This window comes from Dermacentor variabilis, unplaced genomic scaffold (assembly GCF_050947875.1).
Source record: "Dermacentor variabilis isolate Ectoservices unplaced genomic scaffold, ASM5094787v1 scaffold_15, whole genome shotgun sequence".
Classification (NCBI taxonomy): Eukaryota; Metazoa; Arthropoda; class Arachnida; order Ixodida; family Ixodidae; genus Dermacentor; species Dermacentor variabilis.
Window position 1 is genome coordinate 10,290,390 of NW_027460313.1, and position 144,179 is coordinate 10,434,568.

The window sequence follows — 144,179 nt, forward strand, 5'->3', positions numbered from 1 at the left end:
TAGCTCTGCATCCACAACAGATATCGCGGCTCTGTGAATGGCATTCGTTAGATCATTGAAAGCGGAGAAATTCGATATGTCATTTTTTCCGTCTTACGTGAACCTGTTACATTGTTTACAGTTTCTAGATTGGACATGGACGTATCTTCGACAAAGGAATGTGAGATGTCGGAGAACATTGAGGGGTCACAAGTATTACAACGCGGCCAAAAGGTTTCATCAGCAGCGTCACCATCACCTCCTATGCTCACAAGTTCGACAGCTAGTGAAGGGTCTTCTACAGATAGTGTCGATGACGAGGATGGCAGCATTTCATACTACCGGAAACACAAATTGTCGAACAAAGTTCGAAGGGTATATGGTGAAATGCATATGCACCTATCAACCCAGCGTAGTGACCTTTCACGCCATGATAAAAAATGGTGCAGGATGTTTCAGTCGGTCGCTCAACAACTTGACGTCGATGACATTGTTAATATTATCGACATAAACTCATGCGTAATAGAGTCAACTCCATTAAGAAAAAGCACACAGAAGGTAATGAATCACGTAACGTACGTGAAAGCAGTGGACCTAAAATGGGCGGACATGTTAAGAATACCACTCCGTCTCGGAAGAGAAGGATTGATGAATCCGATGACGCTAGGCTCCACAAGGAAAAAATACACGCTGGCTGTGTGTGTAAAAGCTGGTAGTGAAATAGTGGTAATTGATTGTGAACAAGTACTTATGTTATATTAGCACTGTTCGGACAGCGTAGCTGTACTTCAGTAATTTCATTTCATTTTATTTCCTTTAAGACCCCGTAGTAGGGGTATACATAAGGGGTGGGAATACAACATATACAAACAAGTGTTATAATGCATTCAATTCTGTAAATAAAAAGTTGTTACATCTTGAACAAATTGTGAAGAGCAGGTGATGACAGCGATTTGATGAGGAAGGCCAATCCTGTCTTTAGATGCTCGGTATAAAAATGTCTTAAAATGTATTTGCGCGTTAATGTGGTTGTGTTACCTGCTGGGGATGGTCAATGCGTCGTGACCGGCGCGTTGGGCGAACAATGTACGGTGATCGATTGAGCGTCGAATAGTAGAACCTGTGGGATTTCATATCATAAGCCAACAAACATTGACACCAATGACAACATAGGGGAAATTACTTGTGCTTAATAAATGCAATAATGTGTGGATTTATTGACCAGTTGCCTTCACCCAAAAAGAACAAGCTCTCGCGGCGCCTGCGGCAAAAAGGACGTTCCACGTCCGCCGCCATAGTCTGAGTGGTGCGCTGGCTAACACTCCCAGGGTTCTACTAGGGCACATAAATACCCAAGAAAGTTCAATTTGTAGAGCATCGCACGCGAAATGCGAAGGTTGTGGACTTGGTTCCCTTCTACGGCAAATTGTTTTTTCATCCTCTTTAATTTCCATGAATTTATCACTTATTTCATTTATTAAGCACAAGTAATTTCCCCTATGTTGTCCTTGGTGTCAGTGTTTGTTGGCTTCTTATGATATGACTAATAAAAATCGGGCCCCTCGGTTAACCCCCTTTCTTCTCGTTTAAGCGGGATTTCAGGACGACAGATCTACGTCATCTATTGTACTATTGCTACAAGCTCTAATCCGAACGTTAAAACAAAAGCACCGCCCTTTCTTTGCAATGAGCCTTGACCTTACAAAGGCATTCGATTCAGTGTCCCACAATGCTCTTTTCATGGCTTTGTCAGAGCGGGGTATCCCGGAACGCATGAGACATTAGAAGTTGCATAGACACTGCTCCACTACATTTTGGTGTGCGGGCTTAACAGATTTACAAAGGGTTCCTGAGAGGCGGGGTATTAAGCAGGGTGATCCGCTATCGCCTTGTTCAACTGTGTTCTCGATCATCTCTTAGAAAGACTGAACAAGACGAAACTAGGTGTTCAGTTTAATGGCACCCATATGTCATCCATGGCATTTGCAGACGCCCTAGTTCTGGCATCAGAAACGTATGGGGGACTTTCTTCGCTCATTAAACACACAAGCATTTCTTTCCAATGTGGGTCTCGAAATTAATCGACGTAAATCGCAGTATTTAGGTTGGCGGGCAAACCATCAATCAAAGGGCTTTGTATATTGCATTGATTCGATGCCGGTTGCAGGGACTGAGGTCCGTCCTGTTTTGAATGATCAAACCATCAAATATTTAGGATTACATTTCTTCGTCAATAAAGCTCCTTGTGTCGAATCAGATAAGGCAAACAAGCTCCTGGAGCTCATCGGAAGAGCTAAACTTAAACCATTTCAGAAGATTCATTTCTGGAAACGGTTGGTTCAGCCGGCATACCTGTATGGAGCATCAAATTCAGTTCAAGCGCAGGCAGAAGCTGGGCGCCTTGATCGTCGTATTATGAAAGAGGAAGTCAGCACTGCAGCTTCCTCGGAGCTTTCCAAGTAGTCAGATTTGGATGCCAACTAGATGTGGTGGTCTGGGGATGTTGCATCTACAAAGGGTTGCCTTGGTTACACACTACAAGGCACTTTGCCGACTCGTTCGCCTTGGAGACGAATTCGTTGATAAACTCTAAGGAAATCCTGGCCGCATACAGCGAACGCATAGCAGTAATCTGAAACTTCCACCGACATAACTGAAGCCATCGAAGTTAAATCCGCCTTGAAGAAAGGCTCCATTTCATGGTGGAAGAAGCAGACAGCTAAATACGCCAACCCGGACTTGTTTGCTCACAAGGCGCAGTTCACTGCGAACTCTCTGTTGGCGTACGACTAACCAGTTGAAAGATGGAGACAGAATCAAAGCGTTGCGTTTGCGCACGAACTTATTTCCGCCCCGAACCTTGTCCAACAGACACGCCACCGACCCAAGTACACGTATATGTCGCCGATGTAACCAAAGACCGTAGACATCTTTTCACATTCTTCAGGAGTGTCCCAGCGTCCATCTTCCCAGAGTCGAGCGCCATAACTTCACCAAAAATGTGGTTCGCATGATAAAGGAACGAAACCCTCAAGCCATTGTCCAAACGGAAAGACTTCTTGTAACAAAGGATAAAGTACGCCTGAAACCTGACCTTGCGGTTGAAGATAGCAATCAGGCGGCGATTGTGGATTTCGCTGTTACCTGGGACGCAAATGTGGGCGTACTGCTTCGCATGTGTGCCGCCAAGAAAAGGAAGCCTGTGGCGTTAAGGTAACTCTTTCCGGGAAAGACTGTAGGCATCTATGGAATGGGCTTTGGAGTCAGATCTATGCTCCGCTGGGAAACGTTGAAAGCCGGGGAATGTCTGGGATTGTCGAAAAGGAACGTCAGGTGATTGTGTGTTCGAACCTTGTTAGGAAACATTATTGTGTTGAGTATATTTTCTACATCGGTTCGCTAACCTCTATTGTCTTTTTCTTTTCTCATGTATACGCAGTGTCGATAACTAATTCTAACTAACTTTCCCCATTTGCTTTTACCCCAGTATAATATTTCATCCAACCACACGAGGCGTCTTTTAAGCGTTAGCTACTTGGCGTCTCGCATAAGGGTATTGAATCCGACAAAAGGAATGGCTTCGGTCCTACCCGAGTGCTGACGTCTAGACCCGAGCAACGGGGGGGGGGGGGGGGAGGAGGGCTTATTGGGGACACTCAACTCTGTAGATGCAGGGAATGTTTTGTAACTAGCACTGCCCCTAATCAGTGCTCAGTTCGTTAAGTGGTGCCTGTCATTGGAAAGCTCTCCGTTGCCAGTTACTTTATCTCTTTTACAAGAGCTGACGATGCTCAGCCACTCAAAGGTTTAAAAAAATAAACACCAAATGACTCCACGAAAGTGGCGTAGGATCTATTGTGACGCTGCATTTATTAACAGCATTATAAAGCTTTTTTCCCTATGACGCTCACTCGTGTATGCGGTGTATACTTCGTAAGCAGGCTCTATCAAAAACATCGTTCACGCTTACAGTGTTACCAGTTTCAGCAGACGAAGATTTTCCTCCAAATAACACTGTTGCATGTTTGAGCCGTCATTTGAAAGGTCAGATGCTACTGAACTCTCCGGTCAAGTAATCGATAGAAGGACAGCCACCCTAGGCAACGCCTATATGATATTGAATGGGACCCTTAAATTCGATCCATCTTGAACTGCAACAGACGTGATTCAGAGGCTTTTCGATAATCACTTGGAGATGAAAGCTTTTAGCGAAAGCAAGTGCCTTTTTAAAAACTGTTGGGGGTGTTGATATGACGGATGTCATTTGCCATTGCTCCAGAGTAGTGTAGCACCTGCGCGCCTACACTAGAAGCTGCTTAGAACAGCGAAGTAAACTGCATTCTGAAGCGGAAAATACGTAGGCTGTGATGTGGTGCTCGCAGGCGGCCTTTCATAAGTGCGCCTATTAAGAAGCAGCTGGCATCAGCTCTGTCCAGCAAGACGGTCAGCACTGCGTTAGCAGCAAAGCTGAGCCGGCCCACAGTGCAACAACAACCTAATGACTGACATCAAGGACGGCCAGCATTTGCGCACGGCGCATGGAAAGGTCGTCACGCCTGCATTCGAGTTCACATTCATGTACAGCAAGCCGTCTACAAGTCCTCAAAAGATATTAGAGCTGTACGAGTCATTCTAAGCAAACTGCCACCCATCCTGCGTTAAGCAATGTCAAGGCATCGTTTTTCCGGTATCGGCACAAGCACTCAAATATATTCCAATGCTGTTGCAAGCGCGTCCGCTGGAGCAGCTCAATGCAAGTGACATCACGTGGGCACTACCGGTGCACAAGCATGTTCCAAGGTAAATACATTCGTTGCAGGATAGTTTAGTACACCGCATATTCAGTCTTTTCTAGGATTCTGCATGTTTTGCTCGTGTGGTATTGCGCGGATGCACCCGCGGTAACCGCCCTAGAGCAACTTCTCCAGTTGAATGGCTACTTCAATTATAACTGGTGCTACCACCCAGGAGCCAACAAATAAGGCAAGTTCCACACAATATTTAGCAATATTAGTCTCAGTTGGTCTTGTGGCGTTGAATCTATAGAAAGCAGGCGGGTTTGGTTTCATATCCTGACTGAGACAACACGTAACGGTGTGTCTGAGATCAGTTGTGACTACGTACACAAATATAAGTTTACAGACAAGTGCTTTTCAGTTGTCTGCTCTTCAATAATAACGGTCACGATTATAAATGTAGTTTGCGTACACTTCATTTCTTAACAGATATAGTCACGCACGTGTACCTAGCTCAACCCTGCCCTCCTGACCAAATCGACGAAGGAGTTTTGGCAAACATGAAGGCTGCATGCCGTACTGGCACCGCTGTACAGGAAGGTCAAGGGCCCTTCTCACTTCATGAATTCCCACATTTTACTCCTACCCGGGCACGGCACCCTGATTATATGAACTGTGTTTTACTTAGTGTATCGCTGTAGTTTACATAACTGTGGATCTCTGGCAGTCCGGCTCTGCAGCGGATTAAGGTAATTATTGCAGTTAAGTCATATTGACAGCTGAGGACAATTAACGCATTTGGATTCCGTTAACAGGTTGCGATGTACATACAAGGTTATATACAGGGTTACAGCCCATTCTCGACAATCTTGCGTTCAACCGTACGAGGTCGTCACCGTTCTACAGCCCTACGCTGCTGGCGACACCTTATGGCCCTCGTGGTGTCATCATCTGAGGCTGCCGGTATAAAAGAAGCAACGCACCGATTTGACTTCTGTGGGTAAGGCGGACACATCACTGCCATAGCGCTAAGCAAGCAATTACTTTGCGTCGTGCAGGTCAGTTATATTGGTATTTCATTTCACAGTGACAACCGTTTTATTGTGGTCCTGCCGTGCCCCGCACAGTGTTTTGAAATTGCGTACAGCCTTGTCGACGTCAGTAGACTTCTATTGTGCGGCGACGTTGAGCAAAACTCAGGCCCCACTCAGAAGGAATTGTTTGAACTGCTAGATGGGCAAGCTACCCTTTGTAATGACATGCAAAAACTAAAATCGCAACTTGTAGAAACCGTGAATGCGATCAGCGAATTGCATCGTATGTTTACTCAGTTTGAAAGAAAGCTCTCTGAAACCTCAACTATGCCAGACCAGGCAAGCCAAATGCATTCTTCACTCCGGTCGATAGAACATTCTTTAAGCTTTCAGACTGACCTTGAGGATCAAAGCAGGCGGTCTAACCTTGTTATGCATGGTATTCCGGAGGGCCCAAATGCAACAAGCATTACTCAAGGAAACAGTAGTTAAGGAAGTGTTCCGAGATAAAATGGAAGTAAAATGCGATTCGACTGGGCGTATTCACCGGCTTGGTAAACAAAAGGGCAAAAGGCCTATCATATATTTGCAAGACTAACGAAAAGAAGATAATACTGGAAAATGCGAAAAAACTTAAGGGGTCCCATATCGTAATTCATAATGATTGTACGCAGTAAACTTTAAAGAAATGCAAACTGCTTCGGAACAGCCCGAAGCAAGACAAGCAACAAGGAAGAAAAGTAAGCTTGATTCACGAAAAACTTAAAGATTACAGAGACCTATATATCTGGGATGACAATCAAAATATAAGAGTAAAAATAACAGATCGCCGAAATGATCAGACAGAAGCATGACGTGATACTGCCCTTGCACGGAAAATGATTCGGCTGTTAAATATGAATGCCCGCAGCATTAAAAATAAAACTGAGTTACTGGAATTGCTCCTAATGCAGCACGATTCGCCGATTACTATTATAACAGAAACGTTGCTTCGTACTGAAATATTTAATGACGATGTCTTTCCTCCTTATACTATTTTCCGCAGGGATCGCTTAATTGGGGAAGGCAGAGTAGCGGTACTCATGAGAAATGAAATAGATGGTATTGTACTAAAAGACATTGCCGAACTCGAATGCTTGTGCATCAAACTCTTTGTAGGCAGTCGTTTATTCTCTACGCTTTATACAGGCCTCCCGACGCCACTCCAGAATTCTTAGCCAAACTACAGATTCACATGCACCAGTATAAAAAAAAATTTGGCTGGCGATTTTAATCACCCTGCTATTAATTGGGGTTGGCTTGATGCCGGGAATGACGCAAATGTTATCTTTGACATAACGTTAGAGCGCAATCTTATACAAGTCTTAAACCAGCCGACTCGGCTGCATGGCTCTTGCAGTTTAGTTTTAGATTTAGTGTTCCTTCCGCACTGTATCGATTACACTGTACATATAGAACACGGGCTATCTGATCACAAGCTATTCAATGTTTCTATGCCGATTTCTTGCCATAAAGTGCAAAAAGAAACTGCTGTACTTTACTACAAAAATTACTCGCGTGCAGATGCGTCAATTATTGATCACTTGGAAGCATGTCATACCGATTTTGATAGCGGTGATGGTGTTTTATGGGAACGTTTGAACAGCATGTGCCAATATTGCCTTGATAAGTTTCCCCCGAACAAACGAAAGAAAATACACAAGGAAACGCAGTGGATGACGGGATACATCCATTTAAAACGCAAAGTGAAAAGATTAAGAACCGCGCACCCCCCCCCCCCCACTTGACATCATAGAATCTAACGGAAGCCTTGCAAGAGCACTGCATTGTTCAGCGGAACATTATTTCAGTACAGTGCTACCAAGCTGTATTGAAACCGACCCAGCTAAATTTTGGAACAACTTGAGTGAGAAAAAGAAACCAGTTTCACAGATTTCTGCTAACGGCGTTATTAACGAACAAAGAGGCATTGCCGAACAATTCAATATATACTTCAACAGCGTATTTTCTGCTGCAACTGATGGCCTTCCCACTGCCACAGACACTGCAATTACAAATTTTTCAAACATTATTAGTTATCCTGGAGTGCTCCCAATGCTACTTAACATGAAAACTAAGACTTCTTCCGGACCCAATAACATACCAAATGTTTTTCTTCGCCGATATGCTGAACTTCTCGCAAAGTACCTTATCATATTTCATGCTTCCTTGTGTTCGAGGTTGCCGAAGAAGGGTCGAAATATGGGCCAGTTGGTACATACTTGAACGAAAAAACCAGTCAAAAACACAAAGGACAAGAGGAGAGGTTCACACCACAACGACTGGTCGTTGTGTGAACCTCTCCTCTTGTCCTTTGTGTTTTTTACTGGTTTTTTGCCGAAGAACTTGAGGACAGCCCGTGTGGTACCCATTTTTAAAAAAGGAGACAGACTACTTTTAGAAAAATATCGCCCGATCTCACTAACGTCAAGTTGCGGTAAACTAATTGAGCATATTATTGCAAAAGCCATCCACGAATTTCTTGAGAACAAAATTCTAACCAACTCTCAACATGGTTTCAGAAAGGGATATTCAACAGTAACACAACTAATCACGGTCATTCAGTCTTGTTTCTTGCATTGAAATTAGCAACAGAATTGGTTAAATTTTTCTGGATTTTAGTAAAGCCTTCGATAAGGTACCTCATTCCAAACTAATATTTAAGCTAACTATTGCATACCAGAAGTACTCGTTTCTTGGAACGCTGAATACCTAAGCGATCGCGAACAGTTCGTGGATGTAGGTGGGCATCACTCTGCGTGTCTTCCAGTGATATCTGGAGTACCACAGGGAAGTGTACTGGGCCCTTTGTTGTTCCTCCTGTACCTGAATGACATTGTTGACGTTGTAAAGCCGAATGTTCAAATAAGGTTATTTGCGGACGATTGCGTATTGTTTAAAGAAATTACCCACACTAGTGACCAAGATGACCTAAATGATAGCCTCAGTAACATTTTTTACTGGTGCATTCAATGGGGGATGACCTTGAATGTAGAAAAAAGTTTTTCTACCCGTTTTCCGCAAGAAAATATCCAATGGTTATGTGCTAGGCACTTCTACATTTAAGTTACTATAAATATTTAGGTGTCACCCTTTGGAGCAACCTGTCCTGGAACCTTCACGTGCAAAATACATCTTTCTCTGCCTTCCGTAAACTGCTTTCTGAAATACAACACGCACCATCCTCTGTTAAACTGCTTGCTTATTACTATGCTTATTACTACTAAATTCGACCGAAGCTCAAGTATGCCTGTATTATCTGGGATCCCTACACTCAATCTAATATAAAGAAACTTCAAAGAATCCAACGACAGGCTGTCCGGTTTGTTTACAACAAATTTCCGACATTCGACTCAGCAACTGAACTCATGAGGTCTAATAATATTCCGACACTTGAATCACGTCAAAAAACATTACGGATTGACTTTCTCAGTTAATAATGAATTCGCACTCGACCCGGCAATGTATGCAAGTCCACTAGTAACGAGACCTACTCGCCAACATCACTAAAATGCACTAAATCCCTATTTTGCCCGAACCAACCTATTTAAATACTCTTTCCCCGCACCACTGACTGGAATGAGTTGCCTTTATAAAACTTGTATCACTATTGTTTACCTTCTGTATCAGCATTATTGTATTGCTTCCGGATTTTGTTGTATTGACATTGTTTTACTTCTTGCGACCCAATATTGTATTATCCACCCTGCATGAACTGCAGTATGTCTGCAGTATGTATGAAATAAATCAATAAATACCTTACGTAGAAGGCAAAGCCTTCAGTTCACCCAAGATCACGGTGTTTTCTAATGTTGCATTGAAATCGGACTGCGCATGTTTAATGACGACCCATTGGCCGAGAAGGCACACTTAGATAGGCTTCAGGAGGGCAGCCTCACCATCTGCGGAATGCTGCATCGCGCTAACCTGCCAGCCGATGTTGGAGGCGCACCTTCGTCAAAGTTCACCGACAGAAGTGCTGATTTAGGATGACTTGACCAAGCGGTTCGTCATCGAGTTCACTTTTTTTTACCACTATCTTCGCTAAGAGGATCAGAAGTAACAATGGTTTCACTAGGCGTCAGATCATTGTCATGTCATTATTAAATAACCAAGCCACGCTTCTCACTTCTGACACATGGGACAATTCAAGAGGTATCTGCCAAATGATTTATGCTGCTTCTGCTGCTGAGAGGCACCCGATCAGCTTTCCTGGCCAAAGATGGCGGCGCCAACCTTATGGACAGCTCCGCGACGTTACCAAGCACCTTCATGTGTGCAGCGAGTTTCTCAACCCCCAAAGTGACATTGCGTACATCCCGCTGAACCAGGAGAGCACCGTGCTTGGCCACTGTCACAAAGGGGCACTTTTATTCATGTCTGATACATTCAAACGCAACCTGGTGGTGAAACTGAGAAGAGGCGATCCAGCTAGACTTTACTGCTAAAACTCGGAGAATGTTACTCTGGCATGCCCTCAACTGCGGGGGTTATTACTGAATGGCTGCGTGAAATATAATCGCCTGTATGTTAGCCGTCACGCAAGACCACTTCAGGCTCAAAAATATCTTATCGTGCGTCGTCTAGTATGTCTTTATGCAAAAAGCTTTGATAAACTCAGCTGGGACACACGAGATGATCATTTAATAGAAACAAAAACGTCCAGAAGATTGGACTACCTGAGCAGCGAGTCCCAGTATGCTGAAACGAAGTCATGCTTTATATTCAGGGAATCGTACTGTGTATAAGTCGCAGCCCACATTTTAGCACAACACTCCCAATGGAGCTCGATTCTCCACGTGTTTCATTTCACGATACCCTAAATATTGTTAATTACATTCATACTTGCCCCTAGTGGCGAACAATTTAAAAGCATTCCCACTATGTGTAGACGAACGAAAAGTCTTGCTGAAGCCAGTAGTATCCGGCTGGAAAAGGACTGTCTAATGGTATTTTCTCATGTTTCATTTATATGGGACTGCGCATGTTTGTTGACGACCCATTGGCCGAGAAGGCACACTTGGATAGGCTTCAGGAGGGCAGCCTCACCATCTGCGGAATGCTGCATCGCACTAACCTGCCAGCCGATGTTGGAGCCGGACCTTCGTCAAAGTTCACCGACAGAAGTGCTGATTTAGGATGACTTGACCAAGCGGTTCGTCATAGAGTTCACTTTTTCCGACCACTATCTTGGCTGGAAAGCTCAGAAGGGACAATGTATTCTCGCGAGTAGGCGTGAAATCCATGTCATATTCTTAAATAACCCAGCCACGCTTCTCACGTGTGACACATTGGACAATCCAAGAGATGTCTGCCAAGTGACGACTTCTGCTGCTGCTGAGAGGCACCTAATTGTCTTTCCCGGCCAACTCCCGTCAGAGTTTGCCGGTTACCTGACGAAGCGGTTCGTCAGAGTTCACTTTTTCCGACCACTATCTTGGCTGGAAGGCTCAGAAGGGACAATATTCTCGCGAGTAGGCGTGAAATCCATGTCATTCTTAAATAACCCAGCCACGCTTCTCACGTGTGACACATTGGACAATCCAAGAGATATCTGCCAAGTGACGACTTCTGCTGCTGCTGAGAGGCACCTAATTGTCTTTCCCGGCCAACTCCCGTCAGAGTTTGCCGGTTACCTGACGAAGCGGTTCGTCATAGAGTTCACTTTTTCCGACCACTATCTTGGCTGGAAGGCTCAGAAGGGACAATGTATTCACGCGAGTAGGCGTGAAATCCATGTCATATTCTTAAATAACCCAGCCACGCTTCTCACGTGTGACACATTGGACAATCCAAGAGATATCTGCCAAGTGACGACTTCTGCTGCTGCTGCTGAGAGGCACCTAATTGTCTTTCCCGGCCAACTCCCGTCAGAGTTTGCCGGTTACTTGACGAAGCGGTTCGTCATAGAGTTCACTTTTTCCGACCACTATCTTGGCTGGAAGGCTCAGAAGAGACAATGTATTCTCGCGAGTAGGCGTGAAATCTATGTCATTCTTAAATAACCCAGCCACGCTTCTCACGTGTGACACATTGGACAATCCAAGAGATATCTGCCAAGTGACGACTTCTGCTGCTGCTGAGAGGCACCTAATTGTCTTTCCCGGCCAACTCCCGTCAGAGTGTGCCGGTTACTACGCCGAATTCTACCCATTGTGCGCCGGTTATCGAGGGAGCCGCCCTGTTTGTCTGGAAACCTGGATCTACGACACCACCGTTTGAGGCGGCCGGCCCGCAGTATAAAAAGCACCCAGCAGGCAAGCGCGTGAGCCACGACATTATACCAAGGAAGATGCCCTCATGCTGCCTGACGTTTCAGGTTAGTTACCTGAGTAACGCGGCATGTGTTAAGAGTAGTAATTGCTGCCGTTTTGCGCTGTCGCACCCACGTGCTCTTGAGATGTTGAAGCGAATGTTTGCGTTTTCATCTCGCCTGCATTTTGGCTTGTACAACATTTTTCTCATGCTCACTGGTGATTTGGAGTCAAACCCAGGTCCCATGTGAAAAGGCAAGACTGACGCTTTTGCTGCGGCATTAGAAACTGTCCACAAATTTGAAGGACACGCTTCCATACCGGAAGAGATAAAATGTGCCAAAGAAAAGAAGGAAGCATGTGAAAACGAAGCTATTGTACTTAGTGCTAAGGTCGCGACCTCGGAAGCTGCTATCGCCTGACGTACCTCTGTACAGGAGGAGGAAAATGAAGTTGTGCGCACGTCGGATCAGTTGACTTCCATTGCGTCAAGATATGACGATGCGGAAAATACGACGTTCTATTTTTCGGAATAGAAGACGATTCCTATGAAGACTGGGCAATGGCCCAGCAAAAATTTTATTTGCTCGGTCAGTGTACTGACCTGCAGGTTGCCTTTTTTTCTTTTGACACTGTTTTACATTGTGCTTTCGGCAAATCAACAAAAACTAGCCCACTTGCCAGCATTGAATAGCTTGTGACATGGAAAACGGAAAAGCGAAATGAAACATTGTCGAACACAACAGTGTAATGTTAAATCAAGTGTGCACTAGATAATGTCTCGGTGATTCTTTAACCAACTCATCCTTTGTTGCGTGAAGAAAAATTCCACAAGTAATTCTTCATTCGTCTTTATCATTTCATTCAATAAGAAATTGTAGGCCAATTTTGTTTTCTGGCATTGGACGTCAACGTCGGCATCCGGACACTTCAAAATACAAGTGTTATGGTCCTTTATTTCCTTTTTCTATTTTTGAATAAGAATCAGGTTTGCATTCTCTGTGCAGTGTGGCTGCCGGCACGTGTAAAACACTCCGTCACGAGGTACGTCCTGCTGAAATCGACCTTGCATAACTGTCCTTTCGGCAGTGGATGCCTACTATTTATTGCTTGCCATGCCTGCGGGCAGCTTACAGAAACTGAAACTAAGGGATGGCTGTTTTTAACATAATTTTAGCTATTTTAGCTACATAGACATGTTTTTAATACCTATACCAATGGCGCCTGCCGGTGCACTGGTTCCGCACCCTGCAGAAGATTATCGGAGCTGGACTTGAGGCCGCGTACCACTCAAGTCTGCTCTAACTTTCTGTGATCATTGTAAATATAGCCGCCATTTATTCGGCTCTCTTTGTCGTGTATCTGGATAGCTTTGCTTAAATGTAGAGCATACACATACAGGCGTGTCAGACGATGACCGTGTTCACATGTCCTCATGGGCGTCACGTAGGCTTGTTTATTCGAAATAGAACCTAACATAGAAAGGACATTGATGATCAGCATCTACAATCATTATTCAACAATTCTAATTTCTTAGCCCCATGTGTTTCTTGATAGTAGCTACATTAAGTTACTGCGATTGAGGAAATCACTGATATTGGTGTTTGCTAATTGCGCGTATGCTGACGGCATCTTGGAAATATGTGCTCGTATGCTGTGCGATAACCGTAAGCAATTTTCACTCACTACTGCTGGATCTTCATACACCAGCCCATGCTGCTGTATCATTTCGCCCATGCCATGTACAGTGCCACTGCCTTGTTCTGTTCCAAGACAAGTCTAGCAACTTCTTGCATATGGTGTTCCCGCACGTGTATAATTTCGAAAAACATTATAATCTATTGTAATAGTTGTACAGTCACTTACCCTCCCTGCTGCTGGACCTGTCCTTGGGATGCCATTTCAAATGCTAGATCATGGGAATATATTACATTACAGCAGGACTGGTAGATATTGCGACAAAAGAAAGGGGTGGCGATGAGTCGGTTACATCGCCAGATTATGAGTTGAACATTTCTAGCATATACCAATGATAACACTAAATAACTGATACTGGGCATAATGTTATGAGCCAATGGGACTGTGCCTTGTTCCTCGTGAGCATGCTTAAACCACGTGTACCTTTTTTAGCACAACAATTCTATGTACTGTTGAACGTACATTGTTTTAGCCGCCTTTTATTTTATGTACTGTCATTCACCGTTTTATCACTGTTATTACTCATTGCTCAGCGAATGACACGTCTACTGTATTAGAAAATTTTTAGTCGCGTTTTTTATAGCGAGTCTTGTCTAATCAGGTGATGGGTGCAACGCGGTGCCTGTTCTACATTTTCGAGTGTACACGAGCACCTCGTAATTACTCTGCTATGTACTAAGATGCGTGCGTAAATAGCTGACGGACTTCACTCGCAAAATTAGTCTAAGATTGTGCTCACCGCTGCGAGTTTTGCCTGTCCTCCTGGGCACAATTTCACCAATAAAGTCGGATTCTTCCACTTTTTGCAGTTTTTGGTTCTTCACTGTCACTCAAATGCGACGTGCAGCAATGGCTTTAGGAGGTGGAAGAGGAAGACCCTTGAAGCAAGCCTATCAAGGGTCTGGCAGCCGATGATGTGGTAGTCCCGCGCATCTACAGACTGTTGACGGTAACTGCCACAGAATACAATTGGTTCTGGTTCAGGCGTTGAATTTGGCATCCCTGGGTGCTCACTCTAGAGAAACGTTAACATGTGAACTAACGTCGCATGTCAACTAGCGTGTAATTGATACTTCATTAAGGTAGTTGCGTGTTTGTGTTGTCTCGCAGGAGCGAGTAGTGTAAGAGATGACACTGGGAGAGCAAGCGATGAGCGAACTCAGCGAAAAGTACTTGAGGATAGCCAAATTGAACGTGAACGCCATGTTGAAGAAAGCCTGCGACTTCAGTTGCTTGAGGGTAGGTTGGAGTGGTAGTATACCACTGGGCGTATTTGGTAACCACAGCGATAGACGCACACTTGGGAGTAAACAGACGAAAGGGGCCTAGTGAGTTTGCCGGCCTTTTCGAGCTCTGGCACAGTTTGAAGAATAAGGCAAAGTGTGACGCACAAAATAGCATATGCCAACCCAACTTGTCATTCACCATTGCCATCCTTCGGTCGCCGTTCTCATACAGGGGGGAAGGATGGGCCAGAGAAAAGACGACGTGAGGAGATAACGAAACTCTGCTACCTAGACACTGCAGCAGTTGCGGGTAAACTGAAGGCACGGTACTGTACGTTTCTGCTATTTCTAAAAAATAAACACCATACACATTTGTCAAGTGTACGACTGACGCAGGGCGTGCAGGCGCAGGGTGCGCAGACGCAAAGCCGTTATTAATTACCGCAGGGTATAGGTGACATTACTGAAGTGGTCGCGCCTTAAATCAACACACATGTGCCCGCCACGGTAGCTTGAGGTTATGGTAGTGCTCGAGGTCGCCGGTTCGATTTCCGCCGCGGGAGCCGGGTTCCTACGGGAACGAAATGCAAGAATGGTCGTGCACTTTGATTTCGGAGCCTGTTAAAGAACACCAGGGTATCGCACTTAATCCGGAGTACGCCATTACGGCGTGCCTCATAATCCGATAGTGTTTCGGTACGTGGAGCACTACAATTCTGCCAGCACGTCTGCCTCGATGCGATGTGCCATGTGAAGCTATGACAACGCTCAACCCTCTCACGTTACAAACAATGGCGCACAACAACGCCCCAAGCAAACGCGGCTCGCTGTATGTTGCGTACTACGCAGACAAAGAGCAGTAGTGCACGCAAGGTAACATTTGCCATCAACTCGCTGATCTCGTATTGCACTACGCTGAATAAATCGTACATTCGCAGTCAGCATTACCGCTCGTTAACATCAATCAAAACAAACGCATAAAGCTTCGCTTACATCGATTCGCACAGTGCGTGGCATCGGCATAATTTTTTAGACTATGAATCTTTATGCTTAAGAATGGCGCTCATTAATGCAACATTTGCATTCACAGTGCGCAAAAGCGGCTGTCGTGTTCACGGTAGAAATTGAACAGCTTCAATCCTATGGTCATTATATCATTGCCAACTTCCATGGGATTGTAGCCGTCAAAATTGAATACAAGTGACAGGGAAATCAGGAGGTTGATGAATGGCAAGAAGGCAGAAGCCTGCACAAGACCTCATGGAAATTAAAGGAATTCTTGATCAGCGTGGTCAGGGGGCCGTGCTATGGTTTCAACGTCTATTAAAAATCCTCCAAAATATGAATAGAGCTCGACGAAAATGTGGGCATTTTGGGAAGGGTGAAACCACTGGAAACTTCAGGACAGCATAAGTCTAAATATGAAAGATGACCTAAAGGAAGCCATAACGTCGACAGGGTGGCCAAATTTCGGCAGAAATAAATTGGCTGTAGAGAAGCAGTTCAGGTGAAACTCGATGGTGCGAAATAAGGCGAGAATGTCGGCAAGTGCTGAAGAGGCCAAGCACGTACGCCCTGTGGCCGACGCGAGCGCCCGGCAGTTGTCAGGCAACTGCACGTAAAAGCGACCTGCCTGGTCGGCAGCCGTTACATGGTTATTCGGGTCTGAAATATTGGACGCGCACTCCAACACATTAAATACAGTGCACATTACGGTGTCATTCTTCTACGGTTGGTACCGATTCATGGGTAATGAGGACGAGAACAAATCGTCTCACGTGCCGACTGGTCACCTTCTCCGACCTGCGAACATTCCTTCCCCTCGGTAGTTGCTTAGTTTTTATTGGGTTCGGCTGCTAATCACGAGGTCGCGGGATCGAATCCCAGCCACGGCAGCCGTATTCCTATGTGTGTGAAATGCGAAAACACCCGTTTACTTAGAGTTAGGCGCACATTAAAGAATCCCAAGTGGTCAAAATTATTCCGGAATCCCTCACTACGGCATGCCTCATGATGAGATTGTAACTTTGGCGCGTAAAACCCCATAATGTATTATGTGACATTCGTTAAGGATGTCCTTCGCAGTCGCACAACTCTTGAATGTCAGGAGTTGTGCGCGAGGTCCTTCAGTATGTGGGTTGCCTTTATGGCGTTCGATACCTGCTAGTCTACATTGCAGCTATGTTATAAAGGCGGAACGGCAACATGGTAGACAATATGGACAACAGACAAATCCTCCATATCTTACTGCACAATAATTTTAAATAGCGGTCTTCCTTCACGCACGTGGATAACCGTGACAGGAGACTACTTTGGGAACTAACTGCAACTACTGTATATGTCATGCCCAAACCTAGCCTGGTGGCCAGTAAAGGTGCCGTAATATAGCGAGCAGCTTCGGCCATAGCGTGCTAAGGGACAACGAAAGACAGTTTACTCAAATTTTGTGTCATGATTTTGTCTCAAGGTGAACAACCAACATCTCCATGTGTATGTTTTAATACTTAAGCACATATCGATTTGAAGCTGCTGCAGTAGCCCATGAGTACGGATAGCAAAGTCCCTAGGGAAATAATTGGGGGCACCTTAAAGGACCCCTGAAACGGTTCGGACAAATTTTGTAGGCGCGTATAGGTACAGCTTAAGTAGAACATTCGCACCACAATTTAAGTGAAGCGTTACGTATTAAGGGAGCTACAAGCGATTACAAGTTACCCTCCTTCCTAGCCATGCTTTTCTTCCTGAACTGGTTCGCGGAGTGATCGGGGCTAAGCTACGCCTTCACTTATTCTGCGTCACGATGCGACGTCACATTATCCACTTCCGCTTGTTTTGGAGCGCTTCCCCGCCGCGCGAAACTACTCCGCTAGCCGCTTGGCCATCGATCACCAGCGAGAGCTATCGAAGCAGTGTGCGTTGCAATTGTTCTGTTGGTCATTTGCGTCATGGACCCGGAGCTTGAGGAGCGGTTGCGCCGGATGAGCGAGGAGATGGCTTTTGACCCATATAGCGACGCACCTTTTCGCAATCTCCTCCACGCTGACGACGGCCGCAACGATTCGCCACCACCAAATTCACCGCTCACCGAATTCCCCTGACGGCCCCGACGACGACAACGATCACCGGTAAGCGTAAATACGGAAATTCACTTTCTATTCGATACGTGTCTGTCTTCTCGGAGCTGCCTAGCTTGTAACAGGAAAAATAAAAAATATCTTAAAGTTGTAGGGTGTGCTCTTTTTACGATTCAAATCCTGGCGCTGATCGGATACCGATAGTTCGATGCGCTGCAGTCACTCCGCTCGTCTGCTGCCTTGCAGAGGGACACGATGTCGCAGCTTGACATATTTCCAGTCGCTACGTCTGCAGCCCACAACGCAACAATGGTGATTCATCGCGCTCAGGAAACGACAGACACTGACCGCGGAGCTCTCGTCAAAGACGGACCACGTTGTAACACAAGCAGACGAAGCAGACCGAGCCGGAAGTGCTTAAATGTACTGGAAAATTGTTGTGCATTCTCTTTGTTACTTTCTTTCTATAAAAACAAATTAACTAACATTCCGACTATTACGAACATCATTTGTTTACCATAAAGTTGGAAAAATCGATCACGCGCCTTCGGCAGGCACTTTTATAGCTCGCCCCACTGACGTCAATTGGGTGATTTACGTCATATGGGTAGGGCGGCTTAAAAATTCTGCCGAGCAGTGTGCTGCGATCGGCAGTTATGTGGATTTTGAAAACCTTATAATAGATTACACGTTTTGCGCGCAGCACTTAGATGCATCAATTAATGATCAGAAGGACCTACTCTAACGACTCGGCACGTTTGTAGAAAATTGTCAAAATCGTTTCAGGGTCCCTTTAACGAAATCGATAGGTCAAAAGCAAATGCCGTCCAAGACGACGTCTTTTGTAGACACTGTGCGATGTTCAGGCGTTAAGAGAGTGTGGTGATTGAAGAAAGGCTGCCACGGAGTGCTGACGGTTACCCTAGCTTGTTTATTCCATAGCATCAGAAAGAAAAATGAAAAAGGAAAAAAAAGGAAAAGAACTGTCAATCATCGAACTGTACCAAACCAGAATCAATCATCGTTCGTCGCGACGAGCCGCTCTTAGAATGATAAGTCATTTCCAGGCGACGAGCGGCTACGCTTTAACCAAAACAAGCATTGTGGCTAAGTGCAATGCACAGGGATATTTTTAAATTATGTTTTTTGTTGACGTCCTCACCGCGTCACCACGGGAAGTTTCAAAAGTATAAGGTTAGTACGCTGCATGGTGGCACTCATGCGAACTAAACCATCGTGTCCAGAAAAGCTGGATACGCGGGATAAAGTGTCTGAAAGGGTTAAGACGTATGTAAGCATACTTGTTCCCCGTTTTTACAAGCACCTTCAATAGTTCCCTATAGTGTAGTACGTTTTCTAGCACTCAGAAGGTAGCATGGATATTGCCCGTGTACAAATCGGGTGCTATATGTGCTGTTCCTAACTGCCAACCTATATCTATCATCTGCAGTGCGTCGTAAGTGTTTGAATCGGTATTTCATTCCTTGCTTTCTGTTAGTGCTAAGAGCATTTTAATAAATGAACAGCATGGCTTTGTGTGCCGACGACTCAAAACTACTTGAGACTCAACAGCGTTCCCCATCGCATTCCCCTACCTTCCAAAAAGACATTTTTTCACACTCAAACTGGTGCAGAAACAATAAGGTACTCTTAAATCCTTCCAATACTATGGCATTAAGTTTTATGCGGAAAATACACCATGTGCAATTTTCATACACCCTACGGGATGCTCCGTGCCGAGGGTTATGCAATGGAGGATCTTGGTGTATACTTCGACAAAATGCTAAGCTGCTCTTCACCCAGATAATTACACAACATCACCTCCACGCTCTTGGATTCACATGCTGTATATTGCATGATTTCCATTCACCTGTTGTGTTTCTGAAATTGTATTCTTCGGTGTGCATTCCACTACTAGACTATGCCTCTGTAGGAGTGGGTGCAACGTGCAAATGTAATTCTGACCTTATTGAACAGCAGAATAAACACATCTATCTTCAAGCACCACTTTTCCCATTCTGGCGACCACAGTTGAGCCTTCTCAAATATACCACAACTCGTACCTCTAGATTCAAGACTGTTCCTGCATAAGGTGGTTCATGATATTGTGCATTTCCCGAAGCTTCTTGATCATATGCATTTGTTCATGCCGCAGCAGTACACCAAGCAGCATTTCACATTCTTTGCCTGGCCTTGTTGCAAGACTATGCTATATATGACTCGTCTCCGAAACACATAATAAGAACTATGCCTGTATTGACATGCTTCAAAGTTCATTTCCTGTGTTTTGTGTATCTGTAGATAATCATGTATGATTAACTCGCTTTTACGCTTTCTCGTTTTCTTTTTTCCCCATTTGTTTCTCTATTTCGCTTTTTTTTTTGTCTACCACATTCATGTTTTCTGTACATTCTGTCTCATATATTGCTCTTTAAATGTACCAGTACAAATGCCCTTTAGCTGTTCCTGGGCACTATAATAAAAGTTTGATTGACTGATTGATTGATTATTATTGTAATATGAAATTGTGCTTTTTAAGTATGTACTAGTATATTATTTCAGTGCAGTAGCTATTGTGCAATTAAAAAAAGGCATGAATTAAGAAAGTTTAATAAAACTGTATGTGCCTGATCATATGCATTGTGCTATTAATTTCTTCCGCGTTTTAATAATGGTTGGCTACTGTATCCACTGTTGTACAATAAAGTAATATGCCACAGGAATTATTGCGTGCCTCACAGAACAAATTGAATCTCAGTCAAAACATATCACCCTGAAAACAAACTGGTATTTTTTGTGGTGACGAAGTGTATAAAGTGTGAAAACCTGTTTATATATATTTCTTATATTATGCAAATGAGCTGCCCCCATACATTCGAATAAGCACTTCAATAGTACGACTTGGTAAAGGGCAACGGAAGACACCAATTAAAACCTTCCGATTCTCAAGCTTGTATTATCTGACAGCATGTAATTTCATTAATGTCCACAAAGACAAAATTGACATATCGAAACCAGTCACAATAGAACATGGCCTTTACGCTGTGAAATTTTTTTCTAACAATACACTCGATGTGAAGGGCTCCTGATCAATAGCCTATAATAATAAAAGAGGTGCTCCATGGGCAAGATTTGATAGAATCAAGCATCGGGAGGAGACAAGCTATGAATTACGTAAATTTTAACTATTCTAGATGTTTTTTTAGTGTGAGTGTTACAGGTGTTTCAATTCTTTTTTTGCTTATTTTCTCGGAGTCAACTTTTTCATGTTTATTTCATGCACCCGCAACAGGCATAATTATATTGACGAGGATATTTTATCTGTATCCGGTGACCGTATTTCAGCGGCTAAAAAATGTTAAGCGTTATCGCTCGGCGCAGGATGCGCCTGCACCTATCGGAAATTTCGCGAATGATATCGATGGCTGTGTCGGTTGTCTGTTTTCGAAGGACCCTGTATAATCTGATTGAACACGGGACACGAATTGTGTGGCAGTTTCTAGAAGGCGCGCGTGCACCAGCCAATACGCTGGAACTTTCGACGTCTGATGTACGAAGCCAGTTTCAGTTGCGGAGGCTAGGCGGGGCAAGTGGAGAGTCTCGCTTGGCAGTGGAGCTCGCCTCCTGAAATCATGGGTGCACGTACGGCACTGAAATATTCCTACCTCGGCTATTAATGAGCCAATTTGACATTTTTTGCGGCAGAACGCTCCCTAGGGGACATGTAACAGCTTCCAGCATATAACCGATGTTTGCTGTGTGGCCTGGTGAGGGGCCATTTAATGATAGGTTACTAACAAAGTCATCCTACAGTTCCACATGCATTGATTACCATCGTAATGTAGGTATTCCATTGTCAAATACTAAATTCCTATGGCTAATTTATAGCCAGTACATTTTTGAGTTGTAATCGTCTTCCACACTACGGTGTTGCCATTTGAGATAATGCTTTTAGAAATACTGCTACAGTCCTGCTTCGTCAATAGCTACCTAACAGTTGCATCGTTCCTTTATGGTCTTCAATTGATTTGTATTTTGTGCAACATGGCTGCTGTTGTATTGCATTTGTTAACATTGTATCCACTCCCTCGCTAATACTCTCAGGGCCCTAAAGCGATTGAACATATAAATTTGTTATGATGACATTGGAAATTTTTAGAAATTTTCTGTCACCGGCTTCTCCACAAACAAATTGTGCAATGAAAAAAGTATGATATTAGATGATGTGAAAAACAAATGAATGGTCCGGAAATAAAGCCAATTTCATAAACATGTTGAAGCAACAACAGCCAACATTAAACGAAAACAAGAAAAATTTATCTACAATTAACCAACACTGCTACGACATAATGATACACAAGTACTACAAAGTGCTCGTACATAGAAAGATTCTTTTTCAGTAAAGAAGGTTAATAACGCTTTCAGAGCTGGTAATGGTGCGTTATCCCGTGGCCCAAGCAACTTTTCCATATGTTGGAAACACGATCACCATGGGCGATCACTGTGTCCTTCAACGCACATCTTTGCTGTTCAATCTTAACGCAGCTTAATTGTAAGTATTCTACGTTTTCCCTTGAATGGCGCCACGTGCAACAAAGTATGTCTAAACGACGTATACGATACAGAAATCTATCTGTGTACGCCCCTTGAAACATGATGAGAGAGTTTCTCACGGACAGCGCTAGCAGGGATTGGAAGCTATAGATGGCGGTTAACGTTATACAAAACACTGTTCGTGGAATTGGCGTCAGATCGGTGAACTTCTGTTATCGACTTATGTGACTGTTTTGTTCTAAAGTTAGCATCAACCTTCGTGAATTCAGTTACTGCGACCGGAGTGGAATGACGTGCTTCTCTAGCCATTTTGTTGGCTTTGGTGTTTCCTGCTATAGCGACGGGTCAAGTAATCCATTGCAGCTTCATTTGATGTCTTTGCGAGACAGCTATAGCTATATTAGAGAAAATCTAACAAATCATCACTGCATGTGGACCACACGTACAAAAGCGCCGCAAGGATTTAAGAACCGACTATGAGTCTGCGACCACTGACCATACAGAAGGTTTCTCCTGCACTTAAACGAATTCCGCGGGCAGTAGTATTGCACGGAGCTCGGCTACCATTGATGATGTCCCATGTGAAAGACGACAACAGTGACGACAATAGCAGCACCACTCTAATTCTAGGGTGCGTTACGTATCTCTTGGAATGGTAACTTGCAACGTACCAACATGAGGTAAAAATCTGAACATTAATTTGCTTTCATAATACGGTTGTATGCCTAAAAACATTGGATAGGACTGTGTTGTCGGCACGCTAAAGGAAAGCAGGTTTTAACGCGAAAGCGTTAAGTGCCCCCTGGCGCAGAAATGCGGCGTCGGCGTCCAGCGTCGGACGTCCTTCCCACTAGAGGAATTTCGAACCACATACCCAACCACTCATCACCAAAGTTACCCATGCTTTGTCTCCTATTCTTCGCGCAAAGTTATTCCTCGAAATTTCGGAAATTACAGCCCACAAGCAAATGTCATGCAAAAAAAAAACACTGACAGCACATACTATTTATGTTAGATGTTCTCAGACTGAAGTAATAAAAGTGCGAAACAATAACAGGGGATCGGCTGAGGGAAGAGGCCGCGTTTCTACCGGAAAGCTCGCCTTCGTGCATAGAGTTCTTTAGCGGCGTTTCCCGGTAAACATTACGGTTACATAAGCTGCAGTTGCCGGGAAGCGTAAAAAGTAGTCAGATCATTGAATGCTATCGCGTTCCACTTAAAGGGCGCCTCACCCGGTTTGGCCATTTTGAGCCGACAAGCGCAGCGCATACATTGCGCGATAACGATCGTCTGTGCACGGTATTACATCGCTAGGTGCCACGAAAAGAGCTTGAATTTCCAACCGAACGGAGTTTTTCCTTATCGCGGCCGCCGCGCTCCAAGCTGGAGGATGACGTACACGTGTCAGTGCGCTACATACACGTGTTTTCATTGTGATGTCTGTCGTGGTGACACGTGACTTCGAGAATTATTCAAGGCAAGATCTGTTATTTCTGTAATTTTTTGCTTGACTCGACGAATTAGAGCTTAGGGTCTGTTCGATTCAGCTGCACCACTTGAACCCAGTTCACGGTGGTTCACGGCGAGTTCCGCACTTTTGCAGCGCCAGTTCAGTGGTGCAGCTGCAGCGCGACACTAGCGCCCCGGAGAAACGAATGCCAAGGTGCAGGTGTTGTGCAGGCCTTCTGCGTCGTGTCGCCCGTTTACGCGCTGGTGAATTTGTATGTGACTTGTGCTATTTGCGTTGCGCTGTTTGCGGTTGTAGAAAAAATTGGTCAGGTCTGGTGTGTGTGTTGTGTGTGAGCATCGCTGCTGCACTGAACGACGATGATGAACTGTGCCACACTCAACTGTCGTTCAAGTAGCCATGGACCTTGTAGACTGACAGTGATTAGGAGTTCGATGACTTGGTCGTAATGTTGGCCGTAAAGCTGGTGAGGAAAGACCGAAATCTTATTCCACGATACCATGAAGACGTCGTTGGCAGCTATCTTGAGCTTGAGTTTAAGCGGCTCTTCCGACTGTCACGCGAGACCTTTATGTCTTGCAGACCGCTATCAAGCGTCACCGTTCTTGCCAGAAGCTCGTGGAGGGCGCGCTCGAATCAGTGCCGAAAAAACGTGTCATCGTTTTGAGCTATCTTTGGAGCCAGTGCAGCATGTACTCAATTGCAGGCAGATTTGATGTTACAGAGTCATCTGTGCACGCATGCATTGAGAGGGTGCTCAACCTTTACATAGCATGAGTGAAGAAGTAATCGCGTGGCTGGACCAGCAACAGCAAGGACGTAGCAAGGGTGGCTTCTTAAGAGCGCTGGGAAGGGGCCACGAAACACTATTGGCTGCGTGGACGGAAGCCACATAGAGATAAACACCCCGACCGAATCCCCGCACTCGTACTTCAACCGAAAAAAAGTTTCCTTCTTTAACCCTGCAAGGCATATGCAACCATGAGAATAGGTTCATAGATGTGCTAATTTGATTTCCCGGCTCGGCGCACGACGCCAGGGTGCTCCGCGAAGGCCCCTTTTTTTTGAAGCTGCAGCAACCAAATGCAGCAATGGTTACATCTTGGGGGATTCAGCCTATCCGTTGCTACCATGGCTTATGACGCCTTACAAGGATACGCAGCGGAGCTTCCCCTCCTGGAAAAGGAAATATAACAAGTGCCATTCCCAGCAGCGAGTTGCCATTGAGGTGACATTTGGTATACTCAAGCAGCGATTTCGCAGGCTGTACTTGGTGGACGCAGCCAGCATCAAGCAGTGCTGCCTTATAATCATGGGCGCATTCGTCCTGCACAACTTATGTAATGAGGAGAGAGATTTCTTCGAAGAGCTGCAGGAACTCCCGGATTTGGAGGAAGTCTGAAACGATGAGGACAGTGGCAATGTTGACCGCAGTGTGGCAGGCTACAGTGAGTGTCTGCGAAAGGCAATTGCCGAAAAGCAGTGCTAAAACACAGAATTGCATATCCTTGTGCCGCTAGCAGTACTTCTGCAGAAAAGTTTTGCTTCATTCTGTAATGCTGCAAATATACTTTCTGAGACAATGTTTGTGAAAGATCAAGAATCGATGATGATGATGATGTATGGGGTTTTGTGGCGCAAGGGCCAGGTATGGCCAAAGAGCGCCATGTCTGTGCTAATGATTTTGCGGTGTTATTATGATTACTATGAAGTTCGTGTGAGGTGGCTGTAAAGAGGCCTTAAAATATACGCTCTAAAGTGCGTAAAATCTGTATGATAAAATTATGGCGATGACGTGTGACTTGTACTATGAACATTTAGATGCATTTAAAAAGCATGATACGATAGGTAAAATATATGTGAGTGAAAAATCCATGAGCACTACTGCCTCCTTAGAGCCCTTGAAACACAAGGGCCTGGAGGCATGTGCTATGCAAAACAATTATCGCAGTGGCCTCCTCTCAAGGGAGGAGGCGCTACGAATTCATGGGACTAATAACATGTAAGACCACATCTTTAAGATAACCTAGCACTGTGTCTGTATTAAAAAGCGGTTCTGGGCCAAGAAGCATTATAGGATGAAGAGGAATGTGCTGTCGGTATGCTAATGAAAAATGTCTTTTTCTCTCAGATTCGGCTTCCCGACACTCCAGGAGGACGTGGAGTACGGTCAGCCTCTCCCCGCATCTACCACAGGTTGGAGGCTCACTTCCGGTGAGTAGAAAATTATGGGTGCCGAACGTGTGTCCTATTCTGAGACGACAGAATAGGACATCTGTTCGGCGCGATTTTGTAGTAGACGGCCAAAATCCTAACTGTGGTTTTATCAGGTGGAGCTTATTATCCGTTTCCGCATCCCACATGTGTTGCCAGTGATCGCGCAGCCTCCTTCGCAAGAAAGGCCTCAGATCTGTGACAGGCACCGCAGAGGTAGGGTTAACAGCTTGCAATGTGATTGACGTGGCCATCTCGTCCGCCAGAACGTTACCTTCAATTCCCCTATGGCCAGGGACCCAGCATATTATGATATTCTGGTTAGATGAGTACGCTTTGCACAAGACCGAATATAGTTCATTAAATACGGGATTTTTATGTTTGCTGAGTGACATTAAGGCCTTCACGACGCTGAGAGAGTCTGTATAGATCGCTGCCTTTGGAAGTTTCGATTTTCTTATGTGCTTTACAGCAGAGAGTAGTGCGTAGGCCTCGGCCGTAAAGATACTTGTTTCCGGATGCAGTACATCGGATTCCGAAAACGATGGGCCGACGGCTGCATAGGATACCCCGGCATTCGACTTGGAAGCGTCTGTGTAGAACTCTGCGCAGGAGTGCTTGTGCTGGAGTTCTAGGAAATGCATTCGGATTTCAGCCTCAGGAGCGTGCTTTGTAACTTTTATAAAGGATATGTCACATTGTATCACCTGCCATTCCCAAGGAGGTAAGAGCTTAGTTAGGTGCATTAAGCGATGCTCGAGGAGCGGGACATTCATTTCATCGCTAAGCTGCTTCACACGCAGCGAGAAAGGCTGTCTTATGGAGGGACGATTGCTGAAAAGTGTGGCGCACGTCATATCGGTAACGTTATGAAAACATGGATGTTCAGGATTGGAGCGTACTTTAAGGAAATATGTAAAGCTAATGTATGATCTCTGTAGGTGGAGAGACCATTCATTTGATTCCACATATAGACTTTGTATGGGACTCGTTCTGAAAGCGCCAGTGGCCAGTCGGATTCCCAGATGGTGGACTGGGTCTAGCATCTTTAGCGCGCTCGGGGCGGCAGAGTTATACACAACGGCACCATAATCCAATCGAGACCGAATTAGGCTCTTGTATAGGTTCATTAAACACTTCCTATCACTACCCCATGTAATAATAATATTTGGGGTTTTACGTGCCAAAACCACTTTCTGATTATGAGGCACGCCGTAGTGGAGGACTCCGGAAATTTCGACCACCTGGGGTTCTTTAACGTGCACCTAAATCTAAGCACACGGGTGTTTTCGCATTTCGCCCCCATCGAAATGCGGCCGCCGTGGCCGGGATTCGATCCCGCGACCTCGTGCTCAGCAGCCCAACACCATAGCCACTGAGCAACCACGGCGGGTCACTACCCCATGTAGTCTGGGATAGAAGTTTCATTAAGTTCATTGTTTTCAGACACTTTTCTTTAAGATGTTTAATGTGTGGGACGAAAGTAAGTTTATTGTCGAGTATAACACCTAGAAATTTGTGCTCTTTGTTTACAGGTATCTGATGTCCACACATTTCCAAGCAAGGATCTGGGACGAGGCCTCTCTTCCTTGTGAACAGCACACAAGAACTCTTTTTAGGATTGATTTTAAAACCATTTTTCTCTGCCCACCCTGACACCTTGTTCAAACCATGCTGTACCTGTCTCTCGCATACTGCGAGGTTACAGGATTTGAAGCCTATTTGAATGTCATCCACATAGACGGAATACAAAATGGCCGGGGGTAAGGAAGCACGAAGCGTTGTCATCTTAACAATAAAAAGTGTGCAACTGAGCACGCCTCCCTGGGGTACACCAGTTTCTTGTGTAAAAGGACGTGACAGCACATTGCCAACTTTCACCCGGAAGGTACGATTGGACAAGTAGCTTTTTATTACGTTGAGCATATTATCATGAATGCCCATTTCCGATAAGTCTCGCAAGATGCCGTATCGCCACGTTGTGTCATACGCCTTTTCCATATCGAGAAATATCGAGAGGAAAAACTGTTTATGTATAAATGCGTCCCGGATATTTGTTTCAATACGTACAAGATGGTCGGTTGTGGAGCGCCCTTCTCGGAAGCCACACTGATAGGGATCAAGCATTTTGTTCTGTTCAAGGAAATGGATCAGTCGCCGATTTATTATTTTTTCAAACACCTTACACATGCAACTTGTGAGGGCTATCGGGCGGTAGCTTGCCACTGATGAAGGATCTTTGCCTTGTTTTAGAACAGGGATCACAATGGCTTCTTTCCATGCGGTCGGAAGGTACCCTGCGTCCCAGATAGTGTTGAAAAGTGTAAGTAGTGTCACTTGCGTGTCTTTGTGTAAGTTTTTCAGCATTTCGTACATGATTCTATCAGATCCTGGTGCGGAGCTCTTGCATGCGCTCAAGGCAGCTCTCAATTCGGCAATACTGAAAGGACGGCTGTAAGGCTCATTCTCTCGGCTTTTTCTTGTTAAAGGCTTACGTTCTTCTATTTCTTTATATATGAGAAAAGATTGCGAATAATTGTTTGAACTTGACACGCTCTGAAAGTGCTCCGCAAGTGAGTCTGCCTGATCTTGCAGTGTATCGCCTTGTGTATTTACCAGAGGGAGTGAATATGTTTGTCGCCCTCTAATTCTATTTACTCTGTTCCAGACTTTGGCCTCGTCTGTAAACGAGTTAATGCTCGATAAATACTTCTGCCAGCTTTCTCTTCTGGCCAGTCGGCGGGTTCTCCTGCCTTGGGATTTTACTTGCTTAAAGTTGACTAGATTCTCTGCAGTGGGAGAAGTGCGTAGCAACCCCCACGCTTTGTTTTGTTTCTTACGAGCGATCCTGCAGTCTTCGTTCCACCACGGGACCCGCCGTTTACATGCCAAGCCATGTGCTTCTGATATGCATTTAGATGCCATGTCTATAATGAAGGCTGTGAGATACTGCACAGCAGCATCAATTCCTAAACAAGACATGTCATTCCATGAGATATTAGTTAAGTTTCGGAACTTCTCCCAGTCGGCTGTATCGATCTTCCACCTAGGAGCCTGTGGTAGAGATTCTTTTTCTTTATGTGTTTTTAGCAGTATGGGGAAGTGGTCGCTTCCGTAAGGATTCTTGGTGACTTCCCATTTGAGTTCAGACAGCATACAAGGGGAAACTAGGCTGAGGTCAATTGAAGAAAATGTTCTGTTTGCGAGAGAATAATATGTGGGTGTCTTCTTATTCAGCAGACACGCACCGGACGAAAAAAGGAACTGTTCAAAGAGGCGACCTCGCGCATCGATACGAGAGTCTCCCCACAGGCTGCTGTGCGCATTGAAATCCCCAAGCACAACGTAAGGTTCTGGCAATTCGTCTATGAAGGACTGAAATTCATGTTTAGTTAATTTGTAGTGGGGGGTATGTAGAGCGAGCAGACAGTGATAAGTTTGTTGAGGAGAACAGCACGAACCGCCACTGCCTCAAGGGGCGTTTGTAGCTGCAAACGTTGACACGCTATGCCTTTCTGAATAACAATGGCAACACCGCCCGATGATGCGAGAGCATCATCGCGATCTCTGCGAAACGTAACATACTGTAGCAGGAAATTTGCGTGTTTAGATTTTAAGTGTGTTTCCTGTAGACACAGCACTTTTGGATTGTGTTTTTGGATAAGCTCTTGTACGTCATCAAGGTTCCTAAGAAGACCTCTGACATTCCATTGAATTATTTGTGTAGCCATCTTGGAAGGAAATAAGTGCTGTGTGTATGGAAATGGAGGTGTTGCCTTAGGTTACAGAGCTCTTTCGAGGCCCTGTAACGGGAGTTCTGCCCTTTCTGGAGCGTTCGAGAGAGTCTCGACGCTCCTTAGGCGCTTGGTGCGCCTTGAGGATGGGTGTTGTGTCCATTGCCTCTAGTGAGGCTCCGGACACGTGCTCTTGCGAGCGAGAGGTTTTCAGGGTGAGTCCCGCCTTGGAGGGCAAGACCCCTGCGCCCACCAGCCCGGAGGTCGATGGGGCACCCTGCGGGATTTGGCTGCGCCGGTTGTTGCCAGCGCTGGAAGGGGCCGGGGAAGTTGGGACAGCCTCGGCGGCGGCCGCCTTCGGGGTCGATGGTCCCTCATTCTGGGTCGACGGAGCAGCGCTAGCTGCAACCGCCGCGGGGGCAGATGGCGTAACTGCCGACTCACTGCCTGTGGGTCGGAGAGCCGCCGGAGGCCGTTGTGACGCTGCCCCCTGACGCGCCACATCGGCAAAGGTTTTCTTGGGCAGGTACGATACCCGCCTGCGTGCCTCTTTGAAACTTATATTTTCCTTTACTTTAACTGTTACAATTTCCTTTTCTTTTTTCCAGGATGGGCACGCCCGCGAGTACGCGGCGTGCTCCCCATCACAGTTTACACAGTGGAGAGCATTCTCACAAGCTTCAGATGTGTGTTCGTGGGCACTGCATTTTGCACATGTTTGGCGGCCTCGGCAGCTCTGCGAGCTGTGGCCGAAGCGCTGGCATTTGAAACATCGGAGTGGGTTTGGCACATACGGCCTGACATGGAGCTTGATGTACCCGGCCTCGATTGATTCGGGCAAGATACTTGACCCAAAAGTAATTATTAGGTGCTTCGTCTGAATCTCTTTGCCATCCCGCCTCATATTAATTCTTCTGACATTGATCACATTTTGTTCGCTGAAGCCCTCCAGTAGTTCCGCTTCAGTGAGCTCAAGCAAATCATCATCTGACAACACCACGGGTGGTGTTCATTGTACGGTGCGGGGTTACTGTTATGGGGGTCTCTCCAAATGACACTAGTTGCGGTAGTTTCTCATGCTGTTTTACATCGCGGAGCTCCAAGAGGAGGTCGCCGCTTGCCATCCTCGACACTTTGTAACCTGGACCAAAAATATCAGTTAAGGACTTTGAAACAAGGAATGGTGAGATGTTTCGCACTGCTTTGTTTGGCTTTTCGGACTGAATAACATGGAAGCGGGGAAAGTTCTGGGTTTGACGTCCAAAAAACTTGAAGACATCTTCGGTGCGCCCTCGTTTCTGTGGGCGATCAGTAAGGGAGGGGAAAGAAGTTTCCATGAAAAAATGTATGCATTCGGCAACAGCGCCGACCGCCCACCACGGAGCCCTACGAGGGGACGCGGCAGAGCTTGCGTACAAGTCTGCACGACGCCAGTCGTACGCCGTCACTATAACCGAATATGGTGTACCCAAGGTTGGATAGCCACACAGGGTTAACCCTTGCCGCCAGGAGAAAGGAAGTAAAAAGAAGAGAGAAGGAGACAGGAAAGGTCAAAAAGTGAGAGATAAAGACGAAGATTCGAGGAGGAAGAGACAGGAAAAGGCGACTGCCGATTTCCCCCGGGTGGGTCAGTCCGGGGGTGCCGTCTACGCGAAGCCGAGGCCAAAGAGGTGTTTTGCCTCCGCCGGGGGGCCTTAAAGGTCCGAACACCCGGCATCCGCTCAACCCCCAGGATCCCCCTTTCCCCGGACACGGCTAAGCCGCGCACGGCTACACGCGGGAGGGTCCAACCCTCGTGTGCTCGGTTCCGTGGTGTCGCAACACACCAAACGCCTGCTGACTTTGGGGCCTGCAAGCCCCAGGCTACTTTGTATGGTTGTCTTGTGTTGCGTGGTGATAATACACAACACACACACTCGTTTTCTTTTGAAAATTTTTATTCAGGAGCCGTTGTGGCAACTTTCTCCACAGCTGTAACCAGCCGCTCTAACAATGCCATTTTCCTATGAAAGCGTTCGGCCCGCTCTTCCTTTGCCTCCTTAAATTCTCTTAAAAGGGCATTCAACGACGTGCTGTCCTTTTTTCTTCGCAAGGCATCCTTAGGGTGTGCATTCACAACTGCAGCTGATGCAGGCCTTGTCAGGGGTTTTGCCCGTTGACAATTCTGGCTCCATGTCAGTGCCGTCATCAGCGCCGGGAGAAATGCACAAAAGCGATGTGCAGGATTAAGGGGGATAACTAAACTTCTGTCAAAATGAGGCAACTGCAGCTGCTGTCTTTCTCAATTGTTCCTGCAGGCTTCATCAGCCCTGTAGGTGTGATGTGGTGTTCTCTTTCAAAAACGTCACTTAGCTCTATGAAAGAAGAAAAGAATTAGTTGCAAATACAAAAGCCCGAGGCTGTACGCAATAGTCGACAGCACTCACGCTTCATATTCACACAAAGCTGTCGAGTGCCCGGAAGAATTGTTTTTTGTTTTTGTCTTATATGAGCGTTCAAGGCTCTTCCATTTATTCTGCACCTGCAGCTCAGTCATCACAACTGAGAACTCTGTATTGATCATACGAGCAATTTCTTGCCACTTGGTCTTTTTTGTCCTGTAAAAAAAAAGTAATAGATTAAAATTTGGCAATTCTAGCACATTAAAAGCTGCTGAAGTATGCTCACAAGTGCCAAACCAAACAAAGTTGAAATTTAACTTTTTGTTAGGTCAATGAGAAAGTAATTGAAACTTGCTTAAGGCCGCCTCTTTTCCCAACGAGAGGATTCAGCTCTTTATATTTCAAAATGAGGAACCGGGTCCTCCGAGCACTCTAAAGTTCAGCCTCGGGGGATCTGGATCGCTCCTCCATCGGTGCGACGCCGAGGTCCGCAGGCGTTGCCTCCATGGCAGATGTGTTAGTGTCACATTCTTGAAATATTACCGTGATGACCGTTCCATCTGACAGAAAATAGTACCGCATTGAGTTGCAGGTACGCATCTACTCTGGACTAACGTATTCTAAATTTCACACGCGGGCTCAGCAGTAAAGAGGACCGACTTGTCAACCTACGCACTCAGACGTAGATGTACATGTAGATTCTTGTGACCTAGTGGCACGTACCCACTCTGGGGGAATAAGTCAAAATTTCATAATAGCCAAGTAATTATAAAATACAAAGATTGTAGAGCCTGCATGATTTTACGAAAACGAAAATTCTACCATAATTATAATAAAACAGTTCAAATTCAATTTTAGTGAATGAAAAGGAGGCTTAAAATTTTGTATTCCGAGTTGAAATCTCACTGATCCTAAAAGAAAATCTTGGCAGCGCTAACCTTCCCGTCGCTATGCCGAAGTGTAGGGGCACCCAAAGATAGTACATTTTGAACAGAAGGCGGAGTGGTATTTGTAGGGTTCGTTTACTTAAGCTAATAAATCGTCGACAAGAACTTCATAGAACATAGATGTTCTATGGTCTCATCTTCACTACATATGTGACAAATCGGTGAGGGTGTCAGAATGCAGCAGTTACTTCAATTTTTTTCTTGATTGGCATACGAGTTTGTTGTATGCAATGCAACAAAGAAACGTTAACGTCTTTTCTTTTATCGCAGCCAACATTTTTCATTTTTACGCACGTTACTACGTACTTACTATTCCCTCCGCCTTTGTTGCACGGGAAACAAAGGGCAATAAATTTCCGGATCAGAATAACGCATCCTATACACTTCAGTACTGGCATATTGACAAACAGGCACACTGCTATAGCTAAACAACGAATACATCGTGTTCACCATATTCACAGGCGCTGACAGCTTAATTAAAGGAGCTTACAAGAAGAAATTGACCCCATGTGACTAAAAAGGGTTAACATACCTGGCGTTCTGTAGACGAATCCATCGCCGAAGGGAACGAGACTCCCATCCTCGTCGACTACAGGGGTAACCTGAGTTTGCACCCCGTCTACAAGTACCGACAACGTCGGCAAGTCGTTCGCTGACATCGTCTGCTGTGGTCGGCTCTCAAGTGTGGAAGCTCGTGAACCGCGCGTGCACCAATGCGGCACCACAGGCAGAGCAGGCTCTGAAAATTCCTGAACTAGCGCTGCACCTTTGCTGCACTTTTTGAAACGAACGCTAGGGTGCAGGGGGCGCTAAGCTGCACCGCTGAAACGAACGGCAAGGTGCGGCACTGCGTGAACTGGTTCAAGTGGTGCGGCTGAATCGAATAGACCCTTCGAGAAATAATAACACAAACTGAATGTCTTGTTTTATTTCGCACGGCAGTAAGAGGGATGTACTTCAATTTAATCTGTATATTCCCACGGCGTGCAGTCGCCCGCGCAGACACCGAAACTTTTTCTGCGGTGTCCAGCGCGGGTCATGTTCTGTCATCCACTTCTGTCTGCCTCAGTATTAGATTAGTGTAGCACTGACTTATACCGCAAGTCAGTTACCCGCCGTGGCTACTCAGTGGCTATGGTGTTGGGCTGCTGGGCACGAGGTCGTGGGATCGAATCCCGGCCACGGCGGCCGAATTTCGATGGGGGCGAAATGCAAAAACACCCGTGTGCTTAGATTTAGGTGCACGTTAAAGAACCCCAGGTGGTCAAAATTTCCGGAGTCCTCCACTACGGCGTGCCTCAATCAGAAAGTGGTCTTCACACGTAAGAGCCCATAATTTAATTTTTTTTTAACCGCTAGTCAGTTGTCTTCGTGCACAGCGCGCAACATCGTGCGCTGTGCGAAACGGGCCAAGCACAACAGCCTGCGGGCGACGCCGTCAGCGGAAGTGCGCCGCGAAAAAGCGAGAAGAGAGAATAACTATTGAATTGGGGAAAGGGTGACAGGTGATTAGGAGCTTGATGGGTGGCGCCCCAAGTCCAGGGCTCCACTGGCTTCTGCCGCTGGCCGAACGTGACCAAGAAGAGCCTTCTGCACCTTCGGATCTGAGCTGGAGAGTTCTGCCTCCCATTGCTCCAGTGTGTTGGTTAAATTATACCTAAGTAGGCATTTAAATTCGGCGGTCTATTTTGTCATCCCCATAAGAAGTGGTAAAAAGACTGTGGCGAGTCACTACACTACGGACACGCACGCCCGTACATTGTTGGGAAAAGTTTGCTCAATCTTAATAAATTTGGGTATACCCCCGTTTGAATCCTGCGGAGATCTATTGCGTCTTCCTCTTGCAAAGATGTGTGGGGGTCGCCGTATCCTTGCCGCATGCCCCGCTGGTGGGCAAGAATATCACGTGGCGCCATACGTGCTTGATCGTTATCCTCCTCGCGACGGCTTTCCTGTGAAGTGGCGGGTTGTGAATAAGAGGGCTATGGTTGCTCCACTCGGTTCGTGAGCTCTCGAGCTAGAGCGTCAGCCTTCTCATTCCCTCCCAAGTCTACGTGTCCCGGACACCAGACCAGTCTATGTATTCTTGAGTTCCTTTCCCAGGAGGTGGCTAAAGAAGAAGCGGCACGCCTCCTGAGAGTCTGAGATGATGGTGTTGTACGACGGCCCCGTCCGTTACCGGTCTTTGATTTCCAAGGCGATGGCAAAGCATTCTGCCTTGGAAATAGAGGACGTGATCAGGGAGGCGCTTGAGATTAGACTAGTCTTGTCGTTGCCTATGACAGTGACTATCGCATGCTTCCAGTTGTACTGAGAGGCGTCAACATAAACGGTATTCTCATTATTTCTGACTAGTTTGCCTAGCCATTTCACCCTCTCTTCTCTTATTGTTTCTATCTTTGTACACATTTCTCGGGACAGGAGCGACTGAGATCTTGCTTCGCACGTGACCGGGAATATCCTCCAGCATTTCGTCGAAGCTTTAGGGGTGTGGTAGAATACCCGCCCTCACTAAGATCTCTCTGCCCGATCTCGTCTGGCTAAGTCGGCTTCTTCCAGAAATTAAAGTCGCCGCCTGGAGCTCGGCGTATGTGTTGTATACACCAAGGCCAAGGAGCTTTTCTGTCGGGGTGCCTACCGATAAGCGCAAGGTTACCTTGTAGGCGCCTCTGATAATTGTGTCAACCAGCTCTTCCTCACTCTTGTTGAGTTTGAGTGAAAAGAGAGGCTGTATGTTAGTTTGCTGATAACGAGCGCCTGTACTAAACGGACAGTGTCGCTTTCCTTCAAGACTTGGTTGTGGAAGCTGATTCTTCGAATCATCCTTGCCACTTGTTTTGTTGCCGACTTTAGTAAATTGATGGTGTGGCTGGCCTTGCCGTTGCTCTGAACCAAGAATCCCAAGATCCGAGCAACAGTGACCTCTTTGATTTGCTGATTTTCGATTGCAATGTCTATGTCCCCATTACTTTTATATCGTTTCCCGTGGATGCGTATTATCTCAGATTTTCCGGGAGCACAGCTGAGACCGCTGACCCTGGTAAAGCTTTCAACTGCAGTGGCCGCCTCTTGGAGGGTCTGCTCCTTCTCTACTAGGGACCCGCGCATGGCCCAAAGGGTGATGTCGTCCGCGTAAATAGTATAACAGTAGCGGGACACCGTCTAGGGTACGCAGAAGTCTACACATGGCGATGTTAAAAAGTAGAGGAGAGATGATCGTACCTTTGAGGCGCACCTTTGTTAGAAAAAATGATTGAAGACGGGGAACGTGACGTATGAAGGAATCTCGCTTGCGGAGGCTAGACGGGGCGGCTGGAGAGAGTGCCCCGCTTGGCTGTGGAGCTCGCCTCCTGAAATCATGGGCTCGCGGCACTGAAATATTTCTATCTCGGATATTAATGAGCAGATTTGAAAAATTTTTTTTTTTTGCGGCAGAATGCTCGCTAGAGGATACGTAACAGCTGCCAGCATATAACCAAAATTTTCTATGGGGCCTGTTGAAGGCCTCTTTAAAGGCGATACTTGAACGTCCTCCAATCTTTTTCTTGTTGCAACAAGGAAAAAACTATTGCGCAATTAAAAGGAACGAAGGAAGAAGGCAACGGGACAACGCGCACATCCGTTGCCTTTTTCCTTCCTTCCTTTGAATTGAGCGCTAAAAAAACGTTTGTTTTGCTTTTTTCTTTAAACAATCGCTGATCAACCAGTCATACCTGCCACCATTTTCCACTTTCTTTTTAGAGGTTCTGCTTACCGACACTCAAGCAGCAGCACGAGACGGAAGTCAGCGTCTCACCACATGTACCGCAGATAGCACGTCGACCATTGGTCAATAGTTAAGGGCGTTTGCTATGCTTATGGCCTATCCTAAGACCACAGCAAATTACTTCAATTCACTATTTTTCTTGTTGGGGGGTAATTGCTTAATTGCGGGTAAATTAGGTAGAAACTATTCGAGATCTCCGCTTCCGAGAAGAGTTGCCAATAGGTCGCTAGTTCTTGTTGATTTCCTTTTTATTGCGATAGCAGTTTATATGGACACTCCAAGCACACTTCTGCCGTCGCCGTCGTGAGGTTCCGTACGAAGTTCAAGCGCGATAAAACGTCGCCGCGCGCCATATCTTGTATGTGCGAGGGTGAAAGTATGGTCCCTATGATATTCTAGGGACCATAGTGAAAGCTTGCGAGGGTGAGCCGGCGATCGCGGCTCAACCTCGCGCACGAAAGGATGAAAGCGTTCTCCTACGGTCGGCCTGTGAGCGCGCCCGCCAAGGTAAATATACCTGGTAGCGAAGCTTCCGTAGGAGCCCATGCGTTCAAAACATGGCGGTCCATCGGTGGTTCATGGGGCTTAGCGCCATCTGTATGTGGTGGGAACACTTCCGGCGGAAAACTATAATGTGACGCCATGTCCGTTAAAAGCAGAAGTGACGTCATTTTGTATTCGAAGGCGCAAAATTTCTTTTGTTGGCCTGCTTTTGGCGGGGCATTCAAATGCCCCGCCATTTGACTTGATGGGCGTTTCGAGCTTTCAGCGCGGAAAGCGATGCAGGAAAAGCCAGCCGTACGGTTGTCGAACTCGCACCCCTGCACTGAACATACTTTCTTTGGAGGCCGACGAAAGCTTTAGGTGTAAAGTGCTGATCCTAGCCGGACGCCAAGCCCGTCGGCCGGCGCAGTCGCACGAAAACTACACATTTATCTGGCGGTCGTAACTCACTACTTTTGACTGAACAGATTAAGAAGCGATGAAGCTACCCGCGTCACCAAATTCAAACAAACTTCGACAAGCAAGAAAGCGCAAACTGTGAGGGGGGCGTATTTCAACAGGTCAACTTTACGAGTGCGCGTTTCTGCCCATTTCAAGACGTGCATTGCGAGTGAGAGTGGCGTCAACAGCTCCTGTAGCGATGGGCGCGGAAAATAAATGCATATATTAATAATTATAAAATTGAATAAACATGTATTTTCTTAATTCGTCACGAATATATAAAATTGACCAGGAATTTCATTTTCGCTGAATGAATCTAACTGTCTCCCTTGAATTAAACGTTTTTTTTTCTTTCCCAATGTTTCTTCCCTCCAAACAAAGTCGCGCTTCAATCGCTGCTCCCATAACTTCCCTTGTTGATGTCGGTGACAATCTGTACTGAAACGCTTTTCGCCCGAAGCTTCGCGACCTATTTTGATCGACCTTGCGCCCGCCCGCCCCGGCCGCATTTGTAAAATTGCTAGTAAGTAGAGCGGGGCGTGGCATTTCCCGAGGCACTTCCGGTGGCGCCCCATTTCTTCCAGCCTAACTGCGCAGGCGCGAGTAAGAGCGGGTGCCAGACAGAAAATCTAGAGTCTTTTGCTCCTTGAACATCTGACTTTGCCTAGGCACTATGGGGGAGGAGGAGGAAAAAACTTTTTTGCAAAGGAATTTGGGACCTCCCAGGCCCCCTCGGTCCCCGCACGACCCCACTGCGCTCAAACGTTCATGTTTAACATGTCCATGTCGCTGGCAGCCCGGTTGGCGGTGATCTTCTGCCTTGCCGGGTCCGTGGAGCGTAGTGAGGTCTCCCAGTCCTCCCAGGTTTGGAGTGGTACCGGCCCGCCGGCGGGGAGGAGAAGCCGGGCAGGCCAGGAGTATATGGGTGAGGTTTGCTTTCGGCGCATTGCACAGAGGGCAAGAAGGTGGGATTGGTTGGTAGTGGGATAGGAGGGATGGAGTAGGTAGCGTGCGCGTTTGCAGGCGGCGTCATAAGTGTTGCTCCCTGGTAGCGAGGGAAGAGTGAGGGAGTGGGTGTATTTGCCTCTCGGCACGAGCATTCGCGAAGAAGTCAGCGAAGGTTCACGCATGCTCCCTCGAGAAACCCCCCATGAGGTCCGCCTGTGCCCGGTTTCTCGACCCTCGGGCTAAAGAATCGGCGGCCTCATTGCCAGGGTTTCCCGTGTGCGCGGGCACCCAGATGAGCTCAGCGCTGCGGGAGAAAGGAGGGTTCTGGGTCATTACGTGGAAGGTGGCAGCGTGAACTCAGCCACTAGCATAAGTTAGCAGTGCAGTTTTAGAATCCCTCAGGATGTAGGTAGCACTGGAGCTGCCGAGCGCTACAGCGGCCTCTTCCGCTTCCTCCGAGTCTGTTCCCGGGGGTAGTTCCTGTATCAAGGGAGGGGTGTTCGGTGCGTAAGCAACCGCTGTGGCTCCGCGCTTATCACATGCGGCATCTACCCATATTGCATTCTGTTCATCGCCGTACCGTTTATGAAGGGCTGCTGCTCTGGCTTTTCGTCGCTCGCGGGTTTCGTCGGGGCGCATGTTACGGGGGAGCGCTCGAATGCATAGCGTTTGACGAATTGCCATGGGAAGGGCTTTTAGGGAGTTATGATTAGCAGGAATGGCAATTTGAAATTTAGAAAGTATGTCGTCCGGTAGGGATGCTGGCTAATCGGAGATATTGTGCCTGTAGGTGTGCTTCGGTTAGTTCTTGTATGGTGTTATGCACACCTAACGCCGCCAGGCGTTCGTTACTGATGTTTTTTGGGCAGACGGAGCGCTGCCTTGGTAGCTTGCCTGATTATATAATTTATTGTTTGGGTTTCGGTTGCATTGGGGTTAAGATAGGAGGAATACAATACTTTACTCATGGTAAAAGCTCGCACCACTTGCAGAGTATCTGATGCACGCAGACCGTGAGCTTTATTTGTTACCTGTGGGACCTCTATTGTGCACGTAGATTTTGATAGGAGTACGATAAGTTTTACCCTTTGGCGGGATCAAGAAAAGCTCAGATTTTTCCTGTGAGCAGGTGAGGCCTACCGTGGTGACTTCGTCCTTTATTAGCACTGCGGCTGTTTGCAGTATTTCTTCGATTTGGGCGTCTGATCCATATGTAGTCCACAGCGTGACATCATCCGCGTACAGAGTATGGTCAAGATGGGGAATTTGCTGCAGCTTCCGCGCGAGCGGAATATGTACTGCAATGAAAAGGAAAGGGGACAGCACGGAGCCTTGCGGTTTGCCCACATTTGTTAGAGTGTAGCGGCGAGTACGGAGGTTGTCTACGCACATGCCGGCCGTTCGGTTCTGCAGGTAAGCCCTTATGTATTTGTATGGCCGTTGGCCAATGCCTAGGTATAACATAGCTTCTAGGATAGCCTCGTGGGTGACGTTGTCGAAGGCCCTCTTGAGGTCAATCACCATTACCGCTTTGGTGTGCGTAGGTATGAGGGGACCCAGTATAGCTGTCGTGAGTTGAAGCATGACATCTTGTGTGGATAGGCCAGACCGGAATCCAACCATTGAGTGTGGGTATTGACCGGTGTCTTCCGTGTGGCCCTGCAGTTTAGCTAGGATGACTTGAGCGCTTTCACCGATTGGAGGAAATATAGCTCTGAGAAGCGAAGGCCAATGGCAAAGTTGACCTATTTCAAGGACAAAACTCATCCTGCCATCAGTGCCCAAACTTAAGGGAACATTTTGTAATTCATAAATGTTTTTATTTGCAAAGCGTAAAGCGGGCGCAAAACTGATACAATTCGCTAAGCCGCAGAAATAGACGTACAATTTGTCAGTTGACAAACTGCCCATGGGCTCAAAAACCTATGTGTACAATACCGCTACTGATACTGCCTGGAGTTAGATCAAAGCTCATACGCAGCAAATGAGCGTGCATCCTCAAGCAACCCAAACCAGTCATTTCTTCCCCTTATCAATATCATTTACTGATGTCCGAAGTATATTATCGAAATGCGCACATACTTCATCTTTTCTCCATATTATCGCTTTCACTGAAACATGGCTACATCCGGATATCCGCAGCTGCGGAGTTCTTTCCGGCTGCAATTCATTTAATATATACAGGCGTGATCGCATTCATAGGCGAGGGGCAGGCGTACTGTTAGGCATTATAAAACCGCTCACATCATTCGCTATCAATATGGATTCCGAGCTTGAAACCATCTGGATTGCTTGCATTGCATCTTCTACCAAACTATTCATCGGTAACTGTTACTGCGCACCAGCCTCAGATCCCTCATATTCAGATAAACCGCGTGAAAGCATTGCGAAGGCATTTGAGCTCTTCCAAGCTGATGTTACACATCGACTGGGCACAGCTCGCACCCTCTTGTACTTCAGCAAGCTTTAATAACTTTAGGCTTCAGCCTGTTTGAAGTATTTACCTAACCTACCCGTGCTCCCAATATACTCGATCTCATCTTTACAACAGCACCTGATACAGTCCGTAAAAAACTTACTTCGATGGACTGAGCGATCATAACTTACTTTAAGTGACAATTAACATTCCGCTTCCGTTCACTGGTGCCACGAGGAAACAGATCTAGACTATAACAGATCTGATTACGATCGTATTAATGCTGAACTTCGTGTGTTTTCCAATAACATCCTGATGTCCGTCTTTCACCACAGGTCAGTAGAAAGACTCGGTTGTTTTTAGAGACAAGCTCACAGAATTAGTATCCAAGCACGTCCCATTTATCACCATATCTTATGCTAAAACGAACTCTCTTTACAAGACAGAATCAACGTATGAGAAGGAAAAAAAGCGACTGTAAATAACCGCGAAAGTACGCAATGTACTTTTTTTGCCTGTGTACAATACTTTATGCATTTCCCTTATTGTGTTTTATTATGTATAAGTGTCGTATTGTACTTCATATGATTTCTTCCGAATTGCAATATCTTGAGATCTAATATCTCAGATCATTAGTGTCGTACTTACATCTATCTTGCTGTACTTGCGGTTATGTTTTTTTACTGTTGATAAATTTGGTATAAACTTTTGTATTTGTTTCCCCATACACAATGCCTCTGTTGAGGCCTGTAAGGTATACAGGGGTTTCCGCGAACACATTCAAAAATATTTAGAAGCTGCCTACGGCAGATATCGCAATTCTAGTTATGACCTGGCCTACTCGAAGCGACGGACAATACTTAGAAAACTGGGATGCAAAATCGACTAATTAAGTTTTAACTAATTACATTATGACCCATATGGCAATTTCCAAATGCTAGCCGTGTAGTGCGCAAGGCGTATCCACTCGGAACGAATTTTCAAAATGACACCAGTTTCGAGGTATTAATTTCCGAACTTTGCGGAGAAATGCATTGACGTTCCAGTTAATTTGTTAACAGAACGTCGTTTCATGCACTGAAGCACACAAGGATGCACAGTTACATATTTAAAGCAGTCTTTCTTTCAGCCCTGCATTAGGCGTTTCATACGACGCGCAAGTCACTGCCAATACGGACGGTAAAGGCAATATTAAATACCCGTTGCTGCGATCTAACTACTCTTGAGAGTGGCAGCTGGCGCAGTATTTAGTTTTACAAAGGTCGGAGAGATGGTTTCAAAACACACAAGCATACAAGAAATTACGTGACAAACAGCGATAACCACCACATCTGGGGGCGTGTCTCGACTTGTGATGCTCACGCGCTCGATGTGGCCGAGTATAACGTCAATAATTGCAAACACCGAAAAGAGGAACAGATAGCGCAGCAGAAAGTGAAGGGGCTATTCCGCCTAGCAGAACAGCCTATACCGTGGAGCACTTTCACTGGGCTGCGCTTTGAGCGCTCTTGACCATTTCGGCGATGCGCTCCGCTGCAGGGTGCACACGTGACGCTTATGATTCATATTTAACACAGGCTAACTTATCTTTACTAAAAATACCTTTAAATATTGAAGGCTACGAACCGTGGCGAAGGTGGTACTGCACGGCATTGTCGCAGCGTGTACCGGCACATTCAGACGTCGTGAAAAGTCGAAGCAATATATTCCTAAATAGTGACGAACAGTCACACGGCATATAAAACTACCTCGAAGCTGCCGCAATGTTTACGTGAGGCTGACCTGCGCACCGTGAAAAGAAAACCGGATTACTGCGCGAAGTCCTTTTATGAAATCTGGTTGTCGGGCGGACCTCTCCATTCCATCGTTGCACTATCAAATTAGAATAAAAATTAGCACGCACCTCACGGGAAGCAGCGAAGCGTTACTTGCCGACGAGTCCTTGCGCTTGTCGCGGGCTCCACATTTCTGCGCAGTCGTTCGATGCCGGGTCGCAGAGAGGCCAAGAAGCTGGTCAACTGTGTCTTGCTGCGACGGAAGCAGTCTTTTGTATTCGTCGGGTGGCTCCCGAAGGCCGTCGTACAAATGGAACTGAATGCCGGGTTCTCTTGAGGTCGGTGTCACAGTCGTCCTGTTTCCAACAGAACAGCCACCGTCATGGCATACGGATTCCTCACGGTGGCTTCTGTTTTACTTGGACCAAGCTAGGTTGCAGACTGTCGATTAAAGGACACGTAGACGATCGAAGCGCGCTGTTGCAGCTGTTATCAGCTAGTGATGAAATGTGGTGTCGAGAGTAGAAGCGCAGAAGCCGCAGCACCTCGCCTGCGACCGAAATCGACGTCACGTTGCTCCTCCCATATCCTCCGGGGATTTAGCAACCAAGTGTTTGACGAAACATTATCTGGCGAGAGGAGGTCATAGCACAAGAAAGGGTGCATCGTCAGTTCAAGTAAAGCAATATATTGATGTTTCGGCATCCGTGCGGATGACGATCATAAAACGAACGCCCAGCAACAGCGATTATATACACTCGACGTAACGTTTTTGAACAGGTATCAAGTGCTCCCTTTGTTCTTTTTATGGCATGAGCAATGGACTGTATTGACACGTGTACTTATCTTTATCGGGCAACCACGTTTCACCGCCTAACAAATATCGCGCAGCGCGGGACGCGCCTACATGTATCCGAAGTTTCTGGAAAGTTATCGATGCTTCTATCCGCTGTCTGCTGTCGCCGAACCTTGTGTTATCTGATTTCATCGCCTGACGCGAATGGCGTAGAACTTTGTGGAAGGCACGCGGGTCCCAACGATTAGTCTGGAACGTTCGACGACTGATGTATAAAAGCCGACGCGCTTGACCCGCTGGTCATTTTCAACGATTGCCGACAGTGTTCGCCGCTATCGTTGTGCTATAAGTGTAGCCTGTTTTGTGGGCACAGGTTCGCCCAATAATAGTTAGTTTTGTAGTTCACAGTATTGCTACTGTGTTCTTCAACGTCACCACCACGTGACAGTATATGCAATGATTCTAATACTAGCCGGCATGACAAGTTCTTTGGGAGTGACAAAAGCCCATCACTAGTTAATCTGATGCCCACTTTTTTCACGGTGTTCGGCCAGCGCATTCAAATAACTGTTTTTTCACATCATAGGCTTTTACTTGCACAAACCCCACGCGCCCGTTAGAGACAGATTTCCCGGAAAAGTGAACTTCGACAAAACGTCGTCCTCGTCGAAAAGCGTGACACGGCATTTAGTCGGTGGAAGTGGGCGCGTGGCTCCCAACGGAATGACGAAGTAAGTTTGGCGGCCCGCCGGGATTGAAGCGCTAGGCCAACGCCGCAGACAGCAGGGAGATAACGCAAGCTGCTCGCGGGGCCGGACCGGCGGTGACCTGGGAGACGTGACGAAAGGCGGGAGGCGTCGACACCGACGGCACAGACGCTCTTTTATGCGAAGCATACTAGCCGCACAACCACGCTCTTCCTTGCTGCGCCGCGCGCGGCCGCGTAGCTACCATATGACGTCATAACAGCTGCAAAAGCGGAGGCTCAACTCGTGCGCTCGCTTGCGGCCGCGTAGCTACATAGCCGGGTCTCAGCTCGTGCGCTCGCCTGCATGAGTTGTTTCTTCGTCTAGCCGAACCAAATATAGCCGAGCAACAGTAGTTCACCAGGCTAAACAGTGGTTCAACAACTAAAATAAAGGCTAGTATGCTTCGCATCCTGGGCTTAACCTTAGCTAAGCCACAGCCATTTTTTCCAGCCAGTTTGGGTTTCAGGGAGCCTGCCAAGGGGAACAAATTGTTCGCGTAGCTCCCACATTAAAGTTTTATTGCTCGTTCAATGCAGGTCAGTTTGAACGGTGGCGCCCTTCATTAAGTGTGTGCATAAGGAGTGCATCGCACTGTGTTGTTCAATGGACAGTTAAACAGAACAAATGTGTGCAAACTCACAAAGTATTGACACTATGATAAAAGAGAAATATGTGCTACATTACTGGCCAGCAAACGTATTTCTGGCCCAAAATGCATGCACTTATATGGCAGAGGTTACTAGATGAGCTGCTAAGCATGAGGCTGGTAATGTAGATAAATTGTGCATGAAATGCTTTTGTGTGCCATATTCTAAGACAGCAGCTCATTTGATAATGTCCTGTACAGCGTATGGATGTTCCTGACTGAGGTACAGTACGAGTTGTATATTCTCATAAGAGGCCGCAGGTCTAGATAGCTTTGCTTATATTTCATATAAAGTTATTCATGTATTGGCTGCGCCCCGTTGTTTCTAAGCGTGTCTTGTCGTGGTTCTGCAGCAATATCCTGCCTGGTTTCAAAGCAGTACAGAGGCGTATCATATTTCCTATTCGGTTGGCCTCCTCAAGTAGTTTACTAATGCTGTTGGGATTCATCCTTACGCTTACTCACAAATAAATATAATTAAATTTACAATATTATCTAGTGTCTAGCAAATGAGTATAAAACTGCAAGGGGCATTGGCATTAAAATCTTGCGCATCAAATTTCTTGTTATATGGTAGCTTTTCATTCCCATTATGGTAAGAATGTTATACTTCTGAGGAGCAGCTTGCATAATTACACGATCAATTATTGGGACTCGTTGAAGATGCAATCTAACTAAAGTATAGCATGGCTTCAGATGTGAACCAAAATCAGATGTGATGAATGTCGTGCATCAAAGGCGACGTAAGCATAAGCACAGGCAGGGCAGTGCACGAAAAAGACAAAGAAACAAATCATAAATTGAGAAAGGCACTATCCTGTTTCACATATCCCTTCCATGCATGTGGATTTTGCATGCGACTATACATATATTTGCACAATCATCCAACTACCTGGAACCAAAGCTTTTTTCCTACTGAAGTGGTTAAGATGCGCTAAAGTAAGAAAAATTACCGCACTTCACAGAATGTTCGTCTCAGAACAAGTACATATGTGTCTGGGAAGATTAATACGTCACCTCACTGTGCACTCTATCTTAAGTCAAGAAATTTACTATGTGCAAAATGCTTTAATTTTATTTTGGATTAAAAGTTATTTCTACAGAAGTCACGAAACTAAGGGGCTTTTGAGTAAGGCTATATGTTCACCACCAACTCATGAACAAGTGGTCTACTCAGATGCTTTCAGTTCTTTTCATTGAACACATCTCTACCTCCACTAGCATACTTAGTTGGCAAGTAGATTGAGTCGCCCTAATCAAAATATCAAATACCTGCCAGAGGCTATTGTATGACTATTTCACAGAAGGAGAAACCACAATATTATTTTTAAAATAATTTTCAATACCAACTGACTCTCCGGCTTCTAAGACATAAGGTGTGCACCACGGTGTACAGTTAAAGGCCTTAATTGCCCCTTTCTTTCACTTCGGGAGGCAAGAGCAGTTCTAATGAACTGGTTTCATGAGCATGCATATAAACGATAATGGCTTCTTAAACATGAGATTCTCTTCCCCCAATGCTTCCCCTTTCTGGAGCCTAAAAGGAAGCCATACTCCTAAAATTAGTGTAAAAATAGATAAAAGGGAAGGCATTAAAACCTGTCTCCTTCATGTCAGCATTTAAAATACAGAATGACGGTGGTTTGTACTTGCACCCTTGCATTCACATGCTGCTAAATGTATGTAAGCACCTAACCAAGCATGAGCTGTTGCTTTTTATAGTGAACACAGGCACCATACTCATTGCAAGTATGCATCATGTCACTAAGCAAATATGCAATTCCATTGTACCACTACTTTTTTATCACATGAATATATCTGTTCAGAGGCAAGGCAAAAAGCAGCGACTTCACACAAAACTAATCAGCTTTTTTTTAAACACATTTCGAACTTTTCAATGACATTTGCGCCTATGTGTTTGTCTCCAGAGCGCACACTTGATTTGGACTTTCGCGTCAGACACATTACATAAGTATACCATGGTAAAATTACTGCCTAGAGCACGTGAGAATTTTCATCTTGGTGTGACATACTGTATTTTGAAAGTTTTGTTGAGTCAAATGGTACATCCAATATACCCACATACTAGTTTTCCCGTCGAAATTGCACGGCAATGTATTTCGATTCTTCGGAGTGCGCTCCTTTGCACTATGTGGAATCGCGCTGGGCTGGCTCTTTTGACATCCTTGTGTCCTTGCAGCTGCCTTCTCACGTTATATAATACGGGCGCCTGGAAAATATCGTGTGCAAAAGTCAACATGAGGACATGATGTAAAACAACATCAAGACAGTCAAGAAATAAGGTCATGGCACTAAAAGAAAGTCCTAGCTTTTGGTCTTCCCACTGAAATGCATGCGAAACATCTAAATGGCTGCAACAGTCAGCTGCTAAACTAACTTAAATTTTCAGCACCAATGTTAAAATATTCCTATTAATAAACAGAATATTGGTAATTGTCAGATGTCATAAGTCTGTCATTAGTCTGGTGTGTCGCAAACACCACTTGTGACACATCCTAAGCACGTGCCCAGTGTGCCTAGGGCCGGATTAATAAAAATGGGGGCCCTGGGCAAATGCACATGCACGCCTTTTCCTATACTGACCCCCCCCTGTCGCCTGCTACGCTACTGGAAATATGCCGTTTCATTTTAATTCCACCAAAATAAAAGGAACAAAGTGCGATCAACGGGATTATTATTATTGTTATTATTATAAGGAAAACAACAAAACTTGCTTGAAACGCGTGCTGTTTTAAACACCAACACATATGTTCACTTTGTGATTAATCTGCATTCTGTTTTCAACAAAGCTAGGCTTTAAGTAAAAGTTTAGCGCACTCAAGGCGAACAAGAACGTAGGAAAGACAACACAGCTCAGATGTCGATCCTTCTGAAGCTAGGCTTTGTTTGCATCACTAAGTTTAATCCCGTGAGGAGATGCATGGTTGTATCCAAAACATTCTTTATTCAAATTCAAGCATCAGACTGCAGTATGCGTTATACACGTTACTTTATAAATATGCAGTAGATATATACAATACTTAAGGCAATACAAATACCATAAAAATTCACCAGAATACAGATGAGAATTACCAACTGTAATTACAAAGCATTATTTGAAAATATTTTCGTTATAGATAAAACAAGCAAGGACGACACCAAATAAACGTTGCACTGTCAAAAACAACAAAAATACAGTTATTTATAAGCACGCTAAATATCACAAGAACAAACAAGAGACGAACAACGAAGATTTGAATATCTTGAATTACACTGCCCAGCGTTTCATTGGCAACGTGGAGGCTGGAAGGCGACACAACGAACTTATTGGAACTATTCATGTATAGCGCAAACAGTCCTCTTTTAAAATGGCATCTTTCGCGCCTTCGCTTTGGCGAAATCAGAGGTAGTCTGTTGGAAGGATAGATCGCGGAGGAGGTCACTTTCAATGCACAGATAGCCAGCGACTTCACCTTGTCGTCAAGGTGGCTCGAACGAAGGCGATTTTTTCTCAGCGACAACTTGGAAAACGATCGTTTGGTCTCACAGGTTGCCACGGGTATGCTAAGTACATTCGCAAAGCAATAGAAAGGTTCGGAAACGCATCAATAAGATTTCCTTCATGCAGCAACTTCATTATTCCCAGGGGACTCGTGTCCTGGCACACAGAGTTGTGCAGAAAGTTCGCAAACTGAACGATTTCAGCGGAAAATGCTGGCTGCAAATCATTTTTGTCGGTTTTCACCAACTTCTCAGCCTGCTGTGCCAGAGAGGCCTCGATCCCAACTTCTGTCCGCAATTTTAAGAATCCGAACATATCGCAGAGTTCAGTGTAGGCAGCCTTTCGCACTTGCAAAGCACAGCCTAGACTGTCAAGTGCAACATTGCAGGTCTCTACGATAAACCTTTTTCTACCATGTAGCGCACTATCGCTTTTCCCATCCGGGTGTTTACACAAAACGATGCGTTTGCCCTCATCTTGATAACATTGATTGATTCTTAGCGTGCATGCTCTCTCTTCGAAGTGTTTGGATCCCACCGATGGCATCGGTTGTTGGGAACTCGGCGCTGACGCCCGTGGTTGTACCTGGGTCGCAAGCCCCAAGGGTAGCGTTGGCCTGGCGGCCTGGGGTACAACTGGAAGCATCCGAAGGTCCCGGCAAAGCATGAGTCGACTGGTAACAACAAAACAACTTGTTTATTTTAACATCGCAAAGAGTTGGCGGTCAGGTTGACCGAAGTAGAGAGACGGGAGAGCACTTTACTCAACAGAAGAAATCGGAGCCCTCCTTTTGGCGTCCGGGGGCAGCTGTTTTTATACTCTCGCAGTTGAGGGCAAGAAGGAACCCCTCAATAGACGAGCACGTGAATGTACAATGGGCTAATGGTGACGCACACTGTCGTAGCGCTGCCGGTCGGGCACAATGACTGGAATGAGAGGGTGATCCCTGCTGTCGCACCGCCTGGTTCGGACACAATGACTGGAATGAGAGGGTGATCCCTGCTTTCGCATCGCCTGGTTCAGGCACAATGACTGGAAGGGGAGGATGACCCCTGCTGTCGCATCGCCTGGTTCAGGCACAATGACTGGAAGGGGAGGATGACCCCTGCTGTCGCATCGCCTGGTTCGGGCACAATGGCACATACACTCACACACGCACATGAAGACACGTGGCATCGGAACATGCCTGGAAACGCCTGGCGGGGAGCGTTGCGGCGACGCCGCACGGGCCAAAATGTCTGCCGCCCCGCCACAGTCGCGCCGGCAAAACCGCGTGTCGCAGGCGAAACGCAACAGACCGCCCCGCCGGGGGAAGGAGATCCCGATGGACAGGGGACTGCATCCGCTGTCCGGAGGGATGTCGCTCGAGGATGCTCATAACCGAAGTCGGGCGTCCCTCGACGTTTCTTGAGCGCAGCGCACAGAGAAGGCCTCGTTCTCTCGTTCAGGTTCGCACGGGACACTGCAAAGTGACTTCGGGAGAGTTCACATTTTTGCTCTCGTTCCCGGCAAGCGTTAGAACTACGCTGAAACTCAACCGCTCAGTCAGCAAGCACGGCACAACCCTCACTAAGCCCTGCCAGGCTCTTTCCCCTTTTTATACCACTGCCTAGTTCCTTACAGTAGTCTAGCATCACTCAGAACGCGTCCATAAATTGAAAAATTGCACTAGAAAGCATATCATCACTTTGAAACACTAAACAAAAGCAATATGTTAAAAAAAATCCTGCCTCAGGAAGAAAAACATCAGTAACCAACAATTTTGAGGCTGATTCCTACGTTAGGGGCTTCGACTTAAGCCATCGGCGTTACCGTTGAGACTCCCCTTTTTGTAACGCACCTCAAAGGAATATTGTTGTAAAGCGAGGCTCCAGCGCAGGAGGCGGCCATTTTTGGGAGAGATGGTCTGCAGCCATTGGAGAGGGCAGTGATCCGTCTCAATGATAAACCTCGAGCCGGCTAGATAGCATGACAATTTCTGAACGGCCCATACGAGACACGCACATTCTTTCTCGGTGGCGCTATACGCCTGCTCACGACTGGTCAGCTTACGACTAGCATACAGGACGGGGTGTTCTACTTCTCCATTTTCCCGTTGGCACAGTACAACGCCCATGCCTCGCTCACTAGCATCGCACTGAACAACGAACCCTTTTGTATAGTCTGGCGATCGTAGCACAGGCTGGTTTGTTAGGGCACTCTTTAGGGCGCTAAAAGCTCTTTCCTTTGTCTCGTCCCAGACGACTGTTTGAGGCTCTGTCTTTCTTAGAGCATCCGTCAGGGGAGCCGCGATATCAGAGTACCTAGGGATGTACCTCTGATAGTAGCCGGCGACACCCAAGAACGACCGAATATCGGTCTTTGTGCGCGGTTGCGGAAAGTCTCGCACAGCGGCCACTTTTATTTCAGAGGGGCGGCGACGACCCTGACCAATCACGTGACCGAGGTAGACAACCTCGGCCTGTGCTAACTGGCACTTAGGAGCCTTGACTGTCAAGCCCGCTTCGCGCAGGCGGATTAGCACTGCCCGCAAGTGTGCCATATGCTCAGACCAGGATGCGGAGAATATCGCTACGTCGTCTAGATACGGTAAAGCGAATTCTTGCTGTCCCCGCAACACTTTATCCATGAGGCTTGAAAAACAGTATGGCGCGTTCTTCAAACCAAAACTCAACACTTTAGGACGGAATGTTCCCATTGGTGAAATGAACGCCGCATACCTACTAGCCTCTTCTGTAAGTGGAACCTGCCAATAACCCCTGACAAGATCTAGGGTGGAAATAAACTGAGCGCTACTAACTTTCTCAAGGCGCTCCTCGATGTTAGGGATCGGATCAATTTGATCCTTAGTGATGGAATTAAGCCTGCGGTAGTCGACGCAAGGACGAGGTTCCTTGCCCGGTACCTCAACTAAAATCAAAGGGGAGGTATAATCACTCTCACCTGCCTCAATAACACCGAGCTGTAGCATTTTCTTTACCTCAGCCTCCATAATATCGCTCTGGCGGGGTGACACCCGATACGCCTTGGATCGTACTGGCTCTGGGGAGGTAAGTTCTATATCATGAGTAAGTACAGAAGTCCTACCCGGCCTCTCAGAGAACAGACCTTGAAACTCTTGTAAGAGCTGGTGTAGTTCGGTTTTCTGCTCGGGCGACAGCGGTGCTTTACTGATAAGGTCACTAATGACTTGACCGGTGTCTTCCCTGTTCGTCACTGAGCCTAGTCCCAGAAGCTCGACCGGAAGCTCTTCAGGAACGTTTACCATCATGCACACCACTGCTTCCCTTTGTCTATAAGGTTTGAGCAGATTACAGTGGTAAACTTGCTGTGCTTTCCGCTTTCCTGGCAGACTTACCACGTAGTTAACGTCCGACAGTTTCTGAACAATTCGTGCTGGGCCCTCCCACTGCACGTCTAGTTTGTTGTTTAGCGATGTGCGCAATATCATGACCTCATCGCCCACCTCAAAGCGACGGGCCCTGGCTGTCCGATCATAATAAACCTTGGCCCTCTGCTGGGCCTTTGTCATTGCTTCACCTGACAACTCCAGTGCCCTTCTTAAGCGTTCGAGGAGCTTAAGTACGTACTCCACCACGACTGGGTCGTCGCCCCTACCTTCCCACGATTCTCGAAGCATGCGAAGCGGAGATCGAAGCGAGCGAGCGACCGTACACCAGTTCAGCTGGCGAAAACCCCGTAGCCGCATGCGGCGCGGTCCTTAAAGCAAACATCACCCCAGGCAGACACAGCTCCCAGTCAGTTCGATGTTCAAAACACAACGCTCTCAACACGCGCTTCATGACGGAGTGGAGCTTCTCAACGGAATTCGACTGTGGGTGGTACACTGAGCTGTGTAGCAGCTTTACCCCACACCTTTCGAGAAAAGTTGTCGTCAAAGCGCTAGTAAACACTGTGCCCTGATCTGATTGGATTTCCGCAGGAAAACCAACTCGCGCAAATATGGACAGTAGTGCATTGACTATCTCAACTGAGCTGAGTTCTTTAAGCGGCACTGCTTCAGGGAACTTTGTCGCTGGGCAGATCACAGTCAAAATGTGTCTGTACCCCGTGGCTGTTACCGGCAGAGGTCCCACTGTATCAATAACGAGCCGTCTAAAAGGCTCCGTTATGATAGGTACCAATTTCAACGGCGCCCTTGATTTGTCCCCTGGTTTGCCCACCCGCTGACAAGTGTCACATGTCCTCACGAAATGGTCTGCGTCCCGAAAACACCCTGGCCAATAGTACTCTTGCAAGAGACGGTCCTTAGTTTTCTTAACTCCTAGGTGTCCGGACCACGAACCCCCGTGTGACAAGCGCAACAGATCCTGACGATAGCATTGAGGCACGATCAGCTGATCGAACTCCACTCCTCGGCGGTCTAGATACTTCCGGTACAGGACTCCACCTCTTTCCACAAAACGCGCAGTTTTCCTGGCGATACCTTCTTTGACATTGCAGCGCACGTTTTCTAGGCTACCATCCTTCTTTTGCTCGGCTATCAAAGCCGACCGGCTGACTTTTAGCAACCTATCAAGTCCGTCTGACGTAGGCGCGATGAGCAAATCAGTAGATAGCTCTTCTAACTTTCCCGCATCGGGATTTTCCTCTCCGGTATCTGGTGCCTTTAACGTTACAGACTCAAGTTTATTCAGTTCGGGCGTGCTCTGAATATCAGCTTGCTGCGCCTCTGACCCTTTTTCGTTGTTTGATAACGTCGGCCCCGCAACTACCGCCTTTGCAGCGAGCTCCCGAACCTTCGATCTGGTTAAGGCCTGAACACTAGCTTCACCAAACAAAAGCCCCTTCTCGCGCAGGAGGTGATCGGACCTGTTTGAAAATAGGTACGGGTACTGGGGTGGCAGCATAGATGACACTGCCGCCTCCGTCTCAAGCGCTCCGAAAGGTCCTTCAATAAGCACCCTTGCTACTGGCAGACACACGCTATGGGCTTCCACGGCTTGCTTGATCCATGCGCACTCGCCCGTGAACATATGGGGTTCTACGTAAGACGGGTGAACTACATCCATCGTAGCTGCGGAATCGCGAAGCACTCGGCACTCTTTCCCGTTCACGAGGAGGTCTCGCATGTAAGGCTCGAGAAGCTTCATGTTCTCGTCAGTGCTGCCTATTGAAAAAAACACAACTTTTGGTGTTGTTTCCGGACACTGCGCCGAAAAGTGACCCGGCTTCTGGCACGTATAACAAACGCGCGCTTGCCTCATCTCGAACCGCTTTCTGCGTTCGGCTTCGGCTGCCGCCGTCTCCTTAGGTTCGGTCGCACTGCTTCCACTCGCATCCGCACTACGCGTGTTCCCCTTTGCTCTCATGGGTGTGAACTTCGGCCTCTCAAACTTCAAGCCAAATTCACCCTTTTGACCGTCCTTAGCTCCGCGAGCCCGACGCGTCACAAACTCCTCGGCTAGCTCAGCGGCTTTAGCCACCGTACAAACGTCTGGCCTATCCAAGACCCAGTATCGCACGTTCTCCGGTAACCGACTATAAAACTGTTCTAGCCCGAAGCACTGCAGAACTTTATCGTGGCCACCAAACGCTTTCTCTTCTTTGAGCCACTCCTGCATGTTTGACATAAGCCTATACGCAAACTCTGTATATGACTCACTTCTGCCTTTCTCATTTTCCCGAAACTTCCGACGGAACGCCTCCGCAGACAGCCGGTACTTTTTTAGCAGACTCGATTTTACTTTGTCGAAATCCTCTGCCTCCTCTCTATCCAAGCGAGCGACTACGTCGGCCGCCTCGCCGGGTAACAAAGTGAGCAAGCGCTGTGGCCACGTTTCCCGAGAGAACCCCTGCTTCTCGCACGTTCGCTCAAAGTTAACCAGGAACAAACCAATGTCCTCTCCAAGCTTAAACGGCCGCATCAGGTCAGTCATTTTGAACAATACGCGTTCTCCTGCACCGTGTGCCTGACTTCCATTACGAGCGCGTTCCATCTCTACCTCAAGACGCTTCATTTCCAAAGCGTGTTGACGGTCACGCTCTTGTTGCTCTCGCTCTTTGTGTTCTTTACGTTCACGCTCTTCTTTTTCTTTCTGTTCTTTACGTTCACGCTCTTCTTTTTCTTTCTGTTCTTTAAGTTCGCGCTCTTCTTTTTCTTTTTGCTCTTTAAGTTCGCGCTCCTGTTTTTTTGCAGTCTCCCTCTCTTCAATGGTCTCAAGGCATTCCGACAGCTCGTCATCCTCAGCCTCTAACTCAAGAATAGCCTTTATCAGTTCTGGTTTTCTGAGTTTGTCCGAGACCTCCAGACCCAACTCTCTTGCAAGCTCCAACAATTTCGGTTTGCGCAACGACTTCAAATCCATGGCTGCTCTGAATGCTGCTTTCTCTACTGCTTACTATTGTCTTGCCGCAAACTAACCCGGCAGCAACGACAACCACAATTACCAGCTCTGTTTCTGACACTAACAAAAGCCTGGCAAAGCTCAGAAGAAGAAAGTCCCGCACTCACCAAACCTCGCAGCCAAGAGTTCCGCGCAGTCGTTCCGCTGCAGGCAACCAGTCATCACACAGGGCTCGTTGCACTGCTCCCGGATCGTCGATGAGCTGCTCGGCATACAGTCAACTGCATCTCTTCGCTGCTGGCCTCCGTTGTCGCGATCTCACCGCTGGCAGACAGTTGTTTGGAGTCGGAGGCGATCTCACCGCTGCCAACCAGATGTTTGGGATCCCACCGATGGCATCGGTTGTTGGGAACTCGGCGCTGACGCCCGTGGTTGTACCTGGGTCGCAAGCCCCAAGGGTAGCGTTGGCCTGGCGGCCTGGGGTACAACTGGAAGCATCCGAAGGTCCCGGCAAAGCATGAGTCGACTGGTACAACAAAACAACTTGTTTATTTTAACATCGCAAAGAGTTGGCGGTCAGGTTGACCGAAGTAGAGAGACGGGAGAGCACTTTACTCAACAGAAGAAATCGGAGCCCTCCTTTTGGCGTCCGGGGGCAGCTGTTTTTATACTCTCGCAGTTGAGGGCAAGAAGGAACCCCTCAATAGACGAGCACGTGAATGTACAATGGGCTAATGGTGACGCACACTGTCGTAGCGCTGCCGGTCGGGCACAATGACTGGAATGAGAGGGTGATCCCTGCTGTCGCACCGCCTGGTTCGGGCACAATGACTGGAATGAGAGGGTGATCCCTGCTTTCGCATCGCCTGGTTCAGGCACAATGACTGGAAGGGGAGGATGACCCCTGCTGTCGCATCGCCTGGTTCAGGCACAATGACTGGAAGGGGAGGATGACCCCTGCTGTCGCATCGCCTGGTTCGGGCACAATGGCACATACACTCACACACGCACATGAAGACACGTGGCATCGGAACATGCCTGGAAACGCCTGGCGGGGAGCGTTGCGGCGACGCCGCACGGGCCAAAATGTCTGCCGCCCCGCCACAGTCGCGCCGGCAAAACCGCGTGTCGCAGGCGAAACGCAACAAAAGGTATCAAAGAGAGGTCGCAAAGGATTAACAAAGCCTTCTAGAGAGCTAAGCAGGTCTACAGCAGTTGAAATGTCTAGGCCTGGCTTCTGAAGTGCTACGCTCGTTTTGTCAAAGCGCTCCAAGATTTCACTCCAGAAAATCGCCATGAATGCAGTCTCTAGTTTTGTCATTTTCTTGAAGAGAGAGTGCGCTTCATTCCTAGCGTCACCGTTTTCTTCCTCGTTCTTTGATATAGCTTCAAGGCAACACAAGACTGCATGAAATTTTTCAGGATGGCCTTACATGATTCAGCGTGTCTTGACCACCTGTTCTCAGGGAGACTTTTTAAAACAAGCTGCTGGCCAGTTCCGCCCATGCTGTCCAAAAGATACATCCATCGCTTAGGTGAGGCAGCAAAGAACACATACAGTCTCTGAATTACAATGAAAAATTTGATTGCCTCAAGGCAACTGTCAATGCTACACGCGCCAACTAAGTTCAGTGAATGACCAGCACACGTGACGTAGACTGCCAATTCGTTCAGGTAGTTGGTTTGAGCTTGCAGTGCTTTTTATTTTCCTGGCATATTACTCGCATTATCATAAGCTTGGCCCCTACAATCACCAATTGAGATGCCATTGGTCGTCAAGAGTTACATCACGGTATCGAAAAGATACAAGCCGCTATGCGGTTCAACTGGTACAAATCCAACAAAGCGTTCTTACACTTTCCCATTTACATAGTATCGTAACACAACTAACAGATGATCAACGTGAGTAAGGTCTGGAGTCGAATCAACAATTAAAGAGAAGTATTTTGCGCGTTTCACTTCGTCAACGAGACGTTCCTTTACAGCCTTTGTGATATGCTCGATAAATTCATCACAAATGGTTTTTGACAGATACGATGGGTGACCTTTTCCTTTGTTCCCGTAGCGTTTGATGTGCTCCTCTAGAAAGGGATCAAACTTGGCAATGGCATCAAGTACTCCCATATAATTGCCATTTCTCGGTGAACCAAAAATCTCCTCCCTGCCCCTAAACGCTGGGTTGCGCTCAGCTAGAAGCTTAACTACAACGACTACGCACTTCAACACCTCTGTCCAGTGAGCGGTCTCAGTGACAAGATGCTTAACCAGCTCCTTGTCAATTCTGCTACTCAAGTTAGAGCGGGCGATCCATGCTGCCACGTAGTTCCGGTGTTCGACGCTGTTTTTATGTGCGCAAACCTTTTCTTCTGCTCTTTTTTCCAATCAGAAAAGCCGTGCGTGGTGAAAGCACTGGGGTAGCTTGAAATCTAAAATAGTTTGCACATGAAACAGTAAACGGAACCTTTGAGTACATTAACCAGTGTCGCTCGTACACGTCCCCATTTACAGCCTTTCGCACGAAAAGATGAGGTGACATATAGCGTTTCTGAGTTTTTGTATTGCCTTTCGGAAGACGGAAAATTTTCTGCCCGATTTTGAATATACAATGGCCCTTTCTCGTGGCATACACTCCGAAAGCTGTCAGTAATAACGTCCGGCCACGTAGCAGGGCCACTTTGGAGAATCTCGCAACGTACATCTTGCTGTCCGGGGGTGTCTGTACTTCTCTGTTGCCGCAACGAGAAGCCGTCTCATTCGTCCCCTCAAGGCACAGTTTGTGTGTGGGAACATGATTATTTGAAGCCAAACTAACAGGAAACAAGTGAGACGGTTCTTGGAGTGTTGTTTCCTGGCGCTCGTCAGTAGAAGGAGGCTCATCGGGGAGGTTTGGCACCTGTTGATCAGCAGTAGTAGAAATTGGGGGTGGCGGACCGGACACCTGGAGCTCTGTGGCAGGGGCCCGGCCGAGTAGCATAGACGTTGCTGACTCAGGAACAGGACAGGGCTCGGTTACCATCGGTTGCTCAGAAATATGGACGACCGAGGGTGGTACCGTTTTCACAGGATCGAGACAATCAAGATGAGTCAAACCTTGCTTCTTGCAAGGAAACCGTGGTGATGGAGTTGGCAAGTCCTCCACAAAATCACAGTCGGTACTATTGGGAGTTTGACAGGGACTCTGGGTAGAGCGATCATACTGCTCTGCGGAAGCTGCAGTCAGTAGGTACTTTGTCATCTTTGGTAGCTTATTTTCACGCTCTTCTCTTTCTAACTTAGCCTTTCGTTTAGACGCACCACTTTGATGCTTCCGACCGAGCATTTTCGCATGAATGGATGCTAATTGTTCACCGGGCACTTCGTCAGTCCGACGCGACCGCAGGTGTCCAACGGTGGCCGTCCCGATAACTGGCGCACGCTGCCTGGATGGTCCGTAACTGGCCGAGAGTGGTGCGTCCCCCGGGAGCTCCTCAGAGGGCGGCAAGCTTAACCGGCGGCTCGGGGCTGAATCGCAGCCCGCGATCAACTTCCTTTTATAGATGCGCGCCGCGTCTGTCAGTTACTAGCGCCAAGGCAGGCGTTCACATACGCATAGAGTTCCTTGTACAAATTCCCTCCTTCTCCGTACAAACCCACTCCTTCTCCCGTTCCGATTTTGTCTTCCTATTGGCTAGGAGGAATTGTCTGTTCTGGGAGGTTCTCGATTTTTCTTTCGCCCCATCGATGCCGAGCGCGAGAACGAAGGGGAGAGGGCGACTCCTAGCGCGGGCGAAGTTACGCGCCCTGCGTCGCCTCTGAGTCATCTTTTTATACTTCTTTCTGGAAAGTTCGGCGGCCAGTCTGACCCACTTTTTCCGTCGAACACGCGCGAGGTTGCGCAGCCACTGGGCAGGAATGGGCCCTGGAGACAGGCCTTTGTGTCCAGCTCTCCAACTTCCCCCTTCACTCTTCCACAACCCTAGCCCAAACAGTGAACATTCCATGCCCCATGGCACGCGGACAAAAGCACGTGTGACGTCTTTCCTTTCCTGCTTAGACTCTGCCATCAGACTCATCATTATCTGCTATCGGACTCATACTCCCCCCCCCCCCCAAATTACCACCACGGTAAAGAAAAGTCGAATGGGAGGCACTGTTGGGTACTGCAGCACATACTTTCTATGAGAAGGACAGCGGCGGAACTATTTGAGAGGTGGAGGGTGGCGTGGTGGTGACGAGGGGCAAGGGAGATTTAGGTCCTCCTCCCACATTACATCCTTTAGGTGTTTCCACCTTGCCCCTCCTCTCCAGACAGCATTGCACAGACAAACTGACAGGAAACCACGAAAAGATTTCCAAGCAAACGCACCTCGCTTCGTAAGAAAGAGGGCCCCGCCGGGGTGGCGGGGGATTCTTGTTTTTGCAGCTCGACAAGCTCTCCCCAAATGATCAGGCTAAACGCATGCTGTTACATTAGGCGGGGGGCCCTGTCTGCTCGTTCTGGTTTTCTCGCTTTATACATGTCGCTCGAAGTTCCGTTGCCCATGGTTCCATATACTAAGCAAGTTACAATAAATGGGCCCCCTTCTACTGTCTGAGGTGAGGCCCTGGGCTGCAGCCCCCTTAGACCCCCCCCCCCTTAATCCAGCGCTGGGTGCCCCCCGCACCATCTCTGGTTGTGCCACTGCTCGAACCGCAATTTGAGGATCATATCTGCAAACGTGGTGCTCAGTAGGGATGAAAATATGGTCCTCTAGTTCAATGGATATGACTGGATGTGCCTATAAGAAAGGGCAACAAGGCTTGTCATTGGCAAGCTTACCCACATTTCACTACTAACAAGAAAGTTCACTGCGGCCGGCACCTAAGTCTACTAAAAGGCGTGAACTTATTTTCATTTATGAGGTGCGCAATGGAGTTCATTTTTGAGACTCTGCTATGCTGCAGTTTCAAATCTAGCATTTTACATTCTTGAAGGCATGTAAAAGTTCCAGTTAGACTGCAGCTATTAGTTTATTAGACCAACTTTTTATCTTGTGCACGACAGACGACTGGTAACACAGAATTAAAGCAACGTTTTACTTTGATACTTTATTTCTGCTGAGCACGAGGTCGCGAGATCGAATCTCGGCCACGGCGGCCGCAATTCGATGGGGGCGAAATGCGAAAACACCCGTGTACTTAGATTTAGGCGCACGTTAAAGAACCCCAGGTGGTCTAAATCTCCGCAGCCCTCCACTACGGCGTGCCTCATAATCAGAAAGTGGTTTTGGCACGTAAAACCCCATAATTTAATTTTAATACTTTATTTCTCCACTAAAGATATTAAAGCAATAAACACATTTTGATCTGCTATGCAGTAGCAAGATGCACACATTATGCTTGTAACCCCCAGAGGAAGCGTGATTGAGCTGTTTATTTGACACAACTCTGAAACGCCAACTCACATCAGGAAATGTACAGGCATGTCCAAAACAATAAATGTATGCAAAGCGCCCCTACAATTGTAACACAGCAGCCGTTATATTCGATGTCAATGCATAACTCGCTGCTTGACAATTCACCGAGTTCGTAGACATAAGTACCCTTTCAGATTCGCACCGTTCTCGAAAACTGCAATAGGAGACATAAAATCAGACGTATAATCACACCATTTCAATACGTCAGCAAAAACAGTTCAGTCTTAGAGCTAAACCCCATTAGAGCGATTTAGTGCGCGACAGCGACGAGCAACGGCTTCGAGCGACAAAATGGGCCGTCGCTTGAAAAGATCGCTCGGTTCTGGAAATCTAGAATTCGTCGCTCGTCGCCCGGAAACGCTATGAGCGACTAGCCAATAGCACGACGCCGGAACTGGATGTACATCCATCACTCAAATACTACCGATTGTCGTGAGGAACGAGCAAACGATTGAATTTTTATACGTGCAAGGATAAGAACCTACTGTAAAGCTTTCAGAAATATTTTATGCTGCTTTTTACAGTAAAACACATCAACTTAAGTTAATGAAGCACGCGTCACGCTAGCTTCGGCACCTATATTGCTGCCCTCATACCGGCAACACTGGGGAGACGTCGCTCGAAGTTATCGCTCGCATGGGGTACGACTTGTATTCTTGTATAGGCGACTTGTATAGGCGACGAGCGAAAGCGACAGCCATCTCCATCGCGTCGCTTGTCGCTGTCGCGTGCAAGATCGCTTGCATGGAGTTTACACTTACGACTTGATGGCGACGAGCGAACGCGACAGCCATCTCCATCGCATCGCGTGGAGCCGTCGCACGCAAGATCGCTTATATGGGGTTTATACTTTATTCGGCATAAAACATGAATTCCTCATGCATTTTCAGTAAGTTCAAGATAACGTGCCCAACTGACCTCTTGCATCATGCAGATTGATCATGCGGCAAGGTTTCTAACTAGCACTGGCGCTGCACGTAACTTCAGTGGTTGCAGATTACCCATGGGCGAGACACCGTCAAGCGCGCGGCTTATTTATAGCGAAAGCATGCCGCCAGCAAAATGACGCCTTGTTATGTGACTCCTTATTACAACATCGTTCCGTACGCAGTAGACTGCCAAACTGAATAAATACAAACGCACAAAACGCACGCTATATGAGCACGCTCCGCATAGGCTCGGAATCATGGGCTGATGAACAAGCCATTTTAAGCGCCCTCTTGCCTCACGTCTTATTACACATACCATGGTTCTGGCAGAGTTTGCGATTTTCAAAGCTCTACGGATAGCGGCAAGTCATAAAATCACACGCAGTTATCGCGATGACTGGCTTTTTCGATTGACAGTGAGAGAGCGCTTGCCTAGTCCGTTGTCAATCGGTCGGCTAACCGCTGCGACGACTTCCTGGCGATAGCATGTCATATACTCAGAATGTACACCCAAGTTAGAATTCACTTACCGTGGAGGGTTTGTTATATCCAACGAATGACGAACGAGTGTCGTGTTTTCGCGGCGACGCCAGATCGCTGACACACCATCTCCCTTGGATCGCCTTCGTTGCTGCTCGCAGGACGGATCACCTTTCTCCGGTTCTGTGATGTTCCGCGAGATCGAGCGCGCGTGGTGGAGCCACTCCAAGTGAGAAAGTAGAGCGCTCGCTCCGCGTTCCTTTGAACTGTGGCTGCCTGTTCTCTTAGAAGCAAAACGGTGTGTTAGGGGCCAGTCTCCTACAGTTGAAGCAGAAGCTTACGCTACGTTTTGTTCTCTATTGCCGCAAACTCTCTCTCAGAAGGACAGAATGAAAAGCACATTTCACTCTCTCCCTGCTGACGGAGTGAACAATACATGTCACTCTACTCGACATTTTGTGAGAGTAAACGCTTTGAATAGTAAATCAGCCGCTTCACTCCTGCGATACCCTCCCTAGTTTTTAGAGTGTAGTAATGAACCTGCTACACAATAGTTTTGTTTACCTTAGATTAAAGCACTCTTGTTGGATCTACATTACTTTTTCTTACTTTCTGAAGCGCACAAAGCACGGAATATGTGCTGCAAGTTGAAATGGTAGAGCTGGAGTTATGGCGCAACATAAAAAAAGTAATGAATGAAACTGCCTGTAATCTGTGAAAGGCCGGCTTCCTAGATAAAACCCCTTAAACTTCGTTAAGTAGTGACACTCTCCTCCTCCGCCTTCACTCCTCCTCGTTTCTCCTCTCTTTCACGCTCCCTCCTCGACCGTGGCGCCGCCTACGATGCTCGAGCGCAGCAGACGACCTTTCGCACAGTGAATGCACGCATAGCAAGGCAGTGCTCTTTAGGTGTTCACGTTGGCTTTCCAGCTCCACGTAACTTCGTGTACAGCATAGAATTTCTAGTCGGATGGTTGCACAAATTCAGTAACGGCAGCTTTTGCTTCATTTGTTGATAACTATTTCTAAAAAAAGTACCTGAAGGCGTGTTAACGATGTGCGTTGACAACTGCGAATATATCGCGTGCCCTACAATTAGGTACGCAACATTTGTCAAGGGCGTGTCGCAAGATCTTGTTGCGAATGGTTGTAAATAACACGTTTACGATCGAATGACAACATCTTGACTGCCAGCAAGCCGTCAGCCTAAAGAATCCGCGCCGCCCTTACCATGTGAATTCGCGGCGCGTATCAGCTATGACGTACAAAGGCTGACGGAGATCACTGCTCTGAAGGTTTGAAAGTGTATTACAAGCTACAGTGCCGCCAACGTGCGTGCTTGCCAATCTAAGTGCGCGCAAAGGCTCAGAGGTGGGCGCTGGTGCTATTATCTTTCTCGTGTCTCAACGTCGACAGAAATGCCGCGGCCGATCATCGAGTCGGGACTCTGCGTACACAAGAAAATAAAATAAGTTTTTAGCATTCGTGCGCGAAGCGGGAGCGCGATAACAATGCTTGACTCAATCTCAAACAAGACCACTGTGGGCTTCAGTAATTTTTTTCAGGTTTATGACTTATCACGAATAACACTTCATCGTGCGCTGGTTCGTCCTTTTACTAAGTGACGTACTTGTCACGAACCGAGTTGCACTGAGCTGCATGCATTGAGGACGGTTGCGCTCCCTCCGAAGTAACATTTGCGAGACGTGACTTTATATAGTGAAGTCATGACCGCGCAAAGCATCCCCCCGCCATGACGCGGCCGAAATTGCGGCAGGTGAAATGGTGTTTTATGTATAGGTCAAAATGATATGAAACGGCATTCGAGTTGCAAGTTAAAAGTTTATTTTCACCATAGATGCATTACAGATTTGTCTTTGCAGTCCTAAGTCCGTGTGCACCATTTATTGTCTCAATGCGTAAATAAACGCAGCAGCCTAAGAGTCCTACAGCAAGCGCGCCTCAATTAGGCATAGTAACTGTACAAACTAATAGTGGAATGAACGAGCAAGCGAACGACTATACGAGCGCGCGAACTAAACGAACGAGCAAACGACTAAACGAGCGTGTGAACGAACGAGCAAACGACTAAGCACGAACGACGCCTAAACCGGCCAGGGAACGGGCGGGCGACCGCACGTTTTCTTTGCGAGTGCTCCACCGCCGCATCTTAAGCTTCGCGCACTTTAAAGCTCACGCGAATTAGCACATACGTCTCAATTACCTATGATGCGGTCGCTCGACGACGAACGCACCGCGTAACATGGTTTCGGGAGAGCACGCACGCTTTTCATCGGTGACTCTGTATCGCAAATCCACCGGGGGACCGCCAACGAGGAACACGAACAAATGAGGCAAACAAAGCTATTCCAGCTAAAGAAGGCTAGTAAGTAACCACAAAAGGCTGAGAGTTGCTCTCCTGAGGCGCTTTCATGATCGAGACTGAAATTTTGTCAAAAGGACTGCGCTGAATCTTAAAATTTTCGTAACCATGTTATCGCACGCAACCTCGCGTGCACGCGAACTCAAGCCGGTTGGCGTACAAAACGATTAAGCGCACGAAATACGACCAACACGACCACGTAATGCGTATATAAACAAAGCAGACATTGCGTAAAATTCGTGTTAAAGCGTGCGTACAAATGACAACATGCACAGTGAACTGTACAATATCTACTACGTTATTGCCCGCAGCACAATACGCTAGCCTGGCACATGCTATACTCTGAGAGACTCACAACTTACCTCGCACAGTCGTGCGGAGGAAGTTGGTCGGAAGTTCTCCCTCCCGATTAAGTGAAGCCATGTGCTTCTTAACCCGTCGCGCTTACCGGACGGTATCGCAAACAGATGCTTGCCTTTGCTAAAACTATATTAGCATCCGAACGCGCAGCAGGTCATGGTCACAGAAAATGAGGTGCAGCGACGTCGCACTTCCCACACAACATCCTTCAAGGCGTTCACGAAATCAAAACAACACAGAATAGGAATGGAAGGAAAGGCGCCAACAAGCGCCGCTTCTCGAGCAAAAATGTCACTGAAGCGTGACTATAAACAAACGAAGCCGGCACAAGTGGCCACGTGATGCCATTAGGCCAATAGCGACGCGGCGTCGGCTTCGGCCAGAGCTTTCAAGGAGGAGGCGGCATTCTTCAAAGCGTGGTACTACTTTACGAAGTTTAAGGGGTTTTAATCCTAGAGAGAACGACTACAGCGAAGCTGTCTATTGCTAGCCGATTCGTTCGTCCACCTGTCGCCTGGACGCCAAAAACTCCTCCGACGCAACCACATACGCATGCGCGAAAAAAGAAAAAAGAAAGAGAGGCGCGTGATTGGCTGCGCTAGTATAGTGACGTCGTTGCTCTCCGTCGCAGCCGAGCGCGCACGCAGTTTTCCTCCGGCTCCGAAATGGGCAGGACGGAGCCCTGTCCCTGAGACCTCCAATTGCCGCTTGTCTTGCGCTAGGTAATTCCAACTTGAGCTCGCAAATTTCCCAATTTCGTCACCCCACTTAATTTTCTGCCGTCCTCGACTGTGCTTCCGTTCCCTTAGCAACCACTTTGTACCTCTAATTGTCTGCCGTTTACTGCCCTACGCATTACATGGCCTGCACAGCTCCTTTCTTTCTTTTTTGATCTTCATGGCAATAGATTATCGGCTATCACCGTTTGCTTTCATCCACACCGCTCTCTTCCTGTATCTTAAAGTTAAGCCTAATAATTTTCGTTCCACCACTCTCTGCGCGGTGCTTAACTTGTTCTCAAGCTTCTTTGCTATACTCCAAATTCCTGCCTCATATGTTAGCACCTTGAGAATGCAATGATTGTACACTTTTTATTTAAGCGACTGTGGTAAGCTCCCAGACAGGGTTTAGTAATGCCCGCCGTAAGTACTCGTACCCATTCTTGTTCTGTAAATTTGTTTCTGATTATCAGTCTCTCCAGTTAGTCATTGATCTAGGTAAACTTACTCCTTAATTAAGGGAAAATGAGACATCCACCCAATCGTAGCAATTGCTACAAAGGAATCTCATACGGATTCCTCGGAAGAGAAGCCTCGCAGTTGAAGAAAAATTCGTCCTGGTCCGGGACCACCGCCTTTCCGGGGCAGTCGCTCTACCATCTGAGCTAACCAAGCGGCTAGCAGATAACAGGACGCAGTCAAATTTGTCAACTCGAAGCAAAGGCAAAAGTTTGACGTAATAGTTATGCGGAAACCCGCAAAGTGGAGAGAAATAATTAATAAAGGGAAGATCAGACATCCACCCAATCGTAGCCATTGCGACAAAGGAAACCCATACGGGTTCCTCGAAAGAAAATCCTCGCAGTTGAAGCAAACTTCGCCCTGGCCCGGAACTCGAACCCGGGACTACCGCCTTTACGGGGCAGTCGCTCTACCATCTGAGCTAACCAAGCGGCTAGCAGATAGCAGGACGAAGTCAAATTTGTCAACAACTCGAAGCAAAGGCAAGAGTTTGACGTAATAGTTCGGCGGGAACCCGCAAGGTGGAGAGAAGTAATTAATAAATGGAAAATCAGACATCCACCCAATCGTAGCCATTGCCACAAAGGAAACCCATACGGTTTCCTCAGAAGAAAAGCCTCGCAGTTGAAGCAAACTTCGCTCTGGGCCGGGACTCAAACCCGGGACTGCCGCCTTTCCGGGGCAGTCGCTCTACCATCTGAGCTTACCAAGTGGCTAGCAGATAACAGGACGAAGTCAAATTTGTCAACAACTCAAAACGAAGGCAAGAGTTTGACGTAATAGTTGTGCGGAATCCCGCAAGGTGGAGAGAAGTAATTAATAAAGGGAAAATCAGACATCCACCCTATCGTAGCCATTGAGACAAAGGAAACTCGTACGGGTTCCTCGAAAGAAAAGCTTCGCAGTTAAAGCAAACTTCGCTCTGGGCCGGGACTTAAACCCGGGACTACCGCATTTCCGGGGCAGTCGCTCTACCATCTGAGCTAACCAAGTGGCTAGCAGATAACAGGACGAAGTCAAATTTGTCAACAACGCGAAGCAGAGGCGAGAGTTTGACGTAATAGTGCTTCGGAAACCCGCAAGGTGGAGAGAAGTAATTAATAAAGGGAAAATCAGACATGCACCCAATCGTAGCCATTGCCACAAAGGAAACCCATACGGGTTCCTCAGAAGAAAAGCCTCGCAGTTGAAGCAAACTTCGCCCTGGCCCGGGAATCGAACGCGGGACTACCGCCTTTCCGGGGCAGCCGCTCTACCATCTGATAACCAGGCGGCTAGCAGATGGCCGGGCGAAGTCGACTTCGCCCTTCGCTTTATCGGCATTTCACTACCAGAAAATGCAAATAAGGAGTAATGGCACGGGTAAGATGAGTGTATTTAGGCAACAGCACCGATCATTTCGAAATCTTCAATTAGTGCGTGCGGAAAAGCCCCAGAAACCGTAGGCCGCCGCGCCAAAGCAGTAGGGAAAGTTGCAGTGGCGCCACCTCGTGGCATCGATGCAAAAACAGGCCGCCTGCGCGGAGCCGTTCGCGCCACTAGAAGATATTTGATTTCAGGCCGCCATTGGAATATGAACCTGGCAACGTTTAACGCTAGAACGTTATCTAGTGAGGCGAGTCTAGCAGTGCTATTGGAGGAATTAGAGGGCAGTAAATGGCATATAATAGGGCTCAGTGAAGTTAGGAGCCCGAAGGAGGCATATACAGTGCTAAAAAGCGGGCACGTCCTGTGCTACCGGGGCTTAACGGAGAGAAGAGAACTAGGCGTCGGATTCCTGATTAATAAGAATATAGCTGGTAACATACAAGAATTCTATAGCATTAACGAGAGGGTGGCAGGTCTTGTTGTGAAACTTAATAAGAGGTACAAAATGAAGATCGTACAGGTCTACGCCCCTACATCCAGTCATGATGACCAGGAAGTCGAAAGCTTCTATGAAGACGTGGAATCGGCGGTGGGGAGAGTGAAAACTAAATACACTATACTAATGGGCGACTTTAATGCCAAGGTAGGCAAGAAGCAGGCTGGAGACAAGGCAGTGGGGGAGTATGGCATAGGCACTAGGAATATCAGGGGAGAGTTATTAGTAGAGTTTGCCGAACAGAATAATATGAGGATAATGAATACCTTCTTCCGCAAGCGGGATAGCCGAAAGTGGACGTGGAGGAGCCCGAACGGCGAGACTAGAAATGAAATAGACTTCATACTCTGCGCTAACCCTGGCATCATACAAGATGTGGACGTGCTCGGCAAGGTGCGCTGCAGTGACCACAGGATGGTAAGAACTCGAATTAGCCTAGACCTGAGAAGGGAACGGAAGAAACTGGTACATAAGAAGCCGATCAATGAGTTAGCGGTAAGAGGGAAAATAGAGGAATTCCAGATCAAGCTACAGAACAGGTATTCGGCTTTAACTCAGGAAGAGGACCTTAGTGTTGAAGCAATGAATGACAATCTTGTGGGCATCATTAAGGAGTGTGCAATGGAAGTAGGTGGTAACTCCGTTAGGCAGGATACCAGTAAACTATCGCAGGAGACGAAAGATCTGATCAAGAAACGCCAACGTATGAAAGCCTCTAACCCTACAGCTAGAATAGAACTGGCAGAACTTTCGAAGTTAATCAACAAGCGTAAGACAGCAGACATAAGGAAGTATAATATGGATAGAATTGAACATGCTCTCAGGAACGGAGGAAGCCTAAAAACAGTGAAGAAGAAACTAGGAATTGGCAAGAATCAGATGTATGCGTTAAGAGACAAAACCGGCAATATCATTACTAATATGGATGAGATAGTTCAAGTGGCTGAGGAGTTCTATAGAGATTTATACCGTACCAGTGGCACCCACGACGATAATGGAAGAGAAAATACTCTAGAGGAACTCGAAATCCCACAGGTAACGCCGGAAGAAGTAGAGAAAGCCTTGGGAGATATGCAAAGGGGGAAGGCAGCTGGGGAGGATCAGGTAACAGCAGATTTGTTGAAGGATGGTGGGCAGATTGTTCTAGAGAAACTGGCCACCCTGTATACGCAATGCCTCATGACGTCGAGCGTACCGGAATCTTGGAAAAACGCTGACATAATCCTAATCCATAAGAAAGGGGATGCCAAAGACTTGAAAAATTATAGACCGATCAGCTTACTGTCCGTTGCCTACAAACTATTTACTAAGGTAATCGTAAATAGAATCAGGAACACCTTAGACTTCTGCCAAGCAAAGGACCAGGCAGGATTCCGTAAAGGCTACTCAACAATAGATCATATTCACACTATCAATCAGGTGATAGAGAAATGTGCGGAATATAACCAACCCTTATATATAGCTTTCATTGATTACGAGAAAGCATTTGATTCTGTCGAAACCTCAGCAGTCATGGAGGCATTACGGAATCAGGGTGTAGACGAGCCGTATGTAAAAATACTGAAAGATATCTATAGCGGCTCCACAGCCACCATAGTCCTCCATAAAGAAAGCAACAAAATCCCAGTAAAGAAAGGTGTCAGGCAGGGAGATACGATCTCTCCAATGCTATTCACAGCATGTTTACAGGAGGTATTCAGAGACCTGGATTGGGAAGAAATGGGGATAAAAGTTAATGGAGAATATCTTAGTAACTTGCGATTCGCTGATGATATTGCCTTACTTAGTAACTCAGGGGACCAACTGCAATGCATGCTCACTGACCTGGAGAGGCAAAGCAGAAGAGTGGGTCTAAAAATTAATCTGCAGAAAACTAAAGTAATGTTTAACAGTCTCGGAAGAGAACAGCAATTTACAATAGGCAGCGAGGCCCTGGAAGTCGTAAGGGAATACATCTACTTAGGGCAGGTGGTGACTGCGGATCCGGATCATGAGACGGAAATAATCAGAAGAATAAGAATGGGCTGGGCTGCGTTTGGCAGGCATTCTCAGATCATGAACAGCAAGTTGCCATTATCCCTCAAGAGAAAAGTGTATAATAGCTGTGTCTTACCAGTACTCACCTACGGGGCAGAAACATGGAGGCTTACGAAAAGGGTTCTACTCAAATTGAGGACGACGCAACGAGCTATGGAAAGAAGAATGATAGGTGTAACGTTAAGGGATAAGAAAAGAGCAGATTGGGTGAGGGAACAAACGAGAGTTAATGACATCTTAGTTGAAATCAAGAAAAAGAAATGGACATGGGCAGGACATTGTTACGTTTCGCCTACGACGCGCGGTTTAGCCGGCGCGACTGCAACAAAGCGGCAGACATTTTGGCCCGTTCGGCGTCGCCGCTACGCTCCCCGCCAAGCGCGTCCAGGCATGTTCCGATGCCACGTGTCTTCATGTGCGTGTGTGAGTGTATGTGCCATTGTGCCCGACCGGCGGCGATACGACAGCAGGGGTCACCCTCTCCTCCCAGCCATTGTGCCCGACCGGAGGCGATACGACAGTAGGAGTCACCTTCTCCTCCCAGCCATTGTGCCCGACCGGAGGCGATACGACAGTAGGAGTCACCTTCTCCCAGCCATTGTGCCCGACCTGCGGCGATACGACAGTAGGAGTTACCTTCTCCTCTTTGTGCCCGACCGGCGGCGCCACGACAGTATGCGTCACCTTATCTCATTGTACAATCACGTGCTCGTCTATTGAGGGGTTCCTTCTTGCCCTCAGCTGCGAGAGTATAAAAACCGCTGCCCCCGGACGCAAAAGGAGGGCTCCGATTTCTTCTGATGAGTAAAGTGCACTCCCGTCTCTCTACTTCGGTCAACCTGACCACCAACTCTTTGCGATGTTAGAATAAACAAGTTGTTTTGTTGTTACCAGTCGACTCATGCTTTGCCGGGACCTTCGGATGCTTCCAGTTGTACCCCAGGCCGCCAGGCCAACGCTACCCTTGGGGCTTGCGACCCAGGTGCAACAACGGGCGTCAGCGCCGAGTTCCCAACAGGTCGTACCATTGGTGCGACCACAACAACATGTAATGAGGAGGGAAGATAACCGATGGTCATTAAGGGTTACGGACTGGATTCCAAGGGAAGGGAAGCGTAGCAGGGGGCGGCAGGAAGTTAGGTGGGCGGATGAGATTAAGAAGTTTGCAGGGACGGCATGGCCACAATTAGTACCTGACCGGGGCTGTTGGAGAAATATGGGAGAGGCCTTTGCCCTGCAGTGGGCGTAACCGGGCTGATGATGATGATGATGATTTCACTCTAGCTCAAAGTGCGGCGACGGCGATGAGGCGAAAAGCTGGCGTAATGTAGCATAGCTACAAAAAGAATTGCAGGGATGGCCAGGTCTTCTTGTATCGTGTCTGCATGCGTTTGCGGGCTCCAAGGCAGGGCACGTGATCCGAGGAGACGAAGCAGACGGTACCCGCGTTGCAGCATTGTTGCCTGAGCACGCGTAGCTTTTCCCGCGTGCCTCGCGCATTCCACGAGCCGATGGCAGTGGGGCCATGGAATAAAGAACCAACTTTAGAGAAGGGAAACTGTACCTTCCACACCCGCCGTGGTTGCTCAGTGGCTATGGTGTTGGGCTGCTGAGCACGAGGTCGCGGGATCGAATCCCGGCCACGGCGGCCGCATTTCGATGGGGGCGAAATGCGAAAACACCCGTGTGCTTAGATTTAGGTGCACGTTAAAGAACCCCAGGTGGTCAAAATTTCCGGAGTCCTCCACTACGGCGTGCCTCATAATCAGAAAGTGGTTTTGGCACGTAAAACCCCAAATATTATTATTATTATTGTACCTTCCACAGTGGTACAGACAGTGGTTCGAAAATAAGAAGCGGCTGCTCATGGAACTTAGCGGGGGGCCCGACAGATGGCGCTACTGTAATAGGAAGCGTAGAGTTACTGTATATGCTATTGCAGGTAGCATATACACTGTATATACTGCATATATACTGTATATACTGTACTGTATACACTGTATATACTGTTATGGTGTTCTAGAAGGGGGTAGTGGGCTCAGGAGCCGGAGCGCCCTATGCATTGCAGCGAGGCGGCGAGTGTGGACGGGACGCGGATTTCGGTGGCGGCGCTGTAGTCGCGTGGGCTGTAGGGTGCCTCGATGCGCGCGCGCCCTCTCTAGGGTGAGGTCACCCTTTGGGAGGGCGAGTGCCGCCTCCTCGGCCGGGACAGTCCACCTGCGGCCATTTTCATGCCCTTTCTCGCGGCGGCGCGGCGGCCGTAACACGTGCGTTCGCTCTGTCGCCTTTTCTCGTGGTGCTGACCGGTGGCGCACATCGAAAAATGCCGGGTTGTTGTGTGCCGCAGTGCACCAACCACTCCAGAAAGGGATGGAGAATGTTTCAGTTCCCGAGGGACCCCAAGAGAAGGCTGCTTTGGACAGCAAAGACCAAGCGCGACAAGTGGCAACCGACAAACACATCGTGCATGTGCAGCGTGAGTAAAACTTTCCTTCGTATGCCAAAGGATTCGCATGTGCGTGCCGTTGAGGTACGCGATTCATTTTTATTGAGAGAACGTGTGGAAGGTCTGAACAGGGACATGTAAATATGATCGCTCTGAAATTAAGTGCCGCTGAGGATTAGCAACTTCGTGCACAGGGATTGTGTGGCAAATGTTGGGAGCAAATTAGATTGCTCACAGAACGAGTATCGCTGCCCGGAAAGTTCCGCACCTTTTAAGAAAACAAAAATGCCCGCGTTCTCTTGACGAGAGAGACTGAAAAAAGAAAAAAAAAGAAGGCGTTGTTCGAGTATTTTCCTTCGAATGAGACTTTCTCGCTGAAAAAAAGCTTGAGGCTTTTTTTGGTGCGCCTGCTCTTCTGACTCACTGACTGCATTTTAACTTGAAACAATGAACATGAAATCTCTTCACAATGGCGCACACAATTCCCCTTCATAGTAAAATAAAGGGAAAGTGCAGTCTATTTCGATTATGTGGGCTCCTAAGCAATCATTATGTTGTGTAAAGGCGAGAGCGTTACTTGTTGCTGAGTGTAGGGCTGCGGCGAAATGCTACTGCAATGTGTAGTGCGGCTATGTAATTTTTGCGAGGCTCCGAAAGTTGCTTATTATGAGGTCGCGACAAAGCGAGACGACAAATCGGTCATATTGCGATCTCTCAGCTGGGTTTTATTTGCGGAGTTCTCACCATGCCCTGCCGCCTACGGCCACGCTTTGCTGTCTCGAGTGGTGATGTGGACGCGAGTGATTGAACCTCAGACGGTGAAGACGGCATAGCACCGCAACCTCGCTCTCCGAAAACTGAAGGCCAGCTGATGTTGACCGCGGGATTTTCCTTTTAATGCACTCGGTAGCTGCAGAAATATTCCGCTGTCTGCTCGCTCCTTCCTTCCCAAGAAAGCTATGCTCGATCCCAAGAAAGCTATGCACCAACTCGCCCAGCAAGAAGTTCTTCTACATTCCTTCACCACGCCGACAGGTTTAAAATTGTGCATTGTCACCCCCGCGGTGACAATACACTCGTCATAACCCCCCCCCCGCCCCCCGGGTTAAATAGGGGGGGGGGGGAGGTGCTGCTGCCACGGCAACGGCGGGCTTTTCGCACAACGAGCCAAGGAATGCGAGAGCTGCCCTCGCATTAAAACGTTTAGCGACAGCCGTAACAGTATACCGACTGCAGCTCACATGACTGATGCCACCTAATTGATTTCATTGCTCGGTATAAGATGCGCGGAAAGCCGCTTATAGTACACATGGCATAATTGTGCTCATGTGCTTGTTACAAATAAAATTAGTGGTACTGTCCTAAAAATTTTATAACAGCTGAGAAAAAGTGAATTTGTTCAATTAGTAATGCATGCGAAAATAAAGCTTCACTTTTTCAGTGCATTCTGCATAGGCTTTTCTTGGTACCTGCTATCACTTATTTCGCACCCTGTCCTTGAGCACATGCACCCCCTCGTCTCTATGACCTGCATTGTTTGCTGCGAGCACATATTCATGATGACTGGAATTTTTGTTCGCACGTTGCTATATTAATTATCTATACTTGGGGTCTGTAAATAAAATCTCGCTCTGGGTGCTCTACGGATGCTCTCCGTCAAGCAAGTGTAAAACAAAGTTTCATTTATGACACACTTGGTTATACTACACAGTTTTGGACATACCAGTTATATGATATAATTGGTTTTGTCTATATCATCTACACTGAAACAAAAATGCTAATGTGCCTCAACCTTACACATTCATTTGCAGGGTCACTTTGAACCAAGCAGCTTTGAACAGCATCGTTCAGATGGATGGAAAAAGCTGAAGCCGAATGCAGTTCCAACTCTTTTTTCATTCAAACGTAAGTTGTTATTTCTAAAGTCCGGATAAGTATTATATAGCTATTGTTACCTGCATTGCTTACAAGCCGTCTCGGGAACATGCTTGTGGATAGCATTAAATAAAAAAAAAACATTTTTAACCTTCTGGAAATGTCGGGTTCGTGCACGTTAGCGTACAACATTAACATGCTTGCTCCAGTTTATGTGCGTTCTCAAGAGTACACTGTAGAAAAGATGTGATCCTTGGTTTCATCTTGCTTGTTGTAGAAAAGAATGTACTAGCTCGCCAGGTCGAATAAACCGATCTTAAAGTGCATATTTTTTTATGTTGCAGCTTTACCTAAGGAGCGAAAAGCACCGAAGGAGAGAGCGGCTTCAGAGATCTCGCTCTCAAATGGTAAATCAGATGCGACCCCCGTGGAAGCAAGCAGCTCGTCATGTGAAGGAATAACGCGCTCTGAGACCACGGAGCAGTCTCAATTCAGACCTCCGCTTCAGGAAGATACATCCGAAATGGACTCGTTCCAGGTCAGCAATGTCATTGCTGAGTGTCTACAGCAGGTTCAGGATGCAGACAGGAAAGAGCAAGCCGGCGAACCTAGTGGGACCCAGACTGCTTCCTCGTATTCTGCAGAGCTGAAGAAGCAGCTAGCGGACATCACGAGGAAATACACAGACCTTCAGGACCATCATGCTGCCGCCAGAAACAGTATTAAGGGCCTCAAAAATCAAGTTCAGAGGCTTGAAAGCGAAATCAGGAATTTTTCAAAAAATGTCAAGTTCCTGAATGAAGATCAGCTCCGTGCTCTGTCTAGGAGCAACAACCGGGGCAATTCCTGGACGCCTGAAACGGTCAAGCAAGGCCTTCAAATTAAGTTCGCTTGCGGGACAACTGGATATGAAACGCTCAGAAAGCTGGGATATCCCCTTCCCTCAAACAGGACACTGACTCGCAGGCTCGAAGGTTTGAAGTTCCTTCCGGGGATACTTCACGAGGTGATTGACGTCATGCGGTGCAAGGCAATGGCCATGGAGGAGGTGGAGAAAGATTGCACCCTTTTTTTGGATGAAATGGAGATTTCAAGTGGATATGAGTTGGACCGTGCTGAAGATGCGCTCCTTGGAGGAAAGACGCTACCGCCAAAGCCTGACGAGCCTGCCAATCACGCGTTAGTGTTCATGCTAGGCGGTTTAAATCAGAGGTGGAAACAGGTGATCGCTTATGAATTCACCGGACATCACGTAGAGGGCTCTGTGCTCAAGCACTATGTCCTTGAGCTTGTTCAATTATGCAGCCAGGTGTCCCTCAGAGTTCGTGTTGTGACATCTAATATGGGTGCGTCAAATCGAGCGATGTGGCGAGACTTTGGCTTTTCAAGCCACAGGAACTCCTCAACTGTGTGCTCTATACCACACCCATGTTTGGATGGAAAGCAACTGTTTTTCACGGCTGACCCTGCACACGTTCTCAAAAATCTCAGAGGACAGTTACTAAGTTCATCAGTTTTTGCGTTGAGTGACGCCACTGTAAAGGAGAACAACCTGCCATCATCGGAGGTCAAACTCGAGCATGTTCAGGCTGTGCACGACTATGACGCAGAGCACGAGCTCAAGGTAGCGCCCAACCTATGCGAGGTGCACACTAGCAGTGGCCATTTCACGAAAATGAAAGTTGGTGTTGCCGTTCAGTTTTTCCGCGAAGCACCAGCTGCTATTCGGTTTTTAATAAGAGCATCTGTAATTGAAGAAGAAGCTGAAACCCCTGCATGGTTTTTGGAGCTCATTTTCAAATGGTATTCTCTAATGTCGTCTCGCAACCCAACAATGGCCTTAAGTCGCAGGAGTATGGCCAAGTATTATGCCGCCCTAGGCACGTTGCACACGGCAATGGAGACCATTAGAAGTACGAAAATGGGGTCCACATCACTGTGGAAACCATGCCAAGCTGGCCTTCTCATTGCAACAACCGTTGTCATCCACCTCCAACAAGTGTTGCTGGGAAATGAGGGGTACGATTTTTTTCTTACCAGCAGACTCTTACAGGATTGTCTGGAGAACCTCTTTTCGGTGGTTCGACTAAGAAAACCTGTGCCCAGTGCGTATGATGAAATGCGCTCTGAGGCTTGTGAGCGTGAGCCAGTTTTTATTTACCCCACGGACGACGAGCTACAATCTCGATGACCGCAAATATCTGGTAGACCTTCTCTCCCAGGCAAAGAAAGAAAGGACAGAAGTGGAAGCTGATGAGATAAACGACTCAGAAATTCTGTTCATTGAAGAACTGTCCACAACAGAGTGCAGCATTCTACACTACATAGGAGGCTTCATTTTGAAAGGAATCTTGCCGTCTGTCAGCTGCCAGCAATGCAAGGATGCCCTACTGGGATGTGCTAGTGACGAACATGCCTCTCTGACTGCTCTGAAGGAATATGTGTCAGAAGGTGACAACCTAATTTATCCCAGTGATGATGTGATGCACATGCTCAAAATCTACGAGGAGCACTTTGTAGGGATAAACTCATGGTGCACAGGCAAACTAGTGACAATGAAGTCACCTGTCCGCTCACTTACAGCATACCTAGGAAAGGTCTGCTGCAAGCAAGCATACCGACCGCGCTTGAAGCTGTGCGCAAGCCATGATGAAGAAATACGGAAAACGCTGACCGACAGGTACGCAAGATTGAGACTGCGCATCTTCCTCCGACACCTTCAGAAAGCTCGTCTCAATGGTTACGCAAGCAAGACGTGTGCGGGAGTTAATTTAACCTAAGCTTCTATCCACGCTGAAGTACACTCATGCTGCTAGCATTAGCAGAGTTCCTATTTTTACACCTAATAAGTGTCCTAAATTGCACTGACTCCAGGTTCTGAAGACAAGGATAATCTGTGCAAACATGCCTTCAAAGTACCCTGAAATATTTTTTTCGGGGCAAATAAACAACTTTCATGGTTTTAAACAATATTAATGATTGTTTGTTTTCAACTAACCTCTGATCGCGGCAATAGATTGTTATTTTGTCTTTAAAACACTGTCTTAAGTGCGCGTTGAATATACTAATGCAGTCGACTCTCATTAGTTTGACCTATTAATGACCTCAAAATTTCGATTCCATTCGAGTATAAACGGATGTATTTTCACTGCGACTAATAACTTTCCTCATCATTTGACCAATATACAGTGGTCCCGCCAAGTTCGAATGGCCGACTACACGCGTATAAAAATGCCTGGAGATATTTGGGGTTTTCAGTGCACAATGCATGCATGCGCGGCTCAGGTACTGCGATATTCGGTTCGTGTACGTGTGGCGAATGCGCTGGCTTTTATTTCTTAGGACAAGGTACGTAAAGCGCATTAATCTTTTTTCTTCTACAAAAAAACCGTCATTCTAGGTTGACAATAAATGTGAATAAGGCAACTGGAGCGTTCTTAATTAGTTACACAATTGAGTAATTGAATGCAATCTACCTGCTTATGATATTGCTGTTATTAATTTATTTTAATCCTGCAGTTAGGTTCCTAGTGCGCTCTATGAACTCTTTCCAATCTAGCACCCGAGTCGCCGTGTGCTAGGAGAAACGACCGTCCAAATCTTAAAATATTTGGACAGTTGCCCCTTACAAGCCTGTTCTGTTGACACTTCATTAAAAAAGGCGTGAAACGCAGTTGTATTGTCTTTTGGTCGCGAAGACAAGCGCGCTTTTGCAGCGGCAAGTGCAAAAAGCCTGTTGGCGCACGCCCCGCGCCTCTGAAGTAGGCATGGCAATGGCAGCCGCCGTAGCAGACGACGCAGTTGTCTTCACCCTCAGCGGAGCGCGCGCGAACATCGAGGCACCCTAGTGGGCTGGCTCCCTCCGCTGCTTCGCCATAAAATAAAGTGCTTCGCGCGCTTGTTCATGCGGGCTTGATTCCCGACGTTGACTGTTTTTTGGTGTCTTAACCTACCGGGGGGTTCGAGTCTGTTTCGCGCGCAGTCGGCCGAACACGTGAGCAGTAGGAAGGTCGAAACGCCAACGGCAGCGACCCTGCTTCGCTCCCGGCTGTGAAACAGGATGTAAGTGTAAAAAAGGAAAGCAGCCGTCGTTCACCGCGCCGAAAGATGAATAAACACGGCGAATTTGGGAACGCAACTTGCACCGCCAAGACAAAAAACTCGACGAAACATGTGCGGTTTGTGTGCGAAACACGCTAAAAGAATAGGTGGATTTTTAAGCGATTCAACTGCAGATGGCCTAAGGGTGACGATATCTATAGCACACTATCACTGCTGGATTATCTTGTCAGCCAGGAATTTAGGTATGTTATGACATACAGGTTAAGCCAGGATTCGCTGGAATACTTTTTCGGTATAGTCAGGCAATCATGTGGGTCTAATGTCCACCCAACACCAACGCAGTTTCTATATAATTGTCATTAATTGCCTATCCTTTTATAACCTTGCGAAAGTAGTACGCTCAGGCAATGCTGACCTTAATGGACCTAGTGGAGAAATTAGTTCTCTCCTCAGTGCGCAAGATGCTCCAGCTCAATAAGCCAGGGCTGCTGCAATCGACCATCTCATTGAGGAAGGAAACCTAGCTTCAGCCGAGCGCATGCTTCGTAGTATTCCTGCTGAGCACAGAGAGTTGGTGGAGCAGAAGAGCGACGACCGCCTAATACATTACATGGCAGGATATGTTGCTCGAAAGTTTCTGAAGCGTTATGACTGCATGTCTTGCAAGGCCTTTCTTATGGAAACCCCCAATACGGAAAGCAGAAACTCTGAGTTCACTGTGACATGCGACAAGGGAGGGTTGTTATATCCTTCGCTGGAGCTTTTCAGGGAAGAAGTTGGAGGACATCTTCACTGTATTCTTCAGCCGAGAGAAACTCTGTAGTGACAGCATAGTGGATGTAATGTTGCTAGTGAAGGAGAACTTCGGCTATGCCTTAGGCTGCAGCCAGCACTAAGATACGCTCACAACAGAGTTGACCAAGTTCTATGTGCTGACCAGGCTGCACTTCTATGTAAAATGGATCAACCAATCGCGACAGGAACGGCGTAAAAAGAAATTGCACGCGAAGATAAGCCGTTCCTCATAGTGCCTCTCTCGTAGCAGCCATGCACTTTGAGAAAGGAGTAGCTGCCCATCTTTTGTACCAATAAAGAGTTGTTTGTGGCTACCACGAGTTCTCTTTATTTTGCTCTGTCACGAAATTTCGCTATCCCTGGTAACCACTACGACCGCATAATAGTGGCATCACCATAGGATTAACTCCCTAACTTTCAGTGGATATATGCTTTCGTAAACAAAATCGCAGTTAAAGGAATAAAACCTCATCATATCTGGCCTCTGTTCCGAATGTGTTAGTACACGCGCCGCAATTGTTTGGATCACTTGAACTTGCGAATGCAATTGGGTCCTGACCTGTATAAAAAGTGTTAATGGCAAATGAATTAAGCAAATTACCCATTCACATATTTGCCTCTTCTACGGTGTTCGCGAGCTTTTAGTTTAGAAATCAGTCGCATCGTTGTGCGGCCGTTAGTCTGCACTCGTTGGGTCGGCTTTATTTTCACGCAAGCTTGAAGAACGTCCGTCTTTCCACCTTTCTCTGCGCCTTGTCTTAATTTCAGATTAAGTTTTCAGAAAACATGCTACGGAGCTGCGCGCTTTCTTTTTCGGCATGACACGAAGCGCACACGGCTTTCTCTACATTGAAAATACTCAGTTTCGCGTTCCGTACAGCACATGCTCTAGTGGCGCCATCTGGCGGCGTCGACGTGAGATGCCACACCCGCGGGCTCTCCCGGACCCCACTACCCCCTTCTAGTTCACTATAATACTGTATATGCTACCTGTGGTAGCATATACAGTAACTCTCAGGAAGTGGAAATGCATTTTTTAGAGCACCACTGCTTACCGGTGGCGTACGCTGGGGACGCGCCGTGCTCGCCTTGCTGGCTTTGCGGCATGCCTCAGCTGCCGTGTTTTAGTTGCTAGGAGATTAAACAGCCTCTACCGACGCCCATACAAACAAGCTACCAGTGAGTGAACAGGACGTGCGACTTTATTGGCAGAAGAAAAGCAGTGCACCTTCTCGTACAAGAGCAGAAATAAAATTTGCATATCGATATACGCTGAAACCATTAATGCGAACTCGTAAACTGCTCACTTTCGGCGTTGCGCATGGCGGCCTGCGAATAAGCGACAACCCGCAGCGCAAACAGATTGGGCAGTGTCGCACCTGTTTACACCGGCAGTCGCTGCTGAACATTAGCAACTTTCATTACGAAGCAATCGAGTGACTCGGGCATCTACTGCCGCGGTCAACACAGCGGCATGGACTACCCGGCATTTTAGCGTTACCTCCTTTCCAACCTGCACCTTTCTTTTTGTTCTTTCGGGGGCCGCTAATGTGTAACTCATACTTGGTGCCCCACATTCTCAACATGGGCATCACCATTTTGTAGCCACTTTTGCAGGCCTTTCCAACCTTGTGGCTATCAACTTCACACACTTCGGACAATGTAATCACATATGCTGGTTTCCGTTCACGCCACATCACGGCCGATGAAGGCCCACAAGCATAATTTGCCCGCGGCTGCAGCAGAAAAGGTCGAACGGGGAGAGCTTGAATTACGGTGCATGTAAATTGGGAGTCTTTGTCGCTGTGCGGACTGCAGGAGCAGATGGTTACCTCGGAAGAATGTTGCCCATGCAGCTGACCAGTTCGCCACATCCAAGAGACATAACACGGCGACCATTATCAAATTAGATGCGGCATTCAATCACCGCATAAGGTTCAGACAATACACTGTACATTGGCTAAGACCCACATGACAACAGTGGGCATTCAAACACTACAGGTCCCTTACAGCACATTCAACTATACGACCTCAGACACCGTGCTGGCCTACGTCGCACATGGCGGTCTAGTAACGACTGACAACCAGCAGTGCAAGCAGATTGGACAGTGCCCCACCTGTTTACATTGACAGTCGCCGTAACTTTCACTGCGAATCAATCGGGTGACGCAGGCACCTGCTGCCAAAGCTAACACAGCGACATGAACTACACGGCATTCTAGCGTTACCTCCTTTCATACCTGCGCGTTTCTTTTCGTTATTTCGCATGCCACTTATGTGTAACTCACACTTGGTACCCCACATTCTCTAAATATGGGCATGGTCGGTTTTGTGGGCATCACTATTTTGCAGCCAATTTTGCAGGCCTTTCCACCCATGTGGATATCAACTTCATAAACTTCAAACCATGTAATCATGTACGATAGTCTCTGTTCAAGCCAAATCGCGGCCGAAGAAGGCCACAAGCACACTTTACCCACGGCTGCAGCAGGAAAAGACGAACAGAGAGCACCAGTCACAGTACATGTAAACAGGGAGTTTGCGTCGCTGTGCGGACTGCAGGAGCAGGTGCTTACTTCGAGAGGCCGTTGCCCAATGCAACTGACAAGGCCGCCACATCTGAGAAATGCAACACAGCAACCATGACCAAGTGTGACAGGATTGAAACAAGACTCTGAAATCAAATCACTTCAGCATACTCTAACATAACGCTCAATCTATACATTGGCACCATACATTATACATTGACTACGATCCACATGATAACAGTGAGCATACACACACACGGGTCACTTGCGGCACATTCAAACGTCCGACTGTAGGCATAGTGCTTGCCTTCGTCGCACATGGTAGTCTGGTAACAAGCGACAACCAGCAGCGCAAGCAGAATGGAGAGTGTTCCCCACGTGTTTGCACCGACAGTCACCGTTGAAGATGAGCAATTGACTTGCATTGCGAAGCAATCGGGTGATACGCAAGCATCTGCTGCCGCAGCCAACACAGCGACAAGGAGTGCCCGGCATTTTAGCGTTACCTCCTTTCCAACCTGCACATTTTTTTCGTTATTTCGCATGCCACTAATGTGTAACTCACGCTTGGTACCCCGCATTCTCTAAATATGGGCATGGTCGGTTTTGTGGGCATCACCATTTTGCAGCCAATTTTACGGGCCTTTCCACGCATGCGGATATCAACTTCATACACTTAGAACCATGTAATCATGTATGAGAGTCTCCGCTGACACCAAATCATGGCCGAGGAAGGCCACAATCAAAATTTGCACACGGCAGCAGCAGGAAAGGACGGAACGGGGAGCACCAACCATGGTGCATGTAAATTCGCAGTCTATGTCACTGTCCGGACTGTAGGAGCAGGTGCTTGCCTCGAGAGACTGTTTCCCAATGCAACTGACCAGGCTTCCACATACGAGAAACGTAACACGGTGAAAAGTACCAAGTCGGACAGCAGCGAAACCAGATTCTGCAATCAATCACTTCAATGTAGCTTGCGCAAAAACACAGACTGTCGAGCAAGAATAGCAATCCTGAATGAGACTAGGAATTACATATGGGAATGAGAAAGCTTGCATTCAAGAAAGAAACAACTCTACCTTGCAAGCACTGAAAGCCAAAACCATTAAGAAAAGTTAAATGCAACATAGCACACAGTGTAAAGGCTAATACAAGACACACGCCAATGCCGCATCAGCTATTTCAGGAGAGGAACTGCACATGGCAACGTACACTAGAAAATACTGCTACAGATATGTTATGCTACTAGACAGTGACTGGTATTAAGTATGAGCAAATAATCAGTTGACCTTTAATGTTTGGATGAGGAAGAGGAATGATCTCCAAAAAGAATATGGAATGGCAAAGCTTGCATTCGCTAAAAAAAATTGACGGCCAGTGACGGCCAAATCGAAACTGCCCTACAAGACGCCATTGACGTTGTAGAAAATTATCTTGAAGGCACGGGACTCCGCTGTTTCCCTGAAAAGTCGGAGCTTCTCCTATACCACCCCACACTCCGTGGACGCCCCCCACGGGGCTCCACGAATAAACACCAATACGAGGAAATAGAGCTCAACCTGAAGGATGGCAGACCCATACCCGTGGTCCCTAGCATCCGCGTTCTTGGTATGACCATAGAAGCCAACGGAGCTAACTCTACGGCTATCTCTAAGATCCTTCGACAGACCGCTAATACATCCAGAGTGCTGAAACGAGTGACCAACCGACGAGGGGGTATGAAGGAAGAAAGCCTCATCCGCCTTGTTTTTATCAACTGTCACATTACTTACGTTGCGCCCTTTCTCAACTGGTACAAAGCTGAAAAGCCTAAACTGGACATCATCATCAGAGGAGCCTATAAGCAGGCCTTAGGACTACCCAACCACACCTGCACGGAACTTCTACTACAATTAGGTATCCACAACACGCTAGAAGAATTAATCGAAGCCCAACGTCGATCTCAACTAGAGTGGCTTACCCTCACGGAAACGGGCTGCAGCATTCTAACCAAGCTTGATATCACCTACGACCGTCAACATGGAGACAAACACCCAATACCACGCGACATTCAGCAATGGATACACGCCGACCCTATTCCGAAAAACATGCACCCAGACCACAACAAAGAACGCAGGAAGGCACGAGCTACCTCCCTCATCAAAGCTTATGCCAACACCGCGGGTGTCCCCTTCGTCGACGCAACTGAGTACCAGGATGGACGTCGCTTTGCGCAGGTTACCACAACAGGCGGCTTGCTCCGACATGCTGCCAGCATCGTTAACCAAAATGCCGAGACGGCTGATGAAGTGGCCATCGCCCTGGCCACTCTTGACCCAGCCTGTCACCCCATACTGAGCGATTCTCGCGCAGCAATCAACAACTACATCAAGGGCCGTATTTCTCAGCAATCACTCCGTATCTTACAAGCCCCGCATTCGTCTGAAAATCCAATCACCCTCGTCTGCATCCCAGCACACGCCGGCGTTGTCCACCCGCACCTCACTAACCTCAACGAGATTACACACTTCGTAGCACGAGGACTAGTCAACCGTGCCGGAGACGGTGCAGGTGCACCCGCCCCCATGACGCGACCGCCTTACAAGATACAACGACCTTGTGAAGTCATTTTACCTCGCAAGAACAACCTTCCTCACCCCTCACCGCAAGTTAAACAGAGCACAGGCAACCACCCTTCGCCTGTTACAGACGAATACATAACCCTCCCTCACACGCTATCACACCATATACCCCGACATCTACCCGAGCCAGACGTGCAAGGTCTGTAAAACTGAATCAGCAACACTCCCCCACATGCTATGGGAGTGCAAACATCAATATCCAGACCTTAATCCCGTGACACTCTCGTTGAGATGGCACGCCGCCCTGCGTAGCTCCCATCTCGACGACCAACTCTGGGCGACCCAGCAGGCCTACGAAGCGGCGAAGAGGCAAGACCTCGACGTCCCATCCTGGGAGGCCTAGGCCCAACCGACTGAACTGCTCGTGATCATTAAAGTTCAGTATCTCTCTCTCTAGACACAAATGGAATTTTACAAGGCCAGGAAGCTCATTAAGGAAGGGCAAGCTGATGGAACTCTTTTGGCCAGCGTCGTCTGGGCTTGTTCAGGGGTTGCAGGTACATCTGAAGACACAGAATTTTTGTTGTTGAGGTACCTGGATGACTCGGCAAATATCCGTGCTGGTGGAATGATGGCGAAGGCTATTTTCTCTCTTGACACAGTCATCTGTAGGCTTGATATCTCATCTAAATAATTCTGGAGTGGCTTCTTTGTTCCTGGTGTAAAGCCTTGCGAATTCGGCTCCGGCCCCTTCCTGTTGGTGTAGATGGGGGCTCCCGTGATGACCAAGATGTACCTGGCACAGACTCTGTTGGGGCAGAACAGCAAGACATGAGTTACAGCAGAGATTATTCAAACTCATGTAGTGTTTTATTTTATGTTTGAACCAATTATGCTGAACTGTGCGTAAACATGAACAAACATTCATTTCATGTGCTAGCAAGCCAATACAGCATACATCAAGCATATTTATTTCTGAACCAGGTGTCGTTTACCTTGTAGTAGCAGCCAAAGTCCACACAATGACCTTGTTGTAGCAGGCAGCAGCTTCTGTTTAGTGCATGGAGTGTGTTGCTTTATACTGGTCCCGTCCTCATTACTGCATGTCTGGGAAACAAATTTTGACTGCATCAGAAATTGATTAAGCACAATTTTGCAATATAAAATGCGAAAAGGTGTGACGCATACATTGTAATGGTTTGTGACTACAGAACACATGCAAATGTACACTGTTCGTTCTAGGGTGCTTAATTAAACAGCATGGTAAATAAATATTGTTATTCAGTAAAATTGATGTCTGCCTAACTACAATGCATGTCAACCGCTTAAGTGTTATTAAGATCACAAATGAGAACATTTGTGCGCTCGTTTACACACTAGAAGGGATCACACTGCTGGTTTCACAAGCAAATAGATGAAAGAATGAAGCTATTAGAAATGATGCATTCTTTCTCTGCATGAACGTTATGCACCGCTTCACTACTGCAAAAATAAATGTCCTGAGGTAAACCAAACTGAACAGAAAGAACATTTGGAACCAACAGGTACGAAATATGGGTGAATTATCATGCGTGCAACTGTTTACTACATGAAATTCAGTACTTTAGCCTGTTTATGAAAGGGTTATTTGGTTCTGTGGACGAAAGAAGTTGCCGCCGGACTCGAATATATATATATATATATATATATATATATATATATATATATATATATATATATATATATATATATATATATACACGCAGGAAAGAGACGACGAACTTTTAGGAAGACTTATTTACTGAACGTTTTCGGCTGGTGGACCAGCCTTCGTCAGAGTACAGTTCAGTTCAGGCAGTCAGAGTACAGGCTGGTCCACCAGCCGAAAACGTTCAGTAAATAAGTCTTCCTAAAAGTTCGTCGTCTCTTTCCTGCGTATGTTACGTCGGGTCCTGCGTGCTGAACTTTGAAGAAACCCCCTATATATATATATATATATATATATATATATATATATATATATATATATATATATATATATATATATATATCCCAATTGCGCTTACTACGGCGCCTCTAGCGGGAGATAATGCGCTCACGGGGGAACCTTGTTAATTGGTGTACTATGCCTGGTTTTTTAGCAGCGCCCCGCGGTCGATTTTTTCGCCCTCTGTGGCCATTTGCTGAACTTGAAAGTGCTCGGGGCCTGCTGGGGCTGCCGAATAACTTCCTCGCCTAGCGCGAATTTCTAGGAAGAGCGCGGAAGATGTCAGGCGCGAGCAAAACGTTAATAATAGTAGACGGAAAGATTTCGGGAAAGTTATAAATGCACGACCAAGAGATTGCGTGAAAAATGTCCATCAGCTAGAGTTCCTATGTACTGATTTTTTTTACCCGTGTACAGTGTAAGCAGCGTGACCGTTAACAGTTTATACACAAAATATGGACAATGTCGCGCGCTGTTGGAAATCATAGAAGTTCAGGCCGGGAGCCGTAAAAGAAAATTTCGCACAATGTCCCAATTCTGGAGGTCTTCTCTAACAGTTGTGATCAGTGCGTAGTTGACAGGGCTGGCGATGGGAAGACAATGTGGGAAAATATGCGAAGTAACCTCAGCAATGCGTGATGAAAGCGATGGGTCGCGACTTCGAGGAAGTGTTGGACTTCCTAGTAAGGCGATCTAAACGTTCTTTGCATTCGAAGTATCATTGTGGTTGAGAACACATTGTGGTGGCAGCATTTATTGATGTGGAAGTCCAACGTGCACTCCTATTAGTGTCGCTGTGATCACGGCCATATTCAAAACACTGTGCGCAGGTTGGAACGCGCTCTGTGTGACCATTGGTGTGTGAACAGCACACTTTCAGGTGTCAGTCGAGGTTTGGGCGAATGCCCATATTTTAACTGAAATCGCAGTCTTTTTCGCGGTACCGTAGTTTTGCGAAGACGAGTTATGAGAGGATGCATGCGACGTGGACTGAGACGATAGTAAGGGTGGCGTGGTGCTAGGCGGTGTTGTCCCTGTCCGCGGTTATGATCAACACGAATACAAATACGAGGCGAATGAGACGGTGCCAAGGTTAACTGCAGCCGCTCCACTCCTGAGCAGGCCTATATCCCCGTATGTGCCTCGCGTTCCTCACCATCTGACATTAGCGGTGCTCCCACGGAGTTATGAAATCGGGAATCTAATGCTTCACAAATGGTATTCGACTAAGATATATGTGTATACTTCAGCTGCTAGTTTACCTTGGAAGAAGAAAACTGAACCTTCCCCCCCCCCCTTCTGCTATTTCATAGATCGAAACTGCCAACGCAAAAATGAAATGGCGCTTTTCTTGTTCCTGCTCGGTGCAAGTGTGCCCTCGGATGTTGCCACTGCTGCTGCTCACTCTTGGCAGACGCACTTGTCCACCGGAAGTTATACGCCATGAAGTACGTGGCTGCGAGAGGATGTGTTCGCGTGCATGTGCGTATGCGCGCGCCTCGGAACCCATGAAACTTATAGAGGGGCCATACATTCACACAAAAACCCACACCTAATCATAATTTGTTCAAGCTTGCTGCACAGATTGCGATTAGGTGTGGCCTTCACCCGGCGCTACCTGCTTCTCATCGGTAGGGCGGACATTCCGAATTGTGAGGAATATGCGGTATTCCTAAGACGACAGAACACCTCTTGTGCATCTGAGCGCCATTTGACGTACAGAGAAAATCGCTGACAGACATCTTGTCAAATTTTGTCGTCACACCATTAGCTTAAAAGGTTCTGTAGAGACATTCGCCTGATCCTCGTCATCAGCCTGATAGTCTGAAGGTTCTCAACAAATGTTTGTATGAGAGCGGACTGGACAACATACTTTGAAGAATCTTGGAGCGTGCAAGATTTTCATTACCATATCCATCCTCATAATCAACGTATTCGCTATTCCAATTCTTTCTACAACCACTCCCTCTCCGCCAACGCCGAGCAGCAGGTCAGAACACTGATTCAGGCCGACCTCTCAGCTTTTCTCTCATAATAAATGCCTCTCTCTCTCTCTCGCTATCCCTAGAAAACATAACAGGCAACGCTTTGCAAGCTGCGAAGCCACGGAAGTCTGACTGTACGTGTATCACAGTTTTTTTATCTTCGACGTCTTCTGTATGGAATAACTGCCCTCAGTGTTCAACCTACATGTGGTCGTAAGGTTGCTTAATCACGCGCTATTCCGGAACATTTCTGCTACCCCTCTCTCGGTCCCTCTTTTCTTTTTTGTCGTGGTCAGCCCTCGGCAAGACAGAAATTATTTACCCTATCCCAATAACATCCCAGCGATAAGAGCAGAACCTATTTCTTTTTCTGTTTTTTTTTAATTAGCCGGAGTTCGTTGCTTAAAATCTCTAGCTCCGCCCGTCAGCATTCTTATGCTGGCTCCCGTTCCTATACTTGGCCTCGAAGTTGTATTCCTGCAAAATGAGTCTCCATCTCAGCAGTCTCCTGGTACTGTTTTTTCCCAACAGTTGCTTCAGCCATGGAAGAGAGCAATGGTCGCTCTCGACCTTGAATTTCGTGTCTTCAATATAGCATCCTTGCTTTTAAATGGCCCATATTCTACGCCTGGTGTTAACAGCCCAAAACATGGAAGGGGACACGAGACGAGAAGATGACACCGCAAGCGGTCGCGGTGTCATTTTCTCGTCTCGTGTTCACATCTACGCTGTTAACACCAGGATGGAAAACCAACAAGCCCAAGCTGCTATTCTAGCCTTATACTACGCACAAGCGCTCTTTCTCAGAGGTGCTAAGCTCCTCTTTTCGCAGTGTCAGTTTTCGACTGAGCACGCGGTGTTCTTCAGCGCTTTCGTTAAGTTGGGCCAGAACAACACCTTAACCACGGTTGCTCGCGTCACACCAGAGAATGAATTCTTCGTAAAAGTCTGGCGATAGAAGCACAAGTCGTGAACAGAAAGCTTCCACCTCAAAACAATGCACATATTCCGAATAAGGCTGCGCAAATCTTTCACTTTCGTACGACTCACGCAGTAACTTTTTTTTTTCATTTGTCCACACAAAGTACCCGCACTAAAGCATCAACCACAAAAATGTTGCGTAAATTACGTGCTTCAAACTACACGAAGATTCGAGCTTATTACTAAATACTTCCACGCTCGCCCTAAGCGATACCAATGCTATGATTCTCGGTGTACGTGCAAGACACACCTTCAAGGAATATCATAAGAAGCCAAGAAACACCGACACCAAGGACAACATAGGGGAAATTACTTATGCTTAATAAATGAAATAAAGAAACGATAAATAAATGAAATTAAAGTAAATAATTAAATGAATTAAAGTAAATAAATGAAATTAAATGAAAACCATAGCAAATTAGGCATCTATCCTTCGTTCCGGTTGAGCAGGGTCCTTCGAGCGTCCTTTTTTTCCGGGGTGTTACATGCCAACCGTAACAGCAACACAGCGATCATTGCGGCTGGTGAACCAGCATGATACATATATCGATCGTCGCGTATGTTTCATTGCTCTTAAACAGCAGCTTAGAACTAGAGTATAATGCTGCAATAAATTCACATTAGTGAATGGAACATTCAGAAATGCAGAATTGATCTCCGAGGCTGACTGTAGGCTCAAACATGCGCGCGCACATCGCGCTGCGTGCTCCGTCCGCCTCAACGCCAGCAGAAAGTCCGGCGATACCGACTTAAACCACTACAGTACGTCTCTCAGAACCGTTTTCCACGTAGAAGACGCCACGTGATACTAAATAGACCGCACGAGCGCGAAGACAAACGCCAGAAACTACCGCCGAGCGTATACTTGCCATGCAAGACGGAGCGCTCGCCCAAGCCAGCATGCCGACTGCCCATAGATGGCGCCACTGCGTAGCAATATGGTGGCACCCGTGAAAAAATGGTGTGTACGAGGAAGGAAACTAAGGAGAGGCCCTACCCACTCCGCGCGCTAGGAGAAAAGTGTGGAGGAAATGACGTAGTAGGTTCTCCTCTGTTTTGCTGTTTTTTTTATTTCTTTGCTGTAGTGGCCCTGCCTTTCGGGCACAATGGCGGCTTTGTTATTGTTCTGTGCGCTCACACGTGTTGCTCCGTAGGTTTCGTACCGTGGCAAAGGCGCCGTGCGGGCAGGTTTGCGTTGGTCTCCGTGTTTTGTTGCGCTGCGTTATCTGGACCGTGCTCTACCGGATGTTGCTGTGGCCAGGTGGGACAGGAGGAACTAAAGTTCCTGAAATGAACGCGCATGTAACGCTGTACGCAATGTACCGCGCCATGGCAATGGCTACGGACGAAGGAATATCCGCGGGAAATGTTACCCTCTTTGGCGGAATCATGCTGACGTGCTAACGATTGTTTAGTATTGCTGCGGAGCGCGCGCGTCCGAGCAGCACGGTTGCGCGCAGCGCGGCGTGGTTTCGCGAGAAATGTGAACAAGAGAGGAGAACGGGCCCGATAGGCAGAGTAACGCCATGAGCAACGCCAACTTCCGGCTTCACTTTCGCTTCACAAAGAGTGACGTCAGGGCCTCTCCTGAGTTTCCTTCCTCCGTGGTGTGTACAGAACGCTGCCATACTTGGCCCTTCCTACCATTCTTCACCAGACTCCCTGTTCGATACAAATATGTTCGCGCATCTGCGATCCCGTATCTATCATATCCCTGAAGGCAGGTTTCCAAAAGTATAAAATGGTTCGGACCTGTGACTCCTTCCATGGAATAAGTAGGTCGTATGTTGCGACACAAAGTGATCAAAATTAATATTACACCGAATCATGTGTAGCACACCTATCTCTTTCTTTCATACATTGCGCACTGTATTTATGATCACGAACGCATGAAGTGAGAGAAGCTTCTCTAGCCTTCGCTGCGTTGCCTGCTATTCCCTTCAGTCATGAATTACGATCGACTTTCGATAAATGTGTGAAATTTACACATCTCTAGCCTTCGTTGCGTTGCAAGTGTGTTTGCGCATCTGCGACCCCATATCTCTCATATCCCTGAAAGCAGGTTTACAAAGTATAAAATGGTTCGGACCTGTGACTCCTTCCATGGAATAAGTAGGTCGTATGTTGCGACACAAAGTGATCAAAATTAATATTACACCGAATCATGTGTAGCACACCTATCTCTTTCTTTCATACATTGCGCACTGTATTTATGATCACGAACGCATGACGTGAGAGAAGCTTCTCTAGCCTTCGTTGCGTTGCCTGCTATTCCCTTCAGTCATGAATTACGATCGACTTTCGATAAATGTGTGAAATTTACACATCTCTAGCCTTCGTTGCGTTGCAAGTGTGTTTGCGCATCTGCGACCCCTTATCTATCATATCCCTGAAGGCAGGTTTACAAAGTATAAAATGGTTCGGACCTGTGACTCCTTCCATGGAATAAGTAGGTCGTATGTTGCGACACAAAGTGATCAAAATTAATATTACACCGAATCATGTGTAGCACACCTATCTCTTTCTTTCATACATTGCGCACTGTATTTATGATCACGAACGCATGAAGTGAGAGAAGCTTCTCTAGCCTTCGCTGCGTTGCCTGCTATTCCCTTCAGTCATGAATTACGATCGACTTTCGATAAATGTGTGAAATTTACACATCTCTAGCCTTCGTTGCGTTGCAAGTGTGTTTGCGCATCTGCGACCCCTTATCTATCATATCCCTGAAGGCAGGTTTACAAAGTATAAAATGGTTCGGACCTGTGACTCCTTCCATGGAATAAGTAGGTCGTATGTTGCGACACAAAGTGATCAAAATTAATATTACACCGAATCATGTGTAGCACACCTATCTCTTTCTTTCAGACATTGCACACTGTATTTATGATCACGAACGCATGAAGTGAGAGAAGCTTCTCTAGCCTTCGTTGCGTTGCCTGCTATTCCCTTCAGTCATGAATTACGATCGACTTTCGATAAATGTGTGAAATTTACACATCTCTAGCCTTCGTTGCGTTGCAAGTGTGTTTGCGCATCTGCGACCCCTTATCTATCATATCCCTGAAGGCAGGTTTACAAAGTATAAAATGGTTCGGACCTGTGACTCCTTCCATGGAATAAGTAGGTCGTATGTTGCGACACAAAGTGATCAAAATTAATATTACACCGAATCATGTGTAGCACACCTATCTCTTTCTTTCATACATTGCGCACTGTATTTATGATCACGAACGCATGAAGTGAGAGAAGCTTCTCTAGCCTTCGCTGCGTTGCCTGCTATTCCCTTCAGTCATGAATTACGATCGACTTTCGATAAATGTGTGAAATTTACACATCTCTAGCCTTCGTTGCGTTGCAAGTGTGTTTGCGCATCTGCGACCCCTTATCTATCATATCCCTGAAGGCAGGTTTACAAAGTATAAAATGGTTCGGACCTGTGACTCCTTCCATGGAATAAGTAGGTCGTATGTTGCGACACAAAGTGATCAAAATTAATATTACACCGAATCATGTGTAGCACACCTATCTCTTTCTTTCAGACATTGCACACTGTATTTATGATCACGAACGCATGAAGTGAGAGAAGCTTCTCTAGCCTTCGTTGCGTTGCCTGCTATTCCCTTCAGTCATGAATTACGATCGACTTTCGATAAATGTGTGAAATTTACACATCTCTAGCCTTCGTTGCGTTGCAAGTGTGTTTGCGCATCTGCGACCCCATATCTCTCATATCCCTGAAAGCAGGTTTACAAAGTATAAAATGGTTCGGACCTGTGACTCCTTCCATGGAATAAGTAGGTCGTATGTTGCGACACAAAGTGATCAAAATTAATATTACACCGAATCATGTGTAGCACACCTCTCTCTTTCTTTCATACATTGCGCACTGTATTTATGATCACGAACGCATGAAGTGAGAGAAGCTTCTCTAGCCTTCGTTGCGTTGCCTGCTATTCCCTTCAGTCATGAATTACGATCGACTTTCGATAAATGTATGAAATTTACATAATTTTATGCCGAAGAGCTGGAGACCCCACAGAAAGCAAGTCAAGGTGGGAGAATGACTCTGTGCGTCTTACACAGTGACCCATCATAATCACATAGTAATTAAATATTCATTTATTCTAGTCCGTCATTCTCCATTCTGTGCGTCTTACACAGTGACCCATCATAATCATATAGTAATTAAATATTCATTTATTCTAGTCCGTCATGCTCCGTTTCTTTATTAAAAAATATTTAATCACTCGCTCGAATTACATGCACAGGTTAAGAGGAAGCTTTAGCTCGGCCTTAACTCCTATGCCGCCTTTTCAAATACGCGTAAAACGCAGAAATGCTTTTTTGAGATAACCACTTGGCCGATTTTAATAAAATTTGCGGCATTTGAGTGAAAAGGTTAAATTATAGTGACTCTTGTAAGCGGAATTTCGATTTGCGGCCTCAATATGCTTTCAAGGACGTTTATATAATTATGAGTTTTATAGAAATGGAAGCCCGAAGTTTACAAATTTGTCCCTCTGAATGAAACATAGATATCGCCGTTCTATAAATTATATCCTTCAGAACATCCAAAGCGGAAAAATTTGATATATTAATTTATGTCTTACGTGAATTTCTTGCAATGTTTAGAAAGTTTTTGCGAAAGTGCTGCTCGCATTTAGTGATATGTTTGAGAACCATGCATAATACATAAAATATGTCCGCTTCAGATGTGTTATTAGTTACAATTCATAGAATTGCGATATCGTTTTTCATTCTTGAGTTACCCCCTCCCACCCGGCTCCCAGAGTGGTAATCTTGATAATTTCATTTTCTGAAAATTTTTGATTTTTTTTACAATTTAGAGAAAATGAACGGCCTGAATGAAAAAAAATCGCTTCGAGAAGTCACTTGATTGTAACGTTTTCTTTTAAATGCAACTAACCTCATCGCATTTGGTGTAGTGGTTGGTGGGCAAACCGATTTCTCCTTTCCCATGTATCAAGATAGGAGCCCCCGAGTTCAAGCTTCCTCTAAATTATTGGGTGCAAGCGTTATTACAACAAGGGAAAAGAAAGATCTCTCGGAATTACAACCGAAACGCCCCACTTCAAACGTCGCGGCACATACGGCAGTGCCTTCACCAAAGCGGTCGTCTGAAGTGATACATTTCACCCAGAAGCGAAACGGGCGTACTTTAAGAAAGCATAATGTTACGCAAAGCTTAAGGTTCGTTTCTATTCCTAGCCACCACTGCACAGAAATGGCAAGAATAGGTCGCGTCTACAAACGCTTGCGCCGTGACCGAAGGGGCTATGTAAGAGAAGGAGCATAATCGCTTATTAGCGAGCAAGCGTAGCATCCGGCTACGTTATTTGAGCCATTTTACTCCTCACACCCTCCCGCACACACAGACTACCGTTTGTAAGCTGTAGGCCATTTATGGCCAAGATGGGACCCTAGGTGTCTCGGTAAGTATGTGTCTGACAAATATATTCGGGTTATTTTTTCTTGAAGACAATGCAGATGTTCTGTATAAAAAAAAACTATGACCATGAGACACCCATAGTCACAAACGAGATCTACGGCGAGGCGAAAGTACTTTGCCTCTGCGTAATTTGCATTGAAAGGACTAGTTCACATCAATGTATTAATTCAGGTTTCTATTACTATTTTCTGAGGGGCAGTTGTGTCAGCCGAATATTCTAGGTAAATTACAACCACACAAGCATCAGTATGCAAACCGTAAAACTCTTGTCGTTTCCAATTATACCAGGCCTTGACTGTGAACGACATTCCCGAGTGTATCCATATAACCATGTGAATATTCTTTGAGTGATTATTTTGTCACATGACCTTATTCCAGTCGTAACTAAACGAACTAGAGTGCAGGGCTTTTTCGAAATCTGTCCCAGACCTAGTCCTTATTCCGCGCAGTTTCGGTCATTGTTCCACTTTTGTTGATTGTAGTATCTCGGATCACTACATTGTCAACGTTTTCTTACCCATTTTTGGTTGTAATGTGCAGAAGCAGAAAACAGCGGCTCAGTGCTTTAAAGATTATTGCCGGGCCGATGACGCATCGATAACTGAACACTTAGAAACGTGTATTGCGGACTTCGATGGCCCAGGCACCTTTTTCTGAGAACGTGCGCCGTTATGCACTGACAATTTTATACCCAACTCAAAAAAAAAAGTCGCACTTTATCCGAAAAGGGAAGCATCGATTGCGATAGCAAATTAGTGGACAGCTGTACGAGATCAGGATAAAAGTTTTATCGGCCGTATAAACTTGTAGCAAGCAAGCATACGTACTAACTAAATTAACAAGCATGGTATCACGCGCATACAAGAAAACATGAGTACATTTCACTCATTGAACGCGGAAAGTCGCTGTCAAAATGCCGGCGTAGGGAAACACCGCAGCAGCTATACCACGCCACGACCCCACCCCTTCGCAAACGCACTCCACCAATTTTACGCCCGTCCATATCGCAATTGGAGCCGCTCAGTCGGGACTCAAGGCCACGACTGCCCATCTCCTCCTCCGTGTATCTTCACTGCAGGCAGGTTTGCAAGACGAGTGGGGGAAGGCTCGCTGCGAAGCGCGATCACTGTAGCGCGATACATCCAGGCATATGTGAGCAGTGTCTTCGCCGACCAGGTTCGGTGGCGCGTGATTGGGCGGGCTTTAGTGTGTGCCTGTGTATGATCACCCTTTGACCTTTCCGGCCTAGGTGAGACATGGCTAGACAAATGCTACGGCGCTGTGGGCAGGCAAGGTCGACGCTTTCCGCGTTTCTCGAGTCTGGAGGTTACTGCCTGCTGCGCTCGCTCTACGCCTCGCCGGACGCACCGCTGTACTCCCGGCCTCGACGGTCGCGCGCACTCTTCCGTCGTCTCGACGTCCCGAGGCAGCGCCTCCCGATCGGGTCCCCCCCCCCCCCCCCCCCGTCTTTTCCTCTGTTTGTTTCTCTTTCCAAATTCTCTGGTGTAGGCGTGCGCGACGGCAGGCGCCGGCGGAAGATAGGCGGCCTCCCTGACTGGGTTCCTTGTCCTTTCTTCTCTCTGTCGCGGTGCACCGTTAGCGGCCACCTGCAACCATTTGGTCACGTTCTATAGCAATTAGATTCGCAGTCGGTCGTGTTTCTTTACCTTGCGTTTTGTATGCGTTCTTTTCCGGAGAGCTTCGCCTACGGTCTCTTCGCTGCGTGAGCGGTCTGGCCTTCGCCTAACTGGGACCGGCGGGTCGGCGCACCGAGCGGACGGAGCAGGCACGGACGCGGTGCCCCGTACGCGAGGCGGCTCGTGGTGCTCGAACACGCGGGGGTCCTTCGGCGCGCATGATCGCAGCCTTGGCGCCGTTAGTGTAGTGAGAGACCACGACGCTTAAGGCTCTTATGCATACTTTTTCCTAAATATTTAGCGTTTGTAGCCCCATGACTCTCCTATATATTGATATCACTTCGAAGTATTTTAATCATCGATGTGTTAAGCTCACGAGAAAGCCTGAGTTTGTTTTAGGTCTGTGGGCCAGAGAATGCATCTTTGAATACCGCGTAAGAGAAAAGTACAGTGTGTACTACCGATCTGAAGCTGACAAAGTTTTAAAGCTTCGCGAAGAAACGCACGGTTCTGTCACGACGTCAGAACGTATGTCGTTGCAATAGAATGTGGCACACCTGTAACGCCGCGGCAGAAAGCTTACGGTACGTCGCGACAGAATTTTTCTGCTGCGACGTAACAATTTCTGTCGCAACTACACTAACCTCAAAAACACCTGCCGTACGACAAAAATTTCCTGTAGTCGCGACAGAAACTTCTCTTGTCTTTTTCATGCGCCTTTGCTCTCTGATCCACACAGCTCTCTTCCTGTCTCCTAACGTTACGCAGAACATTTTTCCTTGCATTGCTCTTTGCGCGGTCCTCAACTTAATCTCAACCTTAACTGGGTGGTTACGCTGCTTCGAGACGCGTAAACGTACAGGGCGCGACGGAACGTCCAGTTGACCCTGTATAGGCTGGGCTCGGTTAATTTTTCTAATATTATTTAAGGAGAGGTTGGTGTCTAAATGTGGTGACAACTACTCCTCTGGCATGCAAGTCGTGCTCATCATGTCCATAAGGGGAGAAAAGTGCTCGATTTGGTCATAACACGAAAGCGAAACTTGTATTTTAAGAAGCAGTGGGGCAGCCTTGTTGAGCATACACGAAGTCCATAAATTTGCAGTGTCTTTTGTTAATTACAGTTTCGCTCGAAAGGCTAAGCTATGACTGCGATACCTAAGCTGTTGTACCTGTGCGAGACCTGTGCTGTTGCGCAGCGTAAACCACACCACGGACGACGTTCCGTTCTGTCGCCCTACAACCTTGTAACAGACCGCGTAGAGCCTGTAATGGCATCGTATACGGGCGCCACTAAAATTGCATCGCTTTAAGATGGTGGGCACTAATGTCGTTTCGCACTTTTTAATTGTCTCGGGGAGATGATTTAAAATAAAAAGCATACGCTGAGAATGAAATTTTGCACGATTGTTGTTTGCGAGCGGCAAGTGTCAACAATTTCGAGGAATAATTCTGCCAGGACCATGAAACGTGTTTGAGCAACTGCGTGGTTTGAATTGTATAGCACCTCTATATCATATGCGCCGTAGACAAACTTGTAGTATTGTTATTGTTATTTCATGCTGCTAATACAGAGACACCGGTTTTCTTTGTTGAATTAAAGCCGATGCAAGCAAAATAGTTCACAACACATACACACACCGCGACTGATAATGTGCGTACACCGCGGCTGATAAAACGTGTCACATTTTGCGCCCCCAAAAGATATTTCCGCCTACTGTAGTTACCGATACACCGAAAGGCTTCCCTGACGACCTTATATAAACGGACACGGCGTAAATTTCACAAAGTACCATCTAAAACATCTCAAAATCGTTCCGCAGCACGCGACAGCAATACTTTCAAGCAGTGCCGCGCCGGATCGTGTTAATGTCAGAATGCACAACTTTTTAAAAAAACAACCCAAGGAAGTTTTGGATGCATATATCGAAGCGGAACAGTCTTGTAGACAAGATAAAACTGAATGATGTCGAAGTTACCGACACTCAGCGCATTGCGGAAGCTTTTAACACGTTTTTTTCGTCAGTATTTTTACGTGAACCCACCCAGAAAGATGATATTCATGGCGTTGGTCTCAAGCTTCCAGATCTTGTCATATCTGACGAAGGCATATTTTCGTCACTGCTAAACTTAGATCCAAAAAAATCTGCAGGTCCTGACGACATACCTAACGCTTTTCTTAATCGGTACGCTGAATGGTCCGCGAAATACCTGTTCATAATATTTAACGTAAGTTTAAACGAAGGGGATCTGCCTAACGACTGGAAAGTCGCCAAAGTAGTCCCAGTCCACAAAAAGGGAGACAGGCTTAATGTAGAAAATTACAGACCTATCTCCCTACTCTGCACCGCTTCTAAAGTTATGGAACACTTTATTTCTAAGCATTTAAGTTCCTTTTTAGAAAATAATGACTTCTTTAGTGAGAGTCAGCATGGATTCAGGCGTGGCTTTTCTACCACTACGCAGTTACTTCATATGACCAACGAAATACTGGCAATCTTGGATCAAGGTGGACAGGTAGACATTCTTTTTTTAGATTTCGAGAAAGCCTTCGATCGGGTTTCACACAAAAAAATGATGATACAGCTAAACAGCATCATACGCAACGAACAAATTTTGCGTTGGCTTGATTCGTACTTGACGCATCGAAAACAATTTGTCAGCATAGGTGCTTCGAATTCATCGCTCGCCTCTGTACTTTCGGGCGTTCCACAGGGCTCGGTTTTAGGGCCACTTCTTTTTCTTATCTACCTAAATGACCTGGCTTGCAAATTTTCCGTGCGGTGCCGCTTTTTTGCGGACGATTGTATTGTTTACTCGAGCATACAATCTGTGGATGACCAATCTAGCTTAACTGACTATCTAATAGCAATACACGACTGGTGTATCCAGTGGCATATGACCCTAAACATCGAAATGCGCGCACATGGTTATTACACGCAAAAAAAATCCGCTAATTTGCACTTACACGGTAAATAATATGGACATTAAACAGGTAGAGGAATTCACATATCTTGGAATTACAATTGATTCCAAGATGAGCTATACCGCTCACGTTAGGTAGGTTTCTGCGGCAGCAATGAAAAAGTTACGGTTATTAAACCACCGTTTAAAAAACTGCACTAGTGCTACCAAATTAACCGCATATAAGGCAATTATTAGGCCAACACTCGAGTATGCCGATATAGTCTGGGACCCTCACACAAAGGCTGGTATAGACATTATCGAAAGAGTACAAAAAATTACCGACGATTACGTTACTTCCTAATGCGAAATTTGAGCGCAGCAAATAAGCTGTTTCACCTTTTCGATAGATTGAGGCAAAGAAATCGAGCAACACATGTATGCGCTATCACAGAATTTTTTTTTATTTTTCACACGTATTCCTTTAACAAAGACTCCACTAACAGTTCTTGACAGTCATGAAGGAAGCTTTGTGGTCGGAGAAATAGACTGATATATGTTCGACTTGGTACACCAATGCTTGATTCTCAAAGACGAGATCTATACAAGTGCCTCGCGAGGTTGTCACAGCCGTGGGACGCGTTACGAGCGAGAGGAACGGGATGTTCTCCCGCATAAGTGTTAGGAAATTGCTGTTTGTCTTTATGTCAAGCCGCCACCGATCTGGCTCTCTGATTGCCACCGCACAGGGCGAACGGCAGCGGCAATTTCGGCTCGGGCGGTGCACATATACAGATCCGCCGCCACCGATCTGGCTCTCTGATTGCCACCGCACAAGGGTTGCATTGGAGGAGGAGCGAATAAAGGAATTAAGTTCGAGCCGGCGCTTTGACAACCGGAGACTCGCAGGAAGAGGGGGGAGGGGGGCGGCGTGTACACCCAGCGGCAAACGATGGGGGCAGAAGCGCGCGCAGCAAGCGGACAACACGATAAAGGGAGGAGGGAAGAGATAGCAGCGACTGACTGATGCCGCTGACGCCGATAGTGAGTCAACCCCAGCTGCGGAGTTGGTTTCAGGGACAACGCCGCCGATGCCGACACAAACAATATGATACCCTCGCTTCCGCAGCGCTAAGAACCAGGTCTAGCCGTGGGAAGGTGGTCACGTATTCGTCGACGTGCCGGGGCCTACGTGAAATAACCGGCGCGTCGGCAACTGAAGAGCACCCTATCCGCCACACAAGAACAGGGGGGGGGGGACCCTTTCCTCCTCTTTCTGCATGGCGGCGACGGTGTTCTATGCAGTCACGTTATCTTGACTCTCTAGCGGCGTCAGCGGCATCCAGCGGTATCAGTCGGTCGCTGCTAGCGCTGGGGGGATGAAAGGGGGGCGGAGCTGGTTACGAGGCCGACGACAACGCCGACGACGACGCGAAACCCAGGAACGGACGCCAAAGAGCTGCGCTCTAAAAAAGCTCTTAGATTTATCTACAATGCTTACAATTGGCGCATTTCAGTCACCTCTTTAAGGTTGCGATCTGGGCTCCAGACACTAGAAACTCGTCGCAAAATGCACCGTCTACAAGCAATGTATAACATAGTTAACAACCACACTAAAATGAGATTTGACAACTACATGCAATTTAACAAATCGCGACTGAGCAGAGGTAAACACAATCAAACAATATTATTGCCGCGCGCTAGAACAAACGCATATCTTTATTCCTTCCTGCCCAAGACAATTCGCGAATGGAACGCTCTTCCGCAAAGCGTGGTCAACTCAGCCACTCCAGATTCCTTCTTATCTGCAGTACAGACGTGCTTGTAATGTCATGCATTCACTGTACCCTTGCTTGTTACATATTCTGATGACTCATTTATTACGCCTTTCCTATTGGCAGCAATGTGACGGCATCATCGTATTTCTTTTGTGTATTTGCATGTGTTTACTTTGCCTATTAGGCTGTTTTTTACTTTTTTTATTTTTTTTTATCCCCTTGAGGAAAAAGTTTGAAATAACGTGATGTTTGTACCACTCCTGCCTGGGCTTCCAAATGGAAGCCGGCAGTATTCTGAAATAAATAAAATAAATAAATAAGCCAGAGAGGAGGAAAGGCTCTCCGCGCGCCCTATCCTCCTCGCCCGATGAAACGGTCTATAGCCGACGCGGATGCAACGGACGCCGGGGCTTCATTCAAAGCGGCGGACATTTTGGCCCGTTCAACGCTGCCGTAACGCTTCCTGCCAAGCGCGTCCAGGCATGTTTCAATGCCACGTGTCTTCGTGTGTGTGTGTGTGTGTGTGTGTGTGTGTGTGTGTGTGTGTGTGTGTGTGTGTGTGTGTGTGTGTGTGTGTGTGTGTGTGTGTGTGTGTGTGCATGTTGGTGCCCACGCTTGTCAAAGCGCGGCAGCCGGGGAGAGGAGCTCCCCAACTGTGAAGCGAGGAGGTCTGACGGGCGCCGGCCCGGCGGATGCGTCACTTCTTGTCTCAACGTGTCCGTGCCCCGCCGTCACGGGCGCCTCTGGCAAGCCGTTCCTTCTTGCCCTCGACTCCGAGAGTACAAAAGCAGCTGCCCCCGGACGCCGAGAGAGGCTCCGATTTCTTCCGTCGAGTAACGTGTTCTCCTGTCTCTCCACTTCGGTCGACCTGACCGGCCGCTCTTTTGCGATGCTAGAATAAACAAGTTGTTCTGTTAGCCGTCGACTCATCCTTTGCCAGGACCTTCGGATGCTTCCAGTTGTGCCCCAGGCCGCCAGGCCAACGCTACCCTTGGGGCTTGCGACCCATTTGCAACACCGCGTTCGTCGGCGCTTCTTTTGGCCTGGTCTATACCGTGACGTCTGCCATTATGTCGCTGTCTGTGATCTTTGTCAACGACGCAAAAAGCCGACCACACTCTCCTGGTCGCCTTCAACCACTTGACGTACCATCAGAACCATTCTTCCGTGTAGGTGTTGATGTTGTAGGCCCTTTTCCTACGTCTGCTTCGGGAAACAAGTGGATTGCTGTAGCAGCAAACTACGCCACCCGATATGCAAACACACGGGCTCTTCCGACAAGCTGTGCAACCGATGTCGCCGGCTTCCTTCTAGAAAACGTCATCCTTCACCACGGCGCCCCTCGACAGCTCCTCACCGACCGAGGCCGCTACTTTCTTTCTAAAGTTGTCAATTACATTCTACACTCGTGCGCGACTGAACACAAACTTGCTACTGCTTACCATCCACAAACGAACGGTCTAACCGAGCGCCTTAACCGCACCCTTTAAGGCTCAACCACACGCGGTGAATCGTGCGCGCCTGGCTGCGCGTCACGCGTCTGCGAGGCCGTACGCGCCTGTCCTACGCGTCTAGAGAGGGCAGACGCGCAGGAAACGCGCGCGTCAAGGAGGTCTTGATCTTGGGCGTCTGTTTGAGCGTACGCGACGGAAGTGGCAGCTTGTGCACCGACGTCACGTGGGCCGCATGTACACTTCCGGCGGTTCGGAAAGGTTGTTGAAGTTTCAGAATCGTGCGGAGACGCCGGGAGTCGCCCCTGGTTTCGTGTCGATAGAGCACAGAGGCTATGGAGGCGATCAACAACGAAGCGCTGATCGCCTGCGTTGAGGCTCGACCTGCGCTTTGGTAGCAGGCGAAACACAAGCGCCACAAGAACAAGCACTTGACGAGGTGGTCGTGGATCGTCATGCCCAACGCTGCCGAACAGGTGAGTGCTCGGAATTTTATACGGGCGTCATAGCGGAGCAGTTTCAATCGCGATCGAGCCCGATCGGGGTCGGATTTTGTGATCACGATTGCCTCTACCGCGCAATCTGCGTAGAACCGAATCGAGAAATTTGATCGCGCTCAATCGCGATCGAAACCCTAGCTGTGTGGCACTGGTATAAGCTGCCTCTCTCATCAGCCGACTCGCAGATGTCGAAAACGCGTTTCATCTGTGCAGATGACGTTATCACAGCGCTGCAGAAGTGATGGAAGTCCCTGGGGAATAAATTTCGGCGCCTGGGAAGACGCTTCAGAAAGAAAAGAGCCGCGCCGTGCCAGTCGACGTTCACGACGACGTCATCTGGCTGTTTTTCGACCAGATGATGTTTCTGCGCTACACAATGGAGTGTAGACCGTAAGTGATCTTGAAGTTTCCATCTTAGCCGGCATGTTAAAAATGAAACACGGGATTTTAGTGCTTTCCCTTTACCACGTTGACCGGCGATGCTGTATGTTTGTATTATAGCTGGCAATGCACCGCACTTATGGGAATCGACTCAAAATTGTGCTTACACAAGCAAGTCGACGCACAGTATGCATTATATTCAGCTTTGTCTAATTGGCGATAAAATATTTGTGCTGCATCGCCGCTCCGATTATCGCATATTTCGTTAAATGTGATCCGGTAAGGGGACATACAAGCAGTACAAGAATAGCTTTGTATATTTATTTATTTAGGTACCCACAAAGCCAGTTTGGCTTTGCAGTGGGGAGCAGAGAAAGCAGAAATACAGGTACAAAATAACAAGTAAAATAGCACTTAAAAACCTAACAATAAAGCATAAGACAGAAGTACAGAGAATATCACATACCAATTAGCAGTATGAATAAAAAGAAAAGGGCTTGCATAATGCACACACAAAAACAAAACACAAAACATGCAAGTAGTTTCTTTTTTTTTATTCTGTGCACTGATCCTAGAAGGCAGCGTGCAAGTCAATGGCCAGTATTTAACTGAGTATTGAATGTTGCAATCTTCATGTGTACCTTGGGCACTTCAATGCAGTTTTAATTTTGCATTTTGTTCCTTGCCAGCAGTGTGCAAATTGGTGCTTCATCACAGACCCTCAAATATTACCTAGCTTGCTTAGGTATTCATTCAGTGTCATCATGCTGTAGGAATAAATGCGCCATAGTACTGACGACATTGTCAGCTGTGTAATTGATAATTCTTTTTGTGTCTGCTCAGCAGTGTCCTTACCTAATTATCAGCCTGCGGTTATTCTGCAGATCCCAGGTGCTGTGGTTACTGGTTTAAGCGAAGCTTTCACGATGTTTGTGGAGAACGCTGTTCCTGCTTAGCAAAATTTTCAAGGAAGGACTAGATGATCCAGTTTAACACATTCGCACTGTGCAAAAAATGATTATTGAAATTTTACATGCTAAAACCACGATCTAGTTACATTATTTTAATTGGTATTTGCATTACGGACAGTACTGGTCACTCGTGCAACACAGTAGCCAGTAGTCAGCTGGGATGACAATGGTTCAACGACTACATTAATATCAATATGAGGAGAGCTATTTGGCAAGACAGTAGGAGCGGCGGTAGGAAAGTCCAGAGAAGAGGCAAAAAAAGCTTGGCTGTAAGAAACCTTCTGGAAGGGTTTGCTCGCTAAGGTCAGCTTTGCTGGGCCAAAACACCCTTTACAAGGCAGATGGCAAGAAGACAAACATTATTAGATGTAACTTCCTAAATACAAACAACAAATGCCCTGACTACTACGTACACAGCTTCACACTGTGTTTAGACGTACATTCAGTTAAGAAAAACAGTTTAGAATGAGATGAAGTTTACAAAGAAGTGAAAGGAAAACAAAGTTACAAGCCAAGAACGTTTCAAGTAGAAAAACTACAACAGGAGAGAGCCTTATACTAAAGCAAGACCTAACAGTACTACTACTCTATGTTTAGAGAGTGCAAGCATAGGTATTTCAACATGAAATTTATTAAGTGGTTTTACTGAGTAAATGTAGTGGAATGCTTCCTGCTAATTATTTCAAAACTGAAACATTCCAAATATCATGCACTGCTTTGAGTAGAAGTAATCACTAGGCTTTAGGCATGCAGATCTCGTAAGAATTGCTTAAATGCATCACAAGCAAAAACAGAAAAAGATACAAAAGCTACACTTATGCGCATGCAGAAACTGTTCATTCTGGTTGTGTAGGCAAGCCACTTTTGTCCCTACAAAACTGATTCAGACCTTAGTTTACTCTAATAAAATCACACACTAAAACAAATGTGAACGGATTTGAACCTTCATATATTGTTGCATCCAGACTGGCACATTATTTACACATTGACAGTATGTGCAACCCTTATTACGCTCACATGCAGGATGTCCGCCAACCTTCCACCAGTGCCCCCATCGAGTGAGGAGGGAAGTGCTGCAGACATCTTAACAAAAAATGTGCCAGTTTTCCGATCTGGCAACACTTGAAGTGCCATCACCGTCAAGTGAAGAGTCACAACCGCCAGCATCGACTCTGTCTTCGGCGTCGCACGAGTCTGTGGAGTCTCAGGGCATTTTGGAATCTCTTGAATCACCGATGTTTCAAGAAGTTCTGGTTCCTGAGGATTCTGAGACACACCACAGCAGTCCGCAGTCAGAAGCATCGCTGGCTTCAGCAGGCAGTCGTAGGCTGGATACGTTAGGAAGCATTGCTTCTGAAGCAAAGTCAAGGCGGAGGAAAAGGAAAAAGAAAGATTAGAGTCAGTTAATATTGGAGGAATTAGGCAATGTTTCAAGTGCAATCAAAAGATGCAAACCACAGGACGACCTCGAACTTTTGCCGTCTCTCTGCTCAAACACATTAGAGAGGTCAGTGAGGATACGCATTTCGACTTGAAGATTAAATTGATGCAAGTAGGAGAGTAATTCAAAGATTAATGTTTTTTAATGTATACTTTTTGTATAATAAAGCCAAGAGACAATGAAACAAAAGGAAATCATTGACAAATTTAATTACTTTATATCGAAAAGGAAAAATAAGGAGGAAAATGAAAGTATATAAAAAGGTAGCTTCCCACTAATGGGAGACAAACCCACAACCTTTGAATTATGCTTGCATTGCTTTACCAGTAGAGCTGCAGCAATGGCTATCCCTCTGCAAACTTTCTTGGGCCTGAATGTGCATGTACTAGATCTCACCCTGGTAGTGTTAGCCAACGCTACTCGTGCAAGAACACTCCAAGAGCCTAATCTAGTACACATAAACATTCTATGAAATTGATGGTGGAATAGCCTCCAGCTCAATTGGTTTTGGTTTTGGCTCCCACCAGTGGCAAGTTATATTTCGCCCACTTTCATTTCCCTTCTCCTTGTGATGTTGACATTACAAATAAAATGACAGTTATTTTCCTTTATGCTTTATATACGTTTCCTTGTCTGTTGTCATGTCAAAGCCCCTCAGCTCTTCTTTTTTGTTCATTTTACATTGTGTTGTATCCATATTTTTGTGCGGTATTCAAGAATTTCATAAAGTTGATATCTGTGGGCCTGGTTGGCTGGCCATTGCTGCTGTAGAGATGTGTGAACATGTTTTAGCAACACACCTACGATAAAGAAGCACTGACTTGCAACTAAAGGTTTGTTGTTGCAAGACAGATGTTTATCGCTTTCATCTGTGTTTACTCATTCAGCCTGTCTTGCAGCAATGAACCTTTTTGAGTTCACCACCTGTGCATGAAGAGTTTGTGCATGCATGTAGAGATGCCTGTACATGCCTGTAAATAAAAAGAAATGTAATGAACCTTCAACCAGACCCCATTGAAAATTTCGGTTATATGCTGAAAGTTGTAAAGCCTGTCGGGGCGTTCTAGCAGCGCAAGCATTTTTCAAATTGTTTTATTATTATTAGAAGAGGTAGCAGAAAGGGAAAAGTCTTGCCACCACATAGCCAGGAGGCGAGGTTCACTGCCAACATAGACAACCTCTACCTCTCCCACAACTATCATCCACAAGCCACATTCCTTGCATTTTTTTTCTTTGTGTTCCGTGGCTCAGTTCCAGAGTTGGTTTTGCATGTTCTGCATTGGATGTTTGGCCAAAGTCTTTTACGTAATCAGTGACATTGAAGGCAGTGTGTAAATGAGACATTTATACGTATGACCCTGCTTCACTGGCAGGAAGCAGGGCTACCTGACGGGAGCCGTGAACAGCATGTGAGCTTTCAAAAATTTCTTAAGCTGAAAAAAATGTAACAAATTTCTGCGGCTGTCGTGCTGTTCTGCAGTTGTTTAATACTTTGCAGGCGCGATCGCCACTATATGACTTACACACCACTGCAGAGTCTAGCCGCCTCAATCCCCACACAGTAAGTCAAGGCAACGTCTTTTATGTCTTACCGGGATGCCAAGTAGCTTGAATGCAAGTTGAAAAAAAATTAGTACGCATGTTTCAATTGTTTGAATACTAATTATGATGACATGATTTTTCTTCACAATGATCTACATGGCTGTGGGGGGCCCTTTTGGGGTGACATACGATCAAAATTCATTTGTGTAGGTTAGCTACCACCTTTGTTTAATACTACATGTGCAAGCATACCTCAGTGCATGTTTTACAGGTTGCGCAAGGTCAAAAGCACTGAGGTAGCTTTTGTGCGATGCCAGTCGATAGCAGTTTTTTTTAGAGTTAGCCGTAACTGTTACACTGGTGATGCAGTAAGTGGAAACTTTCAGTCTCTGTGATTTTTTTTCTTGTATTTCTTTTCACACGCATTGTTAGTACCATCATATAATATTTCTCGTTTTGTATCAGCATTTCGTGTCCCATTTTTTTTATTTGTTTATGAGTTAATAAATAGTTAGCTGTGTATAATTCCGTATTCTGTGGAAAGAGAGAAATAAAGATGATTATTAATATATAATTATTATTATTATGTATTAGTATTTTTTATGAACGCTCATTGCCAGTCGTTTCCTTCTTTCTTTTGTTTTGCTTCAATGTTTTGTGACTCCTTCCTGATTTGGCTTCCAAAAGGCGGCGGGCAGTAATATGTAAATAAAATAAAATAAATGATGCATTAAATGACAAAGAAACGGTGTTCTGTATTCCTCCAATCGCACATTATTACTCTAGGGGCAACTGTCCTTTGCCAACCTCAATGCTACAGCAAGCCATTCTCCAGGCTCCAGGGGTTTCTCGAATGTGGTGCTGCCGTGTGAGGTCCTCTGCTAAAAAGCTGAATAGCTTGTCCAAGAGCTGCGGCGCCTTGCGAAAGAACTTGTAGAAAAATCCGTGGTCATCCTGACGTATCCGTTGCATCTGTAAAAAATGGTGCATTATTGCCTGGCAACAAGACCATGCCCTGTCCACATACACGCGCAGGTATCAGGAGCTGTACACTTTTCACTGACACACACGTATAGCCACTAGCCATCATTAATTTTACCCCCTGCTTTGTTTATGTGCTTGAATACAAACAGTGGTTCGGCAAAACAGGAGAGCCAGTCAACGGTATATTAAAATCGTGCGGCCACTGCCAAGAAACTTCCGAAATTAGTCGCACAGAATTTTAACCTGCCCCCCAGGTCACAATTTAATTACATTACACTTCATATTCTAGAGTCACACTTCTGAGAGACAGAAAATATAGGAAATCGTATCTCGTCCACAAGCTTCATATAAGACAACCAACACGTGTAAAAAGGTGTTCTTGAATCTATGTGCTATACTAATGGCACAAATATAACTAGCAGTCCTTAGCTTTATGTAGGGGTGTGCTAATACCGAAAAGTAGATTTAGAATCGAATCAAATGAAGAAAAAATAATCTGGATATCAAATAAAATGTCGAATAGCAGAAAATGTATTACAAAACTTAATCCTTACAAATTTTGTGCAAGAAAAGAGGGTGCTACACAAGCTCTGTGTAAACAGTATGGTCTACTGTTAATAATGAAGGGAGCTCCAAATTAGTATTACAGATTGTCTGTTAAATAGAACCAAGCGCTTCTTCCCCTCTGAAGCTGAACAGTTAATGACCGTATGTCGTACGGCATACACGGGTTAGACAGACGGCGGTTGAAACGTCGTGAGATGTCGTCACCACGTATCCAATATACTATCTGTATGCTTCCGGCGGCTAATCAGCCCGATCTTCGCCTATGCTTTCGCGCTTTCCGAACTACACCCTGCTCTTGTCGTTCCCCCTGTTCGCGTACGTCACGTTATCGTTTCGATCGGTGCTGTCAACCTGGACGAACCTTGCACCGACGACGCGATGCTGTTCTGCGAATTGGGCGTTCGCGCGCTGCGAGTACGATCCCCGCATTACTACTTTAACCCTTTCACTTATGCGCGCACTTAAAAACGCTGATAAGTAATTGCTGTCCTAACGAAGATAAGTCCCCATGTCCAAACACTGGCTCCTAGTTCTACCACTGTAGATCATCGAAAGGAAAGAAGTTACTCACAGCCGTAAAGTCCTTCTTCTTCACGCAGTTGAAAGACTGGCCGGACCCACCAACGTCGCCGCAGAGGCCGCAGACGCTTTCTGCGCTCCCGCCGCCTTTGCAAGAGCAGCAGCAGCAAAAGCTTCTTTCTCATGTGGTACATTGCGGGGAGAGAACGCTGATGCCGGCGAAGCAAGCGGCTAAGCAAGAGCTCGGCAGCAATGTCGTGCGTGGTCGCGCGCAGATGTCAGCTGCAGTTGTGAGCAAGCAGACGCTATCGCGCGTGATGTTGATAATTGATGTAGCTTTTCTTGCCATAAGGATGTATAGATACGAAGAGCGTGCATTTCTCAACTTAAAAACAATGTACTAGCTCTAACATTGATAAATTAAATACACATGGCTAGCCATAATGAAATTAAAGATAAACTTTTCTCAAAGCCAAAGACGACCGTTTCCGCCATCGCTGGGCCGCTGGTCTGTCAGCCCTGTGCTACGCGCAGCGAAGCGCGCACGTGTGCGCGTATCGTGTGGCTGGACGCCCTTCCCTTCATCACCCGCGTACGCGCACGCAGACGCATACGCTTACGTGTACGCGTAGCGAGACGCGTATCCCGGGCTGCGTGTGGTTGGGCGTTTATACTGACATGCTGTCCATGTATGTCCCCGATGACCATCGCGACTGAGACGTTGCGCTGCCGTTCGTTACTTTCGCCTATAATTCGTCTCGCCATGATACCGCAGGCTTCTCTCCATTCTTCCTCTTGTTTGGCCGTGACCCTAAGTTACCTTTCGACACCGTTCTGCCTGCTAGTCTGAATTCCACACCTGAACACGCCCGTGAAGCCATCCTCAAAGCACAAGAAGCACGCCATATTGCTCGACGTCGACTTGTGGAGTCGCAGGACAATCAGCGGCGCTTATATGACGGCCGCCATCGTGACGTCCATTGCACACCGGGCGCCCTGGTTCTCCTTTGGTCGCCATCGCGACGCGTTGGCCTCTCGGATAAGTTACTTTCATGCTACTCCGGCCCTTACTGTGTCCTGCGTCAAGTAACTGACGTCGCATACGAAATCGCCCGTCTTGAGCCAACCGTGGCTCACCATCGCTCCGACGTTGTCCACGTCGCCCGTCTTAAGTAGTATTACTCGCCCGCCTCCTAACCAGCACTGAGCTGGTGCTTCAGCCGCCGGGGGTCATGTGACACGCTGACGAAGAAGATGTTTTAATCATCGTAGGAAGGCGACGATGTTCTGGTCTTCGCGCGCTGTCTACCATCTTGTCAGCTGCTATAATCATTGTAAATATTCTGCAAATACACGTCTGACTGTTTTTAACCCCATAACGATATATTTGCTGGTTTTGCATCTGTGAACAGAACGGGCAGTCAATACACAGCTTTCCTTGAGTTTGTGCACGAAGATATGCTGCATCAGTTCGTAAGAGACCCTTCGCATAATGATAGTACTGGTAATGTGCTTGATCTGTTGTTTTGTGATGCACCAAGCATTGTACAAATGTACATGTTTTGCCTGGTATAAGCGATCATAATGTTATTGTAGCAGACACTATCTTTCGAAATGTGTATCAAAAAAACCTCCTGGAACTGTGTATGCATATAATAGGGCTGACTACGCTGCACGCACTAAAATCGTCACTTGAATCTTATTTTCCTACTTTTCACACATTGGCTGATGAATTAAACGTGGAAGAGTTATGGGGGGTACTTGAAAACAAGCTTTTGGAAGTGCGAGATGACTTTGTTCCCCTTCGAGCTCTGTCTTTCAAACGTGCAAAAGATAAGCCATGGTTTCACTGTTGACTCCGTTCCTTATTACGAAAAATTCGAAGAATCTATCGGCAGATTAAAACTAAGAAATCGAACAGTCGTCACATACAGTTAGTTGAGTTAAAACGTAGCTTTAGAGAGCTCACTGGATCTGCTAAACACACATACTTTGCGAACTTGGGACAGAGATTAGTGGACGATCCTAAGGAATTTTGGAAATATGTTAAGAGAAACGGTAAGGATGACACTTCTGTTCCACGCTTGCACTGGTCCGACAGAATTGTTAATGACGACTCAAGTAAGGTCGACATTTTTGTTAAATACTTTTCATCTGTATTTCAGTCTACTCATTCAAACATTAGTGGGGTTAATAGAGTTGATTTTCCGGTCGGAGCCGGCGAAATGTCTGAGGTTGTATTTAGTGTGACGAGCATCGAGCGATTATTACAGTGCCTGAAACGAACAAAAGTGCGTGGTCCGGATGATATCCCTACATCATTCCTTATAAATTGCTCGGGCATCTTATGTTTGTACTTCTGTCGCTTATTTCAAAATTCCTTAAATAACAGCGTTGTTCCTGGTGATTGGAAACTAGCGCGAGTGGTGCCAATTCATAAGAGTGGACAGAGGGACAGAGTTGAGAATTACAGACCAGTATCCATAACTAGCATTGTATGTAAGGTTATGGCACATGTGTATACCTGCATCATGTCTCATCTTGATAACAATAACCTTCTTCATCGTAGTCAGCATGGGTTTCGGCGGGGTTTTTCGTGTACGACACAGTTGGTTACATTCACTCATGAGCTAGTCTCAGCAGTCGACAAGAAACAAATTGTTGATTGTATATTTCTGGATTTCAAAAAGCTTTTGACGTCCTTACGCATAGTCTACTGATCGCTAAACTTCGACTTTACAAATTAGATGAGAAGGTTATCGCATGGATTGCCGAGTATCTTCGCTCAAGAAAGATGTCTGTGGCTCTCAACGGATGTTCCTCTGAATACGTACCTGTGACTTCTAGGGTACCCCAGGGATCACTTTTAGGACCACTTTTATTTTTGTTGTTCATTAATGACACCACTTCGGGCATTACATCATCATTTACAGCATGGTTTCCGAAAAGGATTTTCTTGCGAAACCCAACTACTATAATTCACGTCAGACTTGCACTTTCATATGAACAGTAATAAACAAATTGACTGCATCTTTTTGGATTTCTCGAAAGCATTCGATCGTGTAGCCCATAGTCGCCTGATATCAAAGCTCTCAGCAATTAAACTCGGCTCACTAACCCTATCATGGATTCGTAATTTTCTTACTAATCGCGAACAGTTCACTATTGTTGCTAACTTTTCCTCTGGCCTCTCTGACGTCACCTCTGGTGTACCTCAAGGCAGTGTACTTGGGCCTCTTCTCTTTTTAATTTACATTAACGACTTACCGAACAATATATCATCTTCTGTACGATTATTTGCTGACGACTGCATTGTATACCGTTCTATTAACTGTCCCTCTGACCACGCGGCACTCCAAAATGATCTTGCACATATCAGTGATTGGTGTGCTAAGTAGCTCATGTCCCTAAACGTGTCGAAGTGCAGAGTAGTTTCCTTTTCTCGAAAAACTGTTAACTTTCACTTTTTTATCATCTGGATTCCAACATAGTTGACCACACCACAGAATAGAAGTACTTAGGAGTGCTCCTTACACACAATCTTTCATGGACTAAACACATCACCTCCATTTCCTAACGCCTCCAGATCATTAGGATTTCTGCGCCGCAACTTAAGAAGTGCGCCTTCACCACTACGAAAAGTAGCTTACGTAACTATTGTACGGCCACAAATTGAGTACGCCTCTTATATATGGTCTCCTCATCAAAATTACCTCATCGAACTCCTGGAGAGCATCCAGAATAGAGCGAGCCGTTTCATTTCTAAAAATTATAGTAACCAGTCCAGTGTAACCCAAATAAATATCGATCTTTCGTTGCAACCACTAACTACTCACCGTGATATTTCCCTTTTATTATTATTTCATAGATTTGTTCACACAGTTGGCCTAACCTTATCAAACCTGAAAAAAGCATCCTCGACGTCACAACGACTGAACAATCAGTTCAGCTACGCCCGAATTTATGGCAACACACACGCTTTTAATTTTTCAGCTTTGCCCCGTGCGGTCTGTTTATGGAACGCACTACCAGATACCACTGCATGCCAATCTAAACACACTGCATTTCGCAATCTGCTAAACGATCAATATGACGTTTCAACCGTTTAAACACGTCATGTGTTTAGTAATTTTCTTGCATTTCTTCTACAACTTAAAGAATTTCAGCGCTCCCAATTTTTTTACAATACTTACTACTGTATAACATGTAAAAACGTTTACAGTGTTATTATGCTATTATGTTGTTGTTTACTATTTATTATTGCTCTACATATTGTATTTGCTAATGTATTAATTTTCCATGTTCTGTACGCACTCCTTTCATTATGCTGATGTTTATTTCTTTCCCGATTCTATACTAATATGTTACCGTATTTCCCCCTTACACTATGCCTTCTCGAAGGCCTGTAAGGTACATGTAAATAAATAAATAAATATTTAGAATGTTTGCAGATGACTGTATAGTATATAAGGTCATCAACAGCGAATGTGACCAACAAGCACCACAACATGATTTGGATTTGATTGCCACATGGTGTGAAAAATGGAAAATGTCACTGAATGAGAAAAAGAGTGTCCACGTCACCTTTACCGGGAAGCGCTCATACGACAGCAATCATAACACTATAAATAATGCTACTCTTGAACTAGTGCCAGAATATAAATACTTAGGTGTATTTTTTCTGCTGATCTAAGGTGGAACAGACACGTTACTCATGTTAGGAACAAGGCTGTCGGAGCATTAGGTTTCTTGAAACGTAACTTTAGTAGCTTGCCACAGAAACTTAGGGAGCAACTGTATTTCACACATGTGCGCAGTACACTGGAGTATGCGTGTGTTTGCTGGGATCCATATGCTACACAACTTGTAGATAAACTAGAAAAAGTGCAGAACAGGGCAGTTCGGTTTGTCCTTGGCAATTATGACAGGATGCTTAGCATGGCAGAAAGCAAAAAAGCATTAAATTGGCATCTTCTTGAACACCATCGTCGAAATCTCAGATTAAAATTTATTCATAACATATACCACTCTAATACGGGGATAGCCAGAGAATTGTATTTTCAGCCGCCCACATATGTTTCTAAAGGCGAGATCACAAATTAAAAAATATGTGAGATTCCTTTTGACCCTCTACTGCATGAATTATGTAAGTCATTTTTTCAGCTTTCATTATTGATTGAATGAACAAACACATATACAAAGAGTTCCAGAGTTATAGCGACTGTAATAATAAAGATAAAGCTTTGTGCCAAATATGGCACACCATGAAGATGGCTGAGCGCTCTTGCTGCCATGGGCGGAAAACAAAGCTTCACGGACGGTGTTAGTGCGATGTGGGGAATGAAATTAAACAGTTGTTTGCTGCGCTCAGGCACAGATGAATGTTGCACTTCCTCTATCTTACCAACGACTTGTTTGTGCAAGGTGGCCGCTTACATCTTTGTTTCTTCTCGTCAAATTCTGGCCAGTGGCCGACTTGGTCAGATCGGTCGTCTTTGGGTGGCATTGTGGCCGCTGGACCCTGTGCTTCTTTGACTTGAACCTGGAATTCGATGTCCTGACTAGAAGTCCTTCCTGGTCGCTAGTTGGGTTGGCACTTGTTATGCGAGGTAAGGCATTCTGCAATTTCTGCTTTTAATTGAGCCAGCGGTAGTACTTGTCTCCTCCTAAGCTGCTCCTGCACCCTCCTGTACAATACCCAAGCTGTTACTACCGATAAGTCTAGCATAGGCGTAAAAATTCGAAAGTGCCATTTCTTCAACCTCTGATATGTATGCAGTAAAGTCCAAACAGGGAGTCCAGCAGGTCGACCCCACCCATGTGCCTGTTATGGACCTTTGCTACGCTGGGGCAATCAATTTCGCGAAACACTCAGGCGGGGGTAAACCAGCGCTTAGTCTTTTGGACTGGATCTCTCCCAACAAAGCTCTACAGAAATGTCAGGGCGCGGTTATCGTATCAACGCCCACACGATAACTCCACGTCATCTATCGCGCTTGTGAGTGCCTCTGAAGCACCACGTCCTTTACATTTCAGTTCCTTTTCGCATTTCAGGCGGCTGTTTGGTAGACAATTCGCCCTCACCGGGAGGGGAGGTGTGAATACCGGCGGCGAAAACTAGGCCCCACAGCGCACCGATGCCGCGGGGCGGCGCTGTTGACCGAGGCGAGGGAAGCAGCCAGACGAAATGAGCGCCTCGCCAGCCTCGCGTCGGCTGCATCTCTAGAACCGAAGTGAAAGTGAGCCCGTTTCAGATATCCCGGGCTTTCTGCGAGCGTCAAAGAATAAATATTTATCATGAAAACGATCTTACGTCAGACCACATCATTACTCCTGTGAAATTTTACGGGCCCAGTTCGCACTGTATCGAGATTCAAACGCGTTTTGTCTGTGCACATTTCGTGAAGCGGCTCATGGTGTTAAGGGCTAGTGGGGGGCTTCGAAATAATTTCGACCACTTCGGGTTCTTTAACGCGCACTCGCATCATACGGCACACGGGCGCCTTGCATTTCGCCTCCCTGAAAATGCGACCGTCGTCCTCTAGATCAGCGCAGTCAATCACCTTATGCGTGACGCACGCATAGTAGTCATTCACCCTATGCAATCACCCTATGACGTAGTCACGCACAGTAGTCAATCACCCTATGCGTATCAGGTAATGTCTCCAGATTAAGAGACATTACCTGATAATTCGTCTCGACGTATTTACAAGCCACTTTCTGTCTGCACTTGCACACCTGTAGCATGTTATTTTGACGCTCATATAAGCAATTTACCATGACTGCAGACAGTGAAGCAACAGATCTGGTCATGAAATCGTTTATTTACAAGTGAGGAAAAAAATAGTGAAAACTTTACAACACACAAGGTTTCAGTGTTTTCCATTTCTTCTCACTGCCCTGCTGATGGACACCTTTAAGCAAAAAGTGAATCCTTGTGAGGCAATAAAAACGTGTAAGGATGCCTCTGATGGAAGTTCTCTGGGGATATTGCCTTTATCACTAAGACATGCTGCTTTGCAGTCTTCACAATGTGTGGGCAAAACACGCCTTCTCGCCACATAACCTGCAATGTAATAAACTTTAAGCCGTGCGTCGCTGCGGTGCTCTACATAACTTTGGTGGTCCACAGCCACTTGCACGGCATCTATTGGCACAGCCTTCACGCTGTCTTCACTGTGGCTTTCTTGTTCAGCCAGCACCTCTTCATCAGATAACTCCAGGACATCCGAAGACACATCGCCGTCCTTGGGGCTCCTTGTGAGGCTCTAGAAGCTAAGACACCTGGATGTGCACAAGCAACATTAGTTACTTAAGCATGCCGAACTTCTGCAAAACATTGGTACTATTTACCAAGCTTGCACGTATACATACCTTATGACTAGAATGAATTGAGGTGGGGTAGGATGATTGTTTGCCCCACTCTCTTGTCTCACAACGCCAAAACATTGCTCCAGGCGGTCTTGGCTCAGTTTCGAAGTCATCATGTACATGATGTCAGCATTGTCAGTAAGGTACTTTAGAAGGTGTTTTGTTGAATGGATGGTCATCGTCAACCCCTTAGAAGTACTGTTACAAAGAAAGCCGAGCCCATTCGAGTGAGCCTCCCATTCATCAAGAAACGGAAGAGTTTCATCAAGGGTGGCCTCTTTCTTGCTGCCTCGTCTGAAATACCAAAGAGAACAATCATGCACCGTTTTGAGAGAAAAACTGTGTTAAAATAACCTCATGACTTCTGCAGGGAACCTCGACGTCCTGTAAGCTGGTAAATGCCCCTGAAAAGAAACTCACTCGTTCATTCAGTGTAACACGCTTGCGTTTGCAGGCAGGGGCACGGAAGAGATACCTTTCCTGTGGTTTTCTTGCACCCAGTATCACATCCGGGCACAAAGCTCCGTCTTCTTTTTTGCTGCCGACTGCACCTCGCCCTCGAATTACGGATTGTCGCGAGGAACACTCCAAAATGGGCGCCGGGACCAACTGACAGCGGAGGCGCAGGCCAGCACGGCTACGAGTCCCCCGCCGCGAGCGGCAGCGCCACATTCCCCCTGGTGGCATCGGTGCGCAAGGTGGTCACGCGCGCCCGAAGGAAAGCGCCACCGGTATTCACACCTCCCCTTCTAGCCACCCTAGTACCGATCGTCAAAATTCCATCTTGTGATAGAGTGACCTGCAGCTTCGGGCTATTGAACAGATGGCAGCACGTTACCATATTTTGTATTTCAAGGTCATACTGTGCCAAATATGGCACACACCGATTTCGGTTTCTCTGCTGTAGTTGCAGGCAAAATTGAGAAAACTAGTAACTGCCTTGAATTGGCAAGACCAAAAAAATATTCCAAAATAAGTTTTCTCTTCCTGCGGTCGAAATTTTCAGAGAAAAAAAAACCAATTGCTCGTGTTTCCCCCTCCGAGTTTCACGTCGCATCCCAAAATCTACTTCACCTCTGTTTTGCGTATCGCTCAAAAGATGGCAGCACTTGCCCATAATAAGTGCGCATGACTATGAGAATGACTCTGACGGTATTACATTCTCAACTGGGAATCTCACACACGCGAAAAAGAATGGTAACCGGTATGTGCCAAATATGGGACGCCATGCAATAGAGGGTTAAAAGCGACGCTTTCCGCTACTGTTTCTATGTTCGTACAATAAGAGATTGGAATACTCTACCACCTGACGCTGTCTGTTCAAATGATGATTTCTTCCATGCTTTATGAATGTAATTTTGAGTGTTCATTTATGAGTTGTACCCTCCCTGCTGTAATGCCTGAATGGCGAAGCAGGTACCCAATGAATAAAATAAATAAAGAAATGTTTCATTGTCATGATTTTGTTTATATTGTGTTATAGCATAGTTGCACCTTGTTAAGCAGCAATTACGAGCATTATGTGAAATCAAGCGTGCAAGAAATGCAATGTTGAAGCAACTCTTGAGTTTAAACAAAGCAGTAGTTAGCATGAGTGTCTATTTAAAGAAATCCTGCTCCAAAAAGTACTTGACATGTCTCGTTTGTTGCTATACGTTTCAATATGTGCTATACAGATTGCTCTGAACGACATTTCAGTGGCTGTGTAACTCATGCTGTGCTTGCGTGTCACACATGAACAGACATCTTCAGCTTTGGAACAATGCATACTGCACAGTAAAATAGGCATCGCAAAGCAATATTCAACAATGCAAGATTGGTTGCCATTCACCTTAGAAATAACCTTTATTTAAAGAAAATTCCCTGGCGAGACAATATTCAAAAGCACAGTGAACAAAGCAAAGGAGTAACACAATGGCACATGGTTATTTGTCACTGCATGTGCATCTGTCATGCTCAACATAGACAAATCATGTGCTTTTCACTGCTGCAGTATGCAGCATACTATGATTAGCCACATGTGAGCACACGCAATGTGTTATGTTGAAGTGCACGGCCTATTTACTTTCATGAAAAGAAAAATAAGACATGTTACACCAGCACATGTCTCCGCCTCATTTGCCAGCGAATGCGCCGGCGCACACTTTGCAGGTAGGCAATGCGCAAATTTCTGGGCAACCGAAACACACCAACTATGGATTCGCGCACCGCACGGCCTCTTTGAAACAAAGCTCGAGAAGGCTGTACAGGGTGCGCCTGCGGTGGCACCTGTACTTGAAGCGGCACTTGTGCCTGGGCTGGCCCCTGTGCGCTGTCGTCATGTGCACCGTCGTCATCTGGGTCGTCTGGCAGAGGCACGCCTGCTGCAAGGCAGAGGTTATGCAGCGCTGCACAAGCTGCAACAATAGTGGCTGCTTTCTGAGGCGAGTAGCGGAGCGCCCGATACCTCTGCAGGCATCGGAAGCGGCTCTTGACGACTCCTATGCACCGCTCAACGGCATTTCGCATTGATGCGTGTGCCTCATTATAGCGCCCCTCTGCCGTGAGGCGATTTGGGTGACCAGGCACAGGAGTCATGATCCATGGCTCTAGCGGGTACCCAGAGTCCCCTGTAAAGTGTTGCATGTCAGTGAACGAACATGGATACAGTAAGGCACAATGCAAGAAACGGTCTACGCCAGGGCCCTTTTACAACAGCAGCGGGTCTTGGATTTATTGTTGCAATATCTATCAAACATTGACCTTCCCGGAAAGTTGTAAAGAAAGTTAGACTCATTTTAAAGAAAAGCCCAATTTCACCTGTTGTCTTGGCTGCAAACCTCATTCTCAGGTTAAGTTGGACATGTAATATTTATTTCATACTCGTGGTTTTCTGCTCCGTTCATCCCATTTGCCCCTCCCTAAATGTACATCCTCCACTAAAACTTATTAGCTCTTCTCTCTTCAGAAGTGTTATTTTATAAAACACTTCTGAGGTCAACTCTCGAATATGCTGCCAGTATCTGGGATCCTTACTCTACCTTTCGTACCTCTTCTCGTGAAGGTACCCAAAATCAAGCTACCCATTTGATCCTTTCTAATCACTCCAGCACCACATGTCGCTGCAACAAAAAAAAATCGCAGACATTGCGACACAAAGAAAAATAGCGCAACTTGCACCATTCTACAATATATACTACACCGATCACTAACGTCGAGGCCGAATGTTTCACGCACACGCTTATTCCTTCGTTCCAAGGACAGTGACCAGGAACCAGCTCCCCGAGTCCATTGTCACCAACCCTTTTCCATCATACTTGAAAACTGCCATTTCGACGTGTTCTGTAGAATTCCACCCCTGCCTGTAACGCTCCGCGTGGCATTCAGTGTGTTGAAATTAATAAGTAAATAAACAGAATAACATGTCAGCTGTTGTATACATGCTGGTAAAAATATCTGCCTTCTAAGAGAGACTTGTTTCTCTCGATAGTCGGTGCAGGTTCATTAGGTACTGCTGCATTCACAACACATTACTAGCAAATCACGCTTTCTTAAAGCTTGCTAGGATGCAAAACTATTTGACTGTGTACGTTTTACATGTGGAAGAAGCACTGCTACTTTAGGTGCACTTACCAAGCAAGACTTCTCCTTGAAGTAACAGGCCACGAGTGAGGCGGCGGCGAAATGCAGAATGCCTCCAAACGAAAGAATCGTGGCACGATCCCGGAAACCGTGGGTCAATTGCCAGGATATTCAGCTTCGCGTCGCACACCTCATAAGGGAAAGCAAAGAGAAGGTGTCAATGCCACTGCAACAAATATCTGGCACAAACTTTTGCTTACAACACTACTTGCCAATCAGTTACTGTTCAGTCAGCCAACATAATTACGGAAAAGGAGATATCAACATACGCAGTAGGCAGTTGAACTAATGATCAGCATGACAACAATGTCATCTTAACCTACAAATGCAATGTTGGCATGTGTACACATGCTCATGTATGGCGTGCGGTCACAACACAATGTGCAAAATAATTCCTTTGGTTTCTTCCGTCCATATTGTATAAGATTCTGCTAGAGAGTGCCACCTGTGTTTCGTTTCTTTTTTTTTCAGCCAAAGTGCCTATTACAAGCGAAAGAACGCGGAAACAGCATGTGCCGAATTAACAGCTAGAGCAAATCGGTGTCCACACATTCTCATTCTCCCTCACACCATTTTCATTGATGGTATGCTCCTTTTCACGTTTACAGTCTGTTGGCCACGATGCTTTAGTTTTACGTCGAATAAGAATCACAAGGGCTCGTCTTCTGCTAGGATCGCTCGCAGACGAAGACTCCTTTCACTGCTACGGCGTCTATTCCGGTTTAAGTCGCGCGTAATGTGTTTACATTGTAGCATCGAAAAGGCTATTCAACTGTGATTAGAGAGCACTGAAAAAGTGCGGCTGTGTTCTATTGCAAAGATCAAAGTCGTCATTACACATACAAGACAAACGCTACTTTCTCGAATAGGAACGCAAATATTACTGGCAATTGATGAAAAATAACGAAACGAAGTTTTTTACAACGTGCACTCGCGCAAACACATATCGAAAATATTTGTCAATGAACAATACTCACGACCATGCAGTTGAGGGCGTAATACCCTTCACGGCTCCAGTACGATTCAGTTTCGCCGAAGGCGATCTTCTTAGGGCGAACGATGGCTATTAGACTGCCGTCCACACATCCTACAACTCCTGGAATTTTTCCACGGCTAAGAAAGCCTTCCTTGACGGCGGCTTTCTGTTGCGCCGTGGATGGGAATCTAACCCATCCTTTTTCTTTGCCCACAACCGTAATGGCCTTGGCGACGGCTGTAATGATCCGGCTGACCGAAGGCTGCGACAGTGCAATCGCTTCTTCATTCCCGACGCACTGTTGAAAGCTCCCGGTGGCAAAAAACCGCAGCGCGCACAGCACTTTCATCGTAGTGTCGACACCACGAAATCTTTGAGGTCCAAGATGTCCTTCCAGCTCATCGCAAAGACGTCGCACTATGTCTTTGGAGAGCCTAAAATGCCTTCGAAACTCTTCTTCGGCCATGCCGAACGCGTCGCGTCGTTGCCTCTCGACGCGTCGTTGTCTTTCGGCGCTCGCCAGCAGCACAACCAAAGGAGCCGCCATTGCCGTCTCTGTCTCGTCTCGTCTAGGTGCCGGCTCGTCAGCTGGCGCGAGACTAACCGGCAGCCACGGTTGCCCCAGCAACCCTCGACATCATCTCGCCACCGCACGCGACCCTCCAGCGAACCACTTCTCCGCGGTTCCTCTCGTAGCAGGGAACCGGTTCCTTTCCAGATGATCGACAAGCTGTGTGACGTCAACAAAATTTGTCGTCCCGCCCACCAGGGATGACGACAACGAAGCGCCGACCAATGGCAACAGCCAGACCGAATCGGTTCCAAAGCGAACCGCTACAAAATACGGCCCCTGAATGCATCTCGAGTTAAACGCGCGGGCACCGAATTGATGAGGAAACTGGCCTTCACATCCACGGCCGGTCTCTAGGGGAGCGCGCGCTTTCTTTCTTACGGCCTTCGCATTCGCCGCGGAAGCAATGGGAGTTTTTCTCCAGGAGTTACGCCTTTCGCCGCCGCCAGGGGCGCGACAACCCTACCGCTCTCTGCCCGCCTGCTTCTGTGGCGGCGGGCGGTGATCGCCCGGATTCGTGCTGTTTTTCCGCTGCTTCTTGTTCAACAATTCACCGAAACGAAAGAAAACAAAAAGCAAATGATTTATCTACATGTCAGCCAATAAGTTCACATGTGAACGGAGTTTTCATAGAAAAATTCGAACCATAGAAACATCAAAGGTCCAATCACTCTCGTTCCTGAAAGGTATGACAGGGAAATGACAGATGTTGCGGTCTGAAATGCCGAAGGTCGTATTTCGGTCAATGTCTTGCATGTCTCATAGTCCATGCCGAAGTTAAGTGCTGGTAGAGAATTTAGTTAATGCTAATGTTAACGGAATGGTTTATGGTTTATGGGGGTTTAACGTCCCAAAGCGACTCGGGCTATGAGGGACGCCAATGTGAAGGGCTCTGGAAATTTCGACCACCTGGCGTTCTTCAACGTGCACAGACACTGCACAGTACACGGGCTTCTAGAATTTCGCCTTCATAGAAACGGCTCAGTAGCTTAGCACTCCAACCACTGAGCCATCGCGGCGGATTCATATAAGTTTCAATGCCGCCATATTCATTGCTTTCTTTTTCTCGCCACATTGTCAGGAATAGGGGGTATCGTCTCCTGACTCGGCTACTTGACGACGCCATTATCGCCGCTGCTTCCGCGAACGGCATTCCTCGCAGATGCGTGTCGAATCATGTCTCGAATTCCGACACATCCGCCTTTACGTTGGTTTTCAAAGAGTCCTCCCAAGGTCCGAATTCGCCGATCTTAACAATGTGCAGAATAGCCTGCCAACTTTATTTCCCTCTTATGTGCGAAGCGCAAACGTCACTGTTGGTCTGCGCTTGTTTTTTTTTTCCGAGCCTCGCACATTTCTCTCTTGGACGGGGAGTGCTCTCATCGCACTGTGTGCCGGCAGGAAGCGTGGCCTTTAGTGTTGTGAGCGCTGGTGCACGTTTCTACCCGTTTTTTCCACGGATTACGTTATTTGCTGTGCGACGGTGTCTATTGCCCGCCGTTGATCATCCAACGCGGCGATGGTGTACTGCTGCGTACCGCTTTGCAAGTCGCAGTTGGGTAAGACTCAGGGCGTTTCTTTTCATTAATTCCCGAGTGATTCAGAACTGTTTGCAAAGTGGCTCAAAAACATCTCCAGAGAAACTTTCGTCTTCAACGACAAGTCGGCATCGAGTGTGGTTTGCAGCCGGCATTTCCTCGCGAGTGACTACGTTTCAGGGTGCCGCATCAGAAAACTTTTGCCTGGTGCTGTGCCAACCGTGTTCGATGAGTACCCGTTGCTACCTGGTGCCCAGTGAACTGTGACCTTTTCTTCTTTTTGTTTGGCGCTCTTCTCCACAGCGTTGTTCATGCCATTTTCTTTGATGGGAAGTTGTTGATCACTCATGTACTAAACCGACTGAATCTGAAATAGATGTGCGTCAGTCGCGATGCTATAGATATGTAGAGTGTTTCAGCCAACTTATATGTTCTGAACGTAAAACATATTCAAGTTATGGATCTGAGCGCACCGCATTGGACACCTTGAATTTAGCTGTGAATAAATTTGTTTTCGTTTCTCTGAATCCGTCCAGCGTCATGAATTCATGCTAAATCCGCTTTCGTGCAAAACAAAAACGGCAGCGCTTGAGATTTCAGGAGCTATATTTTATACGCTTCGGAATTCTTAGGAATCTGTCATATAAACGCTTCAGGTCGCTTATAATTCTACACACTGGTTAAAACCCGTCAGTAGGCAAACTGAAGAGGCTGATAGATTTGTTTCTCTCCAAATTTAACGGGTAGAAAGTGTTGACGTGAGTGTACCAAAGCCTCATGCGACCATGCAGTCATACTGAAGAAGAGCACGCGATGGCGCGCGGTAGTTATTTTGTTGTTTATAACTCTTAGCTGTCAAATCGAAGAGGCTGATTGCGCGGTCTTTGCATAATGCATAGGGGTGAAATATCAGGACCTGACGGTTACCACTCACGCGGGACGGACTTGGCGCGGGCGCGCGTTCTCCTTCCGCGTGAACGGCGGTCGCAGCGGCGGAGCAGTGGGGCAGTGGCGACCCCACCGCGGTGCGGTGGGAGGCGGAAACAGACCCCATTGCGGAGGCTGTAAGAAGAGAAGCGCGCGCACCCCTCGAGACCGGCCGTGTCACATCCAAGGAGACGCCGATAACTACCGCCATCCAAAAGCACTGAAAAAGGCAACAAATTGTTGAACACCGAATAGCTGTCAAGTCTCAACATTGATTTGGCGGTGCTTTAGGAATGTGTGTAAGAAGTGGTGGCGTAGGCGAAGAGGGGGGGGGGGGCGGTATGCGTCTTAATATCGAATGGGGGGGGGGGCGGGCCCCCCCGGGCCTCCACTTGGGTACTTGCCTGGCTGAAGGAGTAAATATTAACTGCCCAATTATTCTCAAGCTTGCCGCTTCGACAATAAAGCGCTCACCGATAAATTCCTTAAAGGGACACTAAACTGAACAATGATTTCTTCTGCATCAGTAAATTACAGTTCTACAACACCAAAAACGCCACTCTTAAAGCGGTAAGACGTTTGTAAGCCAAAAAAACCATAAGAACGAAATACGGGTGGCGATGCCTACTTAAGTTCCCGCACTTGGGGGCTGTGACGTCTTGGATTTTGATGGCATCTTCTAGCGCCTACTAATTATATATAGCGGTACAGATTGACTACATTGTGTTCTAAAGGAACCAAATATTAAACATGCCAATTTTCGGAAACCTCTATTTAGCCAACGCGGCCCAAATGCGAAAGCATACTTTGGTATCCCTGACGTCACGCTGACGTGCCGGCGCTGGGGTTTCGGCGCGAAATTCAAATACTGATACTTAGCCTTCATTTTCTCATCTAATAATCCAACTAGTTTTCTTTTAAATGACTGCCTGCAGGGTTCTCAAACCATGCTTCATTAGTCTAAACTGATTTATTGTTTCGCTTTAGTGTCCCTTTAAATACGAACGTCAGTGCACGCGAACGTCAAGACTTGAAAGCTTAATCCGCGCAGCTTAGTGCAGATGTCTGCTGAGTAGAAATCTTGATGGTAGCAACAGTTTCGAGATATCAGCCTCCACGTTGTGCTACGAAACTGATTGGCGTTACACTTAAGGCTCACTCACACTCGGCCTACCCGACACCGATTTCGGTCTGCCGACTGTCGGCAATCGCATTTGTTACCTTCGTGTCGGCGCCTCTGTCACACTGTACCGACGCCGAGCTCTTCGCCTACCGTCGGCACATTGTCGGCGTCGGTACAGTGTGACAGAGGTACCGACACAAAGGTAACAAACGGCAGACCGAAATCGGTGTCGCGTAGGCCTAGTGTGAGTGAGCCTTAGCGCGGTTTACAGATATTTTGAGACTCATGTCTCAACATAAAAGTACTACTCACATATTAGCGGTATATTTGAGATCTTTGTATAATACATCAGATTTCCCCGCTTTTTCATCTGCAACAGCACATCAGACAATGCAGATTTTTTATAAAAAGCTGTGACCGCGAGACACCTATCGTCTCTGCATATGAGCTCCACAGCGAGGCGTAAATACTTTGCCGCTGCTTAAGTTACACTGAAAAGACTAGTTCACAAAAATGTATTAATTCACTTTTTTACCATTGCCTCAGGGGCAGTTGTGCCACCGGATGTGTCACCAGAATATTTAAAGTAATTTACAAGCACCATAGCATCAGTATTCAAACAGTAAAATGCTTTTCGTTGGCGATCTTATTATACCAGGCGTTGACTGTGAACGACTGCATTCTCGTGTGTACCCCGGCAACCAGGTGAATATTCTTTATGACATTATATTGTCACATGACCTTATTCCAGTCGTAACTAATCACAGTGCAGGGCTGTTCGAGCTCTGTCCCAGATATAGTCTTTATTTCGCACATTTTCAGTTATTGTTGCACTTTCGTTGAGCGTAGGATCTCGGATCAGAACATTGTCAGCGTTTTCTTACCCATTTTTGGTTGTAACGCGCAGAAGCAGAAAACACCCTTTCAGTGCTTTAAAGGTTATTCCCGGTCCGATGACGCATCCGTAATTAAACACTTAGAAACGTGTATCGTTGACTTGGGTGACACTGAAATCTTTTCTCCATTACTGCAAAGATAATTATAACTGAGTCGAAAAAGAAAATCTGTTAGCATACGCCTTAGTTGTTCCGAGATATGTTTCATTTGAAACGCAAAACCAAAAGATTAAAATGGAAAAGTCACCGCCAAAGCACTCCGCACAGACGGTTAACCAGCGAAGCTGAAACGTGCGGCCCCGGTGTTCATCACTGGGTTAATCCCGACAGTTAATTAAACGACGGCTTGGTAGGCTGCCGGATCCTCGGTACGCAATTGCCGCTTGCGCTCGGTTCCACGAGCCTGTCCTTGTGCTCGGGCTGCAGCATCGGCGCGGTGTAAACGAGCTCGTTCCAGGTTCTGCTCACGTCATTGGTGATCGAAAGCTGCCTGCTCCTCAGGAGTACGTATGATGCGTGGCCTACACATTTCGCAGCCAGAGGGAAACTGCTGCGCGCGCGCTCGGCTGCGACGGAGAGCAACGACGTCACTACTGGCGCAGCTAATCGCGCGCCACTTTTTCTCTTTTCTTTTTTCGTGCATGCGCATGGGGTTGCGCCGGAGGAGTTTTCGGCGTACAGGCGGCAGACGGACGGAGTAATCGGCTAGCCGTATACAGCTTCACTGTAAAATTCTTCACCCCTGGCTATAGCTGAAGCACAAAGCAGCCTTCCGCGTGTACTAGATCAGTCAACTAATTATTATTTTACCATGACGCTACCTAACTTTATCAAACCACCCCGAATAGGTTCTAGGACTATATGCCATTGAGAAGAGGTGATCGTTGTCGCAAATTTCTGCTGAAGGCATTGTCATCACAGATAAAAGAACATTGCGTAGCGTTTTAATGCTTATTTTAATAATGCATTTTCAGCGAACGGTTCCTGCACAAGGAATGCCGTTGAGATCAGCCCTTCGGATGTGAACTTCATTAACTATCAAGGAGCGGGTCTACATGATGTTCGATCTAAGAACTAAAACTTTTTGTGAGCCTCAGGACTTATCAGATGTCTTTCTGCAATGGTACTCCGAATCCCTTGCAAAGATTCTGTTAATTATATTTCCACTTCTCTTTTATCTGCAAAGTTGCCTGGCGACAGGAAGACAACGCGAGTGGTGCCAGTGTTCGAAAAGGGTGACCGGATCTAATAAGGAAACTACGGGCCAAGCTGATTAAACACATTCTTTCAAAATGCTTTAACGGATTCCTTGAACAGAACTCGATTTTAAAGATATTCCAGCATGCTTACAGAAAGGGATACTCTACAGTAACTCAGCTTGTTTCATTTACTTGAGTCACTTGATTCGGTTCTCGATAATAAGTGTCAAACTGATTTTTTCTACATTTTAGCAAAACATTTTATAAGGTCCCTCACGGTAAATAAATATTAAAGCTTACAAAAAGTGGCATTCCTGTACTATATTTATCTTAGATTGCAGCGGCAGCGCACCTGAATAATCGCGAACAATTTGTAGATCTGGGAGAGCAGCACTCCGTATGTCGTCCGGTCACATCTGGAGTTCCATAGGGCAGTGTGTTACGCCCCTTGTTGATTTCATTATATGTGAATGGTATTGTGAATGTAGTCAACGCATGGATAAGGTTGTGCGCAGATAACTAACTTTTGTTCTAGCGACCAGGATGAGCGCAACACAAATTTAACTTTTCACACATGTTCACACAATGGTGAATGATCATTAATGTGGACAAAAGCTTATTTCTTTCTATATGTTGAAAAAAAAACTCCCTTTTCATACACACCTAAACTAGACCCTTCAACGCTCAAAAAAGGAGCCAATCGCAAATGCCTAAGCATCACCCTTACTAGTAATCTATCCTGGAATATTCATACTAGCAACGTATGCGCTTCTGCCATTCGAAAGCCTTGTTTTTAAAGCATAAATTTAAAAAGGCACCTTCTCTTGTCAAACTACTAGCATATTTCACGATTATTAGGCTAAAATTATAGTACGCTTGCGTGGCCCTGGACCCTTGCACTCAATTTAATATTTATATTCCTGAACGAATTCAAAGACAAGCTGTCCAGTTTTTGCATAACAACTTCTCTACATTTGCCTCACCATCACAACTAATGAACTCCGATAACATTCCCTCACTTGAAGCAAGGAGGAAGTGCTTGCGGCTTCAACTTCTTTACCAGTTAATTAACAAAGAGCTAGCCCTCGCCCCTTCACCGTATGTAACGCCGCTGGTTAACAGGCATACTCGACACCACTGCCAGCATACCGAAACTCTGTACTTTGCCAGAACTGACTCATTCACTCTTTTTAACGTGAAGCTTTCTTTGCCTTTTCCTTCGACTTGCTTTGTCAGATGGAAGAGAGGGCAGCTCAAAAAGTGCTGTCCCCTAGTGAGAGTTCAGATCTCAGCCGACCATCATCATCCATACAACCGGCTCAAGCAAGGTCCCCAACACCGCAGGGGTGAAGGAGATTTGGGGTTCGAGGCGGAGGTCATGTTCAGAACAGGATCAAGCCACCGTACTCTAGCGGGAGCGGCTCTCGGCGCCATATCACCGTATTGGAGCGTGCTGCCAGCGCCTTCGTAAGTGGCGATCGAGTTCTTCAGAACTCCACAACTATCTTTCCTTGTCGTTGGGAAAAAATTATCATAGGTCGGCACCATGTAAGGGAGAATTGGAGTATACCCAAATGACGTCTCTCCCTCTCCAGGTGGAACCGCAGTTCCTTCCTGATTTTTGCCAGTACTTCGTGCAGTCCCGGTTGTTTGTCCGTGAACGTTGCTTTGCATCTCGCCAGCCATACCTGATAGCTACACTCAATCATCAGCAGAGTAAACTGGTTTATCCCTTCTTTAGGGAGTGGGTTCATGTACCGGACAGTCAGGTATGGCACTCCCGGCAGCTTGAAAATATTTTTCACTCTTTCAATCAGAGCTGCCGGGATCAAGCACTCATAGAAGATGTGCTCAGGGGTCTCTTTGGCATTACAAAATGGACAGTTTTTGTTGAGACCACCCGTGGCGGATACAAAGGCTCTTTTCCTTATGGGCAGACATCCGCGTGCAAAGCGCCACATGAATGATGCTCTTCGAGCATCGAGGAAGTCTGCTAATATCAAATGCCAGTTCGGCTTTTCGGCCGGTTTGTTAAAAGGCACCATTTGTCTTGGTAACTTCGGTGACAAGTGCTCTATAAGCACTTTGGGCGCCGTACTCGTCAAATCAAAGTTCGGGATACTCTTCAATGTGCATAACGCATTTGCAGCTTCTTTATAAAAGGGCAGGGGAAATTCTGAACGGGGGGTGGAATGCGACAGTGGGGGACAGTACAATTTTCGTACTGAGAAAAAACGAAGTTAGAATCTTGGTTAAGCGAATGTCCGAGTCTAGGGCGATTTGCGTCCACTTGGTATGTAAGGCTAGTGCCATTACATTCAAGTCCGGAACGCCTAGGCCACCTTGGAATCGTGGCAGTTTTACTATTATCCGTTTTACTTGATCAGGGCCTCCTTGCCAGAGGAAGCGGAAAATTATCTTTTCTAGCTTCGTTTTTACTCCGCTAGGAATATCAAGCACACTCGCGGTATACATCAGGAAAGATATCAACAAACTTCTTATTATATTGGCTTGCGCCGTAATGGGGCATTTCAATGCGCTATAATTATTAACTTTCTGTCGGAGTTTCTCTTCTGCATTAAACCAGTTAGATTGAGAGGGTACCTTCCTATCAAATATATAGCCGAGCATCTTAATTTCTTTTTTTCTGAGGCAAGCCGTGCAAAAGTCCTGATAGTCCAAGCTCAGGGTGCAGGCTCATAATAGCGCTTTTAGCACGGTTAAGGTTTGCTCCGCTTGCTATAGACAGTACCGGTTAACTATTTTTAGTAAGCTATTGACAGAATTGCTGTCTGGTACCACTACTGTGATATCATCTGCGTATGCGAAAATCGGGGTGCAGTTTGGACCTACACGAAGGGGAAATTTGCAAATGCTGTCATCAGCGGCAATTTGTTGTTGTAGCGGTTCTATGGCGAGTATATACAGTAGTGGGCTGAGTGGGCAGCCTTGCCGCACACCTCTTTCCATTTGAAAATTTTCTGATGTTCTTTCCTGTACTAAAACCGCTGACGTAAGGCCACTGTACAAACACTGGATTTGTTTACGAAATTCTTCGCTAATGCCTGCCTGTTGTAATACCTGAAAGAGAAATTCGTGGCTTATTTTATCGAACGCTTTTTCTTGGTCTAGTGAGCATATGTACCCGGGCAAATTTCTTGATGTAGCCCACGCTAATAAGGTCCCTTAATCCTAAGCCATGTAATTCAGCTGATCTGCCCGGAATACAGCATGCTTGGTAGGTCCCGACTATGTTTGTTAGGGCGGGCGTCAAACGGAGCGAAAGGCTTTTGGCAATAATCTTATAGTCGCTGTTTAGGAGCGTAATAGGGCGCCACGCTTGGAGATCTGATGATTTTCCTACGTCCTTACATAAAAGGGTGATTAAGCCTTGTCTTTGTGAAACTGGTAGCGTCCCTTCTTCTAAGGAGGCGTTTACGAGGGCTGTAAAATATTTTGCCAGGAGGGGCCAAAATTTTGTGTAAAAAGCGGGCGGGAGGCCGTCTGTTCCTAGATTTTGTTTTGTTTCATTGCCTTTAGGGCTTCAAAAAGCTCTTCTGCTTGAAATGGCGTATATATAACTATGGGGCTGACTTCTGGGCTTTCCAAAGAGAAAGACGTGGGAGTGCAATTAGTTCTCTTATACAGATGCTCGTAGAAGGACCTAGCAGCCTCTGTTACCTCTTCTGGCTTTGTTGTTGTGACGCCCGTGGCTGGGTCTGTCACTTCGCACAGTATGTTACTTCTTGTAGCTAGGCGGCGGCGTAGGAGATGCCTAGAGCACCATATTTCTCTTTCCCACCTTTCCGCACGCGCTGTAGCTCGAAGTCGGTCCCATCTTTTGTTGAGCAAGCTGTGGAGCTCTTTTCTGAGTTCTACAAGAGCGCCCGCTATGCTTGGTCCTTGCGATAGTGGTGCACTAAGAATTAAAATGGCATCTGAAACTTTCTTTATCTCCTCACTTTCTTCTCTGGCTAATTTAGTGCCCCATGTTTGGAAACATTCCTTAACGTTTACTTTAAAGCATTCCCATGCTGTGGCGGTCGGCGGAGATTTAGGGGAGCTTTTTATCAAGTTGATAATGTTCTCAACTACGCGTGGATCTTCGAGAAGTTTTCTATTAAGGCGCCAGCATCCTTTGGCTCGCAGAGCTAAATCATACTCAGAGAAACGAAAGATTAAAAATTTGTGATCACTCAGTGCAGTGGGAAGCACCCACGCAGACTGTAGCGAAGGCGCCCTGTGCGTTTGAAGTATGCAAGCGGTCGATGCGGCTTTCGTAGCCGCGACCCGTCCATGTCATTCCTGAGCGGCCAGGCTGTAGGGTTTTCCACGCATCTATGAGCCCTATTTCATCTACCAAGGAGCGCAGTGTCTGTGCGCTATTGTAGTCGCGCCCAGTACGCTTAGGTGCGTCGCGGTGAGAGCGCCTATCGCTCGCTTCTAAGACACAGTTGAAATCGCCTAAAAGGATGACTTTAGTAGGACCGACTAAATAATGTTCTAATGATTGAAAATATTCTCTTTGACCGCGCTTACAGGGGGCGTAAACATTAATTATTCTAATACCATTATCTAAGTCAATGCTCAGCGTACGACCCGCGTTATGCCTTTCATAACGAAGTACTTTTAAATTTAATTCTCTAAGAAAAACAATTGCGACACCATCCGAGCCCTTCCTTCCAAAATTCCAGTACGATTTTGCGTCAAATTTTAAGTCAAATTGCTTCATCTGATCCATGTGGTGGATGTACGTTTCTTGAAGTGCCAGTATATCGATTTTCAACTGGCGTGCCAATTGTATTACTTCCGCTTGTTTAGCTGCTCTCGTCAAACCACGGCAGTTGAGAGAAGCTATCTTGAGCGAAAGAGCCATCTTGGAAGGACGGGAGAAGGTGCGCCTAAAATAAAGTTTTGAAGGCAGCCTTCCCCTAAGGGGAGGCAACGGCCGAGGGCAAGCCCTCACTAGATGACGAGTACGCGTTGTCGGACATTAAAGAGCAATCACAGCTGCTCAGGTGGCAGAACTCACACAGCGATTTTGCTTTTGGCATCTCTACAGCACTTTCTGTGTCGCTTTCCGAGTTGCATTCGTCACTGCTGCTACTTGCGAGGATTTGCCGTTTGCAGTGCGGCTTATCGCTCGAACTTTTCGAGCTCGGGCTTTCATTTCCGGACCCTGTAGCTTCCTTGGTAGGGGTAGCGGTCGGGGTATTCTTTTTGCTCTTTCGCTTTCTTTTGCTTGCGGTCTTTGTTAGCTCCCCGGCGACCTTTGCCACTTCTAACATGGGTGTCGCATTGTCGGGGGGCGAACTAGCCGGTTCCTCATCATGGTCTGCCTTGACCTCCTCCCCTTTGTTGCAGGTGAGTCCCTTGGGCTCCCTTGGGGCAGGGGGGGTATTGTTCGGCTGGGCCTCTTTGTCTGCAGCCTGAGGGGCCGAGAGGGGGGGCAACCCAAGTGCTGTTGGTTCCCAGTAGTCGGCCACGACTGTATTTTCTTTGTCTGCTTCTAGCCCCTCGCTAGTCACGGCAGCAAACGTTCGTTTTGTGCATTTGCTGACCGCATGGTCTTCCCCGCATTTGGGACATGGGTCGTTACAATCCACGTGGCCGTACATTCCACATCTCTCGCACTGTGGAGTGTCGCAGGCGGCGCCAAAGTGGCCTTCGCCGCCGCAGCGCCTCGCACGACCCCTTCAAATTCACATTGAACAGTCATGTCGATAACCTCCAGGAAGTTTGGTACTGGGGTCGACATTTCAATCTTGACACGGCGTATGCCGGTCGTAACCGATGGAAACCCTGGTGCACTCTCGCGAGTGACGCTCAGGACCTTCCCGTACTTCTCCATCGCCTTCGACAGTTCCACATCTTGATGCTCGGCAGAGTAACCAAATACTCACACTAGCTTTGCTCTCGTTCCTCTGTACTCAAACTGGACTGCTATGTCCCGAATCACGACGACGGGATTGGTTAAAAACCGCTCGACCACCGCGCGTGTCTTCAGGAAGATTTCATACTTTCCTGCCGTGAAGTCTTGCACACCTCCTAACTCACTCTTCGTGAACTTCGACGTCAAACATTTCGTCAGTTCAACGGTGGTCACGCCATGCGGGACGCGCCCGAAAAACGTAAACGGCTTAAGCCGCTTTTGGCTTGCCATCGCGGTTGGGGTACCGCGTGGCTAGCGCTTACAAGACGCACTAGAGAAACGCAATCTAGCACACGAGGAATGCGAAAAAGGCCTGGAAGGGAAGAGAAATGAGAAGCCGTTGGCTTACTCACCAAACCTATGAACTTTTCCACTGCTGCTGCTGCTGCTGCTGTCTGGCACACCACGTCGGGGAGTGGTTGGCACAGAAGGGACGAGAGGAACTAGTTTGGACCGCACCGCGTTCAATGAGCACAATGCCCTCTGGAACTCCCGGGTGGGTCGCCACATTAGCCTCTTGACAGCTGTAATTCGCCCGCAGCAAGCGCTTAGCTTTCTACCAACCTGAAAGTCCAGAGGGAAGCTAGATAGAATGGGAGAGAGGAGGGAGGAGAGAGAGAGCAGGTAGAGAATTGATAGAACCTATGCAGTCGCGAAACGAGTCGCCACTCTTCGTCGCAGTTCCCATACAAATACAAGGTGGGTGGGGAAAGGGGTGGGGTTGGGGTGCATAGGGAAAAGCTGACGCCAGAAAGCAAGGAAACGCTGGATAAACTTAAGTTCAAGGCACGGTACGGTGCGTTTCTGTTATTTCTGAACTAAAACCATGAAAATATGTCTAGCCGACACTTACGCAGGGCGTGCAGAAGCAGAGCAGCATTAATTAATGTGCACCGCAGGGTCTAGGCGACACAAATGATGCGGTCGCACGTGAAATCAACACTTCTTTGCCCGCCACGGTAGCTTAGCGGCTGTGCCATTTTTCGAGGTCTGGGATTTGATCCCGACCGCGGCAGCCGCGTTACGATGGGGGCGAAATATAAAACGCTCGCGCACGTTGATTTAGGGACATGTTACATAACACCAAGGTGCCAAAATTAATCTGGAGTGCGCCACTACGGCGTGCCTCATAATCCGATCGCGGTTTTGGCACGTACAGCGCCATAATCCAATTCAAGTTTAATGCTCCTGCCACGATGCGATGTGCCGTGTGAGGCAATGAAAATCCTCAAACCTCTCGGAGGTTATGAAACATGGCGCCCAACAACGCCTCAAGCAGACACCTCTCCCTGTGTGTTCTGTACTACGCAGACAAACAGCACTGGTGCACGCAAGGTAACGTTTAACATCAACTCACCACTCTCGTGTTAGCCTAAAGGTTGAAGAAATTAAACTTTCGCCGTCGACATCAACGTTAATTATCGTCAATCGAAGCAAACAACAGAGAAAGCTTCGCTCCCACAGTGCGTGGGATCAGCATAATTTTTTCTCCAATGGACCATCAATGATTAGAACTCCTTAAACTGCACATTATAACATGTCGCTTGGTTGTTTTCTAACGTGTCAGTAAATAGTTCTTGTTGTGTTTTCGTATTTTTGTATTTTTATGCCTACCCTGCATGGACCTTGAGTGTTTTACCCTGATACCCTGATTTACCCTGATACATACTTTTTCTCTCAAGTTTAATCTCCCATCAATTTAACCAGCTGGCTTTAATGCGAAAATTCTTTTATGAAAAGAAAGAGAAACCTTCAAGGGTCCTTATTTTCTAAACTGTCTTTTTTTTTATTTCTCGGAGGATGAAAACAAGGACATTACGGATTCCATGATATGAATTGTACCCCACGAGCAACTCAGGGCACACGCAAAAGACCTTACCGTGGTGCTCAGGCGCTTTTCTTTAAATATTGTAGTGCTGGGAAAGAAGGCGCCCATCGCTAGGCAATGTTTGTGTGGCGGCGGATGGCTGAAAGCGATCCATTTAATCCGGAACTAATTTACGAACGCAAGTGAGAGGGCCCACCCTCGTTGAGACGGGAGCTCTACCTACTTACACCATGATAAGAGTAGCGGACATCGCTGATGGTTTGTTGCGGAATAAACCTGGCGACTTTCATGGCTGTGTAGAATTCAGCGCAAACACGGCGTTTGCGGCGTATTCGTGGTGTACATGTGACTGAGAGTACAAGTTTTTCTTGTTTGAACAAATATTATTGAAAAAGTTTCCGTTTGGACACGTCGCCACATGCGATACATATACACGCACGGGCCTGTAGGAGAGAGAGAGAGTGCATGTGCGAGAGTGTGTGTGCGTGGGGCCCAGAAGCGTGTCTTAGAAGCGATATATTTATTTGTCTACGCCGGTATCTATAAAGGTGGACGGGGAAGGAGAGACAGTTTCCCCAGATGTATTCTGCTCGTGTTGAAGGCGATAGTTTGGTTCCCGGCCACCACGGGTGCATTGCGAATGGTACAGGTGTGCAAAAATATTTACGTGGCGATTAAGAAAAAAGAAAGAAACTTCTGCAAGTAAAGTTTGTTCCGTACGCCTGCGCTATTGCTACGACAGAGATATGATCGTGAAAGTATTGATGCGCAGGAAGGAGGAGGGCGACGAGGACAGGCGTTAACTGCCAATTGTTTGTTGTCGGGGAAAACATCTTGTTGCGGCTCGAGGTCGCGTTTAGGCCCTGTACTCTTCGTGCTCACTGATGAGTACGTCCGGAAATAGGAGTGAAGAAAGAAGGGTTTGTTTTACATATTTAACACTGGCTCCAGATATGGAAGCCTACTCCATGTTGGAGCTCATTCAGTGACTGAGCTCACATCAGGACACGTCAGCCACGACCACTCCACCAAAGGTCACCGCTTTTAAAACAGACAAGTTAAAACAAGTTAGCGCTGTGTGTGTTCCTATGTGTCTTCTTTTGTCCCGTCTTTTAATCGCGCTACCGTACTCCCCTTAAAACAGACGCCTTCCCCAGGAGACTAGACTGGGAAATCTGTTGACAGTATCTCGACCAATCAGAAACGTCGAATTCGCCGCAATATCACTCCCATGTTAAAGGGACACTAAAGGTTACTATTAAGTCAACGTGGACTGTTGAAATACCATCACAGAAACGTCGAAACGCTTGTTTCGTGCCAAGGAGAGACTTATTTTAAGAGAAAATGCGTTCTGAAGCGTCCGCGTACCTCTAGCGCAGTTCAAATCGCCCGCCCTCCGATCGAGGAGTACTGACATCATGGTCTCATAGTGACGTTGCGCCATCGGTGAGTAGAACAGCGTCCGCAGACGGCGCTACGGCTTTTCTGCGCAAAACGCGAACGCGCGGCCAGAAACAGAGCCAAGACAGAGCCGACAGCAGAGCGAAAGCGAGAGTATGGTGGCTAGCGGAAGGAGAAACGAATTACGTCCCACATTACGTCCCACGGTACACGGAGAGTCCGTTTTCGTTAAACTATAGGCTGCGGCGAGCTCGCAGCGTGGTCGGCGTGGTCTATGAGAAGCGACGAGCCTTTTCGCACTCGCAACAGGGCATAAAAATATGCGAATCGACGCAAAACTCGGCCTAGAAACGTGCTTCGCCACAGCCAGGGCTCAATACGACCCAAGCTGGCACGACCCAGATGTCGTTTCCCGCACCGCCACCAGGCGCCGCTACTATACCTCAAACTCCAGCGCAAGACGCCCATAAGCTGGTACTTCATTCTATGACGCTAACTTCGACGCTCGTCGCAATGGACCCTGACACCGACAGATTGGCTCGCGATGGTGGGCTCAACTTCAGCGATTTGAGCACCGACGAGCGCGACCTGCTGCTGAGGGCTCGCACTGCCGGCGTCGTTGCGTACTACGACGGCGGCCTCGACACCGGCTCTCCGGAGCGGGAAAGCAACGAGGGCTTCCCACGACATCACATGGACGTGGCATTCTCGCTGCTTGTTCCAAATGAAAGTTTCGCGAGCCAGCAGAACCCTCACAGCACGACGCGATAACGAAACTACTGAAACTCCAAAGCGTGCGTGGCGCAGAGTCGAGCGCGCAGACTCGAGCGAAAACGAAACCTTTCGAACACCCATATTACTGAAGGGCAACGTCAAAATGTTATTTTTTCTTAGAATCGAATAGACGTAGACAAATAGCATTTTTTTCCGTCTTATAATCGAATGAAATGATATTTTTAATACGAGTAGTTGAGTATTAGTAACACAAATTATGAGGAGTCCTTTCGTCATCGGGCTAGTACCGGAATGTCGCTGGGGGGTCTCAAATCGTGTTATGCATTTACCTCAATTTCTCGGTTACTAAAGCTCTGTTCGCGATTATATTGACGCCTTAGACGTTCTAGAACATTGCTCTACCACTTTAACTTGAGTTTCCGGTAACCTTTAGTGTCCCTTTAAAGCATCGTTCCGCCGGAGTATGTCTTCTATGTTGCACCCTCGCACCCGCATACGAGGCAACCACGTCACGATCTGAGAAACTCAAGCCTACGCAGTTCCCACGGTAGTGCTCGACGGCGGTCCCTTTCATCAATTGGTGGGCTCTCACGGCCAGCTTGTAGCGACCTCTTCACGGTCGTTACCTTGCCGCGTCTACAGAATCCGTTCTTTGTTGGCCCGTCAACGGCGGCGTCAGGGCTGCGTCTACGTCTGGACGGGCGCTGATGAAAGAGGGGGAGGGGGAAGGGGGAGCTGCCTCCAGAGAAACACATGAGGAATCGCGTTTGCCGTACTGACGTGTAGCAATTTGCTAGTGAGACTTTATCTGTGTCGCCTTCCTTCTGGTGTGCGTTTGAGAGATATTAGCGTCTGTGTACAGTGATCTTGTTTGCCTTTAGTTTGAGTTATTGATATTTGCTTCGGCATTACGTAGTGCGTTGTGTATCAAGCTTGTTGGAAAATTGCACTTCTGTGTATGTGTGTGTCTGTTTTAGTCTAATCAATTTTTCTAATTTTGTGCAGCTAGAGCATGTTAGTACAATCCATAGATGGGAGTTGGGATATTGAAAATATCAATACACAAACACTCCGCATCTGCTTTATTCATTCACAATTCGCCGATGTATGCTCCAGGCGTTGTTCGCAGCCTCTTTTACCGAATGCTACGTAGAATATTTGAGTGGCATCAAACAATCGCATCCTGCCGAGAACAATGCATTAAAAGAAAATGAAGGTTACGAAAGGCTTTCAAGGGTGCACTTGCACGTATCAATTCCTTTTACTTCTAGCTGCTGAGAGAAAGTATACTCTTGGACGGGAGGGTGTGCTTGGCACGTGCTCTTGCTTTTTTTTTTTCATGCTTCTTGACAAGTTCGACGAAATGGCCTTACGCTGAAACGCAATAAACTTTCGAGATGCACAAATGGAGTTACGATTGATTAAAGATGCAGAAAAAGTTATGATTCCTTAAAGCTATCCAGCATATCCACTTAAAAAAACAAAGCTGATTCATAAAAGTGTGATGGTTTCGGCTAGCTGGTTTTTCCCTGAGGCTGTGTGAAGCATCTCAAAGCGGGACCCAGAAAAAAAGAGGATGCGCAGCACCCTTGAAATGCGGCGCATGCCACGTGGGCGAGGCAGGCAGGTGTTTGAACGATCGTCTGCGTGAACAACGAAGGTTTACTGAGCCCTGCAATGCAGCGCATGCAAATGTACCCCGTTCATCGTAAAAACAAAAGTCATCTTCACGCACGTGGGCGATCGCACGAGCATCATTGTTGAATCAGCTATCATGGGACGTGAAGGATGCCAATGTATAAGTAAGCCCCTTCGCTGGCCTTATCACGAAGGGAGTTGGCATTCTCAGACAACGCCAGCGCGACCAGTAAGCGCCGAATGCATCTTTGTTTTTTGTGTTGCTTTGTTTTTCCTTCTGCTTTCTTCTTCTGTTCGAGACGCTATATCAGACAATAAAGCTACAGTTGACAGTAAGCGCTTGTCCTCGTTTGTCCCTTGTCTCGCTTCGCGCTGCTTCACACAGAAGCTGACTCGCAAAATAGTTCATTGTGGTCTCCAGTACATGGGTGGCATTCGTTGCAATTCTCAACAGTTAGAACACTGAAATCGATCGAAAGCACTGCGGGCACCCAACCAGCGATGACGCGCCCTTTCATTCATTCATGGACGGGACTTGCTATTGCCCAGCTGTCCCAATTCATTTCGAACATGCAGTGCAAAAAACTTCCTTCACCAACAGACTGAAGATGTCGCCTCCAAACTCAATATTGTGAGGCGTCCGCTCTTGTAGAACTTCCCGCCGTTCCTTTATGTACCCTTTCCATACAACTTAATCATGTCATACGTGGCAGCGTGGGTCGCCAAACTCACTCATGCGTCGACTCACTCAGATTTAGAACGACCTGTGAGCCTTAAGTGAGCCCGGCTGAGGAGAACTTTGGTGAGTTAAAGTCCGAGTGAGCCGCAAGAAAATAAATAAATAAATAAATGTTATGTAACATGATCTTGAATTGTAACGCCAAGTTACACAAAGACTAGAAGCAGACAGGATGAGCGCTGTGTGGCAAGCTTCTAGTCTCTGTCTGTGTCACTTCGCGCTACAATTCAAGATCATGTTACCGTACCAACTCGCCCAACTTTCTATCCTTTTGCAAATGTTATGTATGTTGCGAGTCTCGGTGAGCTCAGTTCATTTTCCAACAAAAAAATAAGAACGAAAACAGAAACAACAGATCAAGCACGAGAAAACCCGGTCGTCGGTTGCGCCGTCGGGCAGCTCCACACCGCCGCCCCACCCCCCTTCGGATTTCCTTTTCCCTCCCAACAAAAAACGCACTCTACCAATTTTACGCCCGTCCTTATCGCAGCTGGAGCCGCTCGTTCGAGACTCAAGGCCATGACCCCCCCACCACACTTTCCGCGCATCTTCACTGCAGGCAGGTATGGAAGGGAAGTGGGGAAGGGCTGGCTGACTCAGTGGCACAGCAAGGCACATGGGAGCAGTGTTTTCGCCGACAACGTTCGGTGACGCATGGATGGGCGGGCTTTAGTGTGTGCCTGTGTAAGCTCACCTTTTCACCTTTGCGGTCAAGGTGAGACAGCGCAAGGCAAACACTACGGCGCTGTGGGCTGCTGTTACGAGAAGTAGGCAAGGTGGACGTTTCCCACATTTCTCGAGTCTGGTAGGTTTGGTCTGCTGCGCCCGCTCGACGCCTCGCCGGGTTTGTCGGCGCTCTTCCTTTCTGCGCTGGAGCGAGGGCGGATAATGTTCAGCGCGACTGACAACATGACATTACACGTTCGCTGGTTGTGCTGTGCCTCTACGCTTGTGGCTCTGGTTGCTTCTGCGGATCGATCACACTTGCTCAGTGTCCCCAGCGCTGTCTTCTCCGACGAAAAGGTGAGCTCTACTTTCAGCAATGCTCTTGTGAACCGCAGTTCTATTGAATTTCGGCGATGTAGCTTTCCCGCGGACACACTGGTGTCTCGGAGGACACCAAGCAGCTGTAGCCTCGGCAAGCCATCCTCCTCTCACGCCGACCGTTTTACCTTCTCGTCGGGGCCTGCGTCTGCGCGATCACGCTTGGGAAGTATAGGCCTTTAACCGCTGATTGACCTTTTCAAGAAACTGCGGTGTACGCGGTAGCCTCTTAGCGGTGCCCTCATCACAACTGACCTTCTTCACGCGCTCTTCTCCGGTCTATTCTCGCGTGGCGCGCTCAGTGCATAGAAATTAACGGTTGCGCGTCGCGTGGCGAGGGCCTATTTCCCTTTAGCCTTTTCATTTCATTTGTACGACCACGCTTCAAGATGGTCACGTGACACTCTCCTTTCTAGTTTTCTTCGTGTTTGGTGCTCGGGTTCAGGCAGGTTGACTGTAAATATAGATGTCAGTAGCGTCACTGTTGGAAAGGCGCATCTGCATTTACGGCACGACGTGGTGTCGTAGACAAAATTACTGTTGATTCTGTGGACGAACGAAAAATTAGGAAAATCTCAGCGCCCAACAAGAATCGCATTAAAGTGTACCATTAACGTAAACTAGTTTTCTTTGTGCCCACTTTTAGCAGAGTCCACATTTGTTTACTACGAGACAGGGCCTGCTCACCGCACAGTGCCGCCCAGACGGGACCGAGTTCCATCCTGAGCTTTGAAAAACGCACGCGTCCGCCTCACAAGCGAAAGCACGTGAGTGCCGCTCGCACACGTGCATGCGCAAACACACGAATAAGAATTTGTATATTAAGATCTCTCAAGCAAGTTTGATCGTTATGCGAAACGCCCTCAGCATTGCCGAGGTCCCTCGTCATCGTGACAGTGTGATGCACAGGAAATGAGGAGGAAGTTTAGTGTACAGTACGCCGTGGGGTTTTGAGCGCTCGCAATAGTTGTGCGACGCCGTTTCGTTGCGTTTCCGAGAACTCGCAGCAGCTCGCCCTCCTCCTTACAGAATTTGTCGAGGGATCAAATGCATTAATAACTGCATTGCCACTGCAAAAGATGCTGCAAACAAATTCTTGAACGCTACGCATCGTCAAGACAAGTAAAATATGTATTTTTTCATAAAAGAATATACTCGTATGTCCCAAACATTGTGCTCGAAATAACTTATATCTGATAATCAGTGCTTCCATGTTTTCTGTCTATTTAATACGTAAAGAAAATATCACACGAACTTTAGAACTATATCAATTTGAAACCAGCAAAGCAGTGCATGCCGCTGATATGAAAAATATAAAGGCCATCAAATGAACAAGTTGAGGACAAATATTTTAATGAAACTTTGTTAACCTCCCTGCCTTTCGCTCATTTGCATCAATCTCTCTCTCATTCAAGAACCTTGTTTGCATTTTTGTACATATGCAACGACCAGGGGAAAATCTCAATGACGCTGTCCTTTGTTAGAATGTACTGCGCAGGAGCTCCTGTCATCGGTCGTGTATTGTGAGTAACTACACCGAAATTAATGCCGTAACAGAAAGCACATATAAAAAGCAGGAGTTCTGCAAAATATGCGAGGGCGAGTCAAATGAAAGTGACCCAATGTGAATGTATGACTAACGGCGTACTTTATTGAAAAGTATTATCCATGAGTATTTAGACATTTGACCCACTGACTAACAAGTCGTGCGATTCCCGCCTCACAAAACTTCTTGGGTTGCTACTTCAAAAAGTCTGTAACTGACTCTTTCATGTCATCGTCCGACACGAATCTGGTTCCCTCGAGCTGCTCTTTTCAAATGCTCCAAAATGTGGAAGTCACAAAGCGACAGGTCTGGGCTGTATGGCGGATGTAGCAGCATTTTACACTTGAACTTTGCCAGTGTTGTGTTAACCACATCAGCGTCGTGGGGACGGGCATAGTCATGAAACAAGATGATTCCATTCGTCAATTTTCCACGTCGTTTGTTCTTGATTGGGACCCGCAGCCGATCCGACGTTTTACAATATCAGAAACGATTGATAGTCTCTCCAGGTTTAGCAAATGGCCGCTGAAAACAAAAAAAAAAAGCCAACAATACCTTTCAGGCAGAAATGACGGCCTTTGCTTTCCTTGGGAGTGGTGAATTCAGATGTTTCCACTGTAAGCTTTGCCGTCGTGTTTCAGGCTCGTAGTAGTGGCACAATGATTCGTCCCCGGTCCCAATTGCAGACAAAAAGTCGTCAACCTCATTGTGATACCGATTATATAAGTCAAGGCAGCGCCGAACCTCTCCCGTCTTCTGGTGGTGGTTCAAAATATTGGGCATCCATAGCGCTCACAAGATCCGATAACCGAGGTGTTCATGAATTATGGTGCGACACGAACCGTGACTGACGTTCACACGCTCTTCCAATTCACCGAAGCTTATCCTGCGTTCTTGTCTAATCAGCCTTTGCAATTTTGTTGGGGTGATTGCACGGTGGCTTTGGCACGGTCTTGGATCGTCTTTGCAACGTTCACGTCCTTTGAACCGTTTTTTCCAACGCTTTACAGTGGCCAATGAAATGCAATGTTCAACGTACACGGAAGCCATAAGGCCACTAATTTCTTTTTGGACAACATATTCAGCTGCCAAAAACCTCACGTCACCACGTTGTTAAATTGGGGAGTGTCCATTATGCCACGAAACCAAGTTCAATCCAGTGTACGAGGGCATTAAAGGGCGCCTCACTAGGCCGCATTGCAAATTTTGGGTATACGCTGGAAGTTGTTACGGGTCCTCTAGGGAGTGTTTTGCCGGAAATATTTTACAAGTCGGCTCATTAATAACCGACATAAAAATATTTCAGTGCCGCGAACCAATGATTTCAGGAGGCGAGCTCCATTGCATAGTGACTCTCTCTCCACTCGCCCCGTCTAGCCTCCGCAAACGAAATTCCTTCCCTGCGTTCCCCCATACCGGATCTCGAAGATCGCGTGACACATACGTCATGGGCCCTGTCTTCACTTCTTTTTTCCTCCTCGCTTTCGTTTTCGACGCCGAGCACTTTCGCTGGCGGCGTTGCGCGCGAGCTGTTATCGTTTCGCGCAGCGCACAATTTTGCGCACTGCGCACAAGGACACATGACTAGCGGTATAATTCAGTGCAACACGAATACTGAGGCAGAACAAGCGGATCGAAGAGCATGATCACGGCGCTGGAACACAGTAGAAAATGTCATAGAAAATGGTAGAAAATGACGGAAATGAAAAAAAAAAACTTAAGGAAAGCATGTTGGTCATAATCGAATGCCTACTTTGGGCACCTAATGTGGCTACCGAAGGAATATCGAAGAAAACGTGAGACGATTGGTCCACAGAGAACCATTG

The 144,179-nt window shown here is 46.8% G+C and overlaps 1 long non-coding RNA gene across 1 annotated transcript; it reads left to right on the top strand.

Annotated features, from left to right (window-relative positions):
• Positions 1 to 102,412: 102,412 nt before the first annotated feature.
• On the top strand, positions 102,413 to 105,850 carry LOC142567900 (uncharacterized). The gene is made up of 3 exons (XR_012825292.1): positions 102,413 to 102,839; positions 103,077 to 103,253; positions 105,239 to 105,850. It is a non-coding gene; the product is annotated as an uncharacterized LOC142567900 (long non-coding RNA).
• The last annotated feature ends 38,329 nt before the right edge of the window (positions 105,851 to 144,179 follow it).